Raw genomic sequence first — 127,810 nt, forward strand, 5'->3', positions numbered from 1 at the left:
ACTGTGGAAAAGCAAAGCAAATCAAACATACTAAATGTATTGGATTCCTCACCTTCCATTTTTAATCTTTACTCTCCTAAGACCGTGAACCAATACCAGTCATACAAATACAGATTCCAAACAGCTTTTCTTGTTTTGTCTGCCAACTCCAAATCACTGTAGTCAACCAATTATCCTCAAAGAAAATCACTATAGTGATGAACAAGACTTAGTTTACCCTCATCAAAGAAGCTCCTTTCCGCCACAGAGGTTCTCACAGAGATTCACAACTGCTTAAAATGAAGAGAGTAAATGACCATGGGGTGCCCAGCTCCATCTGCAATGAAACCCCAACACCTAAGGCTCTGAGAGCATCACAGAGGGAGAGAGAGACTGGAAGAACCAGAGGGATGCCTGTGGTGATAGTCTTCTGTGTACAACAGGAATGCTACACCCATGAAATATCAACAACACAGTTATGTCAACATGCCAGCATAGATGAAGGAAATTTCATACATGATGAGCTACTGGCAATCAATGGGTGCTAAGAGAAAGAAAATCAGTGTTCCCCTGGGATGAACCCCTAGTAAACTGTCCAGTCCCAACTGGTCATCCCTAAACACATGTACATACAAGTAACACTTAAGTTATCTCAGTAGGTGTGCTACAATAATAATTATAGAAGGGGTAATGAAAGAATTTGTTAGTTGGGAAGGACCCAGGAGGAGTTGAAGAGAGGAGAGTGATGAGTGGAAATGATGTAAGTACAGTATGAAATTATCAAAACTAAAAATAATAAAGAGCTTATATTTGACTCCATCTAATTTTCTTTTTTTTCAAGACAGGGTTTCTCTGTGTAGCTTTGTAGATCAGGCTGGCCTCAAACTCATAGAGATCCACCTGTCCCTGTCTCCTGAGTGCACCACCACCACCCGGCTCCATCTAATTTTCTTAACTTGTGTTTCCTTATGCAGTTTTATACTCAGAAATATTTTTTGCATGCCTGGGTACTCAGTATTAGGACACTTGCTTGGCATTCAAAAGGCCCTTAGATCAATCCTGACACACAGAAACACACACACACACACACACACACACACACACACACACACACACACACAGGAGATATACATATGCTAGGATGCTCTGCAATTCATTCGCCACCTCTATCTTTCCACACAGAAAACAGCCTATAAATCCCTATTATGCTAAATTTAGTAGTGTGTTAAATTCAGTGAAAAATAATTTAAACACATAATTAAGAAAATGATTCTGGTAGGTAAATAATGCAAGATTATCCTCAGTGTCAAGACTAAAATGAGGTAAGTGAAATGTCAAGGTGAGGGATATAAGAGGCCCTCCTAGGGACTCCCCGTGTGCATATACACCCCAAGGAGAGCCCCAAACTCTTTGCACGTGGATTGCCTCTCCAGTCACCTGAGTCATGCCTTCTGAGGTCCAGTCACTGTTGCCTGCATGAATAGGGCTGGTCATTCTAATATATGAAATAAAATCAAGTCATACAGCAAGGGTCACCAGCAGCTCCCCTGTGCCTTTAAAGTAAGGAGATTTCCTAGGCAAGGGCTAGCCACACCCACATTGCTACTTGTGTGCTGAGACCTGTGGTGACAAACTGGTTATTATTTTTAAAGTACTTTTATTTTTAATTGGTTCCTAATAATTGTGTATAGTCAGAGGATACAGTGTTACATTTCAATACATACATACAATGTGTAAGGATCAAATCAAGGTAACTGGCCTACCCATCATTTCCTCAAGATATCTTTAGTCTCATTTTTATTTTTGTAGTAGGAATAGAATCTGGGACATTGGACATGCTGGCAAACACTCTAACACTGAGATACACTTCCAGACCCAAGAATTGTGTTTAAATCTTACTCACCAACCTTCCGTGGATGCTCAACTCTCCCATGCTCTGTCTTTTGTCCAATTGTGTTCCTCCTCACATATTTGCAGATTGTAAATGGGAAGTCAGAAGCCCAAAAGGACATGGCTGTCCTGGGCTGTCTGCTTCGATGTTCATTCACTTGCCATCCCAAACTTGTTTTCTGCAGCCAGGCACAGCAGCACGTCTTCCTCTGCATCTTCCCACTTCCACGAGATGTGCAAACCACATGCAGCCAGGCCGAGAGGCTGGTCACTCAATGGACATCACTGGGAGACCTGTTGTTGCTCAAATGAGATTAGTCCCTAACTGATGCACACGGGTCTCACTGAAAGGGCCATTCTGTAATTGTTGCCATTAGTGCAGTGACCATGAGGTGGTCACAGAACCTTCCTGGAGGGACTGGGAAGCTCCAGAGGCCAGTTCACTCATGTAGAACAGCGGGCACTGTGCTAATTTCCAAGCTCCTGGCCATTAGGGGACAGAAGCAGCTCGTTAGAGGTCCTACCCTCTCAACGCCAATTACCCTGGGATAATGACCCAACGTGGAGCACCCTGGGAACTCTTGGGACTTCACACATCCCTCTCATTCATGATCTCTGTGGATGATAGCTCCAGACATAAATAAACCAGGCCCTCCCATCTTCTCACAGCCAGATTGGGTGATACGGTCAGTTATGTGAATGTGGGGTCATATTAATTTAAAGACTGAGCATTTTTAGTTACCTGTGTCTCAGAGAAAATGCTTACACTTCACATAAGAGGGTAGCCTAGGACACTGTTCTAATGCGCCCCCTCCCTAATTCCTATTCCTCTGATGAGGAAACAGATTTTGCAGCAAAGCAAGGCAAAAATCATTAGTTTTTGAAGTGCTAATGTCCCTAATCTTCCTTTCTTTGTGTGTATATATATATATATGTATGTACATGCTCGAGCATGTGTTTGTATGTGTGCTCATGTGTGTGCATTTAGAAGCCAGAAGTCCTCACTTTACTTTTTCAAGACAGGTTAAGTCACTGAACCTGGAGCTCACTGGTTCTGCAAGATTGGCTAGCCATCGAACTGCAGAGATCTCCCAGTCTCTGCACTGGGATTTCAGGCATGCACTGCTATGCCTGGATTTTCTTGTGCACGCTGAGAGTCAGAACTTGCCTCCTCACATTTGTGTCCTCATGCCTTACCAACTGAGCCATCCTCTCAGAACCTAGTATCTCTGATCTTCACAGGGAAACTATACAGAATTGGGAAATTAACCTGGACATCCCCGCAGCCCATGACATACTTATTTGAGAGAAAATGTTGTGATGGGTGAGAGTCTGATAGGAAGAAATGGAATTTTCTAGAAAAACAGAAAATGAAAAACAAACAAAACAAAACAAACAACAACAAAATAATGTTTTGTGCACCGGTTTTCCTTCACCCTCAAGCATCACAGAGTCCTGACCTCAGGGCCTGACTTTTGGTAACTTTAATGCAAAGTCATTAAAGTTTTTCCTCTTTTTTTCTCTCTTCTGCCTAGTCCACTATGTATTTTGCAATTTTCCGACAAGCCCAGAAATCACAGTTTGGGGGAGTTTCCACTTCTCCCACTCTTACCTGTTGCACACCCACCCCAACCCCACATGGGCCCTCCTCTTGGACAGACAGCACCTTTCTTATTCCCAAGTGACATTTGAAAAAAGGAGCCAAGTTACTCAGGTCCCAGCTTGTTGCCTATGAGGTCACCAAAGTGCTGTAATATAAAAAACGCCCCACACAATTGTTTCACGATTTTAAATGAATCAAGGAGTTGTTTTCTGTGTTATGTAAATATTCTTTCAAATATGCAGAGGCATATTTTGGAGACGATTTCACTGACAGATTTTGTTCGTAGGCACTAATGAAGAAGATGTTTCTGCAGATAATCCAAATAGCATCAGGCTCATAAAAGGAGACTGTTAGCAGAAACACCGCCCATGTTTTTGTAGTGTCTTAAGCTGGCATCCCAAAATCCCAAAGGAAAAAGATGTAACTGTTTGGAACGTTGTAGAACTATCAAAACTACATGAAATAAACCCTGAAATGATAAAACAGAAGTCACACATGTTTAATATGTGGCAGGATGAAAATACAAATTATGTTCTCAGACAGAAAACATAAACGAGGAATCTAGGCTCCCTCCTGTGGAAGGAGCCGGCACTACCCTTCCTAAATTGCCATCTTTCTATGATCTAGTGTCCCAAATCCTGTGACTGTGTTTAATGTCATTATTGCCCAAGTAAGTCTGTGTCCTTCTAGATAATAGCATAATAATTTATTTCAGCCTACAGTCAGAGGTCCTTTCTCCAAATTTCAAGTTCTTGGGCTGGCTAGACAGACCCATCTGCAAGTTACCGTTGTAGAACTTCCTGTCTTGGAGCCACTGTGGGTTATAGAGATGCCAAGTCGGCTCCCTTTGGGACCTGCCACTTTGGAAAAGACACTAAAGTCATCATAGCCTTATTCATGCACGTCTAATGAATGATTTCCTTCCCTTTTCAACACTACATGAATGTTAGCTTATGGGAAAGCAGGTCTGTGACCATGGTGATCCTTAGAGCAGCCATACTGCTGTTCTTAAGTCTTGAGACATGCCAGGGAAAGAACTCCTCCACAGCAATCAATGTGATGCCTTTCATTGCTTCTGCCTCATTTGATCCTTCCTCTCTCAGTGCCATGAGGCTGGGGACCGACCTTTCAGTTATGGCATCTTACAGTTTCTGACAGGCAAGGCAGGCTTCACAACAATGGGTTGCACACATGTCAGTTCTAACCACATATATGACTTGCCAGAAGTTAACAGCCATGATAGACATACAAGTATTAATGTGCATATTGGAGCCACAAATAGCAAGAGGAATTGTGGCTGTGGTGGTAAAAGCAGCTTCTTTTTGCCAGCTGGGTGAGAGCAGAGGCCAGAGAGAGGGAATGTCGGAGCAACCAAACTTCTCAGGCACAGAATGCCCATTTGCCAAATGCAGCTCCGCCCAAGCTTCAGGAGGCAACATTATACAGGAGTAATGTTAAATGCTGGCTTCTGGGATTCAGGAGAGACTCTGGGCCTGTGGCTCTAGAGCCTTGGACAGGCACCTTTCCCATGCTCCCAAGCAACGTTGAGGCTGTTGGTCTGAGGATCACACTTTGGGTGCAGCTGATGCAAAACAAAGGTTCAATTCTCTCACCCAGACTACATTCAGAAACCACCAGAAGACTTCGGAAATGTTAGGTTTTCCAGAATACACCCAATACAACCAAAATCAGTGAGATCCTAGCAGCAGAGTTTAAAGGGTCCCCAGGCAGAAGATGCCACATGAAGAAGAGTTTTAACAAGGTACCGGCCACGAGTGCCTCTGTAAGCGACAGGAATGAGAGCTAAAGTGCGTGCCTCTACCTACAAGGGGTTCCCTCCTAGACTCCATAGATCGTCAAACAATCCCTAGAAGTAAGAAAAAGGAGAAGAAAGAAGCCTCCTTCAAAACAAAAACGAAGTCAGTCATGTGTCAAGTGTGAGTTCTTGGGCTTAAGTCAGATTTTTTTTTTTTTTGCTTTTTGCCAATATCAGCTTTGAGTCAAACTTGGAATAGATGAAAGATCCAGTTGGAAAAGCAGAAACATATCTTGAAAAACAAAATGCATCATTTGGTGATAGAAACTATAGCAAAATAGCATGGGATAACCTAAAGGTTGGCAATAACAGAAAACTGCCAACACCCAAAACTAAAAGGGAGGCAGTGTTTCTGGAACCAGGGTCCAATAATACCAAGTCATGGTAGAAGTTATGGTGGCCTGTAGGCTTAACCATGGGGAAGGGCAAGGCATGACCAAGGGAAGAGGAGTCGGGGAAGAGGGAGAGAGAAGGAGGAGGGAAAAGACAGACAGAAGGCGTGAAAAGGTGTGTGTGTGAGAGAGAGAGAGATCCTGCCTTGTCTTCCTGACAAGCTCCAATTGGATCCTTCTTCTGGCCCATCCAAGCAAAAGCCTGGGAACTTGGAAAATACAGCTTGCACAGCTCAGCAGCACAGTGGGAATAAGAAAACAACACAAAGATCTAAAACCAACCACATGGAGCAAATCCTGGACCAGTCCGGGTAAACTGAGTAACCTTAAAGAAGTCACCCACTTCTTACAAATGGAATGTTCCCGTCTATCAAATGGAAATCATGGGTCTGGATTCAGTGGCTGAATAAGACGATACTTCCAGACTCTAATTAACATTGTGTTGAGTAAGCGCCTCACAAACACTCATTTCTTTTTCTCTGATCCACTGTATCAAACCAGTTGGTCTTTCCATTATCCTAGAAGTGATAAAATTCTAGGAAAATGATGGGTTCATGCTTTAGCAATGCCACCACTCCCATGATCAGAGCTAGGCCTTTTCCCATGAGGCCTTGTTGCTGCCATTGCTAAAGATATGGTCAAATCCTAGTGACAGCATTTGCTAGGGTGAACATTGGTCAGTGCAGAACCTGTTGTACAAATGCAATGCCACTGTTGTGGATGTTGACATAGAGGCGTGAGATGCAAACTGATCCCCAAAACATTACAGTGCCATCAGGCTGGTGACCATATGCTATAGGACTCACGAGCTTCTGACTTCCTTAGAATGTGGAAAAGGTAAAACATTTTCCTAGGGTGTTTCCAGATACATGTGCAGTTTTTTTTGTTTTGTTTTGTTTTTTTGTTTTGTTTTTTCATCATCATTTTTTATTCTCAATCAGAAACAATATACTTATCCTCTTATCACCTCCATTTGAAGGAACCTGGATGTGCCTCACACAAGAATTAATCGAGAGAGAGAGAGAGAGAGAGAGAACAGCAACGAGGAAAAGAAAATCTGGTGGCACCTTCAATCCCAGCTGCTAGGGAGGCTGAGGCAAGAGAGTCACAAGTTTAAGGCCAGCTTGGACTACAGAGTAAGAGCAAAAATCAGCCCGGGTAACTTAGCAAAGCCCGGTGTCAAAATGAAATGTAGTAAGAAACTGTGAGACAGCTCAGTGGATAATAGTGTTTGCTGGGTAACCCTGCCAACCTGGATGGAAGGATGGAAGGAAAGAACAGACTCCCAAAAGTTATCCTCTGACCTCTATCACTGCTCTGTGACACATGTTCATACACACACACACACACACACACACACACACACACACACACACACACACACACAAACACCAAGTAATAATGATAAATAATAATAATGTCAATAATGTTACTTTTTAAAAGTAAAATGAGAGTAGGGACTATAGCTTAGGGATAGAGTACTTGGACACCATGTGTGAAACCTTCGGTTCTACTCTTAACTACAGAATGTGAAAGAGGAGGAGACTGGGGGTGTGGTCTGGCAGGGGGAGTAAAAATATAAAATATAGTTTTGTGATGACTTGGTAAGAAGTTAGTGGGACTTCATTTACAGCCTACTGTGGCAGGATTCGTTTCTTATTAGACTGATAGGAAACAAAGTTATTGAAGCCCAATAACAAGTGCAGGGAGAGGGAAACAGCTAGAAAGATGGCTCAGTGGTTACGAGCACTGGCTGCTCTTTCAAGGGATCTGGGTTCAATTTCCAGCAGCCACATGGAGGCCCATAGCCAGGGGATCTAACACCCTTACCCAGCCTCCACAGGCACATGGTGTACACGCAGGCAAAACACCCATATACATAAAAAAATTAATAAAATAAAAGTTTTTAAAAAACAAAATCTTTAGAAGAAAATACTTCACTCAGTTCTCCTGCTGGATTCAACACATGTCTCTAGATTTGTTTTATTTCCTTCTTAAAATCAGAGTTAGCCAATAGCTTTAAAGGTTTCTCCAGACCTACAATCATAAAGATTTTTTTTTTTTTCTAGAAAGGAATTGAGTTGAAGAAGAAATTACAAATCGTGTATCTTATCACACTGAAAATTCATTAGCTGGATTTGGGGGTCTGACTTATTTATTTATTTATTTATTTATTTATTTATTATTTACTTGGTTTTTTTAGACAGGGTTGCTCTATGTGTAGCCCTAACTGTCCTGGAACTAGCTCTGTAGACCAAGCCGTCCTGGAACTCACAGAGATCCACATGCCTTTGCCTCCCAAATGCTGGGATTAAAGGCGTACGCCTCCACTGCCCAACCTGAGGGCTTTTTAACAGACACACAGATTAAAATACGACCGTGACTCTCTCCCTGAGAAACAACAACACTGTGATGAAGAACTGGGGCTGGGATTCGAGTCCACCAAAGAATGGCTAGCTAGTATGAATGACGCCCTGATTTCCACCCCCAGCAACACACACACACACACACACACACACACACACACACACACACACACGTACACATAAGCAAGCATGAGCACACACAGCAACGTACACGTGTGTGTGTCATTGGAATAGCATTTGCAAAACTTTTCTGAACCCCTGAAATTAAACAAGATGACTTCCTGGCTTGAATGTTGAGGAGACTGAAAGATCCCTGTGCATTGCACTCTGTACAGTACCAGTGCTGGGCGTGTGGGTGGCGTCGCTTATGTAAGCTCATCTCATGTTGTCACGGAGGTAAGTGCTAAGGGAGAAAGAACTTTCCCTTTTTCTTGGTCAGTATTTCAGAACCTTGCAGGATACTATGCCAAAATTTATCACTGAAAGTGTATTTTAAAATTCTGAGGTCAACCAAATAGTCATTCAAAAATAAAATGAACTTGCAGAGTAGGCAGATTCCTGCTATGGCACAAGATGGGCAAGCAGGCTTTCTTGCTTGTTTGTTACTAATGCAAGTGTTAGAACAATGATAGCAACCCTCTACTCAGGTAACACTTCTCCCAAAGGTTTGGTTGTATTTTCTTTTCAGAGATATTTTCTTTAACTATCTTGGCTAGAGGAAATAATCCCAGTTAAAATAAGTTGTGTTTTATAGGAAATAATAATTATGATTTTTTTTTACAACCTGAAACTTCATTGAGGGGAAAAGAATGATATACACTCTGTCATCTTCAATATTACTTTTAAAAGCATCACATTTTAGAACAGGCTTTCTTATTAATTATTATTATTAACAATAATAACACTAATTATAGCCATCAGCTGCTGGCAGCTGTTCAGACAGGGGAATGAGAGGCTCAGTAAGCCTCTTCAAGTTTAAGGTTTTCATGCAACATGTAATTTTAAAATCCTGAAAATAGATTTAAACACAAGTAATTCTATATTTGTTTCCTTAATAGTGTTGTGACGTAAGAGATTCCTTCCTATTGAACCTGTTCCTTCCAGCTGCATAGGTAATAGCTGTTCACACCCCTGTAACTCACATTCGACAGAGACAGAAACCATGATAAACTTATCTAGGGTCTGGGGTAAAACAACTGATGACTTTCTTAATCTTGAGCTGGGTAAATGTGAAACCTGAGTTTGGTCTCCAGGACTCACACAGTGGAAGGAGAGAACTGACCCCCGTGCCACAAGCGCACTATGATAAATATGTGCCTAAACCAACAACAAATAAGTAAATGTAACTGAAATTTCAAAACCAATAAAACAAGTAAAAAAAATGTTTTAGTGAGAACTTAGGAGAGCTAATGCCGCTGCTGTTACACATCCTAAATTATCCAGAGGTAATAATAACTTCATCTAAGCATCATCATGCATATTTATCGGAGAAGAACCTGAAGAAATTCAAAGGACAAGTGATGAGTGGCAGCAGGTCTGCATTAACTGCTGCCCACTGCAAAAAAGAAGCTCCTCTGACAAAAGCTGAAAGCCACACAAATTAATGTGCATAAGCATTTAGGATGCATTAGGATGATTTCATATAAAAACAGGGAGAGGGAACTGGGATCGACATGTAAAATAATAAATTTAAAAAAAAAAAAAAAAACGCTTTGACTCCAAAATTTAAGTTGAAGAACAAGTTACTGGGGAAAAGTATTTCTATTTTTGTTTCCACAGAAAATGAAAAGATGTGGATTCCTTCCAGACTAATGTGGTTTGATCACACCAGACCGCCTGAAACAGAGTACAAGCTGATCCTACGTTCCAAACAGCTGGACAAAACATCCCTACAGACTACAGCTAGGATATCTGAATCTTCTTCGAATCCCCCAAGACAGCGCCCCTTACCAGCAGGAAGTAGTTTGGAAAGAACGACGCCCAAATTCCCAAATATTGTGTATAAATGTTTGTTTTCATTTAATTGGACTTTGTTATATAAAATTAAATAAAAAAATATATAAATAAATAAATAAAAAATAAAATAAAATAAAAAAAAAACAATACATCATCCCCAGAGTCTATGATCTCCCCAGTCAAAGGCTTTTTGCCAAGCTTATAATACTAGGCATGACATCCTTCCTGTGAAGCAGGCCTAATGTCCAATGAGGGAATGGTTGGTTGCCCCTTAATTGCCATGACACTATTGCTCCAGTGAGCACATTTTGCTAGGCGGGTCAGTCAAGCTTTCTTTTGCACAGAATCGCCAGGAAGGAGCAAAGTATGGACTGGCAGCCTCTACCCCAAAAGTTTCTGGTTCAGTAGGTGAAGGGTGTAGCTAAGGTCTTGCACTTACAACTCACCCCTAGGTGCTGCTGAGGACCAAATTTTAAGAATCACTAATCTAAGTTAATGTTTTAAAACTCCAACCAAAGTAACCATAGAGGCTCTTTTTAGTTCAAGTTGCTGAAAGTACAGTTCATATATGCATTTATATTCATTCTTTCCTTACACCCATGGATGAAAACCTGTGTAAAAACAAGAAAATAGAAGGAAATCCATCAGCAGGCAAACACAACAACAACAAAGCTTTGGAAGAAAGCCATGGGACTAACATGGCAGCAGACGAGATGAAGAACAAACACAGCTTTCTTCAAGACTGGAAGGGTCCTGGCTTTCTGTTGATAGAGCCCACACAGGGTCAAGGCCAATAAAAGATGTGTTAATAGCAGGCTAGAGAAAATTAGTGAAGGAGAAAAAGACAAAAGCAGCAAAAACACTGTCAGCAAAATACACAAGAAAACAATTTGGCTCTAAGTACCCTCAGGTCTTCTAGGAGAGATCCATACAAAGACATAATTATGATGCTCAGTCAAACTGGATGATTAGGGATGGTGGGAGGGATCCTACAAAAGAAGTAGAATTTAGCCTAGTCCTTTAAACCACCATATGTTATCAGAGTTGTATGTGTTTCTTGAAACTACTTTTTAATGCTTTCTCTTCCAACACATTTTTTACTATCAACAGAGGTTAAGCCATTACCAAGTCTATTAAATTGCTAAAAGGGATTACTAATTTTTAGTACCTGGTTTAAAAAAAAAAAGTAGCATTTTACATATACCCATAGCTTCAGTGGGCAAACAGAAGCGGGTAACAGGCTGAAGTTGTAGCTCACTTGGTGAATACTTGCCTAGCATGCTCAAAGCCCTGGGCAGATCCTCAAAATGAAAGGGGAGGAGGAGATGGATAACCATAATTTCATTTTAAAAGATAGTTAAAAGTATATATCTAATATATATTTGTTCAAAGGAATATAGTTTTACTCCAAAGACCATAAAGTCCAGAAACAGTTCATCTATAATCTAGCCTCCAGTGAATGTTTGATATTAGAAAAAGTCAAAAGTAGAGAGGAAATTTAAAAGGAATGCCTTTGAAACAGTAAGATAGTTATAATTCAAGGTGTTTGTGATTCTTTAAATGTTGTAAAACAATGGAGGAATATTTTGAATATTCTATCTTTTACATTTTGTAAACAAGGTAAGCATGTGCCTATGCATGCATGTACATGTGGGTGTACAAACGGAGGTCAGAGACCAACACTGGGTCCTGGTTCTTGCTTTCTGTCTTGTTTGAGACAGGGTTTCCAGTTGTTTCCCAGTTGCAGTAGACTAGCCTGCCAGCACACTCTGGGGTATTATTCTCTTGTATCCAGCTCTGGTCTCCCAGCAGGAACAGTGCGGTTACAGGTGTACTCAGCTTTTGTGGGTCCTAGAGATCTGAACTCAGTTCCTGTTACTCACACAGCAAATGCTTTATCCACTGTGCCATGCTTCAGCCTTCTGCTCTTCTAGTAAAGATTTCTAGTTTAAAGAGAACACTTAACAGCAATTAGATTTTTATATGGTGGTATAAAATTAAACTTGGCTTATTTAGAAAGAAGTTTTTGTTTGATCATAATTGGCACCAATCTGGGGACAAACATGCACTTTGCAATGCTCTCTAAATAGAATTTAATGAGAGTCACTTTCCACCTGTGCAAGCTTTGCAGACTCGGAGCTGTGAGTGAGGACCAGTGTCATGTGGTACTGATGCCCATTCTTCCTCTTTATGGGTGTTGTTCTCCCCAGAGGATGTTTTCTTAGACATCTATTGTGAACACTTCACCTTTTACACTTCTCAGAATGAAATAAGCAGAAAGTTCAGGCACCTTTTACTGATGTTTCAAATGTCCAAGCTATTCAGTTATTATTCTAACCCCCATCTTTGTCCTTCCCCACACTTCCACGTCGCCTTCTGCCAGGGGATTGCAGTGGACTTCACCGGCACAATCTAGCATTCTTTTACTGTTAACTGCAACAAGCTATGTTGTGTATCTTAGTAGTGTAAGTACATGGGTGGAGTGTCTTCTTGCCCCATAACAACCTCATGTCACATGGCTCCCCAACATAACGATGCATCAGAACAAATTCCCTGAGTTCAAGCAACTTGAGTCTCTGATACCTCCCTGCCCCTGGGAGCACTGCTGATGGATCCCTAGGCATGAGATGCTATGTGCTAGCTCCACTTGTTGAAAAGCTGACATGAGTATGACTCGAGGCTACAAACTGGACTAGTATTGGCCTTCAGACTATGATGGAACTCCCATTTTGTTTTAACCTATGGCAAAAGCACCAAGGCACTAAAGCATGCCAAGCACTTGTACTTTCCCTTCTATCTTATTTATGATTTACAAAGATGATTTTCACTTTTGTGCTGTTTCATTGGGCAAATTTTATGGGGGGAAAAAGGTTAGCATAAAGACATATTCCAAACACAAAAAAAGACTGACATTTGCTCTTTTTACTCTCCCTTTCCTCTCTGTTTCCCGCTCTCTTTCCTCACAGTTACCCTGGGGCAGACTTTTCCTGTCTCCCTCTTCTCTTCTGTCCCCTCTCTCTGTCTCTGTGTCTCTTTACCTCTTTTCTCTTTCCTCCCTCCTCCCCTCCCCTTTCTAATAAAACTTCTCACTTAAAAAGACTGACACTCAAATATTAAAGGGAAGTTAAATAATGAGTTGTACCAAGAATAGAGACAAAATTGTCAGTTTAGTCATTTCAAAGGTCTATTTAATTTTTGGTGTGTGTCTGTGTCAGTTTGTGCACATGAATGTAGGGGCCTACAGAAGCCAAAGGAGGGCACTGGAGCTTCTGAAGCTCGAGTTACAGATGCTTATAACAGCCAGGTGTATGTGCCAGGACCAAACTTCCATTCTCTAGGAGAGCAGAAGGCTCTCCTAACTGCCGAGCCATCTCTGCAGCCTCCTCAAACACCCAACAAACATAGCTGTCCCTCCAGATCCACAAGGGATTGCTTCCAAAACACACATATCACCCAATCCTTGAATTCTAACACCTATGGATACTCCAGGTCCCTCGGTTGCCTTCAAATGACAGAATACCTAATATAGTGTAAATGCGACATGGGCAGCTATCTGTATTGTTGGGAATCATGATAGGGTGAGCCTGTAAACTTTCAGTTTTGACACAGTTATTTTCAAGTAGTTTTGATTCACTAATGGGGAGTCCACTGGTACAGAGAGTGGTGTAATTCTTTAAATCAGCTCTAACGAGACATACTCTCCTCTTCTTAGAATACTTCAGCCTTTTCTTAACTTATTGTTGTTTCTGTTTATACATCATTACATTTAGAAAACTATGCTTTTATGTCTAGCTCATCAGTCATGATGCACTACTTTAAAGGTGGACAATACAATGCTTCTATTACATAAAAAGGATTGAGGGTCCTTTTCTCTCTCGAATTCACACTATGGTTAATAATTTCACCTCTGAGCCCTGAGCTCAATAACCTAGGCCTTTCTGCTAGACTGTAGAGACCACAAACCCCATTCTGCCTTCCATATCCCCTGCCTGCATGAATCTCCCCTTGGTCTGTCTGCCCTGCCCTTTCCATGATGATGCCAAGATATTAGTTTCTCCCTGCTCACCATTAGCAGCAATCTCTCATCTGCCAGATTCATTTGGATATATCTTTACCTTGAACTTCAGGTTCCCTGGCTCTCTGCTTTTATTTATTTATTTTTTTTCTGTTTCCTGAGTCTTGGGCCATTTCAAGAGCTTTTGAACTAAACTTCTGCTGGTCCTACTGATGACTATCCTATTAAATGCAAGATGAAGATCAAATATTTCCACCTAGAATCTGAAGTGAACCCCATTATTCTTGGGTTCATAAGCTTTTCAGCCTCATTCTCCATCATATTCCCCATGTCCTGCCCATGGGATGTTCTTCCCAAATGTGCCCCACTGTATCAAATGGCAGCACCTTGGTTCGAGTACCTGGACAGTGAGTCCTTCCCAGGAAAGCTGCTAGTGAGCATAGTTTCCACTCCTGAATTCCTTCTAACGACATTCCCATCGCGACTCCTCCTCCGCCAAACACCCTAAACTTCTGAGGCATTTGTATCATGTATCATAGTTACTTGTATACAGTCTTTCTCCCCCTAGATTATAAACTTCTCAAAAGCAAGGACTATGAGTCTGAGTCATTTCCACATATTCTAGTAAGACCCTTCATTCCCAGTGAGCGCTTTATAAATATCTGCAATAGAAATGACCAAATACTTCCTTGAAATCAGAATGGGTTACACCACAGTGTGAGAAAACTCTTTAGGATCCTGAGATGCAGTCCTGCTCTCCTCATTTGCTTGATGTCTCTTGCTGATAGAAACATGTTGGACATTCTACTATGTGCTATGGAAATGAATGAGACAGGATGGAAGGATCTGAGGACATTGAACAGAAGGGACACTTTGCAGATCCTGCTCTTCAGCTAGTGCTCAGAGTGCTGCATGGATGTTGTCCTGATCATGAACAATAACATTTCATAAAGTGCTGATAACCTAATGGGGACGTGCCAATGTCCTTTGGAAGTCCTTTGATCACAGTAATATATTTCTTCCTTGCTTTGGGGCTCAGAGAATGAGGATGACAGAGAAGACAGAGAAGAAGCAAGTGACAGAAAAGAGTGGTTCACAAAAAATGAAAGGTCCAAGGAGCAAGTTAAAAGGGCCAGAGGTGATTGATAACCTTCTGGGTGTCTGACTGATACCTCACTCTGTCCATGGCCCCTGCTGGTCTTTGATCTTCCTCTCAGCTCATCCCATCTGCCTCCTGGTTGGAAGGACCAAGAGCAGGGATGCTGCTACTTCTTCCTTGGCTGAACTACAGGCTCCATGTGCAGTTTTGCTTCCTTGCAGCCTGAGCAGATATACACACACATCTAGATTTGAAGGGACTCAGCTAGGGCTATAATTCAATGGCAGAGTACTTGCCTAGCATGAACAAAGCCCCAGGCTCTAGACTATATTAAAGGGGCATGATTGTGTGTCAGATTATGTTCCCCAAAAGTATATGTTTGGATAATGGCCCCCAAATACCAATAAATGTGGCCCTGTGTGAAAATGGGTCAGATATCCTTGAGCTTGCAGATGTAATTAAGTGAACATAAGGCATACTGGATTAAACAGGACCCAATCCCACAGCACCTTTAAAAGAAAAGGGAGATGACTGTAACACACACACACACACACACACACACACACACTTTCACATGTATGTGCATGCCAACAGCAGCTATGTGACAATAGAAACAGGGACCAGAAAAATGCAGCACTAAACCATGGAACAGGGACACCAGTCCCCACCGGAAGCTAGAGGAGGTGAAAAGGGATTCTGCCCAGGGCCTTCAGAACAGGCATGCCTCTGCTAGTGCTTTCAAGATTCCACGTCTGTGAGAGAACACACTTCTGTCAAGTCAAGCCATTCAGTTCATGAGCATTTGCACAGCATCCCTACAAAACTGATACAGGGACTAAGGATATACATAGTAATCAGAGACCTAAGAAGAAAGCTATGAAAGTTCTCCCCTCCTGAGGAGGAAGCTAAGCCATTTGGCTCATGCCACTAAATAATACAGTCTGCACTACTTAGAAAATATCCTGCAACATTCTGGCAGGGCAATTTCATTTTATTAAGGTTTGAATTCTCAACCAGGACAAAGAAGCTGCCACCAAAAAGAAGAAAACATGGGAGTCAGCCAATTCTTGGCATCCAGCAGTTGTTTAATAAATACTTGTTGAATGAATGCATGGAAGTGGAACTGTCAGGAAATTTCATAGGACATAAAAGCAGAACTTCTAATCCTGAGCCCCAGAAAATGGAGCTCTTATGGTCTGAGCTGAGAAACTCAAGAGCCACAGGAGAGCCCAAAATTCAGGAGTGAGCCTGGCATAAAATGTGTACAAACCAATATGCTAAAGCATTGCAGGAAGAGCTGTATAATCAGGTAAACAGAATGGATGGATTCTAGGATGGATCTGAGAGGTAATGGAGCATGTACTCACGCCTCATAAAACATGTAGTGAGGTGAAATAATTGGTCATGATGCGAGCAAAGAATGCTTCATCTTCCTTTGTTAGCAGTTTCCTCCTCAGCATCTATTCATTGTCTATTGCAGAAAGTGGGAACAGTTGTCAAAGGGTTCTATGCTGGCCATGTTCCCCATCCCTAATAGTTCATGGGAATCTCTCCTTCCCCAGTACCCAAAGAACCACACCACCCTGGCTGCATGAGCATCCTGCATCCCTTTTCAAAACTTTAGCTTAAATGCAGTCCTCAGAATAATGGCTCCATCTGGAAGACTTCCAGCTATCCCAGGAATCAAGCTTTCATTTGCTCTGCATTCAGTTGGCACTGCCCAACTGAACTTCTGAAATGGTGGATTAGTCTGGTTGCCCAGACATCTACTTACTTGAAGTGTAGTGGCCATAACTGCTGAACTTGCCTTAAACTTAATTAATTTAAATTTTAAACAGTTGTTCATGGGTTGGTACCTACTATATTGACAAGCCAGAGTTACACATTTTTTTTTTAAGGAAACTAACCATTTTCATTGCATCTCTCCTCTTCTGCCTCCTAACCCCTGACTCTGAGTGACAAGAGCCAGCTCATGAGCATCCTGCCTCTGTTCTGCTTGTTGAGTAACAAATATTTAGGGAACTGGTCAAGTTGCAAAGGACCCCACCATCCAGCCATTTGGATAATCCATCACGGAAAGGAATTTTATCACAAGACTAAATTAACCCAGCTCCAGTTAGGTTTTCATCTGATCGTTCAAGAGACCTATACATCAGTCACTCAGCATTTCTTAACAGCGATTGTGTACAGAAAACTCACAAGTAAGATTGTAGCAATTGACTTCCCAGACTATCACAGTAAGACTATACCAAGCGACTTTCTAGACCTTAACACTGCTCAGAAGGGGCTTCCCTCTAACTTGGAAAAACTCATTCATAATGAAACAGAATTCATATTAAGATTACATATTTAGGATATATGTTTCTGTTGTCTATCCTTTGCTTATAATTTCATGTTCTCATGCAAAGTGAATGCTTTTTTTTGTTTTTGAAACATTCCTTTCTTTTTTATTTTGTACGTTTGAGTGTTTTGCCCTACCCCCGTGTGTGTGTGTGTGTGTGTGTGTGTGTGTGTGTGTGTGTATGTGTGTACTTGTATGCACACTCTCTCTCAAGCATGCATGCACTATGTAAGTGCCTGGTGGCCTTGGAGACAAGGCCATGTGGGGAATAGGAACTGAATCCCCCAGTCCTCTGCAAAAACAAGTACTCTTCAAAAAAAAAAAAAAAAAAAAGGAGAGAGAGAGAGATACCTTAATAGAGGGAGCCATTATAGGTTTAAAGAGAAAACTGACTCTAGAGACATGTTCAGAGACCTACAAGGATAACCCCAACTAACAATCTGAGCAACAGTGGAGAGGCTACCATAAATGCCCTTCCCTGATAATGAGATTGATAACTAACTTATATGCCATCATAGAACCCTCTTCTAGTAGCTGATGGAAACAGAAACAGACACCCACAGCTAAACACTGAGCCAAACTCCTAGAATCCAGTTGCAAAGAGGGAGGAGTGATAAGAAAAGGGGTCAAGACAAGGCTACAGAAACCCATAGAAACAGCTGACCTGAACAAGGGGGAGCTCATAGACCCCCAGACTGACAGCTGGGAAACCAGCATTATATCAACTAGACCCCTGAACATGGGTCTCAGACAGAAGGCCTGGGCAGACTAAGGGACCTCTGACAGTGGAACCAGGATGTATCCCTGGCGCAGGAAAGGACTTTGGGAGCACATTCCCCATGGAGGGATAACTGCCTTAGCCTAGAGGGGGGGAGGACCTAGACCCTACTGCAGATAACTTGACAGATTTTGATGATCCCTCCTGCAAGGCATCATCCTCCCTGTGCAGTAGGGGGAGGGGGATGAGATGAGAGGGGGCTCAGAGGTATGGGAGGGAGAGAGGGAGGGAAGGAGGGAAGAAGAGAAGGAGGAAAGAAGGGAGGGAGGGAGGGGGAACTGGATGGATATATAAGTTAAGAAAAATTATTATTTTTTTTAAAGTGTTCTTGACCACGGAGCCATCTTTACAGCCCCAAACTCTAAGCTTCTTACAGGAAGACACTGCCTTTTCTAGGGCACAAGCATTCTTCCATCTCAGTCTGAACTCTAGCTACTTAATGTGGTTCTCCCTGAGTTACATCAGGGACTCTGGAAATCTTAGAAACAATCCCCACCTAGTTCCTGCCAAAACCTGAACTTGCCTTTGAACAAGCTTCTTGGGTTGTGTGTTTACATGTTCATAGTGTTAAAAGCACTAATCTAAACAGTTGTCCACACTGATTTCAGTGACAGATATAATAGACTGATCTTTGATATTATATTTTATGGGCTATTTAGATTATTTACAGAAAGCTCACCAATTAACTACCTGATTAACTGTTAGTATATGCAAGAAGCAAAAGAATCTTTCATATGCTAACATTCAGGAAGCAGTCCTCAAATTGCTTATCACTGCTTGGTGAGATAAGGAGTCAGGAGAGCAGTTTGCAGCCCTAAACTGACCACAAATCTAAAGGTTAAACTTATAACAGCAAATACAATTACCTATGTTTTCCTGGCCTAAAGCTACCAAAAAGTGAGCTCACAATATTAACTTCAGGTTATCTACCTCCTATCTCAAATGTTCATCTTGGGTTTGGAAGCCACACAAAACAGAGAGACTACGAAGTTAAAACTATCAGAAATGAATGAAGTTAGTTCTTTTTTTTTTTCACCTCAGTTGGCCCAAGGAGACAAAAAGGACAGGCTTGCTCCCACGCTCACATTATTCCAAGCAAAATGCAATTTTCACTCCAACTTCAATAAAAGCTTTAATAGACAAAGATTCCACTAGCCTGGTTTTTCTTTCTGTTTGTTTTTGTTTGTTTGTTGCCCACCTTTCTCCCTTTCTCAAGAAGAGGAATCTATAATGTTAAGCTGTCTCCCTAGAGGACCGAGGTGACTTTCCAGTTCTCCAGTGGTTTGAATTTGAGACATTCTTTAGTATTGTAGAAAGACATTGAACTTACAAACTGCATTTTCTACTATTCCCACCTGTTACTATCGATAAAACTTTGGGCAACCCATTGATTTTGGTTTCCACCTGGTTTTTTTGTTTGTTTGTTTGTTTGTTTTTCATATTGCTATTCTTTTAAATATTTCAAATGAGAGATTTCCACCAGTTTCTCCCAAACTAGAGCTCTTTAGAATTTCACAAAAGAGCCTGGTGGTGATATAAGCCTTTAATCCCAGCACTCCAAAGGCAGAGGCTGGCTTATCTCTGTGAGTTCAAAGCCAGCCTGGTCTACAGCTTGAGTTCCAGGACAGCCAGGACTGTTACACAGAGAAACCCTGTCTAGGGAGGGAAAGAATTCACAAAAGAATGATAAAAAGAGTTCCAATAATTGTTCTAATTTTTTAAAGCTCGACATCAGAATTATCCACTTAACCACAAAAATTACTACTCAACATGTTTTCTATAGCTACTGTGACTTTGTAGTCGAGAACTAAACTGTCTCAAGCATGGAAAAAGTCTCATAACTTCCGGAATTAACATGGAACTGATATTTAGCACTTCTGACTGAAAATGAACCTAAATCCTCGGTCTTTAGGCCTTAGTTCGAGCCTAAATCCTTATAGTCTGAGGGTTTAGGGAGAGCAAGTCACCATTTTCTGAAAAGAGATTTGTATGTAGACTCAGTGGAGATTGGCAGGCAAAGTCGCCCGAGGAATGTGCCAGCAGGGGGATGGAGTGGAGAAGGAAGCATAATTTCACAGGTGATCCGTCTCCAAGTCTGAGGCCAAAGGCCTTTCCGGTCATAGGCAGGAACAAAAAAAAAAAGTGGCCCCTGGCATGCATTTCTGTTCAGCTTCTTTCGTTAGGACTGCTCAGAAGATGATGCCTGTTTGCCTGTTTTCCAATTCTGGAAACCGAACCCTGGATCGGCCCTGTATCACCCCATCCCCCTGCTTCATCTTCTATTCCTGAGAGACTTCAGACAGTCACTGCTTTGTAAAAATCAAGAGCACATCTGTCCTTACGAGAGACACCTGAGAATTTTCCAGTCTCTGGACATCCTGGGGACTTAGTAAAAGAAGATTTAAATACCACACGGTGTCTTAGGGAAAATCTGATTCCTCTTTAAGAGCTTGTCCCACATCACCGGCTTACACCAAACATACTTTCGGGCATCATAAAAGCTCTATTAGACTAGGAAGAGATCTGGCTGTAATTAATCCAGGAGACACTCTGTACAAGAAAATGGATTCTTTGGTTAAAGCACAAATATGAAATTCATCAAAGGAGATGACAAGATACAGTTTGCATTAACCCTTACTGATTTCTGTTTTAACTGTGAACTTACTGTATTCTAATATATTTTTGGTGTTACACATGGCAACTCCAGCGAAGCCTGTAAAAATGGCTTGAAATCCCCATGGCAAGTGGAGCATGAAGATTTGGTTTCATTTTCAAAACTGCTCCGTGGAGACATAGGCCCTACAAAGCAATTCTCATTTTACTCCATTATAACTCCAACAGCTGTGGGATGAATTATAAAATGTATTTAATGCAATCTGAAATTTAGAATTTTGATCTCTGAAGAAAGCATTTGGAAAGTATAATATTTTGGAAGAATCTCACACCTGCTTAAAAGGGGGGGGGGGATTTAAAACTTTGATAAAGCTTCAACAAACAAGAAACATTCTGAAATTTTAACAAGGAATATTCTGAAAATTTAACAGGCCTACTCCCCGTAAGAATATTAGATCTACAGTGTGCAATCGACATATATATATATATATATATATATGGATTAATAGCATTTTCTTACACCCTCCCAGGCACATCATATTACCACAGACAAAAAGAAAAGTATACAGACTCAAGTGAATACTTGTTTTTGCTTTTGTTTTTTTTCACATATAAGGAAATATTATACATATTGATATTCTTGGTCATATATATGTATATGTTTTATGGCTAGTCACCCACAATAGCCAGGCTTGTAAACTCAGTGTACCTTTCTCAAGATGTATTCACCTCTTTGATGTATTAGCTAATCAGGGCCCAGTGCCACAGTGATTTTTAAAAGTTTAGTCCATTGCAAGTATCCACAGGAGTATGCAAATAGCCCATTCTGTAGGGCTGCATGTCTGTACTGGTGGCCCATGGGACACATAACTCTCTTCCCCTCTACCACAAGCAAGCTTCAGATAGAGCCAATGCCACAGTTCTAGCTGCACTATGGTGAGGTACAATTCATCATTGCTATCATCTCTGAAGAAAATTACAGTACAGAATGAATTATCTTTTTATACAGCCTTGATAATTCTGGGATCTGCATTAGAGAGAAATAAATAATTCTTCCTGTGTGTGATATGTGAACGTGGCATGTGTGTAGGTAAATATGTCCTGTGCATGCATGCAGAAGCCAGAGGAGGATGTCAGGTGACTGTGGCTAGGTCGGCTGGCCAATGAACTCCCAATATCCACCTGTTAATCTAGCTCCCAATGCTGGAATTACAGATATGTGCATGTATGCCCAGCTTTTTACATGGGTGCTAGAGATATTGAGGTCCTCAAACTTGCCCAGTAAGCCATCTATCTCCTCAGACCCCAAACCAATATATATGTATATATGTATGTACATGTGTATGTATGTATGTATGTATTTTGGGGGTACAGGGGCAGTGAACTTTATTGATGGCACTCAAGAGAGCAGGGCTCCCTAAACCCCTTAATTCTGGGGGTCTGGGATGGAAACTGTGAGGGAGATTAGTGTCGGGGGTTGTTGGACAGGGACTGCTCAGCATCCAGGGCCTGTCTCTTGCTCATTTCCTTGCTGGGAGTGGATGGTCCAGGATGGGCTTCTTACTCCCTGGAAGCCATGTAGGCCATGAGGTCCACCACTCTGTTGTTGTAACTGAATTCATTGTCATACCAGGAAATAAGCTTTACAAAGTTGTCATTAAGAGCGATGCCAGCCCCAGCGTCAAAGGTGGAAGAGTGGGAGTCACTGTTGAAGTCGCAGGAGACAACCTGGTCCTCGGTGTAGCCCAGGATGCCCTTCAGTGGGCCCTCAGATGCCCCAGGACGCCCTTCAGTGAGCCCTCAGATGCCTGCTTTACCACCTTCTAGATGTCGTCAAACTTGACAGCTTTCTCCAGGCAACATGTTAGATCCACGACAGACACATTGGGGGTAAGAACATGGAAGGCCACTCCCGTGAGCTTCCCATTCAGCTCTGGGATGACCTTGCCCACAGCCTTGGAGCACCAGTGGATGCAGGGATGATGTCCTGAGCAGACCCAAGCCCATCATGCCACAGCTTCCCAGAGGGGCCACCCACAGTCTTCTGGGTGGCAGTGATGGCATACACTGTGGTCATGAGTCCTTCCACAATACCAAAGTTGTTATGGATGACCTTGGCCATGGGGGCTAAGCAGTTGGTAGTGCAGGAAGTGTTGCTGACAATCTTGAGGCAGTTGTTATATTTCTCATGGTTCACACCCATCACAAACATGGGGCATTAGCAGAAGGGGCGGTGATGATGACCCTCTTGACTCCACCCTTTAAGTGGGCCCCAGCCTTCTCCATGGTGGTGAAGACACCAGTAGACTCCACAACATACTCAGCCCCAGCATCACTCCATTTGATGTTGGTGGGCTCAAACTCCTGGAAGATGGTGATAGCCTCCCCGTTGATAACAAACTTCCCATTCTCAGTCTTGACTGTGCCCTTGAACTTGCCATGGGTAGAGTCATACTGGAACATATAGACCATGTAGTTGAGGTCAATGAAGGGGCCATTGATGCCACCAATGTGCACTTTGCCAGAATTGATGGTAGCCCTGGGAACCAGGCGTCCAATACGGCCAAATCCATTCACTCCAACCTTCACCATTGTGTCTCAGAAACGAAGCTGCACTGCACGAAAAGATGTGCTGTCTCTAGGACAGGGAGGAGCAGAGAGCCCCAAACTGATATTTTTATATTTACTTTTTCAGGTTCTATCTCACTGATTTTTTTTCTCTATTTTACATTCATGGTAAGACTTTCAGTGAAATGTATAAATACTCAACAATCCTTCACAGTGGAGTGGTTCCAGGTCTTTTTTTCACCATAGGTACCAAACTCTGAAGCTGCTCAAGTCTCCTGTAAAAATGATACAGTATTTTCATAGACTCTGTACAATCCCCCATATACTTTAAATTATCTCAAATTACTCATAATGTTTGGTAAAATATAAATTCTCTCTACATAAGATAGTCATATCATAAAGTTAAGAAATAATAGCCCCCAAAAGTCTGTGAATGTTCAGTACTGATACAATTTTTTCAAAATATTTTCTGGGAATGTGTGTATGTATATGTGTATATATACACATGGGTGTGTGTGTATGCACGCATGTGGGGAGCAGAGGTCAACATCAGGTAACTTCTTTTCTTTTAAGTCAGGAAGGCAGGTCAGTCAATATTGAAATGCCACGAGTTTATTTTTCACCACTCTTATATAGCTTAACCAAAAAGGGGAATATGGTATCATGTATACAGAACAAATAGACTTTTCTTCCTCCTTTATTCTAAGGGTTCAGTAACCACACCTTAGCTCCAACTTCTTGCTCCCTAGCCTTGAGGATCCGGAGTAGCCACACCTCAGACCAGGTCTGTTGTTATTTAGACTAAGACAGCCAAATACCCTCCTGTAGCCACACCTTTGACCTTTAGGTTTTATGACTTGCTGAGGATAGTTTTGAACTCTCTGTGCCAAAATGGAGTGCAGCCATCTTTATAGGCACTGACAGCACACGAGACAATTTCTGACTTCCTCATGAAACGATCTGAGCAGAAAGCCTGGCTTCAGAAGAACCCTCCCATCTGACTGTTGGGTCCACTCTGATTATCTCTTAAAACCTGAGTGACAGGACCAAGTGAGCATAAGACACACAGCACCTTGAGGGCAGGGTTTGCATTCCAACCTCTTTGTATAGCTATAAAAGCCAGGATGGATCCACCTAAATAACCCAGACTCCCTCGGTACGGGGTTGTCGGTTTCAGTCTGGCTTCTTTCTGCTGGCAATGGGAGGTGGGGAGGGGGGTGGAATCAGGAGTTGGTGGGCTCTCAGCAGGAGGTATAGGTGGAGAAGTTTTCCCTTAGTTGCTATCCTGTAGACCTCAGGCTTCTGTTCCAGGATTTTTAAACATAACAGAGAGGCTTTGCTCTTGGGCTCCCTTGGTTTTCTACAGCCACTTTTGGAACCTGCTCATTGTCCTTGTGGCTGTGGCACAAGGAGGACACGAGGGCTGGGCATGGACCAGGCAGAGAAAGCAGACCATGAGCTCAGAGTTGAACAGGTGCAGGAACTGAGTGTGTGGTACCTCATTGCTTGCAGGCACTCTTTGCTGGCCAATCCTGCACAGGCTCAGGAGATCCTGCATCCCCCAAGTAATTTCTTTAATTGCTCTCTATCTTGGTTTTAGACATAGGGTCTCTCAATGAACCTGGGGCTTGCTCATAGCACAAGCTGGATTGGCCAGGAGTCTTCTTGTCTCTGTCTCTCCAGCACTAGGATTGCAAAACTGTACCTCCATGTCAGACTTTTTACACAGGTACCTGGGATCAAAACTTGGGTCCTCATACTTACACATTAAATGAATTACTGAATGAGCCATTTCTCCAGCTTCTCAATTATTTTGCATACACGCACACACACATGCACACAGATATATATTTGCACATGGGAAGCAGTGAACATGGCCCAGAGGCATCGACAGCAGCAATTTCCAGAAACTACCTTAAGAAGTTCCTCTGGAAAATAGCACTTGCATCCCCAGCCAGTATCCAGTGCCATTTTCTGTATGAGATACCCTGTCACATCAGGGATCATTGGAGCATCAGACAGGCCTGCACCTAGAGGAGCAATAGATATGGATATACAAGAGTGTAAGAACACACTCAACAACATAAAAAGCAATAAGGCACCACCTGAAACTAGTGGCTCTACAAAAGCAAGACCTGAACATTCCATCACAGATGAAACAGAAGCAAACAACCTTAATTTGAGCAACAGTGGAAAGGCTACCATAAATGCTCTTCCCTGATAATGAGATCAACAACTAACTTATCTACCATCATGAAGCCCTCATCTAGTAGCTGATAGAAACAGAAGCAAACACCCACATCTAAACACTGAGCTGAACTGGAATCCAGATGCAGAGAGGGAGTACAAGACCAGGCTGCAGAAACACATAGAGACAGCTGACCTGAACAAGGAGGAGCTAATGGGCCCCCAGACTGATAGCTGGAAATCCAGCATGGGACTGACTTAGACCCCTGAATATGTGTCTCAGCTAGAAGGCCTGGGCAGTCTAAGGGAACTCAGACAGTGGAACCAGGATATATTCCTGGTGCACAAAAGGACCTTGCAGGCACATCCCCCATGGATGAATACTCCCTTAACCTAGAGACAGGAGAGAATTCCTAGTCCCTACTCCAAATGACTTGACAGATTTAGATGACCCCTCCTGGAGGGGATCACCCTACATGTGGAGTGGAAGGGTAGGAGAGGAAGGTGGTCAGAGAGCATGAGAGGGTGAGAGAGGGAAAGAGGGAGGGAGGGAGATGGAACTAGGATCAATATGTAAAATAAAAATAAAAAATAAATTAATTTAAAAAAAGAAGCAGAAACCAAATAAATAAATAAATAAAATTTTAAAAAATCTTCAGGAAAAAAAAAACTTTATAGAGATGATTGAGGCCCTAAAAAAGGAAATGAAAAATTCCCTTAAAGAGGAGGAGAAAAAAAATGAAAAAAAAATTGGAAGAAATAAACAAATCCCTTAAAGAAAACTAAGAAAAAGCAATCAAACAGGTGAAGGAAATGATTTAAGACATAAAAACTAGAGACGAAGCAATAAGGAAAACACAAATCGAGGGAATCCTAGACAAGGAAAATCTGACTAAATGATCAGGAACTACTACAGATGCAAGCATAAACAACAGAATGGAAGAGAGACTCTCAGGCATTGAAGATAGAGGAAATAGATTCATCAGTCAAAGAAAATGTTAAGTCCAACAAAGTCTTAACACAAAATATCCAGGAAATCTGAGACACCATGAAAAAACCTGAACCTAAGAATAATCGGGATAGAAGACAGAGAAGTCAAACTCAAAGCACAGAAAATACATTCAACAAAGTCATAGAAGAAATTTGTTTCAACCTAAACAAGGACGAGTCTGTGAAAGTAAAAGCTTACAGAACACCAAATAGACTAGACCAAAAAAAAAGTCCTCTTGCCACATAATACTCAAAACACCAAACATACAGAATAAAGAAAGACTATTATAAGCTGCAAAGGAAAAAGGCCAAGCAACATATAAAGGCAGACTTATCAGAATTATAGCCAAATTCTCAATGGAAACAGTGAAAGTCAGAATGGCCTGGATAGGCATTATGAAATCACTAAGAGAACACAGATGCCAGCCCAGACTTTCAATTATTATAGACAAAGAAAACAAGATATTCCATGACAAAGCCAGATTTAAACAATACCTAGCCACAAATCAGCCCTACAAAAAGCACTAGAAGGAGAACTCCAACCCAAGTGAGTTAGTTACAAACACAAAAACACAGGCAACAGATAATCCCACACCAGCAAATCCCAAAGAAGGAAAAAGCACACACAATACCACCAACGGCAAGAACAAAAATGACAAAGAACTAGTGATCGTTGTGCATTAATATACCTCAATGTCAATGGACTCCGTTGGCCTGTAAAAAGACACAGGCCAAGAGAATGGATATGAAAACAGACTCCATCCTTCTGCTGCATACAAGAAACACACTTCAACTACAAAGACAGATATTACCTCAGAGTAAAGGGTTGGGAAAAGATTTTCCAATCAAATGAACCCAAGAAACAAGCTGGTGTATCTATCCTAATATCTAGCAAAACAGACTTCAAACCAAAAGTAATCAAAAGAGATGAAGAAGGTCATTTCATATTCATCACAGGAAAAATCTATCAAGATGAAGTCTCAATTCTGAACATCTATGCCCCAAATACAAGGGCACCAACATTTGTAAAACAAACATTACCAAAATTTAAATCACATACCAAACCCCACAAACTAACAGTGGGAGACTTCAATACTCCAGTGTCGCCACTGGACAGGTCTGCCAGACAAAATTTTAACAGAGAAATAAAGGAACTAACAGATATTGTGACTCAAATAGGGTTAACAGACATCTATTGAACATTGCACCGAAACACAAAAGAATATACCTTCTTCTCAGCACATACTCGGTAACAAAGCAAACCTCAAAGATACAAACACTTGGAATAAACTCCTGTATCTTATCAGATCACCATGGCTTAAAGTCAGAATTCAACAACAACATCAATTGCAGAAAACCCATAAACTCATGGAAATTAAGCAATGTTCAACTGAATCACCACTGGGTCAAAGAAGAAATAAAGAAAGTAAAGACTTCCTAAATTCACTGAAAATGACCACACAACATACCTAAACTTATAGGGCACAGTGAAAAGAGTGCTAAGAGGAAAATGCACAACACTAAATGCCACATAAAGAAGCAGGAGAAATCCATCCCACATCAGCAAATTAACAGAACAACTGGAAGCTCTAGAGCAAAAAGAAGCAAACTCAACAGGGAGAAGTAGATGCCAGGAAATAAAGTGAGGGCTGAAACCAATCAAAGAAACGAAGAAGCTCTTTTGCTTTTTCATTTACTCTCATTTGCTCTTGTTTGCTCTCGCTCTTCTCACCTCTCTCCTCTCTCCTGTTCCCGATGTCTCTGTCTCTTCCCTTCCCACTCATACCCCCTTCTAAATAAACTCCTCATTTAAGCTCAAAAAAGAAAAAAAGAAAAGAAAATGAAGAAACAAAGAAAACAACACACACAAAAAAAATCAATGTGACAGAGTTGTTTCTTCAATACACCTCAAAGACAGATGTTACCTCAGAGTAAAGGGAAAAGATTTTTCCAATCAAATGGACACAAGAAACAAGCAAGTGTAGCAATCCTAATATCTAACTAATTAGACTTTAAACTAAAATCAATCAAAAGAGATGAAGAATGTCATTTCTTATTCATCACAGGAGAAATCTATCAAGACAAAGCTTCAATTCTGAACATCTATGTCCCAAATACAAAGGCACCCACATTCATAAAAGAAACATTACTAAAACTCAAATCTCACATAAAACTTCTCACACTTATAGTGGGAGATTTCAACACCCTACTCTCAACACCAGACAGGACCACCAGACAGAAATTTAACAAAGGAATTAACAGAAGTTATGATTCAATTGGGTTTAACAGACATTTATAGAATATTCCACTTCTACAAAAGAATATACCTTCTTCAAAGCGCCACATGGAACCTTCTCTAAAATCGACCACATACTCGGCAATATAGTAATCCTCAATAGGTACAAAAAAATTGGAATATCCCCCAGTATCTTATCAGACCACCATGCTTTAAAGTTAGAATTCAACAACAACACAAATTGCAGAAACCCTACAAACTCATGGAAATTGAACGATGTGAAATTGCACCATTCATGGGTCGAGGAAGAAATAAAGAAAGAAATTAAAGACTTCCTAGAATTCAATGAGAATGAAGACACAACATACACAAACTTATGGGACACTTTGAAAGCAGTACTAAGAGGAAAGTTCATTGCACTAAGTGCCCACACGAAGAAACTGGAGAATAGTCACATTAGAGAATTAACAGCACAACTGAAAGCCCTAGAACAAAATCAAACAATCTCACCCCAGAAGAATAGATGCCAGGGTATAATCAAATTGAGGGCTGAAATCAATAAAGTAGAAACTAGGAAAACAACGCAAAGAATCAATGTAACTAAGAGTTGGTTCTTTGAGAAAATCAACAAGATAGATAAACCTTTATCCATACTAACCAAAAGGCAGAGAGAGAACATGAAAATTAACAAAATCAGAAATGAAAAGGGGGACATAACAATGGACACTGAGGAAACCCAGAGAATTTTCAGGTCATACTTTGAAAACCTGTACTCTACAAAATTTGAAAAATTAATGGAAATGGACAATTTTCTGGATAGATATCACTTACCAAAAATAAATCAAGAACAGATAAGCAATTTAAATAGATCTGTAACCCTAATGAAATAGAAGCAGTCATCAAAATCCTCCCAAGCAAAAAAGCCCAGGGCAAGATGGCTTCAGTGCAGAAATCTACCAGAAATTCAAAGAAGAGAAAATACCAATACTCCTCAAAGAAGCAAAATTGCCAAACTCTTTTTACAAGGCTACAATTACTTTGGTACCCAAGCCACACAAAGACACAACTAAAAAAGAGAACAGACCAATATTCCTCATGAACATTGATGTAAAAATACTCAATAAAATACTGGCAAATCTAATCCAAGAAAACATCAGAGAAATCATCCGCTATGACCCAGTAGGCTTCATCCCGGGGATGCAAGGATGGTTCAAATACAAAAATCCATCAATATAATCTACCATATAAACAAACTTAAAAAGAAAAAAAACACATAATCATTTCACTAGATGCTGAAAAAGCCTTTGACAAAATCCAACACCCCTTCATCATTAAGGTATTGGAGAGATCAGGGATAACAAGATCATACCTAAATATAATGAAAGTAATATACAGTAAACTGACAGGCAAGATCATACTAAATGGAGAGAAACTCAATGTGATTCCTCTAAAATCAGAAATAAGACAAGGCTGTCCACTCTCTCCATATCTCTTCAATATTGTGCTTGAAGTTCTAGCTAGAGCAGTAAGACTACAAAAGGAGATCAAGGGGATGCAAATTGGAAAGGAAGAAGTAAACTTTCACTATTTGCAGATGATATGATAGTTTACATAAGTGACTAGAAAAATCTACCAGGGAACTCCTACAGCTGATAAACACCTTCAGCAAAGTGGCAGGATACAAGATTAATTTTAAAAAAATTAGTAGCCCTACTATATGCAAATGATAAAGGGGCTGAGAAAGAAATCAGAGAAACATCACCTTTTACAATAGCCACAAACAAAATAAAATATTTTGGGATATCTCTATTTAAACAAGTGAAAGACCTATATAATAAGAACTTTTAGTCTTTAAAGAAAGAAAATAAAAATGATACCAGAAAATGGAAAGATCTCCCATGCCCTTGGATAGGTAGGATCAACATAGTAAAAAAAAGACAATCTTGCCAAGAGCAACCTACAGTTTCAATGCAATCCCCATCAAAATTCCAGAACAATTCTTCACAGACCTTGAAAGAAAAATATTCAACTTTATGGAAAAACAAAAGACCATCCCTGACTTCAAGCTTTATTATAGAGCTACAGCAGTGAAAACAGTTTGATATTGTCATAAAAACTAACAGGTAAGCCAATGGAATTGAATTGAAGACCCTAATATTAACCCACACAAAAGACCATCCCTGACTTCAAGCTTTATTATAGAGCTACAGCAGTGAAAACAGTTTGATATTGTCATAAAAACTAACAGGTAAGCCAATGGAATGGAATTGAAGACCCTAATATTAACCCACACACCTATGAACAACTGATTTTTGACAAAGAAGCTAAAATTATACAACGGGAAAAAAAAAGCATCTTCAACAAATAGTGCTGGCATACCTGGATGCTAGTGTATAGAAGACTGCGGATAGATCCATAACTATAGCCATGTGCAAAACTTAAGTCCAAATGGATCAAAGACATCAACATAAATCCAGCCACACGGACCTCTTAGAAGAGAAAGTGGGAAGTACCCTTGAACACATTGGTACAGGAGACCACTTCCTGAACATAACACCAGTAGCACAGACACTGAGATCAATAATTAGTAAATGGAACCTTCTGAAATTGAAAAGCTTCTGTAAAGCAAAGGACACCATCAATAAGATAAAATGGCAGCCCACAGAATGGGAAAAGATCTTCACCAACTCTACATCTGACAGAGGGATGATTTCCAAAATATACAAAAAACTCAGGAAGCAACACCAAATAATCCAATTTAAAAGTGGGATAAAGAACTAAATAGAGAATTCTCAATGGAGGAATCTAAAATGGATGAAAGACACTTAAGAAAGTGCTCAACATCCTTAGCCATTGGGGAAATGCAAATCAAAACACCTCTGAGATACCATCTTACTCCTGTCAGAATGGCTAAAATCAAAAACATCAAAGACAGTTTATGCTGGAGAAGATGTGGAGAAAGGGGTACACTCCTCCACTGCTGGTGGGAATGCAAACTCATACAGCCACTTTGGAAATCAGTAAGGTGGTTCCTCAGGAAAATAGGAATCAGTCTACCTCAAGACCCAGTAATTTCACTCTTAGGCATATGTCCAAAAAGTGCATATTCATACAACAGGGACATCTGTTCAACTATGATCATAGCAGCATTATTTGTAATGACCAAAATCTGGAAGCAACCTAGATGTCCCTCAACTGAAAAATGGATGGAGAAAATGAGGTACATTTACACAATGGAGTACTACTCAGTGGGGGGGGGATGGAATCTTGAAATTCACAGGCAAATGGATGGAACTAGGAGAAATCATCCTGAGTGAGGTAACCCAATCACAAAAATACAAACACAAAATACTCAATAAAACATTGGCAAACAGAATCCAAGAACACATCAGAAAAATCATCCACCATGATCAATTACACCTCATTCTGGAGCTGCAGGGATGGTTCAACATATGAAATCCCATCAATGTAATCCACCATATAAACAAACTAAAAGAAAAAAAAAACATGATCATCTCATTAGATGCTGTAAAGGCCTTTGACAAAATCCAACACCCCTTCATGATAAAGGTCTTGGAGAGAGCAGGGATACAAAGAACATTCTTAAACATAATAAAGGCAGTATATAGTAAGCCAACATCCAACATCAAACTATATGGATAAAAACTCAAAGTGATTCCACTAAAATCAGGAACAAGGCAAGGCTGTTCACTCTCTCCATATTTATTAAATATAGTACTCAAAGTTCTAACTAGAATAATAAAACAACAAAAAAGAGATCAAGGGAATACCAATTGGAAAGGAAGAAGTCAATCTTTCACTATTTTCTGATAATATGATAAATGGCCTGAGGAAGAAATCATAGAAACAACACCCTTCACAATATCCACAAACTACATAAAATATCTTGAGGTAATGGTAACCAAACAAGTGAAAGAGTTGTATGACAAGAACTTTAAGTCTTTGAAGAACAAAATTAAAGAGGATATCAGAAAATGGAAAGATCTCCCATGCTCTTGGATAGGTAGGATCAACATAGTAAAAAAGACAATCTTGTCAAAAGCAATCTACAGATTCAGTGCAACCCCCATCAAAATCCCAGCATAATTCTTCACAGACCTTGAAAGAACAATACTCAACATCATATGGAAAAACAAAAGACCCAGGATAGCCAAAACAATCCTGTACAAAAACGGAACTTCCAAAGGCATCACCATCCCTGACTTCAAGCTTTATTATAGAGCTACAGCAATGAAAACAGTTTGATATTGTCATAAAAACTGATAGGTAAGCCAATGGAATCAAATTGAAGACCCTGTTATTAATATATACACCTATGAACACCTGATTTTTGACAAAGAAGCAAACATTATACAATGAAAAACAGAAAATATTTTCAACAAGTGGTGCTGGTATAACTGAAGGTTTACATGTAGAAGAATGCAAATAGATCCAAATCTATCACCATGCACAAAACTCAAGTTCAAATGGATCAAAGACCTCAACAAAACACATTGAGGGCTACTGTAATTGTCATCATAGAACTTTCATCCACTAACTAATGGAAGCAGATGCAGAGATTCACAACTAACCACTGGGCAGAGCTCCCCGGACTCCAGTCAAAGAGAGGGAGGAACAATAATATGAGCAAAGGGGTCACGGCCATGGTGGGGAAACCCATAGAAACAGCTGACTGGGGCTAGAAAGAACTCACTGACTCCAGACTGACAGCTGGGAACCTGCATAGGTCCAAACTAGGCCCCCTGAATTTAGGTGACAGTAGATGACTTGAACAGGTTGTGGGGCCACTGGCAGTAGGACCAAGATCTATCATCCCTAGTGCATGAACTGGCTTTTTGGAGCCTGTTTCCTATGGGGAGATACCTTGCTCAGCCTAGACATAGATGAGGGCCTTGGTCCTGCCTCAACATGGCGATGAGACAGACTTTGTTGACCCCCACGAGAGGCCTTAACCTCTTTGAGAAGCAATGGGAGGTGGGGGAGAGATTGGGGGAGCAGGAGAAGGGAAGGGGAAACTTGGATTGGTATATAATAAAAAAGAAAGAAAGAAAGGAAGAATGAAAGAAAGAAAGAAAGAAAGAAAGAAAGAAAGAAAGAAAGAAACACAAAAGAGCCAGGTGATGGTGGTGCATGCCTTTTATCCCACCACTCAAACACTGAGGCAAATTAAACCATTCCTTAAGTTGATTTTGTAAGATATTTTGTTGCAGCAACAAGACAAACAATGAATACAGCGAGTCTGACAATTATGTAAGTTAATGTAATCCAAAAGAAAAGAAGAGGGCAAAACAACATTGATGAAGAGTTGACAACTGAGGAAGGTGAGCTGGTTATATTATACTCAGACACTCCATATTTTATTATCTCTAATTTTGTTCTTATTTAGATTCCATTCCATTATAAAAGACTGAAAAGACACAGTGTCATGATTTTGCTACTTTAGTTAATAATAGTCACTCCTTCCTTTTGAATTAATATATTTCTGTGTGATATTCTCCTGAACTATGACAGTTATTCAAAAGTAATGTCTAAATTAACTGAATATTGTACCAGACTTTGTGGCTTTATCACAGATGTCTTAAAACAAAAAATAAATTCCAAGCTGGCTTGGAAGTTTAGCTCAATTTTAAAGAACTTGCAGAACAAATATAAAGAACCAAGTTCAGATCCCCCAAAGCCATGTTAAGCCAGACATAATTCCATGTGTCTGTAACCCCAGCACTCCTCTATTGAGGTGTGGGACAGAGATGAGAGAATCCTTAGGAAGTTCCTAATCAGCTAGCCTGGTGTCTCACTTTTCTATTGCTGTGACAAAGCACCATGACCAAGACAACTTATAAAATGAAGCATTTGATTGGGCTCATGGTTTCAAAGGGTTAGATAGAGTCCATGAGGGCAGAGCAACAGGAGCAGCTGAGAGCTCACATCCTGATCCACTAGCAGGAGGCTCCCTTCTGGGAGCCATTTTGATTCAAATCACACTTATCATAAACAAGGTGAAGATCAAGGACCTGAAGTTTTCCTCTGACCTCCAACATAAATGCACTGTGGCATGAATGCACATGCACTAACACACACCCACTCACTCACACATACACCACACACACACACACTAAAAAATTCCCCAAGCCAATTTCATCTCACTAAATAGTATTAGCATTTTTAGAGAAAACCAACTTTTGTTACACCTCTGAATTTAAACTTTATTTTATAGAAATTATTTCATCTTTATGCCAAAATTTAAAATTTTTAATCATTTAATGTGTGATATGTGTGCGTATGAGTGTGAACACATGTGCATATGGGCATGTATGTATGTATGCTCATGAATGTGGAGGCTAAAGTTTAGCATTGGATGTCTTCCTCAGTCCCTTTGTACCTTACCCTTTGAGACAGTTGTTGAGGAATATTTGTACACTGTGTGGAGATGCGTTGCTGTAATTGGTGCAAGGAAAATCTGAATGGCCAATAGCTAGGCAGGAGATATAGGCAGGATGTCTGGGGAGAGAATGGAAGATTGAGATGCTGAAAGAGTCAGACATACAAAATGGGAGAGAGATAAAAGCTATGTGGTAGATCATAAGTTAATTTTAAAAAATTAATAAAAATGTGGGTTAATATAAGTTAAAAGAGCTAGTGGGACAAGCCTAAGCTAGACGCAGGGGTGGAGAGGTGGAGAGGTACCTTGGTTCTGCCTCAACTAGATGATGGGACAGACTTAGTAGACTTCCTATGGGAGGTCTTACTCTCTCCATGGAGCAGATGGGAGGAGGAGGAAGTGGAGGGAATGTGAGGAAAAGACAGAGAGGGAACTGGGATTGAAATGTAAAATATAAATTAATAAAAAAAAAGTTTATATGTTAAGACCCAGCAATACCACTTTGGGACATATACCCAAAGGATGCACACTCACACCACAAGGACATTTGCTCAACTATGTTCACAGCAGCACTATTTGTAATAGCCAGAACCTGGAAACAACCTAGATACCCCTCAACAAAAGAATGGATAAAGAAAATGTGGTATATTTATACCATGGAGTATTACTCAGAGGTAAAAATCAATGACACCTTGAAATTTGCAGGCAAATATATGGAACTAGAAAAAAGCATCCTGAGTGAAGTAACCCAGACCCAGAAAGACAAATATAATATGTACTCACTCATAAGTACATATTAGACACAAAGCATATGTCTAGGAAGGGGAAAATAGAGACGATCTCCTGAGAAAATTGGGAGTGTGGGGAACTCCAAGATCAAGTTCCCCACTGTGTGTTGGAGTGCCAGCACAAGCCACACTTCACCACCAAGAGGCCTAACACCTTCTTCAAGTCCCAGAGACCCACTGAATAAAACTTGAGAGTCTTGCCTAAAAAAAAGAAAGAAAAAAAGAAAGGAAGGAAGAAAGTGACTGCCAAAATTTGCCAAGACAAGGTGAGACAGTCCTTCAAAATTCTTGATTCACAGAAAAGTCTGTCAGATAGTTTAGGCCTGTAAGTCGAAGATGAATACCCCAATGTTGCAGAGGGATCTTGGGTATCTGCCCAGGCAGCCAAATGTCTCAGTTGTTTCTATAGTTTTGGAAGTTGCACTTCCTGTTTACTCAGATAATATATCATTCTCAGGTCTCTGATGGAGTTGAAGATGCTACCTGTAGTGAGATACTGACTTTGTCCATATCTGTGGTGCTGACCATGCCCACACCCATTGAGGCAGAAGTGACATGGGAGAACTAGGTCTGAGGAGGAGCCTGGGAGCACTCTCTGGCTGGTGGGATGCTGACAGGGGAGCACCCGGAGGCATCCTTGGGACCAGGAACCTGCTGGTGTTCATCTGTCTATGTTGTGAGTTATTTCTCCCTGAATAGACATCTATTCGGCCTATTTGTTTCTCCTGATCCTTATTAAACCATGATAATTACCAAATTCGGAAAAGAAACTCACAAAAGAGGTATAAAGTGTATAAGGTTGACAGACATAATAGCTTAAATTGTTTATCTAAGAAAATGCTTTGAGGTCTAAAAAGATAGTTTGGGGCTGGTAATCCAAGTTATGATAGAAAGTGAATTAGGTATAAAAACTTTGGACTCACCAAGGTAAGACAGATAATTGAGTATTTTCTCTGAATTTGCCAAATACAAATGGATTGAACATTGTGAATGTAATTCTTACCTGATAACTGTTCTTATTTATATAATTTTACTGTGTTAGTGTTAAAACCTTCCCTTTTCTATTTAGACAAAAGGGGGACCATGTGTGATATTTTGATCACACTCTGACACTCCCAAGACTGACAATAAAGTTTACTTTGAATCAGAAAGCAGAGCTAGCTGCTAGCTGACCAAAATTAGCCATAGATGTTTTGGAGTACCGAACATACAGAGAGACACAGGCAATAGTAGATTATTGGATGGAGAAAAAAAGAGAGAGAGGAGGTCACAGGTCACCTCTCTGATGCATCTCTGATCATTCAGGTTCTTACCCAAATATCTGACCCCCAAGTTCATATAGTGTGTCTCCTTGAACCCAGAGGTCACTGATTGGCCAGGCTGGCTGACCAATAAGCTTCAGGGATCTGTCCCCTAAAGCCTGTTGTGTTGGTACAGTTGCATGCCACAGTAAAAATACAGATTCTGGGTACCAAACTCAACACCTCATGCTTGCTCAGCAGGTACTTTTCAAATTCAGTCTTCTTCCTCAGCACCCAAATTTAAATTTTTAGTATGCATTTTTAAACTTTTAGTTATAAATTATAGAATGAAGGAATCAATAAACACACACAGGTGGTGATCACATGTTTATAAGTATTAAGCACAGAAGGCATGACCTACTGTAAGAGGCCTGGGCATCACACAGGGAACTCAAGCTTCATTCTCTTTTCAACCCCAGGGCATGGTACCATGCCTGGCACATATTTCACACTCCACACAGCTTGTCAAATGAAAAACAAATACCACTTTGGAGTAGCACAGAACACAAATTTTAGAACTGGAAAAATAAACTGAAACCCATCTTCTCATTTTCTGACAAGGAGATGGAGGCCTAGGAGGTTAAAGCACACAGCTAATGGATGCATGCTGAAAGAAATGTTTTAGGAAGATTGAGCTGACATCCAGCTATGGAATGCTGGGGAGGAGAAAAAGACTGGAAGCAAAGGCATGCGTTAAGAGAAGCTTGCAATCATCACAGCGCGAGGTAATGAGAGTGTAAGCTGGGATGATGGGAATGGAATGAGAACCAGGGGAGGACCTGAAAGACACAGAAAAGGCTCCTCTTGGCAGGGCTGTCTCGCTGTCAGTGAGATTTCATCTTGACCTATTTCTACACATGCTGGTATCAATCATGATCCCCAGATATTTTTACCCATGCCCCCAAACTGCACAGAAAGACATAATTAGCAATCCTTTTGACTCATCTAGGGCCTCTGAGAGTGAATCATACCCTCTGCCACCCAATTATCTACCATAAACATAGTTCAACCTCCAACTATTCTAAGCAGTGGTTCTTTATAATGTCCGTTCAAGGACTGGTTTCTCCATTAACATTGGACTAAGCCCAACCTCTTTAACTTATCTTTTAAGAATTCCCCCATATTTTTCTCCTCCACCAAAGATAATCAATCTTAATGCACATTCTTCTGTAATAGTAAACAGCCTTGCAGAATCAGATCACAATCTTTATTTATCCCACACATGCTAAGATCAAAGTAGCACTTGACTTCATAGCATCTTTTAAGATGTTACAGAAGTACAATGTCCTCCTCAGTTAGAAGAACTGGTTGATTTCTTTGTTCAAGACCAGAAATTCATAGGAAATTATATTACTGGATGTCATGAGTTAGGAAGATAATTTACAGAAAGCCATTGGTGAGAAAAGTCAAAGTGGTCTGGGCAGGCAAAAGACAGACACTGGGTAGAAAGTGTGAGATGCAGGGGTCAGCTTCAGGGCAGGCGAGAATGCAGGAAGTGAGACATAAAGCTACAGACAAATGTGTGGAAGGTCAAGGAGGCTGACAACTGTTCCCTATGCAGCCATGTGCAGCATGGGGACATTGTAGACAGCAACAGGCCACACATAAAGCCATGATCCTATAAACTTATAAAGGCATTGAGCATGGTACCACAAGTTTATAATCCCAGTATTCTGGAGGCTGAGATAGTAGGATTGCCTTTTGGGATGTGTCAGAGTTTTTGTTTTTATGTTTCTGGGTGTTGGTCCTGTATGTTTGTCTGTGTACCACATGTGTACACCGTGCCTGCCAAGGCCAGAAGAGGGAATCAGATACCTTGGGATTGTCTTTATAGAAAGGTGTGAATCATCATGTAGGTGTAGCAAATCGAACCCAGTGCGTTTGCAAGAGCATCCAGGGTTCTTAATCACTGGGCTCTCTCTCCAGTCGCCAGACATGTCCATTTTTTAAGCAGCACGTGAATGTACATACTATGGAAATCATTGCATTCTCCCACCCGACCCCAGCCACTAAGACACTCCAGGTCAACTCCAGCCCAGCATTTCTGCTCCAAGCCTCATAAACACGCATTGTATGGAGTCATCTCTACATTCTACCCCTTCTATCCCTGACTGTTTCCTCTGCATGCTTCTCTTCCCTGGATGCTTTCCCACACACACACACACAGACACCCACACACACTGCTTCAGGCCATTGCATCCTTCCCCTTCCATGCAGCCCAATGGTGAAGGTGTACCTGGCACTGTCCCTGAATCTGGTGGGATTTTCTCCCTGCCTCTGGTGGGAGAAAAAGGCCCACTGTGGTCATCTTTCTGCCTTATCACTTCTGTCCCTTCTCCAGAGAAAGAGCCCTAAGTAAGTGAATTAAGAACAATGTTTTGAAACCATCCATGGTACCATTCTGTTTCTCTCCAATTACCATTTAAAACAGACTGGGTGTTACAGCTGAAGAAGCAGAAGTTCCTTATTTGGGGATTGGTTTATAAACTGCATGGTTGAAAATACATCCCAGCTCCGCACTTTTTCTATAGCTGGGGATGAAGAAATGAACAAAGCCAGGGCCCCAAAAGACCAATATAGTCAGCAGCTGCCAGGGACAATTTCATACTTAGCATGGTTAGCTGGCTTGAGATTGGTTCTATTAAAAGACTTTGTTTCCTCTGCAAAAGAAAAGTTTGAATACATTAATTCTTAACTGAGAGTTTGAGGGGGCCAGACATGGAACATGAAAACAAGCTAATTACAAAGCAGTTTTCCAAGCAAGATCAAAGATTTCCACCTTTTAAAAAAAAAATCTGCAAATCTAACATGAGGCTTTTGTTTTGAAGAACAATTGTAGCAAAGGAGCAACATACTTCTGCACATTTGTCAGCCCAGATAGAGAGCGTCTCAATGTTTCATCAGGGCCATGCATTCATCCACTTATTCATATGTCTGTAAATTGAATGTCTAGCCTGTGCTGGGTACTATAGGCTGGGTGCTGGGAAAACCAAGAAAACAGAGACATTCATACCCATAAGGATGTCAAATGTGGGGAAACTGTGTTTGAAATCCACTGAGTGATGTAGTGAGATTTTGTACCTCTCTTGGGCTTGGGGCCATGACTGTGTAGTGGATGTTGACCCCACTACATAGGTGACAGAGCTGTGCAAATTAGACAGCTTGAAGAAAAAAGGTAAAGAAGTGGTTTCTAGAAACTGAAGATAAGCTATAAGATACCCACTGAGTCTCAGCAAATCCTAGAAATTTGTTGAACCACCAAGAGTCAGAAACAAGCCATACATCAGTAGTTCAGAACAACAGATGCATGTCAAGAACTAGGAAATCTAGCAGAGATGTAAATAAACCTGAGGACCCACATCGGGTGAGATGAGAAAACGCAGGAAGGCCCTGGTTAATGTGGGTTAGCGATCTGGGATCATGGACATCCAGTCGGGCTCATTTGTGAGGAGAGAGCAGGAGTAAACAGATCTTAAGACAAACTCCCATCTGTCACGAGTACGCCATGTGCCAGGCATTTAGCTAATCACTTCCTATAAATTATCCCTTCGAATTTCCCATCTGAAACTGTGAGAGGGTATAAAGAAGAGAAAATTGGGACTTGATGCCCTTAATCACAGTGATGTCTTTGGTAGAGCCAGAATGCAAACTGAGGCCTGGCTTACACATCCTCACAGAGGGCACATTGAAAGGGTTTCTACACATGGGAGGAAGTGAAGAAACTCTGACTGCAGATTAGAACATACTGGCTATGGTGAAAGGTATGAAGATTAAGGATGGATAATAACTCAAGTGGGCCTCCATTAACTTGCCAAAATAGATTTGGAATGGCAGCTTTTGCCATTGTCTTTATTATCTTGAAGCACTCCAAAAATGGCGGTCATTTACCAGGATTTGGGCATCATACCTTTGCTACATCACTCAAATAAAGATGCTAATGACTGAGGCCATTTCAGAAGTTGAATGGGAACATTATTAAGTTTATTCAGCAGTGCTGAAGAACAGAGCATCCCAGGCTACAAAATGAAGCCAAATCTTCTGCAAGATGAAACCCTTTCTACCACAGAACAACAACCAGGACCTAGGCGAGGCCCTGGCCTACAATCTGCCCTAGAGAGGACGATTGGGACCCTGGTGACAGGGCATGAAGTAGATGTGCATTTGCTGCTAGTCCCAGGTAGGATCACAGCTATCCTTCAATGTTTTATAAGAACAAAATGTAAACGGAACATTCAGTGAATAGCGATTGTTTAAAATACAGTGGCTTTGTCTGGGAGTACTGAAGAAAAAGCATTGTCAGAAGTCTGGATCAGATATTATTTAATAGAAATGAAAGGCCAGGAGTTCAGGAGGAGTGGGCAAATAGGGAGAGACCTTTGAATAGTGGTGTCCAGTTTTGCAAAATGAAAAAACTTATAGAGATGGATGAATTTTTTTTTATAACAACATGTGTAGAACTTAACGTCACTGGTCTTTTACACTTAAACGTGTAAAATACTAGCATCACGTACATTTAACTGCAATTAAAAAACAAATTATAGGGGCAAGGGATACAGATCATCAGTTAAGAGAGCTTGCTGCTTCCAAAGATCATAGTTCCATTCCCAGCACCAACATCAAGTTGATCACAACTGCCTCTACCTCCAGTTACAGCGTATCCAACACCTTCTTCTGAACTCTGAGGGCACTCACCCATATGTGGCATACATACACACATAAATTAAAAAATCAGACTTAAATAAAATTTAAAGTTTGCTTAGCTGAAAAAAACGAAGATCTGTAAGAGTGAGCATGTACACATTCTTTATTTTCTTTTGACATAGGATTTCACTATGTAGCCATCAGTGGCCTGGAACTCACTGCATAGACCAGAAAGCCAGAAAACAGTTTGTGCGAGTCTGTTGTCTCCTTCCACCATGTGTGTCCTGAGGGTCCAACTCAGGCAATCAGGCTGGGCATGACGTGCCTTTACCCATTGAACCAATTTTCTGGCTCAAGTAACTCTTAACATAGCCAGGCATATGGCAAATATAATTATGGCAAATACAAAGTTGCAGAAAACGCATAACTTTTTAGCCCCATACTCCAGGCACTTTGAGGATGGGATTCTACTGTTGCAGTCATGTTCACAGTAATGATTATTAACGCTCTTTACCTCTTATTGTTGGAAGTATTTTCCCTCTCCAGATCCAAAAGTGCCCATTTAACACTAACTAACATCCACCTTTCAGAGAAGTCTGGCAATGAAAGGTCATGCTAAAACTAATCTGACTCCGTATTTACCACCAAACACCCTTCCGACTTAGTCCCTTTTTTTGTTTTTTCCCTTTTTTGAAATCTAGCTTGTCTGGTATACACCCGGTACCTGTTTCCCTTTCTTCTTTTTTAATTTTAATTTTCTCGGTGATGTTAGAGGCCAGAAGAGGGCGCTGTGGCCCCTGGAGCTGGAGTTACAGAAGGCTGTAAGTCTCGGGAATCGAACTGTGGACCTCGGGAAGTCCTTTCACCTCTGACCCATCCCTCCAGCCCTTCCTTTGACTACGGGGGTGCTCCCGCCTTGTTTGTACAATTTCTCAGTTGACTCATGTCTTTTGCCTTGGAACTGTCACCCGAACCGAGGGGCACCTCCAACCGCCCTTAAACGTCGAGCAGGCAGCCACACCCAGTTCTCACGCGGAGAGCCTAGGGGAAGACCGCTGAGATCTCGCGAGAGCCAATTCTCAGGCAACAGGAGGGTGGGGGCGGAGCGCGGCGCCCAGGCGCTTCCGCAAAGATGGCGGCGGCTGCAGGCAGAACCGCTCGGCTGGCGGCCTGGGGCGGAAGGCTGCGGCGCGGGCTCGCGGCCGGCCGGCGAGCTGTGCCGAGTCCCGGCCCTGCGGCAGCGGCTGTGGCCGGCGTGGTGCTGGCAGGGGCAGGAGCGGCGTGGCATCACGGCCGCGTGAGAGCAGCTGCGCGCGAGAGCAGCCTTAAGGTGTTGGCGCAGGTACGGGACGAGCTCTGCACAGCTCCGCCCTCAGTCGCCCCTGGGAGGGAGGCACGGGAGACCCCAGACCGCCGGCGGGAGAGCCCAGGAGGAGGTGGATGGAGGCCCCGCGGGGGATGCGTGTGGGCGTGGCCCGCGCCGGCGGCTGCCACTCCTCGCCTTTGCCCACCTGGTGGAGAAGGGGTTCCCATCTTTGGGTGCTGGGCGTCCCCGCCTCACCAGGAGGTACCTTTGCTTTTATTGCTAAAGGTTTCCCCGATCGCTTCTTTGTATGGAACGGTGGAGTCATCCTACTATGTGACTTTGTCCAGTCATGAAAATATCAGCTATAAAAGTTACAACAGTTGGTAGTCCTAGATTTTATGTTTTAATGACTGTTACATGAGTCTTAGGCCTTATGTTTTAATGGACTCCCCACCTACTTAGCAAAACAAGTTTTCTTAAAACCTGGGCTGTTGTGGTCAAATGTTAAGTATCCTACTCCAAGAAAAATATTTGCCGTGTAAAAACATTGGGAAGTTGCAAAGTACTACCTAAAATAGAGACATTTCAGAGTTTTGTTTTGTTTGTTTTAATTTTCTTAGAATTAAAGGTAGTTTTTCATTTTCCCTATTTGTTACTTTTCTATTATCTAGTTATAATGAATAACTCAAGAAACATTAAAATGCAACAAAAAGACTTTACAGATTAAAAAGTTGGTAAATGTTGTTAGTATAAAGATATAATACAGCTTGTGATGCATTGACTCCAACCTCACACCACATCTGATTAGAGGTGGAGAAAACTCATGCAGTCTAGCCTTTTGGTTTTTTTGTTTTAAGATTTATCTTTGTCTTATGTGTATGAGTATTTTGCCCCTATCTGTGTTTGTACACTGCATACCTGCCTGGTGCACAGTTGCCAAAAGAGGTCATTGAGCCTGTCAAACTGGAGTTACAGGAGGTTGTAAACCACCACAAGTGCTGGGAACTGAAATTGGTCCTCTGTAAGAGCAGCAAGTGCTCTCAACTACCTAGTCATCTCTCCAGCCCCAACGTGTTTGATAGTCTTTTGACAGACAAGTTTATTTTTTACTATCTGTTCTTCTGCTTGCACATTCTATCCTATTCAGAACCTTAGGGTAATTTCCTACATGGTAGTATTTTAACTTAGAAACTACTAGTGCATTGGATAATAAATTCATTTTTTTCCTCTCCATTGCTGAGTTTCCCGTTTACAACGAAAGTGGTCTACTACTAAACTATATCCCCAGCCCTCCACATTTTAAAACTTTGTAATGCAGAGCCATTATATTCACATTCTCTGACCTGTTATTAAGTCAAAAAACTTCCAGCTAGTGTCTCACTCACTGTCTAGGAACCAAGTTTAATTCCCACCCACAGCCCTTGACAATTTGTAAAGTGATTTCACTTCACCTCCTTTGAATTTTCAGGGTTTTCTGACTCCCTTCTAGCTTCTCCACTTTAAATTACTAACTTCACCTTATAGTTTACACCAATGTAGTGTTTTGTATTCTCTCTCCAACTCTTAGCCTCCTCATTCTCTGCAACTCTGTGCCCTTCAGCCTAACTAAAGTAACAGAGTCTTCTCAGTTGCTTTACAAGCTCTGTTGACACAGGTCGGCTTGGCCTGCTCTTTGGATGAATTGAGAATTCTCCTTTTCACATAATTATAATAGAAGACTAAGACACTAGAGAAATACTATTAATGTTATTCTTTTGTTGAGGACTATGTACAACAGTAGCACTAAGTTATTACTTGAGCTAAACTTCATCTTAGGAAAAACAATCATTTATGAAATCTTCTCAATCTTGCGTGCTTATGCTTTGTGAATAGCTGTATATATTCATGCATTTTTTAAATTTTGGTTACACAATGTGCCTACCAAACATTGCGTTTCCTTTCCTACTAATCTGTTTGCAAACGTTTCCTTCTTGAGCTTATATGACGCCCCAGTGTATCCTTGAAGCTCCTTCACTATTTTAGTTGCTCTTAGCCCTCAGTTTTAAAAGCCAACATCATTTGAATTTCCTGGGTTAGGACACAAGGGGAATGGGGGTGAAGAGAGTCAGATAACTATTTCCTATTTAGACTAGTATTGTCTTGGGAATCAACTACCCATTATTAATATTTACAATCTATTACCTTATTCAATTTTATTTCAAGGATACTATGAGTTTGTCAATATACCTTACTGACTAAACTTGGTTTCACCTATTTGCTTTGTTGAATATAATAAAAGATAAGCATTATTATAATAAAGCAAAAATGAAAAAGAAAGAAAATGGGCTTTTATGTTTTTACTGCCACAATGGACATTCCTTCCTCAACAGTGGCTGAAAACTAGTGCATTCCCTGTAGCTATGGCTTGAAAACTCTCCCTCTAAGGCAGTGATTTGAATGTATTTTCTTAAAAGGGAATCTGTTAATCCTCCTCCCCCATTTGGGGCACATGTGTGCATGATGTTTTATTTTGTGTTTATTTTACTCAGTATCATATGTGGGTCTAGATAATAATGAGGATAGCCTTCATTTTCATTCATCACACTAAATTATTTTTTCCACTAAAATTGGAGTAACTGTTAATGGCATCCTATTCTTTTCTATTTTCCATTGTGACCAACAGCTTGTGGTTTGTGCAGGGTCAACAGGAGTAAGTGTAGATCCAGTTCATGAAGTAACAGACGGGTGGAGCCCTTCTTTCTTTCCTTTCATAATTATTGAAATCCTTTGTACCAAGGGTGTGTGCAAGGAGTCAGGTTAGAAAGACGGTTTGCCTACTTGAAGTATGACAGCAGAGGGCAGTTTTAATGCAGTGTTGTAAATGCCGGCTGCTCACTGAAGGAGGGTACTAGAAGAGCACCCAGCATACTCCTGGTTTTCTGAAGGGATGATGAGTGGTTGTCCTGGAGCTGCTTGGCAGTTTATTTGGCAGAAAGGGGGTGTAAGTAAAGGGAATACTGCTCAGAGATTACAAGAACATTTGACTCAGCAGAAGCTGAACTATGAGGTGGGTGTGTTCGATGGCCTGGAATGTCATTAAGTCACCTAAGCCATGTGATAGGACTCTTTATCTTAAGGACTGTAGGAAGCCATTGCAGTTCTACAATCTCATGAGTGCACACCCCACTTACCCCCACAGAAAGCATCTTAGGTAGAAGAGGTTGATTTGTTTTCAGTGGCCTGTGACTTAAACATTTAATTAGGAATGTAAAGACACACTGGACAAGCTACTGCACTGTGGGCATTGCCCTCATATAGGCTTGCATATGGGGCCCTAACTGGATGAGGGATTGTCTTATAAAAACAAACAACAACAACAGATCCCTGCCAAGAATAAAAGGCTTCTAAGCGCCCATGACCAAACCCAAGCAAACATGGAGCACACAGTGAATGCCAGGTGCTCCCAGCAGTGCTTGCCGATATTACATGTGATTTCACTGGAGTCTCTTTCTGAGCATATGACTTTGGCTCAGATTCCAGAGCATTGTGTGTTATGAATTGCAGCAGTTTTTTTGTTTTTTTGTTTTTTTGTTTTTTTTTACTATATGTACTAAGTTTTCTACTCTTACAGAAACACAGTGGTTTAATAACAGAAAAGAGACATTCAGTATGTTTCTGCCATCAGTCTTCAGTGTGTATCAGATTACTATATCTGTAACTGTATTGTGTTTAAATATGTGATTTTTAAGAATCATTACATGAATTTTGGTTTGGGATTAAGACATAACTTAATAGTTTCTGAAGTGCTGCTAAATGCTTATGTGTCTTTATGCATCATGTGTGTGCATTGATAACTAGAAAAGCAAAGTGTCAGTCAAGTCCAACAAATGAAACACAGCACAACATTAAAAATGCTCCCTGTCCTGCCTGCAGTGTCAGATCTCCAAACGGGATTTAAGAAGCACATCTATTTATTAAATACGTTTTAAATTTTTATTAAATGTATTTATATGTGGGTTCAAGTGCTCTGCGTGCATGGAGGTCAGAGGCAACTTAACTGTTAGAGTCTGTTCTCTCCTTCACCATATGGCTCTTAGTGACAACACTTGGGGCTTCAGTCTGAGCAGCAAGGTCCTTTACCCACCAAGCCACCTCAAAGACTCGATGTTTTGGTTTTTTAAAATCTTTTTTTTTTTTCCCACTTGTATGTGTATGGAACGTAGCTTGTCTGTAAACCTGTATGGGTACAAATGCAAGTCTGAGGTTCATACAGAAGTCTTCTAGAGCTTTCAGATTCTGGCTAGTCTTGCTACTCAGATGCTCTGAGAAACCCTTGTCTGCCTTCCTAACTGGAATTATGGGCAGGCCACCACACCCAACTGACCTGGCATTTATGACATTTGCGTGAGCTCCAGGATCTGAACTGTTGTACTCTAGCTTGCTGCACATACTTAACAGCTGAGCCATCTTCCTCAAAATTTGCTTTCCTCTTTGATAAATGGTAAAAAATATATGTATAAAAGACAGTGGTTGTAAGCTTGATAATTTATTGTCAGTAGATGGTTTGCTTAAGTGTTTCACATATCTCTATACCTTATTTTTAAAAAAAGGATCAGGATTAGAAAAGTTTAAGAAGCCTGGCACTATCATTTTACAGCATCCAGCTCTATCTTGAATAGAAATTATTCCGATTATAATTGTTAGAGCATCTCAGTATGATTTGCAATCCCTGTTAAGCCCATCATCTCATCAAACTATATAATATTCGCTTTGCTTTGTGGGAAAAGTGTCCCTTTGGGGGGGGGAATGAATGAATTAAAAAAGTTACAGAGTTGTCACTGTAATTGGGAAATGGTGGCACCTTAATCAGGGGACTGGTTTACCAGATAAGATGTACAGAGTCCAAATTGCATGTCTTGTGTAAATGTGATTATGCTGTTTCAAAATGTATAGTAGAAGAGGGTAATATTATATTATGCTGCCTCCTGCCAGAAGTTAGATTCCAGCAGTTTCCCTGGCTTTATTTCAGTTTTTTGTTTGTTTTGTTGTTGTTTTGGTTTGGTTTTTTTTTTTTTTTTTTTTTTTTTTTTTGCTTTTCAATGATAGATTTGTCTTTTACTATTTAACTGGCAAAATTATTTGGCCTAACAGTGGACATTATTGCATATCTCTATTTCAAGCAAAAGTGAGGAGTAAGTCCACATTCCTTAATATATAAATTCATTGGTGTTTCTCCCCCCCCCCCAAGGAGGGTTAGTTGCATTTGTATTTATAAATTCTTACAAACTTCTGCTCCACTAATCAGGTTCTTCTTTTCTTCCTTTTTGGAATTATTTTATATACTTATTTTACCTTCTAGTGGAATGACTATCTCTCTGCTTTATCTCTGCATTTTGGTACATAGAACAGTGATGGAATGAATTAAACTGCACTGATTAATAATGTGGCTTTGGTTTAGCTGCCATTTATAGAAAGGTTAGACAGCAGAATATAGCAATTCCCCATTGTCCCAAATAAACTCAGTTACACTCTTAGAACCCTAGAGACATGTCATGCCATGTTCCCAATAGAAAAAGGTAATGATGAGACTGTAATAATTTTCTCAAAGGTATAAAACTTCATCTTTTACTTACCCATATGAAATTGAGATTTTAATATTACTAGCATTTATATGTATCTCTATAAACAAGATTGCTATCACATTTAATAAAGCAAATATCAATTTTAGAATTCATGTAAAATCAATGATTTTACTCCAACTAAATTGAGAGGCTTCCACTAGTAAATCTCAAACCAATTAGGTTATTTTTTATTTTAAATACTCCTGGCATATTACAAAAGCTGGGTGAATAGTGTATTTTGGTGTTTTAATGGTTAGATGCTGGGGATTGAAATGGCTCTGTGGGTAAAGGAGAATTTGCCAAACCTGACAACCTTTGTTCAGTCCCTAGGCCTACATGGTAAAAGGAGAGAGCTAATTCCTGTGAGTTACTCTCTGACCTCCACATACATGCACATGTGTATGCACACAACATGAATGAGCAAATACATGTTGTTTTAAATTTTTGTTAAAAGCATACATTTGTGTAATGCTGCTCACCTCAACTAAATGTTATAGAATAATGTCTGTATCTTTACAATGCCCTCAAAACTTCTTAGGAGAAAGAAACCCAAAAAAGTAACATGGCCAAAAAATAGTTACCTACCCCTAGAAAAGTAAGGCTGGACACTGAAGAAAGTAAGGTGTTAGGACACATAAAGCTGAATGCTGGCCCCTTTGAAGCAGGCACGGATAGAAATCACAGCAATATAAAGCCTTCTACTGGTGAAGAAACTTGCCGACAAGAGCCTGGCATTGTTGGAAAGTGTGAATGGGCTGAATCTGGTCTGTATAGTCATTCAGCTCTGCAGCACTGCATAATCCTTACATGTTGGACTGTGTGAGACTTAAGGTGCCATGAAAGCTGCTTGGTAGACCAGTTTGGAAATAAATGCCCTAGTGTGAAGGATGTTTTCCTGAAGGTGCAGCCAAAGCCATTGTACCTACCAGTTGGAAGTGGCCTTGGCTTTTGATGTGGGCCTTTGGGCTCCATCTCTGAATAAATAAGACAGACTGGGACATAAGAACAAATGCCTATCTATTTCTAGTGTCTTGAGTATCAGTCCACTGTCCCCTGTTGTCAGGCTAAAGTTGTTCCAACTGGCAAAGAAGAAGTAACCAATTCCAGCTCTAGTGTCATGGAACAGACCTAAGAAGAGTGACTGAGGAGTTGAGAAACAATACAGGGATAACTGGTGTAAAGTGAAGACAGTTCCACCAGGTTTCAAGGAACAAGGAGACTCTTAGTTGACTACTGATAGCAAAGGATTTGATATGTAAACTTCTGAAGAACTGTGAACAAGTGCCTGTTACCCTAGATAGAGCACTGACAGGCCAAAGGAAGAGTTCATCCACTCCAACCTAGTGAACCAGTAAGTTTGCTTTGCTTAGTGCAGGAGCATGGGTGATGACAAAACAGCTATGTCACCGGAAAGGCCTACCTTGGCATGGTGTCAACCTGCCAAAAACTGCATAGATGGGGTCCTCCACATAATTAACTTCCTGCCTCCTACATAGATAGACTCTAGTACCTCTGAAGGCCGGGGACAGCTGGGACCAAACACACAGCTGAAAAGTGTGGGCTTCAGGTGGGAGGGAGTGACTGACGTCTTAGGGGAGGGTCTGGTGGTCTTCCTTTCCCATGAGAGAACTCAACACACCCAATCATGAGGGCCTCTGACAGGGAGCCATAGGTGTTCTGCTTAAGATGGCCGTAGCTGAACTGTAGGCCTGTACTGGAGTACAGTTGATACACCAGGTGTCAAGCTGTCTCAGTTAAGGTTTCTATTTCTATGAAGAGACACCATGACATGGCAACTCTTATTAAAAAAAAAAAAAACATTTAATTGGGGTAGCTTAAAGTTCAGAGACTCAGTCCATTATCATTATGGCAGCATGTGGGTAGACATGGTGTTGGAAAAGGAGCGGAGAGTTCTACATCTTACATAGGTAATAGGAAGTGAACTGTGACACTGGGCAGTATCTTGAGCATAGGAGACCCACAGTGACCCTCCTCCAACAAAGCCACATCTCCAACAATGCCACTGCCTGTGACCTTATGGGAACCAATTACTTTGAAACCACCACACACACCATAAAAAGAAACTGACTGTTCCCAGGTGGCAGTGGCACACCTTTAATACTAGCACTCGGGAGGCAGAGACAGGCAGTCTCTGTGAGGTCTAGAACAGGATATTACATAGTGAGTTGCAGGATAGCCAGGACTATGGTAGGCTGACCATGTGCTAAGACAGACTCCACTCCCAAGACTAATTGGGCAATGCAGACTGTACTTGATAGGGAAAGAAAAATTATAGCCACACCTCCGATAATCTACTACCTCTACCTAGGCTTCACTTCCTAATAGCCCAGTCTGCTATGAACTCATCAGTGGATTAACCCAGACACTTCTCAGAGCCCATGAGCCTTTAACACATTTATAGTACTTCATAGCCACACCACAGCAGTGTTTACATATAGCTGTCTTACTTCCTTCCATTCCTCGTTTTACTAACACTACTTAGAAAAGACCCTGATTGATATTATGTACTCAATAAATACTTGTTAAATAGATGAGTTGATGAATGAATGAGTAGACAGAGCACCCAGCTTGATTATACATAAAATTGTTAAGCTTGGTGATGCACACCTTTAATCCCACCCAGCACTGGGGAAGTGGAGGCAGGGAGATCTCTTGAGTTTGAGGCCAGCCTAGCCTACAAAGTGTGTTCCAGGAAACCCAGAGCTGCACAGAGAATCCCTGTCTTGGGGGCAGAAGGGGTTGAAGAAAGAAAGAAAAAGAACAAAAAGGCTACTTATTTCACAATGAGTAGGCCTTTCCTCTACGCTTCAGTCCATCTCCATTCGTAAAGCATTTCTACTGTCACTGAGTTGTGACCAGTTGCTTTGTAGACTGTCCCTAATAGAGCTGGTTTCCTTCGGTTTATGTACTTTTGTCAGGAATACTACTAAACCACACTGTATCCTTTTAGTGAATTAGATTAGAAGGTAAGATACAGGATGTATCCTAGTGGTTAGGGTTGGGTTTAGGGTTAGGGTTGGAGTTAAGTATTTGTCAGGTTTCTTAATTGTAGAGTTGAAAAGTATTATGTACTTACCAGATAATAAAAGTTCTATGGGGAGCTACTTCAATGCTTCATTGGGCATTAAAATAGGAGATCGTTCACTTTCTTTTTGTCATCAATAAAAGATTCCAGGGATCTAGGAAGACAAAAGTAAGCCTCCTCATCCCACTGGTGCTGCGGCTGCCCTCTCCTTCTAAGTTGTTTGTTGATGCTGATTTGGTGCTGGGAAGATCTACGGTGACTTAGAACAGTGCTATTGCTGGATACAGGCTTCTAATAGAGAGGGAATGGTAACAGGAGTAGCACAGGCCATGAAGGCTAAGATGCTGGGAGATCCTGCGTTGTGCTTCAAGTGAGTCATACATTTAATTTCAACTCAGCAGGGTTGGAGGGAAGCAGGCCTGTTATATGCTTCATGACTGAAATAGTGTTTCCTCCTCCTCCTGTTTCCTGGTGTTTACTATCAGGTTCCTATAGTAAATATAGCAGAGCCCTCTGTGCGGCCGTTTCTCATCTCCTAAAGCAGAATGCTTGTCTAACCAGAAAGCATTGGGTAAGTGGCAGCAGACATGTCCACATCGGCACAGCCACAGGACAGTGTCAGAGGGCTTATGTTTGTGGTGTATATTTTGGGGCCAAGGAGTAAAAAGATGGTAAGATATATTAACAGTGAATAAAACAGACTTTCTGGCCTGTGCTGAAGTGTATTTGTGTTCATTTAAGTTAATATGCCCCAGGTAATAAGCTTTACGCCAACATGTAGAAGTCTGATAATCATGGAACACTCAAGACCAAGGCAGGCATATGTAAAGCTTTCTTACAAGAATGCAGAGGAGGTTGAGGCATTTTTTGTTTTGTTTGCTTTTAATCTTACTGCCTCAGGTCAAAATGCCTGAAAACAGATAAATGCTGACCAACTTTGATGTTAATAAACCAAAATGGAAGTCAAGAAAATCAAAGTGTGTAAATGGCTAGATTATGAAAAGAAAGATGACATAGCTATCCCCTGTAATTTGAGGTAATTTCTGATTTGGCATAGCTATTTGTAGGATATGAATAAAAGCCTGTCTTCCCCTCCTCATAATAAAACCTTACTTTGTCTGTCTTACTGTACATCTGTGGAGGAAATTTCCTGCAGGGCCAAGGAGGAAAGAAAAACAAATGACAGTGATAAAAGCAGAAGGTATTTCATCTTTCCTTTTGTAGCTCTATATTTTGCTGAGCCCAAGTAAGAAATAGCTCCTGCCTGCACTGTAATGGAGTTCACAGATATGTTAGGGCGGCTGTTGCTTGGCGTGTTTAATATTTGGAGAATAACGCTAGTGCATAAACACTCTTGGTAACAGTATTTGAGCTTAGAGATCATGTGCATGGTATAATGGGAGTAACAAATCTGTAATAACATAATTCCACAAATAACATTAGTATTAAATGTTTCTGGATTTCAATACAACTTAAATCTAAAGTAATATTTCATGAATCATATTTTAGCACATCTGGTGATACCAAAAAATATTCATTTCCATCCATGAAAGTTCCATGAATATGTGGGTAGAGTAAAAGTTTTGATTACTAAAAATAAGGCCTTATTGGATCTTACCTTTACCCACATGTGTCACATATTAGGAGCCTCAGACCTTAAGATCCCAGGTATCTTTGTCCTCCCTTAGTTGCTATGCCCCTGGGAAATGAACATCACTTTTTAAGCTAGGTAGAATGAAATGAAAGTTGAAAGCACAGGCATATGTCAACAGAGTGCTCCAGGTGTGCCGGCCTGTAAAGGGTCTGCTGTGTATATAAGAAGCTGTGCATGGGTTGCTTTCTGTGTTTTGTGTATGCAGTATAGATGTCGGAAGATTAGATCACATCCTTGTATTTTAAAACAAAGTCTTTTCAGTTTCATTTAGCCATAATCACCCAATTAAGAAACCAGCTTAAATCAAAAGCAGATCCCTAGGAAGGCCTCTTTGCCTGTTTAAACCCACAGTCCTGGCATTGGTGGGATGTGAGGAATTGCTCCAGGATTGAAGTCCAAGCCAGGGCATCACTGTGGTGGTATGGCAGCACTCCTTTGTTTGTATGTAGCTTAGTAGGTACCCCAAAAGTGGAGCAGTAACACAGCTGGGTGCCTGAAGGCTCTTCTGATCATCACATGGTTAGCTGAACCAGCATCCTACCTATGTGGAAAGGCTTGCTTGGCCCTTCTGGTAGTTCTCACTCAGATGAGAATTAAGTATAAAAGATAGTTGTTCAATGGCAACCAGGAAAAAAAGAAGAAGAAGAAGGAAGCAATAACAGAGATCAGTGGAGAGGCTGGAGAGATGACTCAGCAGTTAAGAGCACTCACTGCTCTTAGGGAGGTACTGGGCTTGGTTCTCAGCTCCACATGGCAGCTCATAGCTCCTGTAACTCCAGTTCCAATGTGTGCAGGCCTTCCCCCTGACCTCCAAGGACACCAAGCATATGCAGGTGCACAAGCATCTTACCCATTAAATAGACAGCATGGGGCTAGAGATGACAAGAACAATCATAGTATTTTCTAGAAAGACACTTTTTCAAAAACTGATTAATCATGTTTATCAGTGATTAAAACTTGCATATTTAACACTCCAGCTTTTAAATTAGGACATTATGTTTTGCCAGTAAATTTGACCATAAGCAGTGATGAGGTACATTTATGTTATAGCCATGACAATTATTTCTTGAAACACTAAAATAATATATAATTACTGAAATTCCTTGAAATGCATTAGAAAAAGATGAGGAGATGTTAGTTAGTTTGTTTGTTTCTTGGTTTTTTTTTTTTCTTAAGAACCACTTTTATTTCCTGTTTGTTTGTTTGTTTGTTTGTTTTTTGAGACACAGTTTCTCTGTGTAACAGCTCTGGATGCCCTGGCACTCACTCAGACCAGGATGGCCTTGAACTCACAGAGATGCACCTGCCTCTGCCTCCCAACTGCTGGGATTAAAGGCATGCATCACCACTGCTTGGCTCATATTTCTACTTATTATTGACCTGTGTATATGTTATAGAAAATTTAGGGGGGGTTAAAAAAAGAAATTAAAAAATTCTGCCTCCTGGCATAACTTGAAGACTAGTTACTCTTAAACTTCAGGAGTTATACCTTAAGTAGAAAGGTTTCCATAAATTTACTTAAAACCTTACAAGATTTTAAGAACCAGGAGGGGACAAAGAAACGTAATCCTAAAGCTTCAGAGCACAGACCTTTAACTGCCAGTAGTGACTGTGTGTTCTAAGTACATGAAATCACACAGGAAGTGTATGTGCCTTTTTCCAGAGACTTAACAAGTAGTATAGAGATTAAGAAAATTGACAGTTAATGAGTTGTTGCCCATTCATAGAAGCCAAGCATGGTGGTACAGCCCTGTGCTCCCAGGAGCTGTGAAACAGACCAATAATTCAAGGTCATTCTTTATTACATACCAAGTTCTGGGCCAACTCAAGCAACATGTAGCTAGCTCTGCACGCACGCACGCACAGTCCTATTATAAGAACAAACCTTTTAGCTCTGAAGGTAATGATTATGGTGGTTCCAAACACTCTGGACATAGCAGAATGAGATACTTTGGCCCTTCTGGAAAAGCGCCTTCCCTGTGTCCTGGCCCTCCTGCCCCTTACCCAAATTTCCCTTCAGTGCATCCTGGTAAAATTGTATTTATTTTGCTTGTTTTGACATCTGCTTGCGTGTAGAGCACTGAGGAAGGCATCCACAGTGACTTTGTTACAATGCCAAGGAAACAATCCAGTGAATCCAGAAGGAAATCAGAATTATACAGGTATCCATGTGAGACTGCACCAGCAGCCAACTTTGGTTGGATCTTTCTTGGGTGCCATCTCTGAAAAATGTACACATTTCTTTCCCATTAGGTTTCAGAGATGAGAGCTCTGGGTTCTTTTCCATAGAGTATAAAGCAAAAGGCCAGAGCTTCCAGTGCTTAGGACCCATCTTTGTACCTTCCTGGTCCTTAACATTTGAAAGTCTTCACAGCTTGCCTCCAATGTCTGCAAGAGAGAATGGCTTCTCTGCTCCAAGAGCACACATGGGGTTGCCATGAGGTCATGTGCCTGATGGCCTCTCCTCTGTTCCCTCACCATTTAGTTCTTCTAGCTGATTATTTCTGTTCCAGTGTGTTCTGTGAGCCCTGTTTTACTATCTTACCCCTTTACAACTTGACAAATGGAAACAGACACCTTTGTCCGTTGTTCATTATCCATGGGAACTTGAAGATAATTCTGTTCCCTCTCTGGCCTGTGACTGAGTTGGGAATTCAAATTCTAACAGCCTAACGGGTCTACTTACAAATTTATAGGTACATCATTAATACTAGTAAAATATATAAATCAAAGGTTACTTTTTACTACTTCACTAGCAAGGTTGGAACAGCTTGAGTTTGGGCAAATCTGGTGCCTGCACCGTTTCAGAGCATCTGGCTCTGTGTCCTCAAAGCTGCAGGTATGTGTTCCACTCTCCAAGCCTAGTGTTATTCAATTAATTATCACAAGTACTGGAGTAGGTTTACCAGGCACATTTTAAAAGAGAAAGATTGGGCCAGCAAGAACTAGCAGAGTTCAGACTCTGGGACACAGACTATGACTCTTGAAAATTGACCTTTGACTTCTATATACATGCCATTGCATATACAGGGATGTACACTCACTCACTCAAACACAAGTATAAATAATAAATAAATGAGGGGGGAAAAAACTAAGTGAAAGAGGACCCAAATCCCAAATGCTTGCTCTGGCCCCTTCCACAGTCTGCTCTTAAAGTTTGTAACAATTTACAAAATAGCATATTTCCTCTGGTTTTGTTCCTTTCTGTTGGTGGTGGTGACAGTGTTTTTTTGAGAGAAGTTATCTTTGTCTCTGAGTATGTATGTGTATGTGTCTGACTGTCCACATGAGTTTATGTATACCACAAGCATTCAGGTGACTGTGGAGACCAGAAGAGGGTTCCTGATTCCCCGGAGCTACAATAACAGGTGATTGTGAGCCTTCCAACTTGGTGCTGGGAACTCAACGTGGGTCCTCTGGAAAAATAGGGAGAGCTCTTAATCATTGAGCCATCTTTGCAACCCCACTAGTTTTGTTTCTTATATAAGATTTTTAAAGGTATTCAAGTTACATATACCCCCACACACACACCCACACAGATACACAAGTGCATCCATGTAATTAAAAATAAATTGTAAGAAAAGAATAGGTTTCTTACAAGTATTTTGAAGTTTCTGGGGTTTGGTTTTGGTTTTTGTTTGCTTGCTCTACATACCTCTGAAGAGTTTCATTTGGTACAGGCTGCCTGACTGCATACTACCATCTCTCCAGACTTGACTCACTGACAGGAATTTTGGGTGTGTTTTTCACTGTGTGTGTGTGTGGTTTGGGGTTGGGTTGGTTAGTCTAGAATTCATAGCAGACCTGCTGCCTCAGTATTCCAAGTCCTAGAATCGCAGGTGTGAGCAAGCTCACCCACCTGGCTTCTCTGGAAGTTTTACACTGTTGCTTTCTTGTACTTGAGAATAAGGTAAAGAATGCACATTTCCCCCATTTGACCCCACTTATAAAAGCTGCAGAAACTGAAAAGGAGTAACTCTGGATAGTAGTAGTGGTAGCCCCAGTTAAAGAGACCAGTTCACTTCCTTACCAGTTGTTTTATTTTTATTTTGCTTAAAGCCAAAAAAAAATTTTTTTTGGTTTTTCAGGAATTGCACAGCAAATTCCAGTACAGAGTTTAAAAAAAAAATCATTATCAAAAAATCATTATCAAAGTATCTTCAAAAATTAATAACATATATGTATATATCGTGAGCTCTGTTGAAAAGAGTGATATAAAAGTGGAAAGAAAGTGTTGGCAAATCCCCGTTCTTAGATGATTTTACTACACTTTTGCACAGCAGATCCTGAGCAGTCTTTGCTTGAAAAAGAAATCAATTTGCCAAAGTACTATGAAACTCTGTGTTTGCTCTTTGTATTGCACATTGATAGCCTGTGGTTTATGCACCCTTTTGAGTTGCCGGTGACTTGGTTATGAGCCCACAGAATGTGGACAGCATCTCGGTGCCCTCACTGGTGGGCTCTGTGTCCTCTCTGCTGCTACTGCCTGTTCACTGGCTTTCTGCTCATTTCCTGCAGATGAATTGTAAGAGCAGAATTGCTTCAGACATACAGTATTTCTGGCTGTCGATGGACTCAAAGATGAAGCCCCGGGGAGAATCCATTAAGATGTAAAACAACCATGGTAGAAGGCCTGAAATCCATCGGGTCATTCATTGAGATTTACAGGAGTGTGAGACAGCTGGTATAATCCCAGTTCAGAGCATCCTGTTTCTGGGAGATCCCATGGCTTCTGTGCTGAGCAGGACCAAGGCAGTACCCGCCCCTCTGGTGTGGTTAACACAGCCACCACCTGTCAATGGCTTCGTTTCCTCTTTTCCCTTCATGAAAGCATTTGAAGATCTACAGTAATAAGGATGCGTAATTTGTGTTTGTAATAAAATGAGTACAAAGGGCTTTTGTTTTTGTTCCTGTATGTAGTTCTTTAGTGAAATTGCACATGGCAGAGCACACACCAAGGTATCTAAAACTTTTAATACATTATTAATGCCTTGAGATATATGTATAAAACAGATTTTTATATGTTGATTCTAAAACTAAACTCTTTCTTTAAAGTTATTTATAAGCACACCTTAAATTTATCTTGTCCCAATTCACAAGGATCTGTTGATTCGTGTATGTCTCTTCAAAGCACTAACAGTGTTAGTTGCATGCTGGGCACTGGGGTACATTTCCTGTTCTTGAGTACTCCAGTGAGGGGCAGACAATCCCAATATTGGAGCACTGATAAAATGTTCTTACCGGGAGGACACCTACCCAGGTGGCTACTCCAGGAAGGACTCTTGGAGAAGGTAGATTAACGAATAAGTTGCCCAGTAAGGAAGAGGAGGATGATAAACAACTGATTGTATCACATAATTAGCTTTGTCTTGTGTTTCATTGCAGTCAGAAGCAAACAAGTGGGGTGTCTGTCTTCTGGAAAGGTTCAGTGAAGTCGGCCAAAGGCAGCAGAATGAGTGGTAAAGCAAAGGACACCCCAGTGCTTCAGATCTGTCATAAAACAGTCCTGACGGCGATAATCAGAACTATGAGTGACAGTTTAAATTAATAGGTTTGCTTCTTGCAGTGGCCATTCATTAAAGAACAATACTATCAATAAAAATACACTTTTGTTTTTGATAAGAAATTAAATCTGCCCTTTATTTTCTTTATTTTTGTTTATGTGTTTATTTTTTAGTGACTGAATACATTTAAGATTTCATAATCATGCCATTTACCTAAAAGTATTTTAAAATGTGTGTTCTTACTTTGTTTTAGATAGGCTGTCATTTATATGCAGTCATCACGCATGCCAGGTGTTTACTTTTTAATAATTTCATGTTTTGTAGAATTAAGATGTGGGGACTGAGAGGGCTGCTGTCACTAGTCAGCAGTGAACTTTGGAAAGCCGCCTCACTGTTTTCCTCTTAGACTGAGGAGCAAGTGAAGCCATTTGCCAAGGGTCAGTATGAAGGAGTACTGCAAATGTGGGAGCATGGGGAAAGTGTGGCAAAATCATCTCAGGATGACTCATTCTCCTTGCTCGGCACAGACTGCAGCTGTTCTCAGGAAGGGGTGGGAGGAGGAGGGGAACCCTTTAATCCAGCCCTTCCTTGCTCCATACTGTGTCACATGTTGCAAGACACACTATCCTGGATGTCACGGTCCCTGCCTGCCACTTCTGTTCCTGAGTCAGCCCCCACAGTGTCCCAGGCTTCTGTGAAGCTCTAGTGCCCAAGAGCTTTCTGCATGGGCCCCTTTGGTTCCTCCGTTAGATCAAAGTGTCTGTCACAGAAGTCTCCCCTCTTAACTGCTTAGCATCTCCTCAACTGCCTAGAGTGGAGGGCTCACATCCTAAATGAATTGTCTGGTACCAAACCTGTTACAACTTTATGTGTAAATTTAATTACAAAATCTTTAAAGCTACTAGTCTGGTGCATATCTCATTGTAAAAAAAAATAGCATCTGCCAGGTGGTGGTAGTACACATCTTTAATCCCAGCACTCAAGAGGCAGAGGCAAATGAATCTCTTGAATTTGAGGCCAGCCTGATCTACAAGGTAAAGTCCATGACAGCCAGGGCAACACTGTCTTAGAAACCCTGTCTTAGAAAAAGGAAAGAATCCTCAAAAAATAGAAAACCAAAATACCATGATTTATAATGTGCAAAAACAATAGTTGGAGCTTAACTGTCACTCGTCTGGGACACGCACTAGCTAACTGCTGTTCACTTCTGTCCTAAGTCTGTCCTGGCACCTGAAGCAGATAGCTGCTTATCTCTGGTTGTCATAGGTGTGTGCTGTTGTTAAATAGGCTGATGTAGGCAAAGTCACACAAAAAGTTACCTTGTTCTATATAGGGAATAAGCAAAGGAACTCAACTGTTTCTTAAGAAAAATATTATCTAACTAAATGAGAATGAATGACACTGGTAATATTTTAGGGTGATGTTGAGATTTTAGCTTAGGACCCTAGAGTGTGTGTGTGTGTGTGTGATCACTTGAGTTCGAAGTCAAACTTATTTCCGTCACAGAAGTTATGATGTGGCCCTTAGAAGGCAGTAGTGGAGAAGAAAAAATGAATATTGTGCTAAGTAACCTAGTTAGGAAGAAAAAACAATGAAAGATGATGTGTATTTTACCCCTTGACTGCCTTTCTGCCTGAGACACAAGTTGTGGGTGGGTGGAGGTGAAGTGCACAAGGGTGTGTGTGTTGTATAGTAATAAAACATAACAACAGTGTATAACACACACCGCGCCATTTCCTCTTGCTGTGCTCATCTAAGCAAAGCCCTTCAATGCTCTAGCTTCAAAAGACTGCCATCAGGAGATAAAAAGCCCTGAAACGCCAGGGAGGCGTTCCCAGGGCCCAGGTTTTCTGGGAGTAGCTTTTGTCTCCTTGGCTAAGGCTCTCTGTCATTCTGTAGAACTTATTATGAGACATTGCTTACCCAGTGAAGATTTCTAATTTAGTCTGGGGTGTTTTGTTTCATATACAATAAAATCTCCTTCATCCGGAACAAAGTAGAAAATTTGTAATGAGTGAAAATTTCCAATCGTAAAGTTTTCTTTAAGAGAAAACATTCAGTCACGGCACAGAATGTTCAGAAGCAAAGCAATTTTATTTCCTCCAGATTATTACCAATTCCAAAATAAAGGCCCCAAATGAATAGGTCTTACTTACTATATTTTGTCTAATGCAATGAGTGCGTATTGGACATTCTGAAAGCTGTAATGCTGTAAGAAAGGCCCTTTCTGTTCCCACTTTATTCTTGAGAAAATCGGAGACCAAAGAATGTTCAACAAAGAACAGAGAACTTACTTTTTGTAATTTGTCACTTCATGGATAAAAAGTAGAGACAGAAGGGTGAAGCACCTGTTGCTTTAAAGGCAATAAATGAGTGAAATGTTTTAACAGAAGTCATCAGCTTTCAAAGATCTCTTTTATCCAGTTCCCATCACTCACTGCTCTTAATTCCTTTGTCACATTTTTTACTGCATTACAAGTAATCCTTGAAATCCACGGAGCATTTTATATATAACTAGAACCATGTGGATGGTTCTCACATGTTCATATAGCCCCAGATCGCAGCAATTTTTTTCTGTTCCTCCTTTCCCACATATTTAGTCTTAGATGCAGGTTTGAGAAGCAGTCATGGGGGTAATGGGAGAATTCCACCCCCACTCACTCACTCACTCACCAGCCTCCACCTCACAAGTCTCTGAACAGCCCCCCTAGGTTTAGGGTAACAGAGCCTCCATCAGGCCTGAGCCTTTGATCTCAGCCCTGCATTCTATTCCTCCCTCTTCCCCAGGAGCTGACTCCTCAAGCAGCTGCTTCCCAATAGAGCCCTCGTTATTTATGTGTAACAGTATACACTGGCCAACAGAGTCGATTTGTAGAAGCACCTTATGAGGTCTCCTTCAGATAAAGAGTAAGATTAGTAGTGTTTATCCCATTCCTTCTGAAATAGTTCTGTTGATAACAAACAGGTTAGAGTAAGAAGGAACAAAAAAATTTCCAATCTCCCAGGTTAATTAAGTTCAGTGCTGATATGTGAGTGTATGGGGGATGGACTGATGGACGACAGCCCACACCTGCTGCTACTTTCATTTCTCTGCATTACAGTACCAAGGCAGTATGGATCTGGCTTGGGTTTGTGTTTTGTTTTGGTCTTTGGGTTTTTGTTGCATTTTTTCTTTAACATTTCGTTTTATGGTGCTTGAGAAGGACATATTCTCATGTCCAGAGGGCAGCTAATGGGTGTCTGCCTTCTCCCTCTGTCATGTGTGTTCTGCAGATTTAATTCAGATTATATAGAGTTGGCAGCAAGCACTTTTGCCTGTTGAGCCATCTTGCTGGCCATTTTAAGAATTGTCTTAGAGCTAATTCTAAGCCCATACTGTGGCTTTTTGAGGGTGTGTGAGTGTGTGTGCACAAGCACGTGAACACATACGTGTAAACAACTTTTAAAAAATTGAAGCCAGCAATAAAGATATCCTATTTAAAAGCCTATTTTAGAAGATGAAAATTGGTTAGTCTTCCCTGAGGTATTGAGGTATTGTAAAATTACTGAAACACAGATTGCACACTGTGTTTTCATCCATGGTGGTCTTTCCCTGTGTTTTTCCTTAGCTTGGCTGGGTCCCTTTTCAGGTATTACTGTATCTCATTTGTACTCTCCTAACAGTCTACTGCCTTGCTGATTTCATGATCTTCCCATTCTCTCTCAGAATATGGTTCCATTGTCTCCTGCTACTCTTGCCTTAATTTTTCCCACAGAATTTTGCGTAGATACTACCTTAGATTTTTAAGCAGATATTCTAGCCAATTATGCCATTTGCCAAAAATGATGTATTTTTCCTGATCCTCTCCACCTTGATCTAAAGCTCTTTTATCTTTACATTAAAATATCGGCTGAAGATCATAGCTGCTAGTAATATCCACTATACAGTAACTGGGCCGTAGAGGATTTGAGAGGTTATCACATGGAGTGGGGGGTGTGCCTTTCAGTTTCAATTGTTCTCTCATTTGGGGGCACCTGCCAGTTTAGCTTCATGGTTCCTAAATCAGAGATTACCCTGGCCACAAATATAGTATGCTCCTCCCCCAACACAGTCATAACATGATGATGCTGGTCCTTCCCTGGATAGGACATGGGAGGAAAGGGCTGGCATTGGGCCTTCACTGGGGGCGGGTGATGGGGACATGAAGTAGGAGGGTCTGCTCCTTTCTTGCCTTTGCCCAGCCCTGACAACACTGGCCCACAGGCCACAGGAGGCCTTTGTATAACCCAGAAATAGACACCCCTTTGTCTGCACCTTACTGCCCCACAAGCCCAAACTGCAGTAGGGATGGGCTGGTGTGGTTAGTGCCCGGCAGCCCCCACCCTCGGGGATGGCTCAGGCCTTCATGGGTGCATACACACTGCATTGTTCTGGAAGAAGACACTGGTTCTCGTGGGTTATCCTGGAGTTTCAGACACATTTTTACTGTCTGGCAGGTCCTTCAAGTCAAGTTTAAAATTTGAATTTTATTGTCACTGCTTTTTTTTTTTTTTTTTTTTTTTTTTTTTTTTGTAATTTCAGAATAGTCAAGAACTTACTGATCTCTTCTGGGTGATAGTGGCACACGCCTTTATTCCAGCACTCAGAAGGCAAAGGCAGGTGGATCTCTGTGAGTTCAAGGCCAGCCTGGTCAACAGAGTTCCAGACAGCTAGGGTTGTTACACAGAGAAACCCTGTCTCAAAAACATAAAAAGTGAGAGAGGGAGGGAGGGAGGGAGGGAAAGACAGACTTACTGATCTCATTAATTTGTAAATTTTTTAAATTATCTTTTGCTTTAAGTAAGAGTTTCTTCAGGAAGATATGTTTCGTTCAGGTTGAGGAAAACTAACATATAAATCTGATGACCCCAGGTTCTATTTCCTGTATTCTTTATAAAATGAGAGTAAATCACAAAACCTGAAGTGGATAGGAAGAGGAGCCAGTAACACCAGGCGCTTCCAGCGCCCTTCAAATGCTGGTCAGGTTCAGTAGCCCTGAAGCAGCCCTGTGCTTACAGGGATTTTAGGCATGAGCGGCGACATTGATACTGAAATTTATATACTAAGTACAGTGCTTAAAGTTTAGAGTTTGCTTTATGATACTATTTTTGTAAGCAATTGGTTTAATCCTAAATTATAATTTCTGTCACCTTTTTCTTGATTTCCTGAAACCCCAAATCTGTGTGTCAGCACACTGAATTTTTTGCTCACAAAGATTCTTTTCCTGGTGCCTCGTAATGACAAAGAATGAACTAATAGTGAGCTCTTAAAAAGTGTGTGTTGACATTATTGGGAAGATGAAAGCATGCATGCCTTGTGATTTAGTTTTATTTGACGTCTAACAGTTATTCATGACAATGTAGAACTCTGTCTACTTGTACTTTTCCAAAAGACGTTCTGTTTTCACTCATAGCTCTAATCATTTGCAGTTTATATAAGCAAAGCCATGGCTTGTCTATAGCATGCACTCTACCAGGTACCACGGCCGCCTAGCAGGTCAGCCAGTGATGCTGACGTCATACATACAGCACAGTGAAGTGCAAGGTCTGTCCTGTCGGCGAATCTTCCAGAGAATTCCAGTTCACTTGTTAGAAGATATTTTTCTCATAAAAGATTTACATTAAATGCTTTTAAGCTATTCTTCTCATCTCCCTACATTTTAGGCAGCATTTTCTTTGTGAAAGTGGCTTCTGAAGTTACTCAAGTGTGTGCATAGGGGCCATTGGTTGGCTGTGGTAGCCTTGGCTGGCCCAAACCTTTGTGGCCATGTGATTTTTATTCTTCCCTGCCTCCCTGGCCTCCCTGCAGTGTTTAGTTTAGTGTACTGGACTCCAGCATTTACATAGTTTTTCAGTGTGAAACAGACAGTTTATTATTTAAAGAAACAAACATTTGGGATGATCCATTCAAAGATACATTGTGCTCAGTAAAAATGAACAGTATGATGCAGGCTGTGACCCAGGAAATATTTGTGTGGTATTTATACATATATAGTTTAGTCTTTGGAACTGGTTAATTTTGATGTGTGTTATTTTTTATGTGCGTTTTGCAATAACACTTTAAAAAGTTACAGCAAATTAAAAATTTACAGAAATTTAAAATGGAGTATGTGATAGAAAACATTAATGAAAAACACTTTACAAATGGTTCAGACTTAATGTGTAAAAAATTTAAGTATTCCACACCTTTAGTTTGGATTCAGAAAGTTCAAAAAGATTTATAATCATGCACACCCTTATCAAAATAAAAGTGTGGTGTTGGGCTATGTATAAAGTCTGAACAATTAAGAATTTCCACTGGTTTCTTATCTATACAGATATGACGCACTTTCACTCTGGCTTAGTACATTCTTTTGTTTGTAAAATTAACAGTGTCTCAATACCACTTTGCCTTTTATCTTCCCAGGTCCCCACTTCTGGGAACTTCATAAAGACTGAATATGTGTCCAGGAGTTATAGAGAGAGAGAATAACTACCTGAATTCAGAATAGCACAAAACTAGAAATTTGGGGCAGTTTTGATCAATATAGACTTAATAGTGAGAATTTACTTCTTTCCATTACTACACACACACACACAACACACACAGTCTGACTGAGGTAGTGGCCAAAAAGTAAACAGGCAGATGGAATACCAACTGTTTATCACTAATTTGCCTACCACTCTGGAAAATCATTGTGGAGAACTTTGTGTGGCTCAGAAACTATGTGCCTGTTACCCCATGTGATTTTGTGGTGTGTGTGTGTGTCTGTGTGTCTGTGTGTGTCTATCTATATATATCTGTGTATGGTTGTGTGAGTACATAACTGAGTTCACTGTACATGACCTTTCCTGATGTTTGTATATACATATTTACATTCATCTTCCTGCATGGCTTCTTATCCATGGTTTCCAAGACAGAACTCATAGCCTGTCTCAGCCTCCCTACAACTGAGATTATAGATATATGCCACCAAACCTTGCTTGAGACAGACTTTTTAAGCCAGCCAAATAAGACCTCAAGATACATCATAGCTCAACTGATCAAGAAGCAAATGGAAGGAATCATAACTGCTTACAAATTTGTTCACTTGGCTTTTGTTTGCTTTTGTTTTTACAGATAGCCTTTCTATCTTGAGGATGAACTTCTTGTGAGATCCTAGCCCTGAGGATTATTGACAGGACACTTAAAACATTTGTCCTATCTCCTCTTTCCTTCAGAGAACCCAGGAAGAGGGGCCTATGTAAGGGCTTCGAGAGAGAAAAGGGAAGAGAGAAATGTAATGATATCATAATCAAAGACAAAACATGAGAATAGTAATATTGCTTCCTTTACATACATAATAAACCAGAATTGCTATTTCTTCAAGGCACATGTAGTTTTCTCTACCTTGTCCTTTACTAGTGATGGGCTTACTAGAACACTGACCTGGTTCAACTCTCATAGCATATCCCGTTCCCATGAGTCTGTGGATGTTAATGTATATGTGGAACTCAGTGTAAAAAAAAGCACTTAGAATGTTTGCAGGAAACCAAACAATCAGGTATGCCGATTAAGTATAAGTGCTTGGTCATGGTATGAAACATCCTATTTCTGCATTTCTTTACAAGCCGTGGTATCTATATGTGATGGTTATTGCATATGTTAAGGGAGAAAGTCAAAATTTATGATGTTTGGTACTGGAGCGATAGCTCAGGTGATATGCTGCTTAAGAATAGACTGAGATCAATTCCCAGAAGTTGGGCGTGATCGCATATATTTATAATCCCAGCACTGGGGAAGCAGAGACTGAATGATTCCTGGAGCTTACCGGCCAGTCTGCCTAGCCAAATTAGTGATCCCCAACCAATAATTCACCCTATCTCAAAAGAAAGGAAGGAAGGAAGGAAAGGAAGGAAGGAAGGAAGGAAGGAAGGAAGGAAGGAAGGAAGGAAGGAAGAAAAAAATCTAAGGTAGACAGCTCCTGAGGAACAATGTCTAAGATTTCCTGACACCCACACACATGCACACACAATCGTGCTTATACATATACACACAAAGGGGAAAACTGATCTTTACAGGATGCTACTCTTCTGTAGATTTTTGTCATATGCCACAGAACAGTACGTTCAGCAGCCCCTGAAACAGCTACTTGAGCATGGATTCATGAGCAATTCTGTCTAGTATATAACAATACTACACTAGGCACCTGTTTTCCTCAGGTGCAGTTTTGACATCTTGACATTTGTTACACCTCCTCTTCTCCATCCAGTCTGAGCTGACTCTGCATACTGAGTCTGCAAGCTGCTTCCTTTGCCTTGCTCGTTTATGGAAACCCAGCCTGCCACAAATGTATTGTCATCAGTGAGAGAGAAGCAGAGACAAGAGGGAGAGGGAGGAAAGCAGTCCTCAAAACAGTATGGTTAGTTTATGGTACTGAAAACAACAACCAAGGAGCCACCTCATGTATATGAAGAAGAGATCAAAGGAAAGTGAGAGCTCGGGTACACGGGATCAGCCAAAAACAGATGAGAGGAAGAAGGAAGGGAAGGGGTGAAGAAACAAAAGAACCAGACAGGGAAAATGTGGGTTCCCAGAGCCTTCTGCAAACTGTTCAAGACCGCCCTGTATAACCAAACATGGCCAGGAAGTCAGAAGCTGTGATGCTGGTGTTTGCACAGGGCTACAACTAGATGCACCCTAGGTCCTTTTAACTATTAGAATTCTGGGTTATACTGTTGCTGAAGACACCACGTACCTTTGTTGCAAGATAGGAAATTAAGCTAGAAGTGAGCCAGAAACTTCTTCCCTGCTGGCAAGCTTTCACGTTGCCAGAAGGAGCTATGCATGGGGGTGAAAAGGCACCCATCAATGGCCTGTGAACCCTACAAGCTACTAGCTTGCAAGGCAATACAAACCCACAGTATTAACAATGGCACACACATTACAGTGGTAACCATTTGTTTTCTGCCTGGATCTGAGGCCTGCTTCACAAGGGAGACCTTATTCCTGGTACTGTAATGCAGTCAAAATCGTATGGCTATAAGTTCCTGTAGAACTTTTAGCTACAATTGCTTATATAAATTGGAATACATAAAACTGCCTTATAATATTTTATTTAAGTCCATAGATGAATACTACACCCAACCTTAATCAGAGAAGCTTCTCTTTTGCCAAGGAATGTGGTAAATGCAGAGACTCATGGCTGCACAAGGTCCATTGAAGAAGTGATGACTCAGCTTTCCATCTTTAACAGAGCATCTGTACCATCACTTCCACAGCCCAGAGAACAAGAGAGATGTTTCCAAAAAACATAAGAAGGGCTGCAAAATCTGAGCCTGATACAGCTATTGCAAATATGATTTCATAACTGCAGAGATTAAGTCAGGTGATGGTGGCACACGCCCTTAATTACAGCACTCAGAGGCAGAGGCACATGGATCTCTGAGTTCAAGGCCAGCCTGGTCTATAGAGTAAGTTCCAGGACAGTCAGGACTTCAGAGAGAAACTGTGTCTCGAAAATAATAATATAAAATTTTTTAAAACCAGCAGGCTGAGCCTGATGTCATCAGTCAGTCATGGGTGGAGAAGGTTCACACAGCTGAACTTTTGGCTACTAGCAAATTCTGGGGAAAGGCAGGCATTGTCTTCAATTGTGTGCCCACAGGTGAGCCCCACCAGGCTAAAATGGATAATTTGAAACCCCTGGTCACACAGATGGCCCCGGTTAAACTCAGTTTATAGCAAGACAAGAAAGGAAGGAAGGAAGGATAAGAAAGAGAGAAGAAGGAAAGGAAGGAAGAGAAAGAACTGAATCTGAGAAAAGGAGGCTTGTGGGGAGGAGAGGGTTTGGTGAGGTGGAAGTAACCATAATATGCATGTATGAAACTGAAAGAACAAGTTTTTAAAAATGTATAAAGAAATCTGGGGGCTGGATGGCTCAGCTGTTGAAAACCCTGACTGCTCTTCTAGAGGAACAGGGTTCAATTCCTAGCACCCATATGGCAGCTCACAACTGTTTGTAACTACAGTTATAGAGGATCCAGCAGCCTTACACAGACATACATGTGGACAAAACACCAGTCACCTAAAATAAAAATAAATTAAAATTCTCTTTAAGAATCATGGGTTGTAAATAACTGCTATACTTCTGTTGTACAGAAAGCAACTGCTCAGTGTGCTGCTGTGCATTAGCATATGAGACAAGCTGGAGCATCACTTCCAGGCCTGGCGGTCTACTTGAAAACTAAGCACAAAGAATCTGGGTGTGCACATCCTTAGAAAATTACACAGTAAAGCATCTTTCTCTTAGTAATGTCATGGTTGAGTGTTGGCTTTATTGACCATTGACCATTGACTAGGTTTGAGATTTGATCAAAATAGTTATGAATGTAAAGTAAAGGAAGATAAAGCCTAACAGTCTAAAGCAGAAAAAATGGCATTGGCAAGGCAATCCAAATTATATAAAATAACCATAAATGTACAATGTATGCTAGCTGCACTTGTGAGCCTTCAAATTTTACTTTGAAATTTTGACTGCTGATGGGTAATAACCCAAACAAAACTGTGTTGGTACATTAATTTGGAAAGTTATAATTTCATAAAGTCCACCCCCATTTAAATTATATAATAGCAAGCAAAACAATTCAGGACAGTGTACTCAAATTTAATATAACCAGGGAAGTAATGCATACTAGTTGAAATGGGCAACATTTAGCCTGGAACTTAAAAAATGGCTAGTTCTAGTCCTTTTCTTTGTTAGTTTCTACACTCTAGCTTATATCTTCCGCTTCTGTGAAATCTTATTATACCAGTAGCTCTCACAGGAGCTACTATGGGAACTTGTTGGAGTTTGAGGTTGGTTCCATATGGCCTGGGCATCAGTTACCTACTGTGTTAATCTAGGGAAGCCGACTGACCTTAACAAGGCTGCATCCCTTCTTTTATAAAATGGGTGATTAAAAAACACTTTGGTTACAACTGGTTATTTTGAGGATGAGGGAGAACATGCTTCTAAAGATGCTCCCCACCTGCCTTGTACATCCTGTTCACTCAGTTATCTGCTGCAGACATTTTCTGCTACACAATTATCCCCTGGTTCATTTGCATTCTGACTCCTAGTGTTTTTCTGAAATTAGTAGATGCTCAATTAAGTGTTTAACTCAGAGAGGGTAAAGCCATGATAAAAAGATTGGTAGCGATGTGTGAGCTGGGAGCATCCACTGTTTACTTCATACAGGAAGTAAAGGGTACTGTTGACTGGTGGTAGCAAAGTACTCAACCTCAGTGAGGGAGGCTGTGGAGAGTGCCACTTGTGGGGATAAACAGTATTGAGGCTGATAATGGGGACTGAAAGCCCTTGGGCTAGTAGAATGGTTTGTTTATACTAGGGAGTAACAAGAATTCAGGAAGCTACCGTATCAAATTAAATTAGAAGGGTATTGGTAGAGAGTATTGAAGGGTTTCAACCATCTGCAGGACAGAGTCATGGTTGTAGGTCACATTTGGACATTATATGTGTGGACATGATCTATAGTTCTATGCAAACTTCAGGCTCAGAAATTAACTAGCAAGGAGGTCCCTGTTTCCTCTGTCTTATCGTTTACTAGAAAGTATATTTAGCCATGTAAATGGATGCAAGCAGCCCAGTCAACCATCCTGCTCTATAAAACAGCACTTCCTGGAAGGTTGGCTCTTGAGAACTATGGTTCTCTGTGTGTGTGTAGGCTCACAGAGGCACATGGACAATGATAATCCTGCTTAGGGGCACTTGTTGCTCTTGAAGAGGACTGGAGCTTCATTCCCAGCAGCACCCACATCAAGCATCTCAGCAGCAGCATCTCAGCAGCTGCCTGGTTTCCAGGGGATCTGACAACATCTTCTGGCCTCTGTGAACAACCTCACATACCACATATGCACATATTCACGTTGTTTTTAATTAAATAAGTATTTAATTAAAAAATGATAACCACAAGGTAGAAAAACTTTTAGAGCAAACCTTCTAGAAAACAAGAAATATGCTATCTTTTACACAACTTGCTGTGAGAGAATGGTAGATGTTTACTTCCTATTAGTTAAGACCAGAAAAAGTAAAATTACTATAAGGAAGAAGACAGCCTGAAAACCAGATCAGACAAACAGTAGATCACCCTCTGCTTAGGAGACAGTAGACAGAGGGCTGAATGAAGGATTGAACTGAATAATTGGTTGAGGTATGAAAAGAATTTAAACAAAAAAGAAATACCAAAAAAAAAAAAAAGATATTTTAACAGGTTTGATACAGAAATTAGAAAAGCATCAATAGTGTTTCAGGATTTCTGATTATTAGTTTTGCTATTTTCTTAATAGACTTTAAGTTAACATTAGTTATAATGTGTTTCAAATTCTTCCCTACCTTGACGACACATGCTCATGTTTGGCCCCTTTCTTTTCTAATCCCTGGGGCTTGCAAATGTTGGTAGGTTCCTGGTTTTGCTCCAACCCACTCTCCCTTTTCTGGCTGTACACATTTTATAAATTCTCTGTCAAAGCACATAGGACTTCCTCAGAAATTAGCGTTTGTCCATCTTGCCATTGCTTTTTCTTTTGTTAAACAAAATTATGTCTATCGCTATGTAAATGCTGATGTTTTTACTATACATACTTCCTCATAACATTCAGAACGTATTGCTATGATTCCTATCTGGTCACTAGGATGAGTCTGATGCATGTAATTAAAACTTGCCCATGGGCTGGGGTTATAGGTCAGGGTAGTGCTTTCCGAGCTTGTGCAACATACTGAGTTCCCTCTTAACTTTTGAGTTCTTTTTAGAGTCACAGTTTATGGGCAAAGAACAGAAAGCACAGAGACTGTAGCATTGCTGTGCATTGTTTATGTTGTTAGTACTCTGTAGGCACTGAATAGAATGCAGAAGGAGGAAAACTAGATGCTCAGCAATCCTGAAGTTGCCCACTTCAGGGGAGAGAATTAATTAGGGATTCACACCAACCAAAAGAAGCCTCTGGTGGCCTTGAATGTGAAGAGGTGTAAGCAGCCAGAATTCACATTTCTTCCATTGTGGTTTGCATCAGCAGTCACTGTTCATCACCTGTGAGTCAGGGTACATCCGAGATTGGTAGTGAGTTGAGAAGTAGGTGGTGTGTGCTGGGAGGAAGCTTAGTCCAGTGACAGCGGTCCAGGGCGAGAGCAGCACAATCTCACCTCAAGGCTCCACATCGACTCCACCATTGTCAACTGCGTGCCACACAGTCTGCCCAGCACACGGCCCATGATGTGGGAGCTGGAGGCTGAATGCCTTGAGAGGAACAGAAAGCTGTGGGTATTTCAGCACTGTTAGGAAGGCTCAGCCCTAAGACCCAGGAGTTTTCAACACCAGCAGTGTTTGGCCCATGTGCATCCTCTCTGTCCTTTGTATGAGCAGAGCACCTCGTGGTAACACTCACTATCAGCCTTTATGTGGCCTCTGTAAGTGCCATGGCTTCAAAAGACTGCCTTGTCTTACCTCAGAGACCTGCCACTGCCTCCCATTTGTGCTCTGTGTCACTTCCCGCCATCTCAGTGACTTTACACATTTGAGAATGTCATTCTCCCTCCAATTAGTCTTAATGGCTATTTTAACTTCAGTGCCTGAAAACATAGAGACTTAGTTGATATTTGTTACATGATTAATGGTGAACTCTGGACACTCTGAGACCTAACTTAGTCTTTAAAGGTAATTCTAAAGGTAGCTGAGTTTACAAATCATACTGAAAAAAAAATCTTAATTATTATTTCTTTTTCTTGTAGAAAAATGACTTGGAGCCAATGGAGAAACTTTCTCTGCGTAAACAGCGGTTCATGCAGTTTTCATCCCTGGAGCATGAGGGGGAATATTACATGACACCCCGGGACTTCCTCTTTTCAGTAATGTTTGAGCAAGTGGAGCGTGAGTGCTTTTCTTTTTTTAAGCTTAAACAAAATTGGTGAAAGCTTTTTAGCATCTAAATTATCACCATTCCTTGTATTTCCATTTTATTGTTATGATGTGACAATTGTAAACTTTCATATTTTCTGTCTTAGAAGTAATTGTTTTATATGTTTTTCTAAATGAAAAAGAAAGTGAGTTTTTAAGATGCAACTAAAAAGATTATTTAATAATTTGACTGGATATTAGTTTTTGGTGGAATTGAAGTTTTAAAATGAGGGGCAGAAATAAACTAGATTAATTATTAAGGAAAGCCACTTAAGAGTTATTATGCTATAAGTAAAAAAAAAAAATCCTGAAGAAAAAAATAACCAAAAATTAAAGTAACAAAACACAATGACTCACTGTTACCCCATGATGGCAGAGGTGTATCCCCTGAACCAGCCCCTCTCACTGCACCGGGCTGTGTATGCCCCCTGTGCTGCAAAGCTTCTATGACATGAAACCAAATGCTGGGTTCTCTGTATATAAGCTATGGACAGCAGGATGAGTTGCACTGGGAAAGGCCAAGCAGGGCAAAGGCAGAGTGGACATGATCCAGAGTCCTGGGGACAGGAAGTCCACCAGTCACTGGAGACAGAGAGCTTAGGGCAGTTCTTGGAGATTACGTTGAAAAACAAAGAAGGACTAAATTGTACAAAAGGTCTCAGTGAGGGCTCACCCACCCAAGGAATGTGTACTTGGCAGGACTGTGTGGACTGCATCTTGAGGGAACAATGAAGGTTTGGAAATTAGAAAGTAAAGTAATAAAAATGTGTTTAGATTATTTTAATAAAGCCCCAGGGAGGGAAATTTAGCAGTATGTGTCAAAACTTTAAAAATGTTGACCACATTGGCACAGTAAGATGCTAAGCAAAGATTTAAAAAGTAGTTTGGGCCAAATGTGGTGGTGCACGCCTTTAATCCTAGCACTCAGGAGGCAGAGGCAGGTGGATCTCTGTGAGTTCAAGGCTGATCTGGTCTACAGAGTAAGTTCTAGGACATAGTTGAGACCCTGTCTCAACATACATACATACATACGTACGTACATAGTTTAACCTCTGACATGAAGAGAACTTGGACATTATCACTCCTGTTCTCACAGCAGAAAATGAATAAAAGGTGAAAAATATAAAATCAGCAACTGAGGTCCATCAAGGGTCACAGCAAAATTGAGGTCATGAAGCACCTTGACCTAAAAACTGGAGACAGGTAGATGCAGAGTGTTGGTCTGGGCTTGCTCAGATCAGAGGGCACCTGGAATCTACCAGGACATTATGTCAGAGATATTTAAAGAATAAATCATTAGCTGCTAGAATCTGAGTATGGACCAACTTGAGAGATTAAAAACTCCTGAAGAGGAACACTCAATTCTTCAATCCTTGAAGCCAAGCCACACGGTATAGAAGGAGAACCAACTCCACAAAGTTGTCTCCTGACCCCCACATGTGTGCCATGGCATGTACAGGCACACACATACAACAGTAATATTTTTAAGTGTGGGGATGTGTACTGGAGTGCAGATTCCCCAAAGGCCAGAAGCCTCGGATTCTTGGATCGAGAATCACAGGTAGTTGTAAGCTGCTCAGCATAGGTACTGAACTTAGGGTTGAAGAAATGGCTCAGTGGTTAAGAGCTTTTGTTGTGCTTTTAGAAGAGGCAGGTTCAGTTTCCCAGCACCCACGTGGTGGCTCACAACTGTCCGTAATTTCTATTTCAGGGGATCCTTGCCCTCTTCTGACCTCCACAGGCACCAAACTCACAAGTGATATATATGCATTGCAGGCAGAGCACTCACACATAACATAAAATGAATACATCTAAAAACCAAGACCTATCCTCCCTGCCAGTCCCATTTCTATGTTGCAGAAACTCATTCTAGACTGTTATAGCCAGAGTTTGTGCTCACAAAAGTTGAATATCTTATGGGAGGGAGTCAGTAGATTTCACTGAGGATACTGTTCTGCTCAGCTGCACCCTGCTTGGCCATCTGTCAATTACTAATGTGAGTGAGTCTCCAGGGATGGGATTAACGTGTACATCATTTCTCCTTTCAGCAGTGTGTGTGTGTGTGTGTGTGTGTGTGTGTGTGTGTGTGTGTGTGTGTGTCTGTGTGTCTCCCTGACAGTACTTAAACAAGACAGTACTAACCAAAAGAACAAGGTGCAGCCATATTAAAATAGAACTTCATTCATCATCAAAAGTTGCTCTAAAGAAATTAAAACAACATAGTAAAAACTGGCAGAATTTACTTATAACACACAAATAGACAAGAGTTAATATTTATATATGAGCTACAATTTTCAAATATGCACATGGGTATGCCAAGTGACATGGTAATTACTTCAGAGTGACATCACTGGAGAAGCTGTCACTACAGAAAGGCCATTTGACCTGTCTTTTCCTACATGCAGCAAGCCATAAAGATCCTTTTGAGAGGGACATCCTTCACAAAGCACAGCCAGAAAAACAGCCTTGATCACCAGACTGGTGACTGCAGTAATTCATCACAGCCCCAATTAACAAGTTCTTTGAAGTAACCTTTAGCTTCCATTAGCTTCTACCCTCCCCCACCCCCATATCTCTTAATGATGTTCCTAGGATTTACCTTAGTCCAGAGATCCATTTGTCCTGTCTGTCCTTCCTAAATTGATTCTTGTCTAAATATCAAAGCTTCTTGCTTTGGTTGTTTCTTCAGGCTCCACTTTCTTGTGAGGTTCTCTACATACGTGTCAATCTAATAAAAGACTCCTTAGATCTGACTGAAGACCCTTCTAAAGGGCTGAGGATGCTCACCTAGGATGCGTGAGGCCCTAGCTCCCATCCCTAGAATGGCCACAAGACTGAGTGCTCTTCTCTCTCGATCGTTTTCTCGCCCCTCCTGCCTCAGTACAGCTATTAAGATGTAGAGGAAGTAGATATTCATAGAAGAGGGGCAAGAAAATGAACATAAATTCTTCCCTTGTTTGTAACTGGTAAATTTTACACCTATTATGTTGACAAGTCTCACAACAAAGGTTGAGGAGGCTGTAGCTCAGAGGTGGAAAGCTCTGAGGACTTTTATACACTCTTGGTTGGAAATGGAAATGGAAATGGGAAACAACTTGTAACTGCCTTGCAAAAATTAAACATTACAGAATTTTTTTTTACTAACATTCGCACTCCTAGGTACACATACTCTATGTCCAATAGGAATACTTGCTGGTGTGCCATGGGTATATGCAAAAGAGTGTTTATAGCAGCAGTGCTGGGTTAGAAAAGCTGGAAACTGCGCACATGTCCACTGGTAGGAGATTGGATAAAGCAGGGTATGTTCACCCCAGGAATTCTCTTCAGTAAGAATGAGTAAACTTAATATCTATTATGGGAGCATAAGGAACCCACAGATCATTGAAATTGTGTAGAAAAATGAAGACCTATATTTAAAGCCTCTGGAAATGAGTATGAGGTTTTATAGGAAATTTAGAAATACCTATTCAAGTTAAGTTACTAAAACTGATAAGAAAATGTTCAAGTATAGAGTACTTTAACTAAGACTGCCCCTCCCCCTACCAACACATTCTAGACTGCGATAGCAGGAACAGTTCTGAGAACTGTGGGGAGGAGTGGTACTTCAGACTTTACTTTGGAACTTTACTCCTGCCCTGCCCCTGGAGGTGGAATACTGTGGGGCAGCTGAAGGGTAGGTGCACCCTCTCCTACCTAGTCCTTATTTGTGGAGTGAAGGCTCTGCCTTTTATGCCCTTTCACTGAGAACACTGGAGAACTTAATGCTCTTGTTCTGGCTTGAAAGGCAGAGAGGGTATACAGAAAAGGAGTTGAAGATCTGGGGTCCACTTGCTGGACCTGGCATGACTCAGAAAGAGCAGCAGAACTCTGGTCTGGGTGATAGAATAGGTTAAATAAGTAGCTTCCAGTCTCTGCATTTTTAATATAAAATGGAGACTTTCAAGCACTCTCAGAAACAGGTATAGGTTAGCTAGGCACACTAACACATGCCTGTAATCAAAACACTCTGGAAGTTGAAGCTGGAGGATTGCTAATGTAAAGCCAGCTGAACTCCACAGCAAGCAAAATCCTGTTTTCAAAGATAAGTAAATAGGTGCAGGTTGTAGTAAGATGTAGTTGAGTGGTCAGAGATAGAGTCAGTGAAAATAGCAGACCAACCTATGTGCTGGCTGCTTCACATAAGAACACTTAGGAAGGAGACAAAACTGGGGGGGGGGGGCTTTCCAGGGGTCATAACAAATATTAATCACACACAATGGGAATCACTCCTTCATGGGAGCCTAAATTCAAAAGGTAGTCTCTAGAGCAGTGTGTGTCTAGGGTTCCCATCAAGTCAACAGGACCAAATTGTCTGGACTCAGCACCCTAGTGAGATCAGGAAGGAACTCAAGAACTCCAAACTCCAAAGGAACTCAACTCCAAATCCATCCCATGCCTCACTGGGACGCTCCCTCAAGTGCTTAGCACTGTTAGAGGGCAGGGTGAGACACAGTCCTTACTAAAAACTGGCCAGACACTGCACATTCACAAGCAATAAGTGAGCCACGGGGTAGAAGCTGGTACCCAGTCCTCACAGTGTGTCATCAGAATGTCAGGGCCCAAGAGCAAAAGCACAAAACTACAAAGAAACACGTAGCATCATTGGACAAAAGTAGGCAACAGAAATTGCTTGTGAAGCAATCAGATAACAGATTTACAGAAAAAAGACATCAAAATAGCCCCTAAAATATGTTCAAAGAACTACAGTAAAGTATGATTAAAGACTGTGACATTTCTACTTTTATTATTCATTGGAATGCAGTTAAACCATCGGAAGGCACTGAGCCAAATCAAGACTTTGCAGGCCAAATAATACATCCTTTATGCATATGATGTTTCATCTTCATTTTTCATCGTGGATAAGATAATCTTGGTTACATTCCTACGGATCATGATGAACAGCAAAACAAAGAAAAACTGAGCCAAACCGCTGACCCGTGGTCTCTGGGCAAATAAAATGATACAAAGCAATCTAAGATTTATTAGATCTTAAACTCATTTACCTGGTATTTATCTTTTTGGCCTTTTGTTAATAATGCTCTTTATTAATACAGTTGATGAGGCTTATGTAAGCACTCTGCATAGCACTTCCAGACTCTTACTTGCTGCTCCCTTTACTGGGTTCCTACACGCTTGCATCTCTGCTGTGTGCTCTCCTAGCAGCACAGGTTATCCAGCCAGAATGCCATCTCCCTTTTGAAAATTCTCTCCTGCTGCGCTTCTTTCCAGTGATGTTTGTCTTCACCGTTCACATCCCATGCTACTACTAGAATTGTCCCAGTTTTACAGTCAAATTTCAGAATTTGTATCTTTGGCAACAACTAATTATCTTCCACTTTACCTGCTACCCAGCATGTTTATTCACTGACCTCATAAAAGTGCCTCACATCCACTGTTCTATCATTCCAAGGTCCCCTTCTCCTCTTTCCCTGCAGCCACAGAATTTGTGACTTTGTCACTATGATAACTACTTGTTACTATCGCTTTTCTCCCTTTAATGAAACTGCTGGGAAGTCACAGATTGGAGCTACTAACTTTAGCCTCACCCAGATCCTCCAAGTAATTTGTTTCCTATGTCGGTTCACTTTCTTCAAATTCCTTCATCAGCTCCCTGAGCTGTTCAATTTCTCAATCTCTCTCTCTCTCTCTCTCTCTCTCTCTCTCTCTCTCTCTCTCTCTCTCTCTCCCCCCCCCCTCTTTCCCCTTCCCCCTCCCCCCTCTCTCTCGGTTTCTCTGTATACCTTTGTAGACCAGACTGGCCTCAAACTCACAGAGATCTGCTGCCTCTGCCTCCCTCCCACTGGGATTACAGGCGTGTGCCACCACCACCTAGCCTTGTAATTTTTTTTACAGAGATATAATTCACATGCCATAAGGTTTACTCTTTAAAACCCTTTTACTTACAAATGTAAGACCACACATTGTCTACTGTGTACTTTACAACCTAACATTTTCTGTTCAATGCATAATGAGTAGTTTCCCTTTGTCAGTGTTGTTTGAAATTTTTTTGACTTTTTATTAGTGTACTATAATTTAATTAGTTCTCTTATGTTAACACATTTAAATTTCCTTCAGTTATGTAAGTCTTTGCTTATCTGATTCTAAAATAATTTTCTGAACTTGTAATCATTAAATACAAACACTAAGACTTAAGAGTATTATCAAATTATCTGGTAAAACAAAGAATCTAATGATTCTACCTACCTAACTAGAAATTTTCTCTTATCAACTTTTCAATAACAAATTGTTTTATTTCACTACATTTATCACGAAGCACTAGTTTTAGATTTCAAGAGCAAAATGTTACCCTAGAGTAATAAATATGGATGGAGAACATCTTCCCCTTTCTGAGTAGCATATTTAGTGTTCAGAGCAGGGAGTTACAGATGGCATTTCCATATCTGCCTGTTAGGATGCTTGATCACGTTTGCCTCCCATCCTTCCCCACACCATCCTCTTCCTTTCTCTTATGTCTCTTTTTATTAATCATGTCTCTTTATTTCTGCATATGAAAGAAAATGTGTTTGTCCTTCTGAGCCTGCGCTAATTCACCTAATAGAATGATCCCCGGTTCCTCCCATTTTCCTGCTGAATAAAGTGCCATTGTGCATCCGGGGCATGCTTCCTTTTCCCTTTACCTGGTGTGGACACCTAAGCTGGTTCCGCACTGGTACGCAGTGTTGAACATGGAAATTCCTAAGTTTTCAAAGCATAGGAGAATGATAAAAGTCACTGTTGAAAAAAACCTATCAGCTGCGGAAGCTCCCAAGGACTCTGAGGAGTCATGTACCCCCTTGCTCATTCTGAACAGAAAATCAGTATTCTCAGGGCATTTGAGGACCGTACACGAGTAGCCAGTTTCACAGCCGCTTGATATATGACATTTTCACGTGGGGCTTTTTGAAAACACAAGCACACTCCCTTGAGATGGAGCCCAACCTTGCCTCCTTGACAGTTGATGCATTCATTCAGTTCCCATGTTAATTCTGTCATGCTTATAAAGCAGAGGCTGGTACCCGGTTCTGCCCCCATGCTCCTGTGACTGCTGAGTACTGTAGACATAGTCACCTTCCGGCTCCTCAGAAAACCCAAGAGGCAGCTCCTCCCCCTGAGAGGCTCAAAGCCATGCCTATTGGGTATTTAAGACCCAGTCTGGTCTTATTAATTTGGCCAGATTTGGCTTATTGCGTGGGCAGAGGAAACCCACTATGGGGATTATTTTCAAAATCCTTATCACACACAAACTCATGAAATAAGGCAGAAGGATGACTTTGTACCTGTAGTCCAGGTACAGTCAAAAACAAAAAGTTAAAATACATATTAATCACCATTTTCTAGATCAAGTAATCAGAGTTCTATTACTACATCTTATACACACTTTACACATACTTAGAGTTGTAGATTATATAGTAATATATAGTAGATTATATAGTAATATATAGCTGGTAACTAGGTAAGAAACTTACCATGCTGTGATGACACCTGACAATTAAGAACTTTCACACATAGGCACATAATGCTCAGCAAAAAAAAAAAAAAAAATTTTAAAGAGTAATAACCTCACAGGTTATGACCACAGATGTTTCCACAACCACACAGTAATATTCATCACTAATTTTCTGGTAGATACTACTTATTATTTCTAGTTTTTTTTCTCCTCTCATTGACATTTATTATCTTTTCTGAATTTGGGGAACCCACCTAAGGAGTCAAATGCAGTGCATACATCTGCCATCCCAGCACTTCTACAGTGAAATGAGAGGCAGAGACTGGAGAGCCTCCCAGAATCTTACAGTTAGCTAGCCTGGAGAACCCACCATAGCAAAAGCATAAGAGACCTGCCTGCCTGCTAAGCAGGGTGGAGAAAAGGGGCTCTTGAAAGTTGTCCTCTGATACGCCCTATACATGCTGTGGCATACACACGCCAACACACACAAAATAATAATAATGGTAAAGTTCTTAAGAACATGTGAAAACCTGAAAGAACTTCACGTCCCTAGTCTAATGCGACATAAAGAGCAGCTGGCACAGTCTCAGTTGCATCTCCAACTGGGCTGGAAAATGGTACACTTGAGAGAGCTTTCTAGGATCCCGAACACGGTAGCTTTCTAAAACTACCCTATTGATGTGACTTCCTTGAATCAGTGAAACCAAAAGACTGATCTTAAAAGACAAGCAAAGATGGGGCTGGAGAGATGGCTCAGCGCTTTAGAGCACTAACTGCTCTTCCAGAGGTCCTGAGTTCAATTCCCAGCACCCACAGGGTGGCTCACAACCATCTATAGTGGGAGATGATTCCCTCCTACGGCATAAAATAAATAAATATTTAAAAAAAAGATAAGAAAGAACACACATGTCACAAACCAATGCACAGTGCTCACAAGAAATAAAGACTGTAGAATTTCACGTGTATGAGACTGAAAATTGACCTTTTGTGTTCAGATCAGAATTCCTTGGCTCCCGATTTTACTTTAGAGGTACTGACTAAAACCGCCAGCTTTATTTCTCACCTAGGTTGGGTAGTTCATTTTAGAAATGACTTTCTTCCTTTAATGCACTCTGAGTTTGGGGAAGAAAGGTGAGTGCTGACGTGGTTCTTCTTTGTTGTAGGTAAAACATTAGTCAAGAAGCTGGCGAGAAAGGTAAGCAGTGTTGGGGTTTTTATCAGTTTCTTTGGGGTGACATGGAAAATGAGCTTGTATACCTTAAGTTGAAAAATTTAATTTGTGTATTCAAAGGATATCGAGGATGTGCTGTCAGGGATCCAAAAGGCACACTGTGGATCAACTTTTTTTAGAGACCTGGGTGATAAAGGTAATTTTCAATCATTGTTAAATTTCTATTATATATTACATTTATATTATATATGTAATTATACTGGGATATTTATGCCTTGTGATTTAACTGGTGTTTTGTGGCACAATAAATGGCTAAGAGATAATTTTTCTCAAGTTTTTAAGCAGTTAAAGATAAATGATTAGGCCGGAGGTGGTGGTGCATGCCTGTAATCCCAGCACTTGGGAAGCAGAGGTGGGTGGATCTCTGTGAGTTCGAGGCTAACATAGTCTACAGAGCAAGCTCCAGGACAACCAGAGTGCCAGAGCTGTTTTACACAGAGGATCCCTGTCTCAAAAAAACAAAACAAAGATAAATGGTTAGAACATCAGTAAGTCCTAGAGAAGGAATGATGGAAAGTGGTGAGTAAGGAGATGAGGCCTGCTTGGAAATAAAGAGATGCAGAGGCCTCAAAGAACCCCGAAGAGGACTGTACAGAAAAGTAGATAAGACGGCCATCAAAAGGCCAGGCAGAATGACCAGAGGCAAACACTGAGAATGCTTCTTGAGGCGGAGAGTGTGGTAGAGGACACTTAGGCCAGGCATGCGGATGTACACCTGGAGTCCTAGCCTATGGAGGGCTGTATCCTGATCCCTAAGTGTGTGCACCTGGAGTCCTAGCCCATGGAAGGCTGTATCCTGATCCCTAAGTGTGTGCACCTGGAGTCCTAGCCTGTGGAGGGCTGTATCCTGATCCCTAAGTGTGTGCACCTGGAGTCCCAGCCCATGGAAGGCTGTATCCTGATGCCTGAGTGTGTGCACCTGGAGTCCTAGCCTTTGGAGGGCTGTATCCTGATGCCTAAGTTTGTTCAAAGATTTTCCTGCACTGAATGAAATGATGTTGTGATTTCAGTCCTTGAGTCTGTATCACATCTCTTGATTTACATATATATTGAGCAATCCTTGCATCCCTGGAATACAACCAACATGGTCATAATGTAATGTTTGTGCTCCTTAATGCATTCTTAAAGGGTTTTTTTTTTTTTTTTTTTTTTGGTTTGTTTTTGTTTTTTGATATAGGGTTTCTCTGTGTAAGAATCCTAGCTGTCCTAGAACTTGCTCTGTAGACCAGACTGGCCTTGAACTCACAGAGATCCACCTGTCTCTGCTTCCTAAGTGTTGGGATTAAAGGCATGGGCTATCACCACCCAGCACATTCTCAAATTTAATTTGAAAATTATTGAGAAGTTTTGTGTGTGTATCAGGAAACTCGCTCTGCGGTGTTCTGTTGCTACTGTGTGCTTATATAGTTTGGGTATTGGGGTTAATACCAGCTTGTCACAATGAGTTTTGCAGTTCTTTACCTTTCTACCTCGTGGAGTAGTCTGAAGAGTGTTAGTGTTGCCTCTTCCAGGGTAGGTTTGGTAGAATGAAGGAATCTGGTCTTGGTGGTGCTGTTATGAGACCCTAACTGCTCCAGTCTCATTGCTTGTTATTAACCCTTCTACATTAATTATATCTTCTTGGTTTAACTTTGGTAGGTACCTGTGTCTGTGAATTCATACTTCTAGTGTTTTTGGAATACAGATTTTCAAGGTAGTCCTTCAAATGATCCTTTGGATTTCATTGGTATCTGTTATAATGTCACTGACTTCATGTCTGATTTGATTAATGCATCCTCCCTCTCTTTTAATTTGACCATCAGTTTTTCTATCTTAATTATTTTCTAGAAACTTACTTTGTTTCATTAAGTCTTTGTATTTTTGTTGTTGTTGTTTTTAGTGTCCAGCTCATTAATTTCTGCCCTCATATTTCTTCCTGTCATCTGTTTTGGGGTTTGTCTTGTTCTTGATTTTCTAACACAGTAGATGCAACTTTAAGTTCCTCAGATATGAGAGCAGTTTTTCAGTGTGGGTGCATGTGCTCATGTGTGAAGCTGCACAGAGACCTGAAGATAACCTATGATGTCATCCTCAAGCACTCTGTCTATGTCTTTGAGACGGGACTTGTCACTGGCTGGAGTTCACCAATTAGTCCAGACTACCCAGCCAGCCCAGGAGGCCCTCTTGTCACCATCTCCTCAGTGCTGCAATTACAGCATGCTCCTCTACTTTTCATGTGTGTGGATGGAAGCTTCTGTCCTGCCTGGTCCCACAGCCGCTCAGTCCCAAATGAACAGACAGAGGCTTACATTAATTGTAAACTGTTTGGCTCATGGCTCAGGCTTCTTATTGGCTAGCTCTCTCTTAATTATTAGCCCATCTCTATTAATCTGTGTATCTCCACATGGTCTTGGCTTCCCGGAGAATTCCCGGGCATCCTATCTTCCCAGAAACTACATGGCATCTCTCCGATTCTGCCTCCTACCCTTCTCTGTCCCTGTTTGGATTTCTCGCCTGGCTAAATCCTGCATGTTCATTGGCCAAAACAGCTTTATTCATCAACCAATAAGAAAAACATATGTTCACAGCATAGAGAAGGACATCCCCCATCTTCGTGTTGCTGGTGATCGAACCCAGGTCCTCATGCTTGCAAAGGAGGTGCTTTACTGACTGAGCCATTCCCAGCCCCACTGGGATTTCCTAACATAGCAGTCATAGTTAGAAACTCTGCAGATGTCTCACCTATACCCAAAGAGTTGTGGGGTTTTTGTTTTGTTTTGTTTTTGTTGTTGTTGTTGTTGTTTTTAATTTGGTTTGAGGAAGTTGTCACTTTCCTCTCTGGTTTCTTCAGTGATCCAGTGATTTGTTACCTAAGAGTACATTGTATGGTATAGAAATGCTTGTATAGTTTCAATAGGTTCTTTTGTTTTTGATTTCTACCCTTACTGCATGATAATCTGAAGAGATACAAGGAATTATTTCACTTCTTACATATTTGTTAAGACTTTCTTGCTGGGCATGGGTGGCAAGCTCCTTTAATCCCAGCACTCAGGAGGCAGAGGCAGGCGGGTCTGTGTGAGTTCAAGGCCAGCCTGGTCTACAGAGCTAGTTCCAGGACAGAGAAACCCTGTCTCAAAAAAAAAAAAAAAAAAAAAAAAACAAAGCAAACAAACAAAAAGACTTGCTTTATAGCCTCTGGTGTGATCTGTTTTAGGGAAGTGCTCAGGAGAATGTTAGAATGTAACTGTATTATTCCTCCATTTGATCTATGATACTTGAAATTCAGTAAAGAACTTTCAGTTAATTTGACCTTGCAGGCAGCCAGAGTTCAGTTCCCAGCACCCATCCATAGCCCCAGTTCCAGGGGATCCAGTACCCTTTGCTGACTTCTGAGGACCCCAGGAACGCAGGCAGTACACATGCATTCATATATGTAGACAAAACACTCATTCGCATAAAATTATAAAAATACTAGAAAAAAAGACAAAATACTTTTTATATAAGAAAAAGAGTATGCTAAAGAGAAAACAGGGAAATGACAATAACAAAAGATGAAGTGTCAAAGCAGCTCTTTCTAAGTCCTGTAGGACTGGGGTCTGCAGTGGGTGCATCGGGAGCACTGTCCATTGAACTTACAGCCTTGTTTCTTGCTCTAATTCACACTAGTGTGAGCCTGGACTGGACAGGGCTTAGAAGTCAGCCAGGGCAGTCTTCTCTTGGGTAGCTTCTGTTCTTTGAGTATAGGGGCCCTCTGCTGGCAACAGTTAGCACTGCCGACAGTGGGCCAGGCAGGTTTTCCCATTCCCCTGTCTCATTGTGGTAGGCATTTCCCAAGTGTTTCTAGAGTAAGGGGAGAAAACACAGCACTGAGATCTTTACAGACAGACCTGTCCACTTCACTTTCAAACCCACTAAGTATTAAACAGCAGCTGGGGACAGGAAGTTCCCTATAGCTTCAGAGTTCCTAGTCTTTACAACAGGATCTGTGTAGCAAATAGATGGCTCCTGAGGTTGACCTACCACTGACCTGAAGCTAGGGCTGTCAGGCTCCAGAGTTACTCTCAGTTGATGAGATTTGCTCCTAGCCACCAAGAGCAGGACTTCCTCCTGTGTCCCTCACTGCCCCACCCCAGTCTTCAGCCAAAGTCCTTGGTTTGTAATTATCCCCTGTGCTCGGGCCCCAAGGTCTTAAACAATAGGTTCCTGGTCAGGGTGGCACCCAGCCACAGCCCCCTAAGTTGTGAGGAATGACAGTGTGGAACTGCTCACCGCTGTGGACCATGCTTTCTCACCAAAACCTACACTGGGTGGAGGGTTTTGAGAACTGTGGGCTTGTGCTGTGAGCAGTATTGCCAGTCCCTTCGCCATGGCCACCTGAATTCCTTCTAGATAGGCGTCTGCCCCTCTCTCCACACACTGGAGCTGTACCACTGGAACTGTGTGTGGCTGAGTCACCCGTGGTGTCTCCAAGCTATCCTGTCACTCCTTCGTGGTCTCTGGTGCTGTTCCCCTTCTCCCTCTAGAATCCAGTCTGTTCTGTTTGATCCTGGCTCTTCTCCTCTGTCGTTCACATAAACCAGATGCTAATCCACCATTTTTGTCCTGAGTACTTGATACTTAGAGCAGTATAGGTCACTGAGGGGGCGAGATATGAAGCCACATTGCAGATTTGTGAGAAAATTAAATGAAACCAAGTTTAGAGACTTGGGGGTGAGCAGAGGAGTTAGAAGGAGGAAGCTGGGAAAAGACAGATAGTTGAGGGCATATTAGTTAGTTATGATGGAGAGATGTGAGCATATTTCTTATGGATGAGAGAAGAGAGGAGAAGTTTAAGCATGATGAAATCCTGGAAAGAAGGACAAGGATTCTTTGAAAGGCAAAGGGAAAGACTGTTGTGCCCCTGGCTGCTAGCTTTTCCCTTACAGCAGAGGGAAGAGTAAGTAGGTGATGCCCATCTGATATACTGTGTTGGTAGCAAGTCCTGGGGAGCAGCCTGGACAAAACACAACAGTAGAGAAAGGGGGCAGGGAGAAGCTTCTATGATAAGGAAAGAGGACTGAATTGATGGAGAAACAAAATAACTTTGAGAAGTTTTGTTTGTTTGGTTGGTTGGTTTGGTTTTTTAAGACAGGGTTTCTCTGTATAACTTTGTAGACCAGGCTGGCCTCGAATTCACAGAGATCCACCTGCCTCTGCCTCCTGAGTGCTGGGATTATAGGCGTGCACTAGCACCACCCAGCTAATGGTGAAAAGCTTTAAGCAGAGATGTAGTTGATGAAGAATAGAGCCGCTGGTGATTATCCTACGTCTCACATGGAGCAGTCAGATGCTGCAGTTGAATTAAGTCAAGGTTATGTTGGACAAGTAGAGGACAGTCCTGGAGGACGCTGTTAAGAATATGGACTACTAGAGAAAGTTTGACTAATTACCCATGGATCCTAAACAGAATAGTAGAAAAAGAAGTCAGAAAGGAAGGAAGATGAAAAGAAGAAAGTTAAAAAGTCAATAGAAAGCTTCCGGTAAAGTCGGAAAGCGTACATGCTAGGGAAAGAATGGTTGGTTTGAAAAGTAAACATTCAGAAATCTTCAAAATAGCTCTAGGGGTATGGCTCAGGGGTAGAGCTCCTAACTAATGTGAGGCCCTATATTTTATCAATAGAGCCATAAAATAAATACATGTATACATGCTACTGTACATTTTAGTAAACATTAATCAGTAGCTGCTTGTGTCAATTTCTGCCCATACCTCAGTATATCAGTGTATAGTAGACAGCACTGTAGGTGGAAGTTTTTGTCCCGCCCAGTCCCGCAGCCATTTAGTACCAAATAAACATACAGCGGCTTATATTAATTATAAACTGTTTGCTGATGGCTCAGGCTTCTTATTGGCTAGCTCTCTTTTACTAATTAACCCATTTCTATTAATCTGTGTATCTCCACATGGTCTTGGATTACCAGTGATGCCTGGGTCTCTTGCTTCCTCGACAGCTACATGGCATCTCAATGGCAACTCACTCTTTTTCCAGAATTCTCCTACTCTGGTAGCCATGCCTATACTTCCTGCCTGGTTATATCCTGCCTGTCCATTAGCCAAAACAGCTTCATTCATCAATAAGAGAAGCATATATTCACAGCATACAGAAGAACATCCCCCATCATAGCACAGAATTTCATTGTATTGCTTATACTGAATTATCTAATGATTGTTAAATGGTAGTAACCCCTATTACAGCAGTTCTCAACCTGCAGGTTGCAAAAAGACAACATATCTGATATTTAAGTTATGATTCAAACGGTAGAAAAATTACAGCTATGAAGGAGCAAGACAATAATTTTATGGTTGGGAGGGTCACCACAGCATGAGAAACTGTATTAAAGGTGCAGCATTGGGAAGGTTGAGAACCACTGCCTCCCAGTTGGATTCCTCCCAGTCACAGCACAAGAATAATCCTATATGCAATAGAAGTAATAATCCCCTACAATTTTCATATTGGGAATGTGTAGGAATGTATGTGCTCTTAAATCAGCAGACTTGGTTTTCCTGTATTTGTGGCCAGGAAGAAACAGAGATAAACTCTGATATCCATGCTCTCTCTGTTTTCTGTTATATGAGCGGGGTTCTGGAGTCAGACACCTTAACTAGTAAGGAAGTATAGTCATCACAGATGGGAAATGGTTGAGGGGTTATTAACAGGGGTTTTACTTGCATGTCTTAGTTTTCTGTTGAAATCTCCATTTCTAAGAAGAAGGAAAGATTCACCTGTACTTCCCAGCCAGGGTTAATAAGACTGAATGGAGAACAATTTAAGATACTCCATTCCCCCATATAAGATCTACCAGAATTTATAACGTAACCAAAAAAGGGAGAATGTTCTTGAGATGAAATGGAAATAATTCACTGTGCATTAGAAAGAAAAATAAGTTATAAGTTATGATTATTTTGAATGTTTAAACTGAACTAGATTCTTGATATCACACTTGCCTCAAGGGTGTTTTGACCAAAAATTACAAGACACATTGTTGTGAGATTATAAATATATCCCCATGTAAGAGATAACCCAGCTTCCTTGGGGAATACAGTTCTCAGAATGCTGTTACTGAACACACCATGTTTGAGTGTGGTTCCAGCTTTAAAATATTTCTGGAAGTGTAGGAACTATTCACTTGTCACTCCTAGTGGCCCCTACAGATTCTTAAAGCTCCAAAGGTAAGTTTTAAAAACATTTCCCTGTTTTGGACTGGAGGAATGACTTAGTGTTTCAGAGCTACTCTTCCAGAGGACCGGGACGGCTCACAACTGTCCGTAAGGCATGCGTATGGTGCACAGACACATGCAGGCAGAACACCAGTACATATAAAGGAAAACTTTTAAACGTCCCTGTTTATTATCATGCAGCTTTGAAACTGCCACTTAGCAGCATTCAGAGTAACAATAGATGCTAAGCTGTTCTCCTGTGGGTGCCCTCAGATGTGGCTCTCTAGAAGCACTTTCTGATGTGGGAGCATTGCATTGTGGGGCTCTGTCTTAATGCATCTGAGCAAAAGCTGCTGGTTTTTTACAGTCTCTCAATATGTTTATTTAAATCTTTTATTTAAGTCAGCGTTTCAGAGAAAGACACTGGCATTTTCCTTTCACAAACTGTCTATGCTTAAAGGACATTTACCTGTGTTTAGAGAGGAGAGAGGGCTCCTTTGGCGCCAAGCCCAGGACAGTCTAGAAGTTGGGCTTTTTCCCCCTTTGCTCTACTCCTTTGAAATACAGGAAAACGCTATTTTCCACATTTTTCCAGGCTGCCAGTGGATGAAATGCTTTGATCCTCAGACTAACAGTAGAGAGCTTGTGCCAGGAGCAAGGCATGACAAACACATAGAATTTCTTCTCCCTTCATGTAAACACAGAGTAGTCTTCAGAAGGAAGTACCTGAGCACTGACTACATGTCCTCATTCTGAGAGCACAACTGATCTAAAATCAAGTAACTAGAAAGCTGGTGGCAGGCTAGGAAGTCAGAACCCATCATTTGAGTATTTACCTATGAGGCTTTGAAGTGGCATGTGTGGGATTCGTTTTAAAATAACCTAGTGAGGAAAGGGGATTAAAAGACAAAATAAGACTCACAAGTTGATAATTATTAGGTCTGGGATTTATTATATCATTATCTAATATAATAATATGTAACTTAGTGTCATTATTCTGTGTGTTTCTATGTGTCATTGGCTGTTCATGATAAAGTGTGTTCAGTTGTAACTTGTACATTTTGCTAGTATACCAAGCTTCTGATCCAGACACACAGTTTTAACTCCTCCAGCAGCCATTCTTGTTAACTCAAACCAGCATTTACTATTGATCTTCCCATTGCAGCAATATGAAACCCATCACCACTGCAACAAGGAAGTTTATTTAGTAACCAAATAAGAGTTAGCCCCAAAGCTACCTTGATTTGGAACTCAGACATACCCAGTAGCCATTTTTCAAGCCTCCCAGTTAAATATGGGCTCTGGAGCTCTGAATACTGTCTTGTGTCAATTCCAGTCTCTTTGCCCATGGCCTCATAGTCCTAAATCTAACTGTCACCTCATCGAGTCCACACAGCATCCTCTCCACAAAGCAAGTCAGTGATCCAGCATTCTCAGTAGAAATCATCCTGTACCACTTGTAGCAGCCGAACTTCAGTCATGAATTGTCCCTGAACCAGTCCCTAGAGCCACTCACTCCTGTGGTCTGTTCACCAACTTGGACCCAAAGCCACTTGCCCATCTTGGCTGGCTACTGTTTGTCAACTTGACACAAGCCAGGGTAATTCAGGAAGAGGCAATCTTAATTGAGAAAGTGCCTCTATAGGCAAGTCTGTAGGGCATTTTCTTTTTTGATGATTGATATGGGAGGACCCAGCTCACGGTGGGTGGTGCCACCCCTGGGTGGTTTAAGGAAGCAGGCTGAGCAAGCCATAGGGAACAAGCCAGAAAGCAGCACTTGTCCATTGCTTCTACTTCAGTCCCTGCCTCCAGGTTCCTGTCTCTACTTCCTGCCCTGTCTTCCTTACATTTGGAACTACAGTGTAGAACTGTAAACAAAAATAAACCCTTTCCTCCCCGAGTTGCTTTTGGTCATGGTGTTTTATCACAGCAATGGAAACCTAAGATACCATCCCTCCTTCATCTCATGGAAATGGAAAGAAAAGCAAGCACCACCACCCCCCAAACCGTGTGTTTGAAAATGAAAAAGAATTGTTTCTCAAAGAGAAAGGAAGTTACTGCAGTGAAGATTGAATTGTTACATTTTAACTAATACAATTTGACTTTCTATATATCCAAAGCTATGCCACTATAGTTTTAAATTTCCCTCAATCAAGCAAGGTATTACAGACAGGAAAAACTAAGTCTAAATGACTTAACCTACAGCTGAGGTGCGAGTGGATTTCTGTTACATGCTGAGCAGCATCTGTCAGTGTTGTCCAGCGAAGCAGAACCCACAAGGTGACTGGCAGGTTTGTGGGACCTCTGTAAACTGGATACCTAAGAGCCAGAGGTGGGGTTCAGTCTCAGCCCCAAGTCCTGAAAACCGGGAGAGTCAGAAGTGGGAGTCCCGGTCTCAGGGTGGAGGATGAAGTGAGATGTCCTACCAGGTAAGGAAAGGGGGAAGGAGGCCTGAATTCTTGTCTCCCCAGCCACTTGCTGGACAGACTAGATGACGCCCACACGTTGAGAGGTCAGTCCCCTCTACTGAGGCTACCTTCATAGATAGACCCAGAAAAGTGTCCGCTCAAACTGGCACATAAGATTCGCTGTCATGACCTCCTTGCTGGAGGTAAAACTGATGAAGCATGGTGTCTTTCTTTTTAAACACTGAAGCTGTGTTTCAACTCCTGTTATACGGTGGTTTCCCCTATACCAAAGAGGTAGAGTAAAAGCATCAATTTTTTTATAGAGGTCAAGTTTCAATATTAGTCATTTCCATGGTTCTCATTAAAAACTTGTTCCTGATTTGTTCTTCTTTTTCTCCTTCAGGGGTAATTTCATATACCGAGTACCTTTTCTTACTTACAATCCTCACGAGTAAGTATACTTCTTTTCTTTACAACAGTCATGTGGAGTTCTCATCCTTAACAATCAGGGCTTGGAATTAGGTGTTTGTGTCTTTATCACTAAAAACATTGGTAACAGGACTGGCGAGGTGTCTCGGTGTGTACCTGTAGTCCCCATACCGGGGGAGTTGAGCTCTCTGGCTAGCCCATCTAATAAAATAGCTGGAAAAGCTCCAGATTCAATGAGAGCAGTAAGGTGGAGAGCTGTCCGTGTCAACTTCTGACTCACATGCACACACCATTCACACACATAGACACACATGACCCTCAATCTACATCTACAAAATGATAATGTTGAATTAGAGTGTTCTTCTACCCCACACACACTGTGGCACCCTAAGACAGAACATTTACTGACCCAAAAAAATCAGTTAGTGTTGTCTAAAAAAAGAGAGAAAAATCATGGTTAGAGTTCTCTGAGAAAGAGAAAATTTGTGGTTAGCTTTGGGGGGTGGGGGAGCATCCTTCTTTGTCTAACTCTTGCTTACATACTTTTTAGTCATTTATTTCAAATTTGAAGTCTTTTCTAGCTACAAATACTTAGCATTTTGCCAACGACTAAATAATTAACTGTTCACTCTTCCCTTCCTTGCAGAACCTCACACTGGGTTCCATGTCGCTTTTAAAATGCTGGATGCAGATGGCAATGAGATGATTGAAAAAAAGGAGTTTGTCAAGGTGAGCATGTGCTTGTATTGAGGTTATTATTACACCCGGTGCTGGTCAGTAATTGTGCATTCCCTAAAATTAAAACAGTGTTCACTGTTTGCACATGGAATATCAAACCATTTGCATGCTTAAACTAGCTTCTAATGGCCGCAGTTCAGAGCACTTGCAGCCCTTGCAGAGGACCTGGGCCCATTCCCAGTACCCACATGGCAGTTCATGACTATAACTCCAGTTCCAGATATGGTGCCCTCTTCTGACCTCTGCAGACACCAGACACACACGTGGTGCACAAATATACAAGCAGGCAAAACACTCATATACATAAAATAAAAATAAATTTTAAAAAGTTTCTGAAATACAGCCTTGGGGAAATTGACAAAGGACTAAAGCGTAAGATTCTAAAAGGAGAAATGGGCTTTGAACATCTGCATTTTCAGGACTTCATTGTACAATTATGCAGTCAAAAGGGCTTCATAGACCCCATGTGCTTCAAACGCATAGTTCTAAATTATCAGCTACCTTTAAGACAATAAGAAAGAAACTGGGTAGTTTTTATTTCTTTTTTTTTAATTTTAATTTTTTATTTTTATGATTGTTATTCTTATTAATATTATTTTATATCTCGAGGAGTCATTTCATTGACTCAGATGCTTTATAGACCAGAGACCTAGGATAGATACAAACATGACTGGGAAAAGTGAATAAATAAATGAATAAATTAAAAAACGACAATCTAAAAAAAAAAAGAATACGTGTTAAAGGTGTGTTTTCAGGTTTCTCATATCAAAAACAAGTGACGGAAACTAAGCCTTCATGAAGGATAGTATGCCAAAATATATGAGTTAGTGCAAACTATTTGGAACTGAGTATATATAGCTAATATTTGAAAAGCTCAGCTAAGTGTTCAATAATATTTTTTCTGAGGACATAGTTCTAAACCTCCAAACAGTGAATTCCACTTTATTTCCTAAAAGCTGGTGCTGATATGAAAGAAATACCTCAGTGAAAACTGTTGGGTGTGCTCTGTAGTTAAATGCAGAGGGGAAAAAGTGTGGGATACATAGTACAAACTTAGTAGATTGTAAGTATCATTGGTAAACCAGTGAGGATATGTGAATGACAAATGATGTGTGTATGTAAATGACTGATTTGTGGCTTTTGATTTGTGGCATTTTTGTTGTTGTTGTTGGTTGCTTAGGTTTGGGGATTTGGTGGGTTTGTTTGTTTGTTTGTTTGTTTGTTTGTTTGTTTTTCCAAGATAGGGTGTCTCTATGTGGCTCTGGCTGTCCTGGACTCACTCTGTAGACCAAGCTGGTCTTTGCCTCCCTAGTACTGGTATTAAAGGTATGGGCCACTATGCCCAGCTGTGGAGGTGTGAAACAAAAAGCACTCTCTTTAATACATATATATGTGTGTGAATACATATATATAACACTCATAGAAATAATATGATGCTTGTGTTGATGTGCAAAATTGCCATCTGCTTTCAAAGTTAAGTGCATGCTTAGCATATGAGTTTGAGAATTTTATTCCTAGATTTATAGTCAAAGAAAAGAGAATATATCAGTGGGTATGGTGACTCAAGCCTGTAATCCCAATATTTGGGAAATTTAGAAGGATTGCCATGAGTTCTAGGCCAACCAAGGCTATAGCATGATTTGTAAGCCCACCTGGGCTACAGAGACCCTGTCTCAAAAACACAAAATAGCTGGCAAGTGACTCTCCGTAAGGTGACACCAAGTTCCAGGGCAGCCAAAGCCACATTGCAAAGCCCTGTCTAGATAAACAAATAAAGGTAAAAAATATCTGTTCTCACAGGACCTGAATGTGGATATGCATAGCAGCCTCAGTCATAATAACCCCAACCTGGGGCAGCCAAAATGTTTGTCAAAAGTGACTAGATAATTAAATGTTACTTATGCAATAGAATTCTACTCAGCAGCAAAAAGGAACAAAGTATTATGTAATCAACAGTGTGAATGAGTTCAAATGAAAGAAAAAGTACAAACTGTATGGTTCTGTGTATATACAGTTCTTCACATCTATACACAAAGCAGACCCTTGATTGTCTGCAGCCAGGAAGAGTAAGGATCGATTGCCTACAAGCAGAAAGGGGGAGAAGAAACTCTGAAAATACCAAGTCTTCATCACTGGTGGTTGAGTGGCTATGTAAAGTGTATTTGTTCTATATAAATTACACCTAGTAACATCTTTTGACACAGCTCCATACCATTGTTTTGAAAATGGTTTGGTTTGTACAAGACTATTGCAAAGCCTTGGAACAGAGGAAGAGCAGAAAAAAAGCCTAAATAGAGAATGAACAGTAAACCAGTGGAAGCCCTCAAAAATAGACTGGCCATTGCCTAACATCTTTAGGAATGATCCAGAATAGACGTGTTCATCTAAGCATATGAGGAAATCTGAGTAGGCTGCAGTGTGGCAGGTGAATCCTCAGGGTTAAAGTACAGGGACCATTTTCTGACATGACCAGAAGTGGTAATTCTGTTGCGCGGTGAGGGGTCACTTTTTAGAAATGAAGTCACTGGGCTAGGGAGGTGGTTCAATGGCTGAGAGTGCTTGCTGCACATGCGTGAGAACTTGGATTCAGATCACCAGCACTCACGCGTGGCCATGCACAGCTGTAACACCAGTGTTAGAGACTTGCTGGCCAGCCAGGCTAACAGAAACCTGTGAGTTTCAGATTCAGTGAGAGGCTCTGGCTCAGGGGAATAGGGCAGAGAGTGATAGAAAAGGCCATCCATCTTGGTGCTCTGGCCTCTGCACAAGCACACATACATACCTGCAAACATACATGCATATACCACATACCACAATAAACAGCACATGTTTGGGTTAAATGTCTGATCGAGAGAACAGAGTCTCTTTCGTTGGACTGGCTAATCTAAATTAGCCAGTTACTTTTCTTGCCTAAATACAGATGTAATGTATGTAGCCTCTGTGGTTCCCAGTGTCACTTTCTTTCAAGTACAGCAAGCAGCACTCAAGAGGCTAAGGCAGAAGCATCACGAAATTCACACCAGCACAGGCTATTTGGCAAGACCCTGTCGAGAAAAAATGTTTTACAATAAAGTGCCACAAATACATAAAAGCATTTGGCAAAGCAGTCTAGATAAAGACTCCTTACAGATTTTTTTTCAGCCATTACAGTTCTACCCTTAGTAACTAGGAGAAGATTTATCAGCACTGTGCATTTATCACAGCTCAGAAGGCTTAGAGAAATAGTTCTCCTCAGTCTCAATTCTAGATATGGAAGTAGTTGGATTGCCAAGAGCAATAAGCAGAGTCCCAATGAACCCTGAAAGCCCAAGAGAAAGGCAAACAGATCTTAGAAAGAAAGGAATAGCAGAGGGAATGCTCAACACAAAACTTTCTAAAGTGAAGACATCTGAAGTTTTGTAGGTCTGCAAGAATTATTACAGAAACATTTCAAAAGAGAGATAAGTGGACTAGATAGATAGCTCAGCAGTTGAGAGCATATTTTGCTCTTGTAGAGGACCTAGGTTCACCTCCAAGGACCTAATTGCAACTCACAACCATCTGTAACTTCAGTTCCAAGAAATCCTCTGCCCTCTTCTGACATTCACAGGCACTAGGCACACACATACATACATGCAGATAAAGCATTCATATACATAATAAAATCATTTGCAAAAAATTTGGGGGGCCGGGGTTTCAAAACAGGGTTTCTCTGTGTAGCTTTATAGACCAGGCTGGCCTTGAACTCACAGAGATCTGCCTGCCTCTGTCTCCCAAGTGCTGGGACTAAAGGCATGCACCATCACCACCCAGCTTAAGATTTTTAAAGAGAAATAGAAATTGTAGAATAAATAGGAAATGCAAAATTGCTATCAATAAACTTAGGAAATTGTTTTGAGATGTTTATCTGTGTGTGTATGTATATATATGCACATGCATGTGTATATATGGAGCACACACAGACAATGGGACACATGTCATAGGACAGCTTACTGGAGTCAATTCTCTCTTTCCATCTTCCTTTGCCTCCGCCTCTGTCTCCGAAGTGCTAGGATTAAAGGCATGTGCCACCACTGCCCAGCTTAATTTTCTCAGTTATACTGAACAAGACTCCTGAAGGTATCATCATCACAATTCCAAAGCTCACAATTATATCAGTAATGTTTGGGAGTGACATGAGGCAAAAGTCACAAAGCCAGTAATCAGGCATGGAGGCTTGTCTGAAGTCTTGTCAGCTACAGAAGACTGTAAGTACTCAAGGTGGCCTCAAGACAGTGACAACTAATGGCAGACTATCCGAGGTTGCTCTCTGACCTCCACATACACATGTACCACACATAGAAAGAAAACAGAAAACAACTATCATGACACATCACTGACTGTTTGACCGTTAAGGCTATAAAACCAGCCTTGTATGCCTATAGTGGTTCTTTGTGCCGGCTATAGAAATATAACTTGATAGCCTGGGGGATTTATACCTTTGTCAGTTTCTAAAGAAAGTATTTCAAGGAAGAAAACTACATTTATGCTCATTATTTTAACTGTTTCACTTCTATGGTCCTTATTTTAATAAACCTAAGTATATAGTAATAAAACTAAGTATATAGTACCTTTTTATATATACATACATACATATTCGTATTCTTGAAAAAGCCAGATGTTGTGGTGCAGTGATAAGATGCATTTCTGTAATGTCTTGTGAAACTGTGTCCTGACATGCAAATTGCCTCAGTTTGTAACTTCGATACTTGTGAGTGTTGTACTTTATCAACATCTAGGTGGAAACGCTATGTCAGAAAGCATGGCACTTATTTCTTCAGCCTGAGACCTGGCCAAAAAAAAAAAAAAAAAGTCGCCATCTCCATGAGTTGCTCTCTGTCAGGTGTGATAAACAGTGTGGACAGTGATCAAAGCCAGTAATAGTTGATCCATGTAATCTTCACCTTGATAGATGGTGCATCTGCTTGTGGGCCGAGTGCCAGGGTTTTAAGCAGCTTCTCTAGACAACAGTAGATTGATGACCAGTCTGTTTGCCAGGGAAACAGCTCCTTAGGTGGTCTTTTCCCTCTGAGCTGCTTCCAGACTGGTGGAAAGGACTGCACTCTTTGTATAGGAATGTTAGGATACACCTGCTAGAGTTGCTGCTAGACACGTAGAAGCCTTTGGTAGAATCTATCCTCCTTGGTTTAGTAATAATTCTCCCATTCCTGAATATAAATTGTCATGGAAACAAAGAAAAGTAAAATTGACTCTGCCTAATTCATTTTCAGCCTGAAATTGAAAGTGTTGACCAACAGAGATTGTGAAATCCATTCAACAACACATCCTCAGTCGTTCAGAATTTATATCTAGCCAATGGGCACCTTGAGGGTCTTCCACAGCTTATTTACTGTAATTCTACCTATCTGCTTCTATGGCATGGCACCCCTGTGCCCAAATCCTTGTTCTTCCCTCCGCTCAGAAGCTCTTAGGACACTCCTTCAGGCACCTTCTATCATGCAGAATTTGACTCTAGTGTCATCAAGGAGAACCACCTAGAGGAAGCGTCCTGCGCCCCAGCAGTGTCTCTCCTGGCCCCTGCTTCAGGGTTGTTCACTGCGCTCAGAGCCTGCAGTGGCTCTGCTTGTCTGCACTCTAGGTCCCATTCGAATGAAGTTCAGGAATGGCAAGGGAGCGGCACCCCGGCGGCGGCACCCCAGCGGTGCTGGTCTCTTAGAGCAGGCTCACACAGCTTGTTACATGAGCCGGGTCCTATGCGACCATGTCAGAGAGGGCACTAGGGGAGAGACAGGAGAGTGCCTTAGAGAGAGGCCCTCTGGCCCAGTTCCTGCCCTCCAGTGGAAATGTCAACACAAAGCTGACACAAACCCTATAATCTATTTTAAGTCACATTTAGTCACACACACACACACACACACACACACACACACACACGCATCTCTCTCTCTCACACACACACTCACACACACGCACACACACACAAAAGTCAAAGGACAACTTTCGAGAGTTGGTTCCCTCTTTTCCTGATGTGAGTCCTGGGAATTGAACTCAGGTGCTCAGGCTTGGCAGCAAGCATTTTACCTGCTGAGTTATCTCCCGGCCCCAGAAACTACAATCTTCAGTGTTCAGAGCCTACCAGAACTCTTCCTGAGTCCAAACAGGAGTGTTTAGGTAAAGTCCTACTTGATAAGTTTATCTAGCACAAAATCCTTCAGGACAGGTCCTTGCTGTTGTACATCTCACACTGTGTTATAATAAGCCTCCTAAGAAATTATTACTTAAGTTAACTAATCACATTTTTTTTTGTTTATTTTTCTTTGTTTTGTAACTTTTTGAAGAAAGACTATATGTTTCATAATAAAAGAACAAGTTTTAGATTTTCTAGAAAATTTATAATTAGCCATTTTATTGATTACATCCACTGGCAACTCACAACTGTCTGCAACTCTAGTTTTAGAGCATTGAACACCCTCTTCTGGACTCTGTAAGAGGCAGCAATGCATGTAGTATATACTCATATATGTGTTCAGGAAAAAACATCCATGTATGGTTTTTTTTTAATGTGCTTATTTACACAATAGCTTTAGAGATTTGTTTAATTTTATGCGGGTGGGTGTTTTGTCTGCATATTTTCTGTGCACCACATGCAGTACCCATGAAGGCCAGAAGAGGGCATCAGATGCCCTAGAACCTTGTGGGTCCTCAGAACCAAATGCAGATCCTCACAGCAGTTCTCAACCTAGGGGTCGCATGTCAGATGCCCTGCATATCAGATGTCTACATTACAGCCCATAACTTTAGCAAGTAGCAAGCTTGTATGGTTGGGATCACCACAACACGAGGAACTGTGTCAAAGGTTCACAGCATGAGGAAGGTTGAGAACCATTGCTCTTGTAGTCTACAAGAATAGCAAGTGCTCTTAACCATGAGCCGGCTCTGCCCCTTATGTGACAGATTTTCATCAACATTAGTAGCTAATCTGGGAAGGAAGGGTACATTAACAATACTGTGAATCAAAGGAGACAGTGGCGCAGGTGCTACCGACAGCCAAGCACAGACATGGAGTCTTGTGGCAGCCAGTTCACATGCGCTCACATTGAAATGGACTCATGCCACAAACAAAGACTAGCAAGACATGGTACTAAATATGAACAGCCTTGTTATAATCCCAGAAATCACTCCCCTAAACTCTCCCCACAAAGAGACCCTGAAGTGTAGGTGGTGTGATTCACGGGAGTTAAGAAGGCGGTAACCACAAACCCTCCAGAAGCACAAGACAAAGGAAGCCCAGGATGTCCCCCATAACTAAGTTATTTCTAGTCCTGTCCTCAGGAACCCAAATACAGAAGCACTTACCCCAAAAGAGCAGGCCCGTCACTGTGTGAAGGGCAGAGTGAGGTAAACTCCTAGATAGAAATCAGTAGGTGCAGTCCACAATCCTGACATGATAACAGAGCAGAAGAGGCCACCGGTACAGATGCTGCCATTTCTCTGTTGACCTTTGGCCTTTGGAGACAGCTCTGTATAACACCCAGGCTGGCATTGAACTCCTGATCCTCCTACCACCACCTCCAAGTGCTGCAGATCTGTGCACAAACCATCATGCCAGCCAATCATGTCAGTATACACAAAGCCCTCACCCAAATGGATCATTGTTTAAAGGCAGTGAAGTAGGAAAGCAGTGTCTTTGTTCTAATAAAAAAGCATTACCAAGCCTAGAGAGCCTGGGATGTAGCTCTGCAGCTCACATACTGATGGCATCAGACCCTGAGTTCAGTCCCCAGCACCAAGAAACTAACAAGTAAACCCAGCGTGTTGCTTGAGGGGTGGGTTATCCAGGATGCCTTACCCACACAAGGTAAGGCCAAGCCCACAGGACCAAGGCCCACAAGTTAGAATGGAATAAGTCAAATCTGGCTTACCTCCATCCAACAGGACTCCACAGAAAATACCAAGGAACCAGCAACAGAAATACAGCCCATTCAAACAAGTGAATTTAAAATGAGCCCCAGTTAGAGGATCGGTGTGCAATAATTAAGTATGTTCCTATGGTAGGAATAGTTGGAAAGTAAAGCTACAGGACAATATGAGCTAACAGAAAGTAGTTACAAATAAGTTTAACAAAAAAAAAAAAAAATGTGCACTAGAACTTCAGGTGTTGCTGGCAGGACCTGGAAAAATGACTCATCCTTATGAACACTTGTTGCCGTTGCAGAGGACCCAGGTTCAACTCCCAGCACTCACATGATGGCTCACAACCATCAGTAACTCCAGTTCCAGAGGCTCCAATTCCTTCTTCTGACCTCGATGGACACCAAGCAGCCATGTGATACACATGCATACATGTAGGCAAAACACTCAGAAAGTAAATAAACCTTTAAAAAGCAATGAAAGAATTGATCAGTTGCTGATAGGAACACAAGGAGGTATAAATGAGTAGAGCCTCCCCGAGTTTGTTCAGAGTCAACTTTCCCAAGCAAACGAAAAGCAGGTGTTTTTATAGACATTGGCAAAGTGATTTTGAAACGTGTGTGTGGGTTACCTAGCATGCACAAAGCTCTGAGCTCTGGGTTCTAACCTCCAGGTCTGCAAAAGATGACTTAGTTTAAAAAGTTAAAAATAATTAAGTGTCCATGTCAAAATAGAGAGCTGAGACATGTGAGTCTTGAGAAACAGCAGTAAAGCTGGCTGAGACAGCAGCTGACAGACTCGGGCTCGAGGGTGCTATGGTGTTGACGTGGAGGTCAGTCAGTGAGTGGAAAATGGCTCATACTTTGTGCTCACTTACTTTTCAGTAAAGGCACCAATAACTAGGGAAGAATGTTTAACTAACAAATTGTGCTAGAATAGCTGATATACATGGAAGGAAAATCAGCCATACACAAAAATGGTTAAACTTCTGGGTTAGCAGGACCAGGGCTATGAGTTGGCTCACACTATCCATGTTCTGCGGGAGTATGTGAAGGGTCCAGTCCTGCAAACCCAAAGCTGCAAGATCTCCACGACACAGGGTAACATCCAAGAGGAGTCCCAGTGAGGGACCAGCATCCATATGGTAGCAGAAATCAAAGGCCTTGTACCAGACCAATGCTGCAGTGAACACTTGAAACTAAACATGTATGGATAAAAGGTTTACTGTGTGACCCACTGGGTCGCACTACAGCTTCTATGACGAGATTTTTCTTTTTTCTTTTTCCTTTTTTCCTTCTTAGATTTTACTTCATTGGGGGGGTTGCAAGGGCAGAGGGCGGATACAAAGGGACGGGGAAAGGAAGGAAATGGAGATGCACAATGTGAAAGACACAAATAATAAATAAAAAGAAAGTTTTAAAAAGCTTCTGAGTTGAAAATATCATCAAACATCTTCAGAATCTAGGGGAGGCAGGGTAATTTGGTTTGGTGTGGTATGGTATAGATCTTGTATTTTTGTTTACAGTTTGGGGGAATGTAACCCCAAGGTCTCTCACATACTAAGTAAATGTTCAACCACTGAACTCCATACCCAGCCCAAGGCAGTCTCGTAGGGCACTGAAGGCAGCATCCACAAAAGACCACCATGGGGAAGTGGGTGTGATCAGGCATAATTCGAATGCTTTAGAGGCTGAGGCAGGAGGACCACAAGCTCAAGGCCAACCTGGACTACATGGTGAGAAAATAAATAGACAGACATGGTAGAGATTGGGATAGAAGGTATATAATGAAGTTTATAGCTTAGTAATTCTCATCTTGTTTCATTTTTTGAGACAGGGTTTCTCTGGGAAGAAATCAGAAACCAGATGCCACCACTGCCTGGCTCTAGTTCATTTTTTTTTTTTAATGGCAAGACTATAATAGACATTTTATGAGAAAAAAAGTACATGAATGAGTGATAAGCATGTAAAAAATGTTCCTTACATTAAGGAAATGCAAGTCATGATGGCACATACAACATTCCCAAGAGAATAGCTGAAATTTGAAATTAAAGAGGCCCGTGACCACAGATGTTGGGGAGGGTATACAAACTTCAATTCATTGACACAGCCTGGTGGCACACACCTTTAATGCCAGCACTCAGGAGACAGAGGCAGGTAGATCTCTGTAAGAGTTCCAGGACAACCAGGGACGTTATGCAGAGAAACCCTGTCTCAAAAAAAAAAACTTTTTTAAATTAAAAAAGGAAGAAAATCTTCAGTTAATGGCTGGGTATGCATTCCTTTAATCCCACACTTGAAAGGCAGAGGCAAGTAGATCTCTATGAATCCAAGCCTGGTCTACATAGCAAGTTCCAGGACAGCCAAGGCTTCAGTTCACTTTGGAAATGTTTGACAGGTTTTTGTTTTGTTAAACAGTACAGTTACCAGCCAGTCGATGATGGTGCACCCCTTTAATGCCAGCACTCAGGAACCAGAGGCAGGTGGATCTCTGTGAGTTCAAGACCAGCCTGGTCTACAAGAGCTAGTTCCAGGACAGGCTCCAGAGCCACAGAGAACCCTGTCTCGAAAAACCAGAAAAGAAAAAGAAAAAGAAAAAACTAGTGCAGTAACCCTGTAGCATATCTAGCCAAGGAAAAATGGAACCCGCATCCACAAAATTGAACTCTACAAAAATGGTCATGACAGTGTGATTCATAATTAGCCAGAACTGCAGCCATGAATCACCAGACACACAAATAAGTTGAATAGTGTTGTAGTCAGACAGCGCAACATAAGTCATAGTGAATAGAAACGAGCCACAGGGATGAATCTCAAGACAACCATGCTGAAAGAAAAAAAGGCACACACGGAACAATACGCAGAGTTCAGTCCCGCTTGAAAACTAGATGAAGTTAATTTAGGGGAAAAAACAGAATTGCCTCCATGGACATTCAGGAAGGACAGACTGACTACGGAGTATGCAAGGCTAGGATCTGGGTTTTAATGGGTGTAATTTTTTCTGGAGAACGGCCCACAGTAACCAACAGGGAGCACCAGGTGAAGCCTAGCTGTGCCGAGCACAAATGCTGCTCCTCCCAGAGGCTGAGTGCTCTTTGCATGGTAGTTTGTTGCTCTTCTCTTATGTTCATTTTTGCATGAAAGAACTGAAGGTATTGGGCAAAGGGAGGGATGCAGAGTGTGAGAACTGGGCCTGGCACTGTACCGCGGGGTTTTCAATGGCAGACATAAAGTGCAAAACCTGTATCAAGCTTTCAGTTGTTTCCCTGAAGTCGGGAGGGCATTGAGCACAGGGGAGGGGAGGCTCCAGAGAACCCAACAAAAGCCATTTTTCTAACCAAACATAGAAGAGAGTGCCAAGCTTGACAATCTGTGGTTTAATGTCAACAGTTTGTAAATTACTAACAAGTCACATTTTTAAAAAAGTCCTGATGATTTGTTTCCTAATTGATTCAAACCAGTTTGGGATTGTGTGTACATCTCATTTCTTTTCGATCCTTTTCTTTTAATTTGCTTTCCATATGAAGACTGGTACAAATGACTCTAAAAGGTAGGTAGGTTACTTAACATACTCAGTTTTAAGAAACTGTTATAGTTTTACGGTTAACAAAAATGTAAGTATTTCAGCATGTTACAAATGAATAAAAGGAAGAGCATATATAGCAGAATGGCCTTGTGTGTGGTATGAATCTGAAAATGTGGCTGTAAACTACCAGTGGTGTAAGAACATGCCTGAATAAAAATCACCCAAAAGGAAGACGAGGTAGAAAGCTTACAGAATGCAGAGCTCACTTGGAGGATCTGCTGCTAAGCAGAGAACTGTGGCTGTGGTGGGTCTTCCACTTGCTTCCTCCTGCAGTCTTGTGTGGCCTGCAGGCAGCCACAGACAACAGCTTAGCACCTATTTGAAAGTTTCTTCGAAGCCCGGTTAGACAAACTTGTGAGTGTGTGTCTGTAATCTTTTCAGCTGCAGAAGATCATAAGTAAGCAAGATGACTTCAAGACAGTGAAGATTAGTGAGACCGAATCCCAGGTATGTACGGAAACACTTCCAAGTACACGGTGTTGGTGACAGCTGCCATCTTCCCAGGCCACTGTGGGATTCATGAAGAACGTGGTATCCCACTGAGCTACACAGGTGTGTGCAGATGCACAGACCTGTCCTGCAGTCTGGGTCCCCTGCCCTGGTCTGTGAGTGCTGTTCCTATGTATGTCCAGGTCTCTTTTTTTTTTTGTTTTGTTTTTGTTTTTGTTTTTCTTTGAGGCAAAGTCTCACTCTGTAACTCAGTCTGGCCTTGAACTTCTAACAATCCTCCATCAGCTTCCCTAGTGCAAGGGTTACAGATGTGTTACAGCCACACACCCAGTGTGATTTTCATTTTTACATAGGCAGTAGTATACTGTATATTTCTCCACATTTTCACATAGTATGTCTAAAAACCATGTGAGGGCAGTATGTGTGTCCACAGCACAGATGTCTGTCCTTGTCCACCTTGTTTAGGACTCTGCTCTCTGCACCTCCCACCTGCACACAGGAGCACTGGGATTACAAACAGGTGCTGTTGTATCTGCTGAGGATCGGAGCTCAGGTCCTCACGTTTGTGTGGTAAGTGCTTTACACACTAAGTCGTCTCCCTAGCTCAATATCTCATCTCATTGGGGCCTCAAAGTACATTGTTAGGTGGCTGTGATATTTATGCTGTCATTCCCCTTTTGGGAAGTATTCAACATATGTCTGTCTTTCATAGTTCATAAAGCTTCAAGGAATAATCCCAGGATCACACTGTTTTATAGGCATGCGACTGTATCCTAGGGATAACTTACCACAAATTCAGTTGCTGGATCAAAATGTGACTGTTGATGAGGTTAGCAGACTCTGACAAACATTTACCCATATGACAAACTCTGTCATATGGGACCTGAATTTTCATTTCCACCAGTGATGTATACCAATACATTTTAATCCTCTATTAATTGTAACTCCATCTTGTGAGACTTTCTTAAACCTCCGAATCACCCCATCTTTAGAACACATATCTATTTCAAAATGTTTAAGTTTTTAAAAAATCACAGCCTCTGCCAGGAGCACATCCATATCCGAGCACTTGAGAGGCACAGACAGACAGATCTCTGTGAGTTCAAGGCTAGCCTGGGCTACACAATGAGACCCCATCAGAAACCAAAGCAACCTCCCCTCCACTGACAGCACATGGAGCACTGAGACAGCACATCAGGGGAGGATTTAATACCTGATGCCAAAAGTTGTCTTTCTAGAAAGAAAACAATATTTCAATTAAGTTAGTCCAGGCTGGGGAATTGCTGTTGATAAAACATTTGCATTGGAAGCCCAAGGACATGAACTCAATCCCCAGAACCCACATAAAAGCTAGGTTTTGGCAGTGCACACTTGTAACCCAACACTGGGAAGGTGGACAGGGTATCCTCAGGGTTCCCTGGCAAGCTGGTCTAACCTAACCTGGACCAGTGGGAGGTCTCTGTATTCCTGAGGGTGACATCTAGGGCTGGCCTGTAACCTACACATACACACACACACACACACACACATACACACACACAGAGAGAGAGAGAGAGAGAGAGAGAGAGAGAGAGAGAGAGAGAGAGAGTTAAAAACAGCAGTAATTAAGAGCTGGGGAAAGGGCTCTGTGTCTAAAGCACTTGTGTGGAAACATGAGAACTGAACTCATGTACACACTGGGTGGGTAGAGGGGCCACAGTGATTGCAGCTTTGCAGACAAAGTGCTCCAGACAGCTCAGGGCCCACCCAGTTAGAGACCCTAACCCAGCGCAGTGGAGAGTAATCCAAAGGAAGTCCCATGTCAGCCTTGAGCCTCCACACGGTGCACCCTCGAATACACGTGTGCCCACACACACTCATATACAAAGGCAGGTATGTATTGATACGTGAATAAGAAACTCCTTGAAACAGAAAGGAAAACTTAGAAACAAATGCTTAGAGCAAAGGATGTTTAAATTGTTAAAACAGTGCCATATTCCTCCTTGTAACTCAGAATCCGAGCCTGGGAGGTAGAATTGTGACTTTGAGGCCATGTTGGGCTACGGTGAGATACTTACCTCAAAAGGGGGGGGGGGGCCTTGGCAGGTAGCTCAGTAGTTAAGAGCATTGGCTGCACTTCCAGAGGTCTGAGTTCAATTCCCAGCACCCACATGGCAGTTCACAACTGTCTATAACTCTAGGCCTATGGGATCGATGCCCTCTTCTAGTGTGCAGACATACATGCAGACAGAACGCAGATATACATAAATAAATCTTTAAAAGGGGAAACGAGCAAGGCGACTGACAACGCAGTTCAGTGTTGGGGGCTTACAGAGCATGCACAGAAGCCTGGGTCCAGTCCCCAGCACCACGTAAATCAGGCACAGAGGGGGCAGTCATCCAGGAGGTCAGCGTCAGCCTTGCTACAAGAAACCCTATCTCAAAAGAACAAGTTAAAATAGACTTTTAAAGTAAAATCAGCAACTCATTATCAGGGACTCCAAAGCAGGTGTGGTGTGAAATGTAACTTCATTTAGTTTTATACTTAGAGCAAGACTTAAATCTAAATCTAGTTAGAAAAACAAAATTACCAGGGATTTAAGGGGAAGAGTTGGTAAATATCATCAAAATACACTGTATGGAATTCTCAAGGAATTAATAAGAATATTCTAGCTACTATAAACTTTTATCCATGCTTTGACATTTGGTCTGATATATAGTAAATATCAAAAGTAGAAGCTATCCTTCTGAAGGGAATGTGGAAGTATAACATTCTGTCTAAATATATAGCTTACACACCACAAAATTAATGGCCATCATATTTTTATAAAGTTAAATGTTATTCAGATTACCAGGACAATCATAATAGTCAGCTACTATCAAATAGCCCATCAGTAAACACCATATATTCTTTTTGAAGTAAAACCAGTTTTTTCTGAGCTTAAATTTGGGGACATTTGGCTATTTAATTGATTTGACCTTTCATCCTGTAATCCTGAGGCAGATACCCTTAGCTTCATTAGATATGTAGGATCTTAGTACTACAGAAATTTGAGTCTAAAAATAAAAATTTCTAGGTCATAGCCAAACTGAGTGGAAGAGAAAATAAAGACACCTTCATAGATAATGGTGTCTGTGGGCCCCGGGCAGATACAGGCCTTTGCTAAGAGGTGCCAGAGAGCTCCGGACAGTCTTTCAGTTGTTTGAGTTAGGTGGCCCCTGTTTTAAACAAGTTCTGGAGAAAGATAACTCTGTGGTGCGGCCCCTGTCTGAACTGCCGGCCACTCTGTATAAGAAGCCAGCAGTGAAGGCAGGACTATAGGGACAGAGCTGCAAGAAGCACTGGGTACTACACTCCAGACCAGCGTGGTGTGGGCCACAGAGCTTCTGGGTAGCAGTGTCAGAAGCATTTCAAGGAGCAGTGTTAGAAAGGGAGTTACTCAATTAGTGAGGGTGAGGGGTGGGCACCCTGGACTCTTTCTAGATTTTGACTTTCCCCCATCTAGTATCTGTAGGTTTGTCCTGTTAGGGTGTGTCCCTTCTGCACCTAGTTTCTGTATGGCTTTTATCACAAAGGGATGTTAAGTGGAGGGGGGTGGGGGTCCTGTCAATCAAGGTAATAAGCAGGAGTGCCTGCCCTCTCCCTTCTTGTCCTGCAGGACACACTTGTGGATGTTTGCCAGGCTCCCACCCACAGGTCCCTTTTGTCTTTTTTATAGGACCCAGCAGTAAAAGAGCCTGGAATTAACACAACCCTTCAAGTGCGGTTCTTTGGGAAAAAAGGAGAAAAAAAACTTCATTACAAAGAATTTCGAAGGTAAACATAAAATTTGTGAAAATTTTATATGTAAGAAATACACTGACCAGACATTGGTGGCGCACACCTTTAATCCCAGCACTCAGGGGTTAGAGGCAGGCAGATCTCTCAGTTCAAGGTCACCCCAGTCCACAAAACAAGTTCCAGGACAGTCAGGGCTACACAAAGAAAGCCTGTCTCAAAAAGCCAAAAAGAAAACAAAGGAAGAAGAAGAAAGAAAAGAAATGAAGAGACTGGGTGTACTCATTTCCTAGAACTGTGTGTAAGCTGTAAAGCAACAGCTTCTAAGTCATGACCCCTTTGGCAACCCTCTATCTCCAAAACTGCGCACATTATGATTCTTAACACAAAACAACCAGTCCAACTTAACATAAAACACGGCCATGCTCTGTATCCGAGTGCAGCTCTGCGGGGCCAGCACTGGCTGATCTCAATTGGAGTTACTGTGTGCTTATACTGTGGGGACTCAGCGCTTGTCTGCACAGGCCTCTTCTATAGAGGCCCTGCAGTAACTGCACAACCCAACAGCCATGCTGTGAGAGCAGTCACAACAGTGTAGTAGGAAGCAGACAGCACCATGTCTCAGACAAAGCTTTGCACTGACATTGACTTTAAGCATTTCACTTAACTTCCCTGAACTTTTTTCTTCGTAAAACTGGGCCAATAACACTTACAGTATATGATTACTGTAGACATTAATACAGAGGAGCCCTGCTCACCTCCTCCCTGAGCCTCCCTATAGCTCTCTTTGGAACACGGTCTCTAAACAGGTACTAGAAAGCAGCAGATCACAATACCAGAAACATACTGATCTGGAAGGCAGAGGGCCTGCACCTTGCTCAGCTCACTAAATGTATGTATACCATGTGCTGTTGTATGTCAGGCCGTGTCTCAGACACAAATCCCAGTTACAAGCTATGTGGTAAACATGCACAATTGCACTGAGTGCTTCTGTCAATGAAGAGGTGATTATTACTCACTGGTTTTACCCCAGGTGAGAAGTTAGGAGTAGATAAAAGGGACACCCAGGTGAAGGTGGTTCCCATGTGCGTTTATCAGGTGGTTTTCTTTAAAAAGGCCTTTGGCATTGCAAGGAGACTGCAGTGTGAGAAGGGATACGTGTCCTTCCCTCTCATAGCTGGCACCAGTGCACGAAGCTTCCGTAGCCAGTGCCATTCAGATGAGGCGTCACTTCTGCTTCTCCTCTCGTTCTCTGTCCAGTTGCCCCTTCCCATGGTCTCTTGGTTCCTCACTTCTCGCCCAGTGCCCGCAGCCCAGCACAGTTCTTAGCTTATTGCTCGGTTTCCTCCTTGCTCTTACCCTCCTTCCTCCTATCTCAGAGGGTGAAAAGACCAGCACAGCAAATGTCTCTTCATTTGCTACACATGCATCTACAAGTAAAGCACTCTTTTAATAATCCCAATGCAAATCAGTCGGGGGCAAGGAGATGGCTCAGTCAGTTAAGTTGTGCTCTATAAGCACAAGGACCTGAGTTTGCCAGCAGCCATGTGAAAACACAGGCATGCAGCACATACCTATAACCCCAATGTTGGAGAGGCAGAAACAAGGATCCCTGGAGCTTGCTGGCTAGCCAGATCCACCAAATCAGCAATGACAGACCCTGTGTCAAAAAATAAGGTGGAAAAGTGATAGAGGAAGAGCCCAAGCTTCAATCTGTAGCCCTCACAAGCATTGAAACACACACAGGCACACACATTAACACACATGCACCCATACACACACAGTCACACATGTACCCATACAAACACACTAACGCATGTGCACACGCTAACACCATAAAAAAGAATCACTGAATATTAGCATAGTACACAATACACTAAAAGTTAGTAAAACAAAATGTAAATATATCAGTAAAATATCTCCGACCATTAGTTCAATATACAACCCAAAATGCATTCAGCTTTAGACAAAAGTCTACTTTGACCCAGAAAGAAACATAGCATCAAAAATCCATGCATCTGGTACATTCAGCAAATGTTATAGGTAACAGGCACTCATCACAGAGAGATGCCTCTGTCTGTGCACACTTCAAAGTTTACAGGAGAAATGCAAACCCTAAAGTAAGCTATTAACTGAACTGAATGTATGTATTTTTATCCCATGTATATATTCTACCCATTTTAAACTGTATTATGACACACAAATAACAGATATATTTTAAAGGAGATTGCAATGCATGAAAACATCGAATGCTCATAATGGCTTGCACATTACTCAGGTAATAAACCCTAGTGTAACTTTTCTAGATTCTTGTTCGATAAAGTAAAAGTTTGATCTTCCAGCTATTGGTGTGACTTTGCTCAAAGTGCAATGCTGTTTTATTTTTTTTTTAAAAGGCATGTTGAGTCACATAGATTCACACTGTTGCCCCAAAAACTGCAGATAATTTCATGCAGGCCTAAGCTTCTGATACAAAGTCATTGTTTCTATGTCAGGGTTCATTCATTATTAAGCTAAAAGGAATGTCCTCTCCTAAATGTTACTTTTTCCACTTATTGATGCTTCTACACTGGGAAAATGCTTTCCATGGAATGTTATTTTCTGTGGATTTATTAAAGCAATGTTGAATACAGCTTGGGTTGCCAGGTGTAATCTGCACCTGCTGGACTGTTGGGTGTGGCCAGCTTCTCTGCCTGCTCTCTCCTCCACAGCCAGGACACAGCCCTCTTCAGCATCTGCTCACCTGCTGGAGGCTAGCCACTTGATGTGGGGGAGGGAGCTGCCCTGCAGTCCCCTTACAATGTTAAGGTGGAATGCCACTAGCTGCTTATACCAATTTTGTATTTTAATATTTAGATTTATGGAAAATTTACAAACAGAAGTTCAAGAAATGGAATTCCTTCAGTTTTCTAAGGGTCTGAATTTCATGAGAAAGGAAGACTTTGCAGAGTGGCTCCTTTTCTTTACTAACACCGAGAATAAAGACATCTACTGGAAAAACGTGAGAGAAAAGTTGTCAGTAGGAGAGGTCGGTATGCCTTTTTATACCTGTGTGATAGAAATGAAACAAACTAGGAATTTCATATAACCAAGTAAAGTAACTTCTAAATTAACTGAGGCTGTGCTCCTGTTACTGAAGCATGGCACCAGGTCAAGGATGTTTTCCGAGTGCTGGCTCCATGTCCTGAGCTGCCTCACACACAGAGGACAGACTGCAGCTCCACTGTGAGGCTCTACCCAGTGAAAATGAGCAAGGTTGTTTGTAGAGGAGGTCATGGGTGTCAGCTATATATGTGGGATTTGACTATACACCCAGTGAATCCAGTGGCCCACTTGAAAACCATTAGGAACAATATGAATTCACTGAAATGTCTGTTGTGTCATTAGCATACTAGAAGCTTTTTAAGTGAGAAGATGTGTATGAGATACAAAGTGATAAAATCACCAAATTCACAATCGTGGTGTTTGTATATGTCTGAGTTACTTTCTGGTGCTGTGATAAACCGGCATGACTAAGGCCACTTACAGAAGAAAACATTTAACTTGGGCTTACAGTTTCAGAGTTAGAGTCCATGGTGTATTTCTACAAAAGGGAAAAGATAAAATATGAGTGATCCAGCCAGGCAAGGTGGGGAATGCCTTTAATCCCAGCATTTGGGAAGCAGAGGCAGGTAGATGTCTGTGAGTTTAAGGACAGCCAGGGCTACACAAAGAAGCTCTTGTCATTAAAACAAGAATGTATGAATGATCCTTTTTCCCTGCCTCACAATGATGTCCAGTCAGGCCTTGAATTTGTAATTCTCCTGCCTTAACCTCCTGTGTGCCACCATGCCCAGACAATCAATACTATTGATAATTGAAATGGAAATACATAATTACAAATGAGTTTAATTTTTAAAATTAAGAAATGTTTACAATGATGGTGAATGCTGTTAGTCCCAGTACTCCAGAGGCCGAGGCAGGTGGATCTTGAGTTTGAGGCCAGCCTGTCTACAAGTGAGTTCCAGGATAACCAGGGGTTTTTTGTTGTTGTTGTTTTGTTTTGTTTTTGTTTTTGGATTTTCAAGACAGGGTTTCTCTGTGACTTTGGAGCCTGTCCTGGAACAGTTCTTGTAGACCATGCTGGTCTCAAACTCACAGAGATCACCCTGCTTCTGCCTCCCCAGTGCTGGGATTAAAGGCGTGTGCCACCACCACCTGGCTAACAGCAAGGCTTATGAAGAGAAACCGTGTCTCAAAAAACCAAAAATTAAAAATTAAAAAAAAAAGGAAAGAAATGTTTACAACCCTGATTAAATACAAAGGAAACATCTAATTTTAGAGATTTCCCCAGTATTAAATAGGAAACTCAAATGTTTTACATATAAATATTCCTTCTGGGCTGCGACAGCTGAAGCTAATTAAAACATAATGGAATCTTTTAAAATCCATGATCCTGGAACGCTGAGACTTCTCTATTTACATGAGAGCTTTAAAGATCAATCTGTCAGTTACTATAGAGTATCTACAATTTTATGTTTGCAGATTATCCTGCATAGTTTAATGGATGCTTACAGAAGATACAAGGCTATTGGGTCAGAGACAAAAAAAAAAAAGAACTATGACTCATAGTAAGAGTGTGAGCATCCTGCCTGTGCCAGTTTCCCCTTGCCACCCAAGGCCCATAACAGTGATTCGGAAAGTCCCTGACGAAAGCTACTGTGCAAGAAATCATACACAGCCAAACAAACCAGTCCTTTGGAAGAGGCAGGAAGCGAGGTTTCCTGACCTTCGCTGCAGAAGGAGGGCCTGTCTTTGTTATACCAGAGTAAGCACAGGAGGCCTCTGTCTGAGGAAGACAGTGTGTATACAGAGTGCCCGTGTTAGTGCAGCCACCTCTGGGCTGTGGTCCTGGATTCTGTAAGAAAACAGACTGAGCAAGCCAGCAAGCAGCTCCCTTCCATGGCCTCTGCATCATGAGCTCCTGCCTCCAGATTCCTGCCCAGCTTGAGTTCCTGTCCTCACCTCCTTTGGTGACGAAAGGTGATGTGGAAACCCTTTCCTCTCCAAGTTGCTTTGGTCATGGTGTCTCATAACAGCAATGATAACCCTCACCAGGACAGGACATAAAGTCTCAAGAAGGAGAATCACACATGAACAGTGTAAAGCCTCAATTTGATGATGTATGAGTTCAGGCGGTGATGATGCCATTTCCGCCTGTAGAGAAGGTCTGCGTTCACTCCTTAGCCTGCTGAAAAGGAAAGAGAAGTAGGCCTCACAGTGGCTGCACTCCATGCCAGTCTCAAGGTCATGATAGGATATACAGAGAAATGTTTCTTGTTCCACAACTGTGGTGACAGTTAACTGTGAAAACAAAACAAACAAAGCAGAAGGCAGAAATGCATGAAAAGTTTGTTCCCGAGTCAGACAGGTACTTTGTGTTGTGTGGGGTGCACAGCCGAGTTTGTATGAGCCGGGTATTTCTGGAAGCATACAGGTGCTGTCAGTGCCTTTGCAATGAGGTCATAAGAGGGGTCGGAGGAGGAAGGCAGGCTCCGTGTCCTTCACACTGCTGGCATTTTTTACCTTGGTCATATATTCTTTACAGTTTTTGTGTTGGGACTGGAGAGATGGCTCAGTGGTTAAGAACATAGCTGCTCTTGTAGAGGACCCACCCAGTTTGATCTTAGCACCCACATGATGGCTCACAACTGTCTGTAACTCCATCCAGGGCATCCATGCCTTCTTCTGGTCCCCATGGAAACGAGGCATGCAAGTGGTGCACAGACAACACCCATACACATAACAGGAATAATGAATTTTTTTTAAATTTGTTGCAGTTTTTACAAATGAAACTTTGTGTCGCAAAGGCTGAAAGCAGTGAGACTTGAGTAGACCACATATGGACAGAGGGCAAGTCCTAAAAGGCCCTGCAGAGATTAAGATCAGGAAGAACTTTCTTTCACACTGTGGCTCTGCTTGTGTGTACCTGTAACCCAGCTACTGTGGAGGTTAAGACTGAGTGATACTAAGTTTGAGATTAGTCCACTCTGCATCAGTTAAAGGAGGAGAATTTTCTGATTTTTTTTTTAATTTAAGATTTATTTATCTCCTGTATATGAGTGCTCTATCTGCATGTATGACTCTATGCCAGAAGAGGGCACAGATAGGTGTGAGCCACCAGGTGGGTGCTGGGAATTGAACTCCTGTCCTCTGCAAGAGCAGCCAGTGCTCTTAACTGCTGAGCCATCTCTTCTGCCCCCTCTCCAATTTCTTTTTACTGGAAAAGTTGGCTTTTTAACTTGGGTTTTGTGTGTACATGGATACTGAAATCAAAAAGACCATGGTTCATATCTCAGTTGTTCTACTCCACAGACCTTAGGCAAAGGAACTTGAGTTGCCTCCCTGAGATTTAGGCTAAGATTGTACACATCACAGATGGTGGAGATGGTTTCAGCATAGGCAACCTTGCTCGCTGGTTAAGTGGGAGTGGCCCACTGAACAGGTATTAGTCTCTTCAGCCGAAGTCACAAAGTACAGAAACCTGTCTTCTCTCTGTTCTGGAAATGTGAAATCTAAGATCAAAGTGCCAACAAGACTAGATTTAAACTGCTTTTTGGTGAAATTCCTCTCAGCTTCCACACAGTGTCCTCTGTGTCTTTGTATGGCTTCAAAATGAGAATAAGAAAAGGAACTAGGACTGGTCCAGACTACCACATAGACACGTGGTAGCCTTTATTCTTGTGGGCCTTCGGCAGCTCTAGAATCTAGTATTCCATTCTTACGGTATGTCTTTAATATTTTATCACCTTGCTTAGAGAGATCCAAGTTCATAAGCTTTAGGATAGAAGACTTAACATCAATAAGATTTTGATGTATATACAAAATTGTAATTTTAAAAAAACCTTTATTTTTATTAGAGCATTAGTTTGGATGAGTTCAAGTCATTTTGCCATTTCACAACGCATTTGGAAGACTTTGCTATTGCCATGCAAATGTTTAGCTTAGCTCATCGACCCGTGAGACTGGGTAAGATACAGATCATTTCATTTTTATTGTCTGTAAGTAGTTTCACTATTCAGTAGATAATACCAATAAGGGATGATTGGCAGTAAAATAATGCATTGTGGTTATTCTTGATTCTTAGCCCCAGCGCACTTACTCAAGAGTTACTTTTGGCTTTTATTTTCTTATTTGGGGTGGGGGGGCAGGATTGAATATGTTACTGGGAGTGGGAACCTTGATTAACTTAAAATGGCATGCTTTACTCTCGATATTTCTCAACCAAATGCATGGTTTGACTACACTTGTGATTTGAATACTCTTCTCAAATAAAGGAAATATGCGTTGCATCTACTTAGACTAATTTACATGATTGATTGGCAGTTTCTTGTTTTGCTTTTTAGCTGAGTTTAAGAGAGCTGTGAAAGTAGCAACTGGACAGGAGCTCTCAAACAATATTTTGGACACTGTCTTCAAGATCTTTGACTTGGACGGTGACGAATGCCTCAGCCATGGGGAATTTCTTGGAGTATTGAAAAACAGGATGCATCGAGGTTTATGGGTAACAGATTTGTAGTTTGTTTATTGTTTGTTTTTTTTTTTATTAAACCTGTGTTTTTGCATGTTAGTAACAATGGCATTAAACCTAGAAATTAGGGCAAATAAAATATGTTAAGGCAAATGAAATGTGTTAAATGGAACCTTAACCATTTACACAGAAACTATAAACTACAACCAGAAACACTCAACTGTCTTTCACAAAGAATGATATTTAACATTTTCTTTGCTTTAAAAAAACCTGAGCCTGGGGAGATGGTTCAGTTAGTAAGGACCTGAGTTGGGTCACCAGAACCCATATAAATGCCAGGCACAGTGGTATGTACTTATAATCTCACTTCTGGGGAGGCAGAAATAGGTGGGTCTCTGGGTTTTGCCAGCTAGCTAGACTAGCCTACTTTTTGAGCTTCAGGCCAGTGAATAATACCCAGGCTGTCCTTGGACCTATGTCATTGTATATATTTGCACACATGATGCACACGCACACTTGTATGTTTGAATGTACACATACACACAAATCTGAATCTAATAGAAAACCACTGTTCAGAAATCACAGCCTAGGATCTAACCTTGAGTCTGATTTTGGATCTGACCTTAGAGCTCACTTTGGAACTGACCTCAGACTCCTTAGACATCTCTAGGTTCAAATCCTGCAATGCCGTGTATTAAGTGATGAATCTTGAAAAGTCACTTAGTTTTTCTGTGCCTCAGATACCTCATCTATATAATTAAGAAAACTAATAGATTTGCCAACAATAGCTATACTGGGAACTAAATATAAAGTTCTCAGAACTCTCAGTCCCTGATGTGACTACTCATGCTCACATGCTGGGCTCTGCCTGGGGTTTTCATTAGCATCTGCTAGAAGTATTCTCATGATAGAAATTTGCATCAGAATAACTTGTGTCTAAAGCATCTCCACAGACAGTAAGTAGATAGGAAGAGAGCCAGGAAAAGGTGATAATTGAGAATTGATGCTTGTGTTCCTAACGTAAGATTATTCATTTACAATTTAGAAGAGATCCCAGTTCCCACAGCACATGTAATCTGGGGGAAATTAATAAATATGGCTTTCATTACATGCATTTGGCAACACAACTCATGTTCAGCTTTCTTTCGTTTGGGAAGGCAGTAAGCAGGAGTGTGAAACATGAGACCATGCATAGCTGACTCCAGTGACGCCTGATCTTTCTCTCGGGTAACAGGTGCCGCAGCAGCAGAGTGTGCAAGAGTACTGGAAATGCGTGAAGAAGGAAAGCATTAAGGGAGTCAAGGAAGCCTGGAAACAAGCTGGAAAGGGCCCTTTTTAAGGAAGACATGTGTAGCCATTGCATTGCCTGTGGTGCCAGAATTTGTGACATTCTTTCAAAGAATTAAGTTTTTCTCTAGGTCTTCATTGAGTTGCTTTGTAATGTAAAGATGCCATGTACTCATTTTCTGATTCAGGAAATGGGGGAGGGGACAAGAGAGGGGAGATAAGTGTGTGCCACAGTGTGCACGTGGAAGTCAGAGGCCAACATGTGGGAGCCAGTTCTCTCCTCCTACCATGGGAATCCCAGAGACTGAACTTGGGTCATGAGCTTTGGTGTCAAGTGCCTTGCCTTGACAAGCCATCTCACCAGCTCTGACTCAGTGATTTCTTGGTAAATTTTCATTAAAGAATATAATAAAAGAACAGGAAGTATTCCTGTATGAAAACACACAATGCATTGTCAGAGGCCTGTATGCAAAGTGACACGCTGGTAAGCTGGAGGCTGGGATTGTCACCGAGTTCTTGGACATGAGAATGTGAAACGCTTTCTAAAAGGCTAAACAAGTGCCACCAGGGAAAGGGGCTTAATTCTCAGACAGGTATGGATGCCAGAAGCTGTCTGTGGCTTCCTAGGGAACAAACGCAGTTAAACACCTGCTACACCGGCTCCACCTGCACTGTACCCTGTCCTATGTGACTGCTCCCTAGCAGTGTGTTCCTTGCCTTGAAAATAGCATGTGTGCGACAGTGCCTCGTCTGGAAACAGAGTAAAGTATTTACATTGGTACAAGAAAAACAAACTTTCTTTTTTAAATCGTCCTTGCTTTTGAGATACAAATACAGTACCCTCTCCCCTGGGGGCTCAGCATGCATGAGACATAGCTGAGTACCATACTTTCCTAGCAACACATATATGTACACACACACCTACACACACATATATGCATGATCATAAGATCAAGGTCTCACAGGTAAGATATATTGGGTTGTGGAAAGCATTCAAGGTGGCACTATAAAGTAGTTGGCAATAAAATAAATGTGATATATGCCAGGTGGTGGCGGAGTATGCCTTTAATCTCTGCACTTAAGAGGCAGAGGCAGGTGAATCTCAGTGACTTTGAGGCCAGCCTGGTCTACAGAGCAAGTTCCAGGACAAGCTCCAAAGCTACACAGAGAAACTCTGCCTTAAAAAACCAAAAAGTAATTAATTATGTTATGTTATGGGAGGATGTGTATACAGGTGGGCATGTATATGTATGTGGAAGCCCCTGCTCATATAAGTAACCCCTCACCCATGTTCTTGAAGTAACCCCAGTAAACTCATTAGTTCACCAAGCTAGACTTGGATGATACTATTGCTTTGGTCTGTTGTGTTTCTTTAAGATTTCCTTTATTTTAGTATGTGCGCCGTGTGTGTACCTATGGATGTTGTAGACCACCATGTGGGTGCTGGGTACCAAAACCCAGGTCCTTTGCAAGAACACAAGTGCTTTAGCTTTGAGCCATCCCTCCCTGTCCTTTATCTAATGAACACATTTGTCCATGTCACACCAAAAACAATGTCACCACAAAACAATCACAAAATGTTAAAAAAAAATTTCTGAGCTTGTTGTAGTTTGGCACTTGGATTGTTAAGAGATTGTTATGGGTCTTACTTTGTTACCCTTCCTGTCCTAGTCCTTGATATGTAGTCCAGATGTCCCTGAATTCAAAGATCCACCTGCCTCTTCCTCCTTCCTGGTGGGACTAAAGGATATGACAGTTATTTATCTCAATACCAAAAGATTGTACACAGCTGCAAGACCAAGAGACTAGCAGGGCGGTGGTAGTTCACTCCTTTAATCCCAGCACTCAGGAGGCAGAGGCAAGTGGATCTCCGTGAGTTCAAGGCCAGCCTGGTCTACTGAGTGAGTTCTAGGACAGCCTCTAAAGCCACAAAGAAATCCTGTTTCAGGAAAAAAAAAAAAAAAAGACTATAGTAGAGCTGCCTCACAGACAAGATTGAATGATTTCAACAAGGCACTCGAACACTGAGTAAGAGAAAGGACTTGTTCTTCAAGAAAATGTGCTAAGAAAACTGCACATCCACATACTCCTTTCTTGACAGCTCATTGAGCTCCGAATGCTGAGTTGTTTTCTAGCTCAGAATTCCAAACTCTTTTCACGGTCCTCCCAAAAATCAACATGGTTGGATCTATCAGAGCAATGCCTAATGATCCTTGTATCAATTTTTGTTCTAGTTTGTTTTCTGTTGCCATGACAAACAACATGACTAAAATCAACTTAGGGAGGAACCTGCTTATTTCAGCCTACATCTTGTGATCACAGTACATCCAGAAGGAAATTAGGGCAGGAACCTGGAGGCAGGAGCCAATGAGGGACCATGGAGGAGGACTGCTTACTCAACAGTCTGCTTTCTTATACCACCTGAGACCATCTGCCCAAGGGTGGCACTACTCCCAGTGGGCTGGGCCCTCCCATAATGATAATCAAGAAAAGAAAATGCCCCCACAGACTTGCCTACAAACCAACCTATGACAGCATTTTCTCAATGGAGGTTCCCTCTGGTCAGATAATCCTAGCTTGTGACAAATTGATAAAAACAAAACAAATAAAAACCAGACTGGCAGTGGTAGTCCATGCCTTTAATCCCAGCACTCGGTTGGCAGAGGCAGGGGATCTCTGTGAGTTCGAGACCAGCCTGGTCTACAGAGACAGCCAGGACAGGCTTCAAAGCTACAGAGACCCTATCAGGGGTTGGGGGCTGGGGTAGATGACACTCCTAGGAATACAAATACACATTCTGATAATCAAAAGATCAATAGAAACACAAATGTATGCATATAAGTGCAACATTACTCCACCACATATAAGGATGAAGCTCTGGCATCTGTTACACCATGGATGGATCTCAGACTACAACATATGTACAGTGAAAGCCAGCAGAAAGGATGTACAGTGGTCATGTACCTAGAGCTGAGAGTTGGGGGGTACCTGTGGTTGAAGAAGGTTAGTTTGAGTTTATGATTTTTTTGTTTGTTTTGTTTTGAGTTTTTTGTTTATGTTGTTGTTGTTTTTGTTCTTCAAGATGGTTTCTCTGTGGCTTTGGAAGCTGTCCTGAAACTCACTCTGTAGAAGTCACAGAGATCTGCCTGCCTCTGCCAAGTGAGTGCTGGGATTAAAGGCATGTGCCACCAACACTCGGCTAAATTTATGAAAGATTTTGTGAACACATATTAGTAATGGTTGCACAACATTGTGGCTGATGTCACTGAGTCACACATTTGTAAATACTGAAAGTTTCCATTTTCGAGTGATACATATTTTATCGCAATTTTTTAGATTAGCAGTGTAATACAGCAAAATGCACTAAATGTGTACTTGAAAGTATAGTATGTGGCCAGGCGGTGGTGTTGCATGCCTTTAGTCCCAGCACTCAGGAGGCAGAGGCAGGTGGATCTCTGTGACTTCGAGACCAGCCTGGTCTACAAGAGCAAGTTCCAGGATAGCCTCCAAAGCCAGAGAAACCCTGTCTCAAAAAACCAAATAAATAAATAAATTATATATATATATATATATATATATATATATATACTGTGAATTATATCTTAATACAGCTTTTTGTTTAATATAAATAAGATTAATCAATAGATTGGAATAGCAAGCTAAAACAAAGGATTAACATTGGAATTGGAATTCTCATCCTTCCTAATTTCTTCTCCACAAGCTAATCAGTATTTTTCAAAAAAAAATTAAATTACATCCATTGGAGGAGGTGGCACACACATGTGTCATGGTGTGCTAGTGGAGGTCAGAATACAACTTGCAGAAGTCTCTCCTTCCACCATGTAGGCCCCAGGGATCAAGCTCACATCTGTAGTCTTGTCTGCAACTGTCTTTCCATCCTGAGCCATCTTGCTGTTTATTACTCAGATAACTCCCCCAGTAATAAATACCTGAGGTAATCAACTTGTAAAAAGAGAAGGGTCTTCGGCTCATAGGTTTAGAATTCCCAGTCCATGATCAGACATGGAATGATTGCTTGCAGGCTTCTGCTGTGGAACCAAGGTGGCAATGTTGGGAACTGTGTAGTGGGACCAACACTTAACCTCTTAGCCAGAAAGAGGAAGCAACGAAGGTCTGTCATTCCCCTAAAGGACATATTCCCCATGGCCTCAAAGCCCTGCCCACTAGGCTCCTTCTAAAGACTTCACTGCCCTAACGTCACCAAGATGATGACTGACCCTTTAAACATGTGGGTCTTTGGGGGGGGGACTCTCACTAACCCACAAATAAGACTGCATATGATGGTTCATCTCTAATCCCAACATTCCTGTAAGAGATGGCAGGCAAAGAAGACAGGAGAGAGACAAGAGATCTTACCTGAAAACAAAATGAAGGAAAGAACTGACTCCCATAGTTACATAGTAGCCCATGGATGCATACATACACACATAAATAAATGATGAAGGGATTATAGATAAAAATATCTCAACGCCAGGCAGTGGTGGTACACACCTTTAATCCCAGCACTCAGGAGGCAGATGCAGGCAGATCTCTGTGAGTTCAAGACCAGCCTGGTCTACAAATAGATAAAAATATCTCAACGCCAGACAGTGGTGGTACACACCTTTAAAACCAGCACCCAGGAGGCAGAGGCAGGCAGATCTCTGTGACTTCAAGACCAGCCTGGTCTACAACAGCTAGTTTTAGGTTCCAGGACAGCCTCCAAAGCCACAGAGAAACCTTGTCTCGAAAAAAAAAAAAAAGAAAAGAAAAGAAAGAAAGAAATTAAAGCCACTGAGATGGCTCAACAGATAAAGGTGCTTGCCACCAAGCCTGACAATCTGAGTTTGATCCCTGGGACCCACCTGGTGGTGGATTCTCACAAGTTGTTCTCTAACCTCCACACGAATGCTCGCTATGGCTTGAGTGCCACACATGTATTTGTAAAATAAAAGTAGTGAATGAATGTGGGGTGGGGGTGGGTGGTGGCTCAGCAGTCTCCAGCCCTGAATCATCTACTGAAAGAGTGAAAATGGGTTTTTTGTCTGATGATACTGTTTGTCCAATCACAATCAGAATGTAATTCTACAACAGCAGGTCCATGTTTGCACTCAGTGCTGTGTCTGAAACTTCAAACCACTTGTGGCATACAGTAGGGGCTTTGTAAAGATAAGCACACAGCTGGGTAGAGAGGGCAGCACAGGACAGATGAAACATTAAACTTCAGAAATGAAGTATGTTCAGACTCAGTTTGATTTTTGAAGCTCAGAATTGCAAAGTAAGATAAATTGTAACTCTTCCAGAGGGGAAGCAAAAGCAAAAGGATCTTTTTGAATTCAAGGCCATCTTGGTCTACATACAGAGCTGCAGGACATCCAGGACTACATGAAGAAACCCTTGTTTCAAAACTAAGTAACTATTCAGGGACCTATGTGATGGCTCAGTGTTAAAGGCACTTGCTTCCAAGGTTGATAACCTGAGTTCAATCTCAAGACCCACATGATGGAAAGTTACCCAAAAGTTACCTTGTAACCTCCAGATGGCTCTCCCACCACACACACACACACACACACACACACACACACACACACACACTAAATTAAAACAGTTTTAATTAAAATTATTTTTTAATTTGGGCACATTAAGAATCATTGTAAGTGTACCACATTTTCTTTATCCATTCTTCAGTTGAGGGGAATCTAGGTTGCTTCCAGGTTCTGGCTATTACACATAATGCTGCTATGAACATAGTTGAACAGATGTCTTTGTTGCATGGATGTGCATCTTTTGGGTATATGCCTAAGAGTGGAATTGCCGGGTCCTGTGGTAGACTGATTCCCATTTTAATGAGGAGCTGTATTTCCTCTGTGTGTATTTCCACTGATTTCCAAAGTGGCTGTATAAGTCTGCACACCCACCAGCAGTAGAGGAGTGTTCCCCTTTCTCCATATCATTTCCAGCAAAAACTGTCATTGGTGTTTTTTATTTTAGCCATTCTGACAGGAGTAAGATGGAATCTCAGGGTTGTTTTGATTTGCATTTCCCTGATGACTAAGGATGTTGAGCACTTTCTTAAGGTCTTTTAGCCATAGATTCGTCTATTGAGAATTATCTATTTAGCTCTGTACCCCACTTTTTAATTAGGTTATTTGATGTTTTGGTGACTAGCTTCTTGAGTTCTTTGTATATTTTGGAGATCAGACCTCTGTCAGATGTCAGGTTGATGACTGAAGTCAGGGATGGTGATGCCTCCCAAAATTCCTTTATTGTAGAGGGTTGTTTTGGCTATCCTGAGTCTTTTGTTTTTCCATATAAAGTTGAGTGTTGCCCTTTCAAGGTCTGTGAAGAATTGTTCTGGGATTTTGATGAGGATTGCATTGAATCTGTAGATTGGTTTTGGCAAGATTGACATTTTTACTATATTGATCCTATCTATCCAAGAGCGTGGGAGATCTTTCCATTTTTCTGGTATCTTCTTTAATATCTTTCTTTAAAGACACAACGTTCTTGCTATATAGGTTTTTCACTTGTTTGGTTAGTGTTACCCCAAGATATTTTATGTTGTTTATGGCTATTGTAAAGAGTGATGTTCTCTGATTTCTTTCTCAGCCCATTTATCGTCTTTATATAGTAGGGCTACTGATTTCTTTGAGTTAATCTTGTATCCTGCCACTTTGCTGAAGGTAGAGTTTTTCACATCACTTACGTAAACTATCGTATCATCTGCAAATTGTGAAAGTTTGACTTCTTCCTTTCCAATTTGTATCCCCTTGATCTCCTTTTGTTGTCTTGTAGCATTAGCTAGAACTTCCAGTACAATACTGAAGAGATATGGAGAGAGAGGGCAGCCTTGTTTTGTTCCTGATTTTAAAGGACTCACATTGAGTTTCTTTCCATTTAGTTTGATGTTGGCTGTTGGTTTACTGTATATTGCTTTTATAATATATATATACATATATATATGTATATATATATATATATATATTATATCCCTGATCTCTCCAAGACCTTTATCATGAAGGGGTGTTGGAATTTGTCAAAGGGTGTTTCAGCATCTAGTGAGATGATCGTGTGTTTTTTCTTTTTCAGTTTATTTATATGGTAGATTACATTGATAGATTTTCATATATTGAACCATCCCTGCATCCCTGGGATGAAGCCTACTTGGTCATGGTGGATGATTTCTCTGATATATTCTTGGATTCTATTTACCAGTATTTTATTGAGTATTTTTGCATCAATGTTCATGAGGGATATTGGTCTGTAGTTCTCTTTCTTAGTTATGTCTTTGTGTGGCTTAGGTACTAAGGTAATTGTAGTCTCATAAAAAAAAGTTTGGCAATAAACCTTCTGCTTCTATTGTGTGGAACAATGTGAGGAGTATTGGTATTAGCTCATTTTTGAATTTCTGGTAGAATTCTGCACTGAAGCCATATGGCCCTGGGCATTTTTTGGTTGGGAGACTTTCAATGACTGCTTCTATTTCATTGGGGGTTATAGGTGTGATACATTTACACAATGGAGTACTAGTCAGCAGGGGGAAAAATGGAATCTTGAAATTCGCAGGCAAATGGATGGAACTAGAAGAAACCATCCTGAATGAGGTAACTCAGTCACAAAAAGAAAAACATGGATGAACTCACTCATTTATGGATTTTAGACATAGAGCAAAGGATCACCAGCCTACAACCCACACCACCAGAGAAGCTAGGATACAAGGAGGACCCTAAGAGACATACATGGTCCCTCACAGAAGGGGAAAGGAACAAGATCTCCTGAGCAAATTGGGAGCAGGCAGAGAGGGGAGAGGGAGTTAGGGAAAGAGACAGGGAGAGGAGAACATGAGGGAGCAGGAAGATTGAGTCGGGGGAAAAATAGAAGAACAAGAAAAGAGATACCATAATAGAGGGAACCATTATAGGTTTAAAAAGAAATCTAGCACTAGGGAAATGTCCAGAGACCTACAAGGACGACTCCAACTAACAATCTAAACAATAGTGGAGAGGCTACCTTAAATGCCCTTCCCAGATAATGAGATTGATGACTACCTTATATGCCATCCTAGAGCCCTCATCCAGTAGCTGATGGAAGCAGAAGCAGACACCCACAGCTAAGCATTGAGCCAAACTCCTGGAATCCAGTTGCAGAGAGGGAGGAGAGATGAGCAAAGGGGTCAAGGCCAGGCTGGAAAAACCCACAGAACAGCTGACCTGAACAAGGGGGAGCTCATGGACCCCAGACAGACAGCTGGGAAAACAGCATAAGAGCCACCCAGACCCCCTGAATGTGGGTTTCAGTCAGGTACCTCTGACAATGGAACCAGGATATATCCCTAGTGCAGGAACGGACTTCGGGAGCCCATTCCCCATGGAGGGATGCTCCCTTAGCCTACAGACACTGGGAAGAGTCTAGGCCCTCCCCCAAATAACAGGCTTTTATGATCACTTATGGAAGGCCTTACACTCCCTGGGGAATGGATGTGGGGGGTGGAATGATGGGGGCCTGTGTTGGAGCATAGTAGAGGAGGGAGGGAGAGGGAACTAGGGTCAATATGTAAAATAATAAGACTATTAAATAAAAAAAGAATCGTTGTAAGAAAAAATGCATATTCTCAAAATGTGGAGTGCAAATTCACTTTCGTGCAACCACTTTCGTGCCGCAGTAAATGAGAAAAAGGAAACAGTGATGACGGGTCATTTGCAGCGTCACTACAGTCGCTTTCAAATAAAAAGAACTCATACAAAAATTCCACAAGATGGCACCCTTGCATTCCAAAACACGCCCAAGCTCCAACACAAGAGTGTGTGCACAGGCTCTCTCAAAGGCCACCTGAAGGAAGTAATGCAGGGCTGTGGACTGCCAGGATTGGTGTGTGTTGACCAGCTCACAGAAGAACTAGCCCCTGCCTGTTCCCTGCTGTATTTGAAAGGAAGGAAATGAACCTTGGCCTTGTGGTGAAGTGACCTCCTCGGTGTCACCACCAGAATTCAGTCCTTCTTCCAGGAGAGCGAGAAGAGAGGATATTTGCTCATAACACATGGGCTTGCACAATATTTGTGAGAACTATGTGATGTTGAAAGCAACAGTAAGGCCCAGAAAAATAAAAACTGGGTATTTTCTCCTCAGCTATGTATATGAGTCATAACTGTATGAACCAACCCCCACTAGAAACATTTATGATCCAAAGAAAAGGAAAAGATCTTTTGTTGCAGCATCATTTCAGATGATAAAATTTGGAAATCACCTGACCATCCAGCACGGGGAAAATAGATAAGTGGATCAAAATGATTAAATTCTAGGCAGCCCTTTAAAATGTGAGTGGATGAATTAAATTTCAGGACCCTGCTGATGGCAAAGCTATTGTGTCTCATTCTTTTTCCAAACTGATGGCTAGGCAGTGATGGGAAGTGCTGGCTCCCTTCACCTGCTGCCAGCATGCTGGGCTCTGGCCACAGTGAGCAATACAAGGGAGGCTGCAAGCCTGGAGTTGGAAAACAAGCCCTTTGATGTATCTGCTCTCTGAAGCTTTTGGTACCAGTCTCTGACTGCTTTTTTTTTTTTTTTTTTTTGGCAAGCCCAGAACCAGCTTCATTGTGTGTCCTCTCCCCACCCCCACCCTCAGAGACTTCAGCTCCTTCCCTGAGCATGCAGGACTGTTCCTTCGAGCTTCTAGATTGCAACAGCTCCAACTTCTTGCTTTTGTGCCCAGACCCTGAATATGATAGCTGCTTCCAACAGGGATTTTCTCTGTGTCGTTCAGGGTTCTCTTTGGTTAAAATTCCCTAATATCTATTTTAAATACTTAATTTTTTAAAATCATATTTTCGGTTATAATACTTAATGTGGATTCTGACTGATAAAATAACTATGTGGATCTGGGCAGTGTCAGCCCACGCCTTTAATCCCTGCACTCAGGAGGCAGAGAGAGGCAGATCTCTGTGAGTTCCAGGCCAGCCTGGTTTACAGAGTGAGTTCCAGGATAGTCAGGGCTACAAAGAGAAGCCCTCTCTTGAAAAAGAAGAAGGAGGAAGAGGAGGAGAAGAAGAAAGACCATGTGCCAGGAAATAAAAATGATTCCTATCTAGAGGGAGGCTGTCTTAATTACCTTTCTATTGTGTGATAAGACACCATGACCAAAGTAACCTACAAAAGAATGCTTATTTGGGGCTTGCAGTGTAGTTGGGTTAGAGTCCATGACCATCATGGTGGGGAGCATGGCAGCAGGCGGGCAGGCAGGCACTGGGGCAGGAGCAGAGAGCTCACATCCTGAGACACAACCACGAAGAAGGGAGAGAGAAAACACTGAGTAGGCCAGCTTTTGAAACCCCAAAGTCAGACCCCAGTGGCACATCTCTGTCCGTAATCATTCCCAGAGCTGAGGCATTCAAACACATGAGCCTTTGGGAACCGTTCTCATCCAAACCACCACAGAACAAAGGTCAAAGTTCATTTCCTTCTTCTTCCAATACAGCCTAAGCAGCCGGTGCTTGGCCCTGAGATGGTAAACCCGCACCAAGGCAAAGCAGCCCAATGACACTGCAGTATTTCCGTTAAGGTGGCCTTTGAAATAGTTTGTGCCTTGCTGTGAATTCTGTCTGAAATGTTTTTATTTGTTTATTTGTTGAGACAAAGTGTCAATAGATAGCTCTGACTATCCTGGAACTCACTCTGTAGAACAGGATGGCCTTGAATTTACAGGGATCTGCCTGCCTCTGCCTCCTGTGTACTGGGATTAAATGTGTCTGCCACCTTGCCCAGCTACTTATTTCTTACTAAACTTACCCATACACACACACACACACACACTATAAAATGTCACTTAGTCCCCACAGCAAATGCTATGAAAATGACACTTCTTTATTATACG

General features: G+C 41.4%; 1 protein-coding gene and 1 pseudogene across 1 annotated transcript; one reads left to right on the forward strand and one right to left on the reverse strand.

The window, feature by feature from the left end:
• Positions 1-22,408: 22,408 nt before the first annotated feature.
• LOC127230327 (glyceraldehyde-3-phosphate dehydrogenase-like) lies at positions 22,409-23,440 on the reverse strand (annotated as a pseudogene).
• A 19,620-nt stretch (positions 23,441-43,060) lies between these two features.
• Micu2 (mitochondrial calcium uptake 2) lies at positions 43,061-117,072 on the forward strand. The gene is made up of 12 exons (XM_051195598.1): positions 43,061-43,301; positions 72,833-72,971; positions 81,648-81,679; positions 81,776-81,851; positions 91,701-91,748; positions 92,373-92,455; positions 104,321-104,386; positions 108,088-108,185; positions 111,003-111,174; positions 115,046-115,154; positions 115,532-115,689; positions 116,891-117,072. The coding sequence occupies exons 1-12, from the start codon at positions 43,092-43,094 to the stop codon at positions 116,993-116,995; spliced, it is 1,296 nt and encodes a 431-aa protein (XP_051051555.1). The 5' UTR covers positions 43,061-43,091; the 3' UTR covers positions 116,996-117,072.
• Positions 117,073-127,810: the final 10,738 nt, after the last annotated feature.

Source organism: Phodopus roborovskii, unplaced genomic scaffold (genome assembly GCF_943737965.1).
Source record: "Phodopus roborovskii unplaced genomic scaffold, PHOROB, whole genome shotgun sequence".
Taxonomy (NCBI): domain Eukaryota; kingdom Metazoa; phylum Chordata; class Mammalia; order Rodentia; family Cricetidae; genus Phodopus; species Phodopus roborovskii.

What these genes read in the sequence shown, in the direction of transcription:
- Micu2 (XM_051195598.1), top strand. Translation starts at nt 43,092, where the DNA reads ATGGCGGCGGCTGCAGGCAGAACCGCTCGGCTGGCGGCCTGGGGCGGA. An exon ending in TTAGTGAGACCGAATCCCAG is followed by an intron (nt 104,387 to 108,087) that starts GTATGTACGGAA and finishes TCTTTTTTATAG; the next exon opens with GACCCAGCAGTAAAAGAGCC. An exon ending in CATTACAAAGAATTTCGAAG is followed by an intron (nt 108,186 to 111,002) that starts GTAAACATAAAA and finishes TTTAATATTTAG; the next exon opens with ATTTATGGAAAATTTACAAA.